The sequence below is a fragment of the Carica papaya genome, chromosome 9 (genome assembly GCF_054855325.1).
Source record: "Carica papaya isolate Zhongbai chromosome 9, ASM5485532v1, whole genome shotgun sequence".
NCBI lineage: Eukaryota > Viridiplantae > Streptophyta > Magnoliopsida > Brassicales > Caricaceae > Carica > Carica papaya.
Window position 1 is genome coordinate 1,331,726 of NC_142317.1, and position 115,290 is coordinate 1,447,015.

The window sequence follows — 115,290 nt, forward strand, 5'->3', positions numbered from 1 at the left end:
AGTAAAAATTATAAAAACAACCAATAGAACTCTTAATTTAAGTAAATTCATTTATCATAAGTAAAATTATTTATTATATACTTACTGTTGCGAGATTTTCAAAAACGATTTATAGAGACAATAGCTCAACAACATCATAATCTCATGTTCAAGTAAGTAATAATAACAACTTTATTTTTTTATTTGCCTATTGGTATCCATATGGGTCCATAGAGATGTCCCATTACGCATGAACAAACATCCAACATTGTCAACCAACCGGTTGTCCCCATATCCCGTCTGCTATGAGTGACAAAAATATCATCCCTTAAATATCTTATTCGGTATGATGGTGAAATGGGTTGTCCCCATACCCCGTCCAGTATGAACATCAAAAATATCATCCTTCAATACCTCATCCGGTATGAAGGTAAAACAGGTCATCCCCATACCCCGTCCAGTATGAGTGTCAAAAATACCAATCTTCAATACCCCGTCCGGTATGAGACGACGTTCACGGTAGATTTTTCTATATACTCGGTCCGTCCACCATCTCCTATAATATCCAGTAAAGCTACCATTCATTCATTCACTTAGCCAATCAATTTTCTGTTTACATTTAATTTTCAGTTTCACAATTTAACTGTAATACATGCATCAAGGAAATACAACTAAATTATTTTACCAATTCCAGTATATATCGTACATTTAAAGCTGTAAAATCAAATAATCGGTTAAACATGACAACAATAATAAATAACCAGTTCTGGCTCCATTAGTAATCTGTAATTAATTCTCAAAATTTTTTAAATTACATAAAATACCATTTTATTGATAATTAAATTTCAATTCCATAACAGATAATAAAGTGAATGATTCTTACCCGAACTTTCTACTATGCTTACTGGCGGTCCTCGGGTTTCTTGAATTTTTCTGTGTAGATTAAAATACGGTTCATGTACCTAGAAATACCCCCCAAAAAATTCAAAATCAGTATTAAAAATTTTTTCTAACCAATTTTAGAATTTCGGCACGGTGGCACCGCCGTGCTCCGACGATAACACTACCACCCGCGGGGGTAATTTGCCTTAGCTTGGCCATTTTCGGCCAATTTTTTTGGCCGATTTCAGCCAGTTTTATACTTATCCCTATGAGAAAAATACGTTAGCGGGTCTCGGTTAGTCGGAAAAAATCAAAAAATAAAAACTTACCAGCAGTAAAAATTTTCAATGCGGCGGCTCCGCCGACTCACCTTCTTTGCTAGACGTTTTTCTTCAGTCAACCTGTAGAAAACAAAACGGTGAACACAATGGTGAAAAAATTACATGAAACAGGAAGGGGTTCATCAGAGGCAATTTTTTGTTTTTAAGCCCGGCGACACCGCCAGGCTTTACCTGTAATTTCCAACTCATCCGCCATTTTTTTTGCTCTGATTTGACCATTTGTGTGTTCAAAATCAAATTTTGAGTGAATAATTTTTTTTTTTTTACCTTTTTTGGTGGTCGGAGGTGGCTCTGACGCGGCGACGGGCAGCAGTCGACTCGCTTTTTCTTAGACTGATTTTTCTTCTCCGACGGGGGGCTGGTGGCTAGGGTTTGAATTCGGTGTGAGTGAGATATTTATACCCGTCTCTTTTAAATATGGATCGTTCATTGCATTTGATCTTGATCGTCCGATTGCATTTAAATAAGAAATGAATCTAAACCGTTCATTGCGATTTGATATAGATCGTACGATCCCTCTGTTTGGGTCATTTATTGCGTTTAATCGCGACTGTCCGATCGTACCTGAAGAGGGAACGAATCCAGATTGTCCACGCGCGCGGGAACGTATCCGGGCCATTCGATCGCGGGCACGCGAATTGTCAGAGTGACCTCCCGCGTGACACCGAGTTAGTCTTGTCACACGGTACGCTTCGGTTCGTCGGAGATGCTGACAGGGCATTTTTACATTACGCAATTTTTTTTAGTTACATTTTGACCTCCAGTTTCTAATTTTTTTTATTTCATTATCCATCTATTTTTTTTTCTAATTTTACATTAAATACAAATTTATAAATTTAAAAATTATATTTTTATATATTTATTTTTTTTATTTTTTAAAATTAATTCTAAATTAAATTTTGAGACAAAATATTACAATATTTATATATAATTAATATTAATTGGGCGGTTACGTGTTTGTGTGTATATACATAAATATATTATATCAGACAATATCTGCTAAGAATTTAATGTAAGAAATTAATCATTTATGTTATGTGGGCATGTCAGTTTTCAATTAATTAATAAAAATAGAGTAATTTAAATATTTTAAAAAATATTTAAAAAAATGATTTAATATAAAATTAAATAAATAAAAGATGGTACATAAGAAAATAAATATATGCAGGACAGCGGTACAGCTGCAGTGGAAAATTTGACTTCGTCGTGCATGAAAAAGTAGAAGTGGACAATAGAGACAAAATCCAAAACGCGTGACTATTTACCGTTTTGATGGCAACCCTCAGATTAGACTGCGACTATTCTTTATTATTATTATTATTTTGTGGTCGGCTCTTTTTGACTGTTTTTTATAACATAATGTTTGGAATAAGTGAAATTTGCATAATTTTTTTAACATTTATATTTATTCTATTAAATAAAAATTATAAAAATTGGTATGTAGAAAATATATATATATAAATAAATATAAAATAATGTATTTTCAATCATATTAAATAAAATGGTACTACTTAAATTTTACTTTTTTAAGAAATTAAATTCTTACAAATTTAAGAGATATATTTAAATTTTTATAATATTTATAATTTTTTTATTTATTTACAGTCTAATTTTGTTATTAACGAAAATGGGTGTATGTATATATGTAGGTATATATGCACAAATCAATTGGCAATTCATGTGAGTTGTTTGGGAAATTTATGGCCTTGTGTTCCCTACCATAATGGAAGTGGCCACATGCTTTATTTTCTCGTTGATAGTCTAAGCCATTCATTTTCCTACTCGTCTCCTCAATTATTTGTCTTCATCACTATTATTAGATATAACCATAAAGACTAATATAATATAGTAATAATTGTATATAAATTATAAATTTATTATTTTTTTTTCAATTTAAGTATTTAATTTAAAGTTGATATTAAAAATTATAAATTAAATTAATATACTCCCGACTATCAAACTAAAAATATTGATATCTTAATAACATTCCGAGTAAATTATCAACCTGAAGTTACACCTGAGGAAGCAAGAGCCGTAGTAACTACTAAATCTTCTACTGGTACATGGACAATTGTATGAACCGATGGGCTTATTAGTTTTGATTGTTATAAATGACGATGCTATGCCATCGAGCCCGTTTCTGGAGAAGAAAGTCAATTTGTTACCCTTTAAACATTTTCGAATAAAGTTATGTTACGAGTAATGTATTTGGGTTAAAAGCCCTTCGCGCTCTACGTCTAAATGATCTACGAATCCCTCCATACTTATAATTTATCAATTTATTCATATATAAACACTAATAATAATACAATAAAATATAATATTTAAAAAAATACACATAAAAATATAACTTGACTTGAATTTATAATTTTTTATAAAAATTAATATATACTAAGTTAAGAGAGACAATTTATTTATATATATATATATAATTTTTTTGGGGGGTGTATATATTTTTTATTATATATATTCGCAATAATTATTATCATGACTTATAGTTTGTCATATTAGTTGACACGTTCCCCACTTTCAGTCCAGTCCACGGTATAAAGACAACGTAAAACCCACACTCTATGGGCTCATTGTACTTAAAAGTTTTTGGGCCCACTTCAAGTACTACGTATTTATCTTTTATTTTTTTAATATATTAAATATAAATAATACTATATATAAATATATTTAAAATATATATATATATAGTTACGTGTAAAAAAATTTTATATATAATTAAATTTTAACATTTGTAGATTAAATTAAGAAAAAAAAATTCAATTATTTCAAATACTTAATTTATTTTATTTTTAGATACTATAACTTACCTTATTTCAAAATAAATAAATTATAAATTGTACAACTTAATTTATTTTATGTATATTATATATATATTTTTTAATTATTTCATCACATGGCATCATCAAAAAGTTGGTAGAAGTATAAATAAGGTTCAATATATATATATATATATATATAAAAGGTTAAGGATTTATTTTATTTGATGAAAAGGAATGTCTTTTTGGGTTTACTTAGTGAATTCAATTACCTTTTTATGTGCCTTTTTCTTTTCCATCTTTTATTTTTTCATATTTCAATTTTTATAATTATTTTAACAAAATTAGGTCAATTATTTAATAGAAATGTAATTAATTTAGTAATATTCATCAAATTTATGGGATTATTATTATTATTTGCATGAAAACACAAATTTTCTCAAACCCAAACCGTTTATATTTGAATTAAACCATTACTAATAAAAAGTAGTCTAATTAATAATATTATCTAAGTAAAATCTTAAATATACTACGTCGATGTCAGTGAATTTTCAAAATTACAAAAAAAAAAAGATTAATAATAATGTATAAATCGTATAATTAATCATAAGTTTAAGCAACTAATTAATGATGTTTATCGTAGTATGCTTGAGCTTATGATTATTTACATATAATAAAATCAAGAAAGCAAAACAAAGATACTATGAGCTATAGGTATAAATTCTACTTCTTGATTAAGAATATACTCTTCCCTAATCTTCTTTTAAATTTTGCTTTTGAAGTTATTAAATAATAGATAATTAATCACTTATGTAGCAATAATTGGTATGATTAGTATTAAAAAAAAAACTATACTTTTATATGCTAAGCATATGTTTAAACATAAAATATTAAAAGTAGTAAAGTAATATAGGAACTAAAAGTTACATTATTAATGCTACTTATAAAATAATTTACGGGCTATATTGAATTTACTTTGCATAAATACAAAATTTGTAGTTCGTGATTAAAATATTTTAGTAAACTAACACATTTTAAAGAGTGTATTAATAAAATTATAAGGTGGGTTGTAAAATGATTTCAATAATTTAGTTCAAAAGTTAAATTAAATCACCTTTTTAATCTTAATTAATAATAAATTATCGATTACTTAAAACACAAGGTTCTTCAAAAAGCTTTTATAAATGGAAGAATCATGTTCCTTTACATTTTGTTCATGGGATGATAAGGATTCGAGACCTTTATTTATGCCTTTTCTTCATGATACAATATATATATATATGTGTATGTGTGTGTATGCATATATATATATATGTGTGTTATATACTTTATAAATCTTTAAATATTGATCTTGATGGTTATTTAACGGTATATGACCTAACTTATAAGTATATTTATTTATTTCAAATGATTGATCGTGACATATACAAGCAATATGTTACATTGCACATACCACAATTCATATATTCTTCTTCATCTTGAATATTGATTTTATAGAGCTTTATTAAAAAAAAAATGATTATATTTTATTTTTATGTTCTTAATCTTAATTAAATTGGCTTAATTAATTAACCAAAATTTATAAAAAGGGCAAACATAGCATGAATTTAATATATGTCTATAGTACTCATTGTAAATTAAACAGTAATTAATTTTGGCAATTAATATTTTAAAAGTGATGGTTTTGTTGGTTATTAGTTTAAATATACATACATACATGCATATATATATATATATATAGTAAATTGTTTATATAAAAAGAATTAACAAATGGGTTTATTCGAATATGATGTGAAAATAACTCAAACTTTAGTAATAATTACTTTATAAAAAATGGCGTGCTTAATTGGTACTCTATTTAGCTCTCTTAATTACTAATATAATACACATATACCTAATTTAATCACTATGCTTAATTAAGAAAATTTTGTACTTAAAAATATAGGACGGTTAGGTTCTTCTTCTATTAAATTCGAAAACAATACTTAGCAACAAATTCCAAATGTTGACATTCTAAATTAAGACAAATAATATATTGGTTTCGTTATAGTATGCTAGTAGGTTTACGATAATCAAATTTGAACTAATTTTAAACAAGTGTGTTATATTTATAATGAAAAGAATATTTCGTAATATTTATGTTTTTTTTTAAGTTTTAAATTAAAAACTAACAATAAAGTAATATTATTTAAATATATTTTATTATATTTGAAAATTGTGAATTTTAATTTTACCGAGAATATAAAATTGAATACTAAATTAAATAGTGTATTAATAGAACTGTATTGATCAAATTAAAATAATTTTTACAGGGTTTATTATATTTTTTTGGATAAAAATATATTTAATCTAAGGTTATATTTTTTTTAGTTATTTTTTTTAGAAAATTCAAATTAAAGAACTATAAATTAATCGGTCAAAGTATAGGGTTGACCCAAAGAGGTTATGTATTTTGGAAATGTACACATTACTCATTTTCATATTATATAGTAGTGTGTAGGTAAAATAAAATATTACTGATAAAAAAATAATTATAATTATGTTGGATGATAAATCATTATTTTTTACATCAATATAATTATAAATTATAAAAAGGCAAGCTGGCTATTTAGTCAAATTCATTAATTATGACGTACTTATTTTTTTAAAATTAATTTATAATTTATATAAAATTTAAAAGTAATTTTCTTTAATAAATGAAATTAATTAATTAATTTTTTTTTTTAGGAAACTAAATGTTTACCAAATTTGTAATTCACGTCAGTCCTGGAGAACAGTGGTAGTGGTGGTGGCTCTGAAAGTAGTAGAAGCCAGCTAATGCTTCCCTGATCTCTCGACGTCGACTTCACACCAAACTTTCACACTCTTCTCTCACACCCTCTCTCTCTCAAAATTTACACACTCTATTCTCACATCAAAACTACACACCCACCATTCACTCTCTCTCTCTCTCTCTCTATATATATATACATATATTGAAGTCTCCATTTTTTTCTATTTAACACACTCTCTCTCAAACTTGCACACTCTATCTGTACTCTCTATTCTCACACCCTTCACTACCCATCAAAACTACACAACCACCAATTTATTCTCTCTCTCACTATATGTATTTTAAAGTCTCCATTTGTTCTATTTAACGCACACTCTCTCTCTATAAACTTATAGAATAGACTGAAATGGGGTACGGCAGACTCGGGCCGTCGGAACCCGGAAGCTTCTCGCCGGAACGCGCCACGTTGCCGTACGAAACACGATCTGGGCCCACCGGGAATGGCAGGAAGAGGAAGCTGATTCTGCTGTCTTTGCTGGCGGTGGCTCTGATCATCTCGTCGGCGGTCTCTGCTACAGTGTTAGTCGGCATGAAGACGGAGGCGTCGGGTCAACAATCGGGTCAAACCATCACGCGGAAACCTACCCAGGCTATTTCTCGGGCCTGCAGCAAGACCCGATTCCAAGCTCTCTGCGTTGACTCTCTGCTTCAGTTTCCCGGGTCGACGACGGCCAGCGAGCAGGACCTGGTTCACATTTCGTTCAACATGACGCTGCAGCATTTCAGCAAAGCTCTGTACACCACCTCCGCCATCTCGTATGTTCAGATGGAACCTCGGGTTCGCTCCGCCTACGAGGATTGCCTCGAGCTGTTGGAAGATTCCATAGACGCACTCTTACGTTCTCTTTCCTCCGTTATCCCTTCGGCCGGCGCCGGAAGTGGAGTTCAGGGCGCCAGGGGGTCCGGACAGGACGTTATGACGTGGCTGAGCGCCGCCCTGACCAACCAAGACACGTGCACTGATGGGTTCAGTGACGTCAGCGGGTCGGTGAAGACCCAGATGGCGATCCAGCTGAGGGACTTGTCGGAGCTGGTGAGTAACTGCCTGGCGATCTTTGCTGCATCCGCCAGTGATGATTTTTCCGGCGTGCCGATCCAGAACAAAAGGAGGCTGATGGGATCCCATGAGAAGAATGGCAATGAGTTTCCGATATGGCTTAGCCGGAAAGAGCGAGAGCTGCTTGACTTACCGCCGTCGACGATTCAGGCCGATATCATCGTGTCTAAGGACGGCAATGGAACGTATAAAACGATCGCCGAAGCCATCAAAAAAGCGCCGGAGTACAGCAGCCGCCGGACGATTATTTACGTAAGGGCAGGAAGGTAAATTCACATTATTTAGCATTTTTAACTCTTTATTTATATTTTCAAGTTTCCTTCAAAAGAGAAAAACAAAAAATCGTGTTTTAAAAAGTAAAATGACGGAAATACCCTCCAAAAAATCACGAGTTCCTTTTTGGAAAATAAATTCACCGAATGCATCAAATGTAATCATGTGTATTTTTCTTTTTTTCACGTGGAAAAGTCACTTTTTTTTTTTTTACTATTTCCTTTTTTTGACTCACCAAAAAGTCAACAGTAATTTTTTTTATTTTTATTTTTTACTTTTAATAAGTTTAAATATAATACCATATACTTTAAATTAAAAATTAAAATATTATTTTACAGATACGAGGAGGATAATTTGAAGGTGGGAAGGAAGAAGACGAATCTGATGTTCATTGGAGATGGGAAGGGTAGAACCGTCATTTCAGGTGGCAGAAACGTGTTCCAAAATCTCACTACTTTCCACACGGCGTCGTTTGGTAAGAATCAAAATTTAATTAAATTAAAAAATATTTAATATAATAGTGATTGATGTAGTCGTTGCACGTGGCATAAATAATATTCTACACAAAATCTGACGCAACACACTTTCCAGATTCCTTCATGCTAACTCTTATCTTATCTCATGGGTTCTTCTCTTTTTTTTTTTCGAATTTCCCAAATTGCCCTTACTTGTTAATTTACATTTTTACCCCCCGGTTAAATTTTTCTAACCTGCTTTTTTGTCATCAGCTGCAACCGGAGCTGGGTTCATAGCAAGGGACATGACCTTTGAGAACTGGGCTGGGCCGGCCAAGCACCAGGCGGTCGCCCTCCGTGTAGGTGCGGACCATGCGGTGGTCTACCGATGCAACATTATCGGTTACCAGGATACCCTATACGTCCACTCCAATCGTCAATTTTTCCGCGAATGTGCCATATATGGCACGGTAGATTTTATCTTCGGTAATGCCGCGGTTGTATTACAAAATTGTAGCATCTATGCCCGTAAGCCCATGGACTTACAAAAAAATACAATTACGGCCCAAAATCGCAAGGACCCGAACCAAAATACCGGAATTTCGATTCACGCTAGCCGGATACTCGCCACGCCGGACCTTGTTGCATCACAAGCTAATTTCCCGACATACCTCGGCCGCCCGTGGAAGACATTTTCAAGAACGGTGTACATGTTATCGTACATTGGCGATCACGTCCACTCTCGAGGATGGCTCGAGTGGAACGCGACAGCTCCGGTCGATAAATTGTACTACGGAGAATACATGAATTATGGCCCGGGTGCAGCTATTGGACAACGAGTGAAATGGCCCGGATATCGAGTGATCACGTCTACGGTGGAGGCGAGCCGGTTCACGGTTGCCCAATTTATCTATGGATCGTCGTGGTTACCGTCTACCGGCGTCGCCTTCTTGGCTGGGCTCTCGGTTTAGACCGTCACATAATGCTATATTGTTTCATAAAGTTTGGCCCAAGCCCAAATAGGGGAAAGGGTTTTTTTCTTAATTTTTTTGTGGGTAACTTTATGGAAATATAATTTTCTATTTTAATTCTTTTCTCATTAAATATTTGTAATAATAATAATAATAATAACAATAATAATAATTCCACTAGTTCATCCTCCCTATAAAGTAATTATATATATATATATATATATATAGGCTACATAATTTATAGTTGTTGATCTAATTGAATTTTCTCATTTGGGAAAATTATATGTAATAAGATTGTAATGTAAGGGTCGCTTAATGATTAATTGACTTTTGTGACACCGTCTTCTTCTTCTTCTTCTTCTTTTATCATGTGTCTTTCTATAATTATTCTTTAACGGTCTCATGATCAAATCAAATCATATTACACCTAAGCATGTATTATATACTTACACACACACACACACATATATATATATTATATGGGTGCATATGGATGAAGTAATGGTGTCGGTGGGAGGTGAAATGACTCTTTTAGGGGTCAAGGGAGGTGCATGGGACATGGCCTACCACCGACAAGGGTGGTGTTTCGGTGTAAGAATACAAAACTAGTGGATGATATTTGATATTATTATTATAATTATTATATTATGTTGTTAAAAAAAAATTGTTTTTTCAATCCCCATAAATTTCATTAAAAGATAAATTATCTTAAAATTATAGCAAAATTTCCATAATTACTTATTTTTATAACAAATTAAATTAAAAAGTAAGATTTGGGTGTCTTATTTTACCCAAAATAAGACACCCAAATCTTACTTTTTAATTTAATTTGTTATAAAAATAAGTAATTATGGAAATTTTGCTATAATTTTAAGATAATTTATCTTTTAATGAAATTTATGGGGATTGAAAAAACAATTTTTTTTTTTAAAAAAATTGAAATTTATGTTGGTTATAATAGCATAATCACCAATTGTAAAACTTCAAGATAATTTAGACCGCAATAATTAAAATCTTAATTAAACATAATTAATTATGAACATTAAGTAATCAATTTCTAAAATTGTTTGAAATCAAATTGGTTTTTTTTTTTTTTTTTTCTTTTATGGAGTCATGATCACAAGAAAGGACATTTGTAATAAATCAAAACAAGACATTGATTATGTTCACGGCCATTTAATTACAATAATATATAATGGTTTGTATAGAATAAATGAATGCCTTCGGCATAAATGTGAGGAGTTAGGGAGATAGGCTGGTGAGTATTGTGTTGTCAATTTCTCATAATCTACATTTGTAGTTAGTCCTTTAATGTTGCCACTAACCTCTACTCTTCACATGCTTGTCAACCTCATTATAATTATATTTAGAATTGTAAACCAGACCTCAAATTGTTGCATTTACGAAGCCAACCACAATAAGTCACTGTTTTTGTCTTTCGGTGGGTGGGTAAGAGGGCCCTATAGTACAAACACTTACTAGTTGGTTTTCTCACATATACATATATATATATATATATGTTGTTTATGAAAACCTGTACTTTTATTTAATAATTAAATACCCACTTCTCATATACTTCAATAAATAAGTAAGATAGAATGAATTTACCCGTATAAATATTGAAGACAAGAAGAAGGGCTATCACCAACCTTCGTAGAAGCCTCAGATCCACAAAGCTTGTATTTAAGTTTATTCCATTTCCATGTCCCTGATATAATCCGTTCGGTGACAGATCACGAACATGATTTCTCAGCTCATGTAAATCAGAGGAAAGTACACTAATTAAGATGGTAATTATGAACAAAATCTCCCAAACCAGAAATAATCCCTAGGGATTTTAAGTCTAATGCAACTCTAATGCAACTCTTTGAAGACAGATTTGCCTCAATTCAAAAAGAAGATCTTGGAATCCAGAATAGAGGAGTACACTGATTAAGATGTAAGTCAGATGTGAGTAGACTAGTTAAGATGGTAATTGTGAAGAAAAATCTCCCAAACCAGAAATAATCCATAGGATTTTTTAACTCTGAAACCCTAGAAAACTCTGATGCAACTCTTTAAAGACAGATTTGCTTTAATTCAAAAAGAAGATTTTGGAATCCAGAATAAAGTTATTTACTGGTCACTCCTAAGAAAAATAACCATCCATGAGTAAAAAATAACATGGAAACGCTTTCAAAAGCCACCATTCACCTGCATAAGATTAACTTACAAAGCAGGGAATTATGGTATCATTTTGGAAAATGCTTGTAAGTAGAGACGAAGAAAAGAGGGTGAGAAGATATAAGAGTTACTGCACAAGTTCTATTTCCAAATCCAGTTATGAACAAAGCCATCTCAGTGATGGAGACACAAGTTCTAGTTACAAATCAAACTACATAGAACCTGCAAACCACCAAGAGATTAATCGAGAATCATCACCCGCTTTGTGTAGATAGTGTGCACGACGGCTTATGCATGTACCCATACACGACGCATGCCTAAGAGTAACTAATTCATGGAGTTATGGACTCAGCTGATCAAGATGATTGTCCATGATCAGTGACAAGCATTCGAGGAATGTGTCTTCGCTTGCTCCTGGGAGAACAGCTTCTTCTGCTTCTTGAATAATCTCCTCGATGAGAGATCTCTTGTAAATTGTTTCCCTGCACATTATGCTTCCTATTGCAAAGGGAGTAAATCCCCTCTCTGCACCTTTCTTCAGAAGCATAGTGGAAATATGAAGAACACGAGCACAGTCTGCTGGGAGATCCCAACCATGATACCTCAGAAGTTTAATGTCTTGATCTGCATCTAGTGACTTGATGTAGTCAATAGTTTCAGGGGCATATGGTTCACGGGCTTGAGGCCAGTAGAGCCATTCAAATGTGCAATCTTCAAACTGCAGCAAAAAGAAGTGAACATGAAATGATACAACAGATAGCAGGGCGCACTCAAATCCCACATGTGAAAGTTCATTCTGCAAAACTTATTTCCTAATGTTTTGGGATAAATACATGGATTTCAAACCTACTGGTTAGAAGTAAAGAAAAAATTCGAGATTCAGAAAAAGTTTGCAAATAGGAGTAGGGTGTCATTAGCATTTAGCAGCAATGCAGACTATGCAGCAGATGTCAAAGTTTTTACAGTTACATGAGACACTATGCAGCAGATTATTGTGAACGTCTTTGTATGGCGTAAATATGGAAAGCATGGCAAGAGGCAAGGTAACAACTAAGAAGATTTAAATTCAAGTAAATACGAAATTCTAATTAGTATGAAATTCCTAAGTAGTATATGATTTTTCATTAATATTGAAATTCTAAATATTATAAGAATTTCAATATTTTAATAGAGTACTAATAATTAAACTTAAATTCTTAATTAGATTAAGATTCATAAATAAGAATTATAATTTCTATTTAAAAAAAGTATACTTGCTATTAATAAAAATAAGTCAGAATTTATTTCAAAACTACAAGGTGAGATCTCTCTCAAACGAGGTCTAAGGTAATAATTTACTTTCGATGAGAAGTAATCTATTTCCATAAAATAGGTTGCTCTCATAATAAAAACAAAAGTATTAATGCCTTATAGGATGACGATTTTTTTGTAAATTGCCTGGTGACTTGATCTTTAACTAGAGAACTATCACGAACCTAATACATGGTTCCGTTATTGAAGAAATAGAGAGAGTGGAAGAAGACCAAGAGAGAGAGAGAAGTAGACAGCAACCGAGAATCGGCGAGATGTGAGAGAAAGATTGTATTCGAATTTCAACAATTTTTCATATCCTTCCTTGAGTACATGTTTAAGTAAAGGCTATCTTAAGTAAGAATTTGCAAACGCCGGATATGATGATCCCAGATCTTCCTCCAATAATTTATTATGATGATCCAAGATTTTTCGAATCTTTTTCTATTTTCCTAATTTATCATTAGTCCCTTACAATACTCTCACTTTAAACATCAACTTCGTCCCAAGGTTCAAAATCTAGCTTCTATTTTTTTTTTTGAATTTTTTATTTTATTATTATTATTATTTTAATAATTATACATATATACATATATTAAAGCGTTTGTAGCTTAGTGACGAGAAAGAATGTGGAGGTGGAGGTGTTTAGGGAGAGGGATCGAAGAAATGGGTGGGACATTGATTTTGTTAGAAATTTAAATGATTGGGAGATTGATGAGTTTACAAGGCTTCTTCAAATTCTTATGGATGTTCATTTAGATTAGGGCAGCGACAAGGCTACTTGGAAATTCAAAAAAGATGATATTTTTATTGTGAAATCTTTATATGACCATTTGACATCTAAAGAGGACAACGGATTACACTTCCCGGTTCACCAGATATGGAACGCAAATGCACCACCGAGGATTATTTTTTTCGCTTGGGAAACAAGCCGGGAGTGTATTCTCACTATTGACAAGTTGATGAGAATAGGCCACATTATAGCCAACAGGTGCTATCTTTGTATGAATGTTGATCTTGCAACAATCTTTTTCTTTGGTGTCAGGTAACCTATAGTTTATGGACTATGGTGTACACTCTATTGGGTATCAATTGGGTGATAAGTGGCTCGGTAAAAAATGAATTGTGGGCATTGGGTGGGATTAGGAGTAGTTCTAGGTTTGTTAAAACGATTCATTTGTCTACTTTTTAGGTTGTGTAGAAAGAGAGGAACAATAGAACTTTCAATGGGCGTGTGAAGGATATTGGAAGATTTAGAGATAGATAGTTACATACTTTTGAAACTCTTATTCTAGATAATGATGTGTATGAGTGAGATGATTTTGAGAAGATTTTTGATGCACTAACTGATTTATAAATTCTTTTGTATAGGGGTGACACCCCTCGATATCATATGCGTAATATACATGTTTTTATTTTAAAAATATACATATATATATTAAATCAGATTATATATTTATGTTTTAAACCATTTTTTTAAAAAATTTTATTTAATTATTATAACTATATGTTTTAAAACAATTATATATTTTTTAATTATTATATGTATATAAATATATATTAAAGCGGTTTTCTACGACTTCCACCCCAGGAAATCAAATTTCACAGCATGACCCCTCCACACCACCGACACAGCAATTGCTGTAACGTCTTCTTCTTTTTCCACATCTTCTTTCGTTTCTCCTTTAGATAAGAAACCATTCGGAGAATGAGAGGTCTGCAAGTTCCCATCTTGACCTTGTGAGTATTGAAACGGAACTCGAACAGAATTTCCAAGAGGTAACTCTTTTCATTTGATTGACCATTGAGAGCTACGTCTAGTTGATCAAGGCAGACGAGGGAGAGACCCATAGGATTTCCATTCCTGGCTGCTATTGCTTGAGAAAGAAAGAGAAGTGGAGCAGGTGAACCCGTTTGGTTCAAAATATTCGGTGGACTACTTCAAATAGGAGAATCTACAAAACCGAGTTTGGTATGTGCTTTTTGGGACAGTTCAATAACTAACCCGATTTTAGATTTATCTGAACCCCAAATCTTTTATTTTTCATCATCATGCGTGAGGGGTTAGTAGGATTCCCTTTTGGTCGTCAAGTGCGACTGCTTGAGCCGTCGGCCTCGCGTCGTCCGGGAGGGATATAACCGCTATGACACTACATCTCCATCAAATATTCAAACTATTGCTGCATCTGCTTTTTGAACTTGTGAACTTCAATCAAGAGGTCAGATAGCCGTTGGTCCAACTCTTGCACCATTGGCTCCGTCTGCTCGGACGGCTAGTTGGATTTGGATCACCGCTCTGATACTCAGTTGTCACGAACCTGATACATAGTTCTGATAAGGAAAAAAATAGAGAAAAAGAGGGTGAAGACCGAGAGAGAGAGAGAGAGGAGAGAGAGAGAGAGAGAGAGAGAGAGAGAGAGAGAGAGAGAGAGAGAAGATGAGAATTGGTAAGATGTGAGAGAAGGATTGTATTCAAATTTCAATAATTTTCCATATTTTTCCTTGAGTACATGTTAAATATAGGTTATAAAGTAAGAATTTGTAACCATCAGATATGATGATCTTGAATCTTCCTGTCCTAATTTATTATGATGATCTTGGATATGATGATCCGAGATTTTCCATATCCCAGATCTTTTTCTATTTTCCTATTGAAATTGTTAGGAGAGAACCAGGCGTTCAAGCTAGTAGATAAAATTTGATTTAGCAGCATAACCATAACTAGCACCAGATCGGTCTTGACATATAGGCGGCTTTTTCGAAAAAGCTACTTATGGTCTAGCAACTTGATCTCACTCAGGAAAAGAAAGTTTAGGCATCTTTCCTTCCTGCCGCTGTTAATGACATTTATGGATCAAGAGGATTGATTAATAAAGAATCTTATGAATATGGGTATATATCCTTTATAATTGGCTAGCAATGTATCATTGGTCCCTTGAGTAAATGTTTAAATATAGGCTATAAAGTAAGAATTTGTAACCGTTGGATATGATCATCCTGGATCTTCCTCTCCTAATTTATTATGATGATCCTAGATATGATCCGGGATTTTCCATATCCCGGATCTTTTTCTATTTTCCTAATTTATCATTGGTCCTTACAGGAATGTAACACAGATGTAAAAAATTTACAGTTACATGCCCAAGTATTTGTTTGGAAGTTGAGACAATCAGAGAAAGGTAGGGAAGGGAATCCAGTAACTTGATCCACATTTTTATTCAGTACATGCTATTCCAATTAATACTTTGTTGAGGGAACTAAACAACCTCAATCCTTTCCAGTCCTCTTCAACCCAAGTTGACTCAAAACTATGTTCAGAACAAACCAAAATATTATTATCTTCATTTGGAAAACCATATTCAGCTAAAGTAGAGGATGATAAAAACTCTCATTAAAATAATAAAAATTAACCGAGTATAGAAGTATATATGAAATTCTATTTTAGGTCAAATATTTTCTTTTTGACAGATATATAAGGTCAAACACTAGTTGAACCAGCTAATTATTTGCTAAAAAGTTCCAAACATTTTCTAAATTTTTTATAATCAAATTAAATTTTTTTTCTAGATTTCTTCAATGGAAAAGAATTGTTAGTCACAAGCCGCCATGAATCATAAAAGAAGTCATTGCAAGTGAGAAACAAGAGTGGGTTGAAGCTAAACTGACATAAGCTAAACTGACAAGCGTTTTAATTTTTGCAGAAAAAATTGAAGAGACTTGGGGACCGCTAGAATGCGCAATAGAAAGTGCGGTATTTTGGACGCCGATCTAGGGTAAGAATCTATCACCATCTTCCTTCTTACAGTAAATTAAAGTTTAATAATCAATAATATTGTGTTTTGTAAAAATTAGAAAACTTTAAAATTAATTATAGGTCACTAATGGAGGCAGAACCGGTCAGTGCATATTTGTCCTAGTTTATTATTTATTTTCTCTTATACTGCCTAAAATACTTATTATTATGTTGTGTGTGTTACATTGCTAGTTCAATTGCTTTTCCAGTTATTTAGTTTATCTAACTGCATAGCCCCAATTATTGATTCATTTGCAATAAGTATCTCAATTATGTTGTCTTAATTTACGCGTCGTCTCTTTACATAACTTATTGTTGATTGCTAAATATGGAATGTTGATATGTATTTGGGAATTGGTTAATAATGTGAATTTTATGTATGAAAGCTTGCTAGGTGTTCTAGGAAAGGTTGGATGGACTTGGTACATAGAAAAATCCTACCATAAATGTTACTTCAGTCTGACGGGGCTTGAAAGTCCCATACTGGAAGGATTTGGAAGATATGATTCACTTTCATATCGGATGAGATATTTAGATGATGGTATGTTTGGCGCCTATTACCGAACGAGATATGAGGACAATCGGTTGACTAACAAATTTGGATATTGGGTTCACACGTAAGGGAGGGATATCACTAGGGACTCCCAAAAGTACCAGTAAGCAGGTAAAAAAGAAAGTCGTTGTTCATACTCATTTGTATATGAAATCATAATGTTATTTGAGTTATTGTTCTTATAAGTTGTGTAACATCCTCGGAAATTTGAAATGAAATTTATATTAAAAATATCAAATGCGGAAGCGAAGTCAAAATTCGATTAACATTCCTTACACTAAAACCAAAAACGTACTCAAAATATAAAAGATCAAGCTAACTAAAAGAGAAATTCGAAAGTAAGAGCTATGAATGTAACTATGGAGTCTTTAGGCGTCTCCTTCGTCGTCTTCTTGCGGAACAGGCTCGGGAACAATGTCTTCCTGATCTGAAATGATTAAATAAGGAATGAGCTACACTAGTCCAGTAAGGACATCACGATATCTCACCGTCACGGAGGTAAAGGCGGGTAGAAAACACAAAAAGACCAATGGAGCATAATTTACAAAAAACTCATTTATCAGTAATAAAACCTTTACCATTCACTTACCTCGGTGGAATTCATAAAACAATATACGAAAACAATAGCATTATCATCATTATGAAATCATGTAAACTATGCAACATAATACTTATCACGTCTTTGCAATTCCATCTTTACACAATCACCTTTCCTCATTCACCAGCCTACTAGTATCCATGGGGATCCATAGGGTCCCGTTACCCGTTACCCTTAATACTTGAAATCAGATTCCAGGGCCGTCCCCATACCCCGTCCGGTATGGGCGCCAAAACTATAAACCTCAATACCCCGTCCGGTATGAGGGTGAAACGGGCCGTCCCCATACCCCGTCCGGTATGGGCGCCAAAACTCATAAGATCTCCACACCCCGTCCGGTATGAGAGATCACAATCCCGGTAGGGTTCCTTATGGACCCGGTCCGTCCACCATCTCCCAGGATATCTAGTCAGGCTGACCACATTATACAATTATCAATCTATGCAATCTTTCATTCTTCTTTTCCTCAATCAGCATCATCAATTCACATTTAAACAAGCAAACAACAATTTATGCCAAACAGACAACACACAGCATCGGTATCTCAGTCATTCAACCCATAATCAGTAAAATAGTAAAATATGCACGCGAAACAATAAAATAAAAACATCAAACCTCATGCTGCATTTAAAACTGTAAAATAGGACAAATAACAGTTAACCGACAAATACACTAGACTCGGGCTCCATTAGCGACCTTAAGCAATTTCACACATTCGATGATTCAAGAAATACCATTTTATCATTATTGAACTTTAACACCGTAATAGGAAATAGGGTGAGGGGTCCTTACACGGCTTCACAGTGCGCCTACAGGCTGTCCCTAATTTTTCCTGAACTTTTTTCGGGAAACTGAAACGCACTACTGGTACCTACACGTGTTCCAAAAAAATCCCAAATTAGGCCCAGGGCCCCTTTTGGCCAATATCGCATTTCCGGCACGGCGGCTCCGCCGCTTGCGGCGGCGGTTTGCCTCGAGTTGGCCGTTTTCGGCCGAATTTAGCCACACTCGCATGGGTTTCTGTGATAAAACAACCCTACGGCCCTCGGGAGGCCAAAAAATTACGGAAAACCGAAGCTTACCGGCGGTGGTGCTCTCGGGTGCGACGGCTCTCCGGTGAAGTTCGTGTTTTGGTGATTCGGCTCCGACCAACCTGTAGAGAAAAGAATGGTGATCACGGTGATATAAAAATTGCATTAAACGGAGGCCGGGAAGGGCCTCATCGGAGGCAAAACCCGAGGAGGGGCGCGGCGGCGCCGCTAGCTTTCAGCCGTGTTTTCCGGCCGTTTGGCCAGGATTTTGGCTCTGATTTGTCCACAGGGGAAATCAGCGTGGAAAAACGAGTCGGGGGTATGAAATTTACCTCGATCGACGGTCGGAAATTTCCCCGGTGCGGCGGCGGGTGGCGGCGGCCGGCTCTGGTTCGTCTTCTCCGGCGAGGGCAGGCGGCTAGGGTTTTTGTGGTCTGGTGTGGGGGTTCTATTTATACCATTTTGCCTTTTGATCTTAGCCGTCCATTTTGATTTAATCTGGGCCGTCCGTGCGCGCGATTGATCTGGGCCGTCCGATCGCGCGCACACGGATCGCCAACGTGGCCCGTCCCCGGTCGACGTGGTTTTGCCACGTGGCAGGTCCTGGTTGGCCAGGCCTGCTGACGTGGCTGCTGACGTGGCACGAGCGTTTTTTGTGGTCTGGTGTGGGGGTTCTATTTATACCCTTTTGCCTTTTGATCTTAGTCGTCCATTTTGATTTAATCTGAGCCGTCCGTTTTTTATTAAATCTGGGCCGTCCGTGCGATTAAATCTAGACCGTCCGTGCGCGCGATTGATCTGGGCCGTCCGATCGCGCGCACGCGGATCGCCAACGTGGCCCGTTCTCGGTCGACGTGGTTTTGCCACGTGGCAGGTCCTGGTTGGCCAGGCCTGCTGACTGGGTCTGCTGATGTGGCACGAGCGTTTTTTTTTTTTTTTCTTCTTCAATTTTTCCGGGCGCTGCAAGTTGATTTTAGAAACTCGTAACGGTAAGTATAGAATAAATGATTTTATGTTAAATGAATTTATTTAAGAAAGCAAATGACTCTACTAGTTTTATAATTTTTTTCAACATTCAGTTTTTCGTATCAGTGATTAATATAATATTCTTACTGGGTTAGTGTAGTTTATCCCCCTATTTAACTATTACATATCAAGAATATTAAGATTCAAATCCTAAACAGTAGGGGGGTTGCGAGTAAAGGTTACCTTCTATACTTCATCAAAGTTGCCAGTGGAGGTTAACCCCATAAGATTTTAGCTTTATTTATGTTTATATTATTTTAACTATTTTTATGAATATTTCCATAACTTTATTGAATATTCTAAATTATCATGTAAGGAATGTAAACCTTAATTATCATTTGCTTTTATTATTTTAATATATATTCATTTTTTTAAGATTTCAAGTCTTTACAGGCAAAATCTCATAATTGGTTATTATGCCAATTTAAAGGAAAAATACATACCTATAATTAGTGGTTAATATACATAATCTATATAACCTTATGTTTTTCTCTATATAATAAAGTTAATATTTAGTCACATTATTTAATAATTGAGGACATGATAATGTTTGAATGTGGTTTTGTTAATTATTTAAATAACATGATTAATGCAATACTTAATGAAGTAATTATTGATTTCATTTAAAAAATTATTAAGATATTATTTTAAATTTTTTAATAAATAATAATAATAATAAATTGCATTATCGGAATTAAAATTTTTATTTTAAATTAAATCACAAATAAAATGAATATTATCGTATAAATTTAATTAAAATTTTGGAAAATTGGCAATTATCATTAAAATAAAAAAAAAATAGAATAATTGGGTATATAAAGATTGGTGGTGTACTTGTGGAGCATACATATATATATATATATATATATATATATATGAGATGACACCATCCATCACGTGTCAATATTTTCTAAAATTTTTCAATCAGATAGAATGTCAAAACATTTTGTCTATTTCCTAAATACCAAAAGCCTTATAAAAAATTAAAATTATTATTATTTTTATTTTGCTATTTTTAGCATTTTGAGGTGCCAATATAAAAATTAATAATTTTTAATTCTACGTATATATCAAGCTAATCAATCAACGAATGATATATATATATGTATTGAAGAAAAATATTTTTAAAATTAGAAAATCTTTATTAATTTTTAATCAATAATATAGTATAAAAATTATAATTAAATTTCACATATGTTGAAAATAATATCAAATAAATTTCAAAAATAAACATAGCTTTTATATATTATGATTTTCTTATTAAATATTGTGAATTTGGCAAGTAGCACATATAGACACATGTATATGACTTCCATTATAAAAATATGAATTGACCCAAATGTCGGACAAGTTGCGTTTTTATTTAGTATATGTATATTGGCTACCTTGTATTTGTTATACATATATGTATGTGTGTGTGTATATATATATATATATATATATATATATATATTCTAGAATGTAGTACAAGTTCAATAAATTATTATGAATTTTAATATTTTTAGATTACAAATTAATTTTTTTCATAGTTAAATGTTTTTATTTGATGGTAAATTATAAAAATAATAAAATTATTTTTAAATGGTATGTTAAAAAAAATACTATACAATCAAATTACCAATAAAAGAAAAATAATAATTATAGTTAAAATAATTAATTTAATGCCATTTAATTTTGGAAACATATCTAGGGATGTCCATTTGATCTTAATTTTTATATGCCTAAGTTTGGAAAACAGAATTCCCCAAATTCATATATATGTATATATATGTGTGTGTATATATATATATATATATATATGCAAATTAAGCAAGTGGCATGCAATATCATCACATCACCATGAGATGTGGACATGATGATGATGATGATGATGATGACTATTAATTCAGAAGGCGGATGAATTATGTTCTGTAAATAATTTTGACATGTAGCATATATATATATATATATATATATATATATGTGACAAGTCATGAATGACAATTCCATTTTGGATTTTCTTGAATAAGTTTTGGTTAATGATTTTGGAGTATGACTATTTTTTTAAGATATGATTTTACTATAAGTATTATTATATATATAATTAAATTCTTATAGCTTAATATTTATAAAAATTTTAATTTTTTAAGATTAGTACATGTGTAAACTTCTAAATACAAAGTTTTGAAGGTTAAAAAAAAAATAAATTAAAATAATAAGACTATAGTATAAAATTTTAAAAATATTTAATTACCATATGATGTCTTAATCTAAAGTTGTATAAATTATAGTTTGAAAAAAAAAAAAGAAGAAGATAGAATTGAGATAATTAATTGGTAACCATTTGTTTTATCACACATGAAGAACAAATAGTGAATGGGTTTCCTAAAGACCAAACCATGAGTCATTTTCAAAATGATCATTAAGTAAATAATTAACAAATAAGCCAATTGTGTCACTTAGTAATGAGTGAAATAATTAATATATAATATACTTATGATATGTACTTAATAATTGGAGAAAAAAAATAATATAATATAAAAAATTAGATTAAATTTTTAATACGTCGTTACTTAATTTGTAACAGCCCCGATAATTCAACATGGAAATTATATTATAAATATTAAATGCGGAAGCGAGATCAAAATTTCGGTTAACATCCCTTACACGAAAACCAAAAACGTACTTAAAATATAAAAGATTAAACTAACTAAAAGAGAAACTCGAAAATAGAACTATGAGTATGACTACAGAATCTCTAAGCATCCCCTTCGTCGTCCTCCTGCGGAACGGGCTCGGAAACCATGTCTTCCTGATCTGAAATGGTTAAATAAGAAGTGAGCTACACTAGCCCAGTAAGAACATCACGATATCTCACCGTCACGGCGGTAAAGGTGGGTAGAAAAACACAAAAGACCAATGGAGCATGATTTACAACAAATCTTTTTATTTATGATAAAACCTTTACCATCCACTTACCTCGGTGGAATTCATGAAACAATATAAGAAAAACAATGACATTATCACAATCATGGAATAATATAAGTTGTAAAACATAGCAATTATCACGCCTTTTGTAATTCAATCATTATATCACATATCATTTTCTCATTTTCCAGCCTACTAGTATCCATGGGGGTCCCTAGGGGTCCCGCTACCCGTTAACCTTTAACATTCATAATCAGTTTCCAGGGCCGTCCCCATACCCCGTCCGGTATGGGCGCCAAAACCATAAACCTCAATACCTCGTCCGGTATGAGGGTGAAACGGGCCGTCCCCATACCCCGTCCGGTATGGGCGCCAAAACACATAAACCTCAATACCCCGTCCGGTATGAGGGTGAAATGGGCTGTCCCCATACCCCGTCCGGTATGGGCGCCAAAACACATAAGATCTCCATGCCCCGTCCGGCATGTGAGACCACAATCCCGGTAGGGTTCCCTACGGACCCGGTCCGTCCACCATCTCCCAGGATATCTAGTCAGGCTGACCTCATTATACAATTATCAGTCTACACAATCTTTTATTTTTCTTTTCCTCAGTCAGCATCATCAATTTACCTTTAAACAAGCAAATCGTAATTCATGCCAAACAGACAACATACAGTATCAATTTTCCAGTCATTCAACCCATAATTAATAAAAACGTAATATATGCACACGAAACTATAAAATAAACACATCAAACCTCATACTGCATTTAAAACTGTAAAACAGGCCAAATAACAGTAAATCACCAATCACACTAGACTCGGGCTCCATTAGCAACCTTAAGCAATTTTACACATTCGTTAATTCAAGAAATACCGTTTTATCATTTTGAACTTTAATACCGTGATAGGAAATAGGGTGAGGGGTCCTTACTTGTTTTCGGGATCCGAATACGATTCACAGTGCGCCTACAGGCCGTCCCTAATTTTCCCTGAATTTTTCCCGGGGAACTGAAACACACTAACGGTACCTGCACGTGTTCCAAAAAAAAATCCAAATTAGGCCCAGGGCCTCTTTCGGCCCAAATCGCAACTCCGGCACGGCGGCTCCGCCGTGCTCCGGCGACGGCGGCTCCGCCGTGCTCCGGCGACGGCGCCACCGCTGGCGGCGGCGAGTCGCCTCGGGTTGGCTGTTTTCGGCCATTTTTGGCCGAATTCGGCCACACTCGCATCGGTCCCTGTGAGAAAACAACCCTAGGGCCCTCGGGGGGCCAAAAAATCACGGAAAAACGGAGCTTACCGGCGGCGGCGCTCTCGGGTGCGGCGGCTCTCCGGCGAGGTTCGTGTTTTGGTGATTCGGCTCCGGTCAACCTGTAGAGAAAAGAATGGTGATCACGGTGATATAAAAATTGCATCAAACGGAGGCCGGGAAGGACCTCGTCGGAGGTAAAAACCGAGAGGGGGCGCGGCGGCGCCGTTGGTCTTCGGCCGCGTATTCCGGCCGTTTGGCCGGGATTTTGGCTTCGATTTGGCCATAGGAGGAATCAGCGTGGAAAAACGAGTCGGGGGTATGAAATTTACCTCAATCGGCGGTCGGAAATTTCCCCGGTGCGGCGGCGGGTGGCGGCGGTCGGCCTCTGGTTCGTCTTCTCCGGCGAGCGGTAGGCGGCTAGGGTTTGTGGTCTGGTGTGGGGGTTCTATTTATAACCCCTTGCCCTTTGATCTCAGCCGTCCATTTTGTTTTAATCTGGGCCGTCTGTGCGATTGTATCTGGGCCGTCCGATCGTGCGATTGATCTGGGCCGTCCGATCGCGCCCACGCGGATCGCCAACGTGACCCGTTCAGGAGCGACGTGGTCTTGCCACGTGGCAGGCCCCGGTTGGCCGGGACTGCTGACCGGGCCTGCTGATGTGGCTGCCGACGTGGCTTTTTTTTTTTTTTTTTTTTTTCGGTCCGGGCGCTACATAATTATTATATAATATTCGTCTTATCCGTAAACATAAACAGTTAATTTGAGATTTAATTTAATTCGATCAACGTAGTTCTACCAATATAAAGTAAATTGAGTTATCAGTTTTATTTATTAATTAGCTAATTGTCTTTATTTTATTTTTTATTATTTTAACTTTTACCAATTTTTAAGTTTTGGTTTATATAATTTCTTAATTACAAAATGTCTAATATGAATTGTATAAGTTTTTTTTCTAAGCAATTAAAATGGGAATGTGTAAAAATTTGTATTGATTCAATAATTTAAAGTTAGGGAAGGATTGACATTTCCTCTTGTTCTTTTTTGCTTCTACTTCATTAATGGATTTCTCTTTCTCTGGCCCTATGTTTTTTTTTTTTTTTTTTTTTTTTTTTACAATAAATTAAATATGTTTAAAAATAATATTTTGGGAGGGGGTAAAAGAGTGTAGGGCAACAAAACAGACGAGGAGGACCATGACAGATGGTGGCGTAGGATTGGGAATTTTTTGGTTTGAGATTATGGAGGGGGAAGAAAAGCTTCGAAGGATTCCCAGAACGACGTCGTTTTCAAGATATTTTGGGCCTATATACGCATAGGACAAAAGGGTGGGGGAGCCCGTTACCTTTTTATTGAAAGAGGCAGCTGGGATATAGACTGCACCCACGTGTCGATTTCTAATTGCAACTTTGGAAATTATTTTTATATAATTTTAAAGTTTTTATTATTTTGTATAAAATATTGAAACCAGAAAAATTAATATTTTGAGTGGGATCAAATAATAATAATTATTATTAGTTTTTATTTTGTTTAATTATTTTAATTATTATTATTATTAGGATTGTAATTGTGGCTTCCTCCATTATTGGGTCGATGAGAAAATGAAATTCCAAAATTGAGGACGCATCTGCCCGTACATGGGCCGTTGTACAAGAGATACACGAAGACATTTAATGTACCAAACAGAGACTTCCCTTCACGACTACTCTATTTTGTCTTTCTATATTCGGATATAAACGTGTACGTATATATATTCCAAGAACAATAGAATTTTATGTCCCTCTTTTAATTTTTCTTCTTCAAGTGCCAGGAACAGACTGGATGGTACCACACAGCACGGACAGCGGCCATTGTTAGACCCCGGCCAAACAGTCCCAAAACATGTACCCTGCAAAAACATGTTATGTCCAAACCAGCAATCAGGATTTCTCAAATTAAATCTGTTCGTTCTAAATACGGATCACAAATCTACGATTGCTTGGTAACAGATACCGGTAATCTGAGAGGGAAAGCAAATTTGAGGATGGGATTTTGAGAATGAGTTTTTAAGTAAAAGAATTGGGGTTCAATAAGAGGAAAACCCTGGGAAGCAAGTCAATTAGAGAAAAAAAAAACCAAAAGATTTCCTACAATTATAATTTGACAGCTTATCCACCCTGAAAAGGATTCTTGGGCTTGTCCGGCTACAATCTATGTTTAAGGACCACTCCCCCCCCCCCCCCCCCCCCCCCCCCCCAGAAAGCGACCTTCATTTAAGGTAAGCTTTTGGAGTGGCACTTGGCAACCTGCCAGTATCGTTACGTGTATTGCCATTATGACAAGAAGTCAATCATCATTCAGAATAATGCAACTCATTCATTCAAATTCGTTGTATAGAGCTGATAGTTTTCATTTTCATCTTTAGCATGTGTAAGAGGGAAAAGGAAAGAAAAGAGAGGTCAGATTTCTTGAACAATGCATAAACTGACACACATCTGCAAAATGATTTAGGTAACAACTCAAACAACAAAGTTCAAAGCATTTCATTTACTGGACAAAAAGTTCCAGAGAGATAGAAAGAGGCTCATTAAGATAACCGAGGCCTAATTAATAAATTTAACATGTCAAAATGTTCTAACCAAGCAGCAGACCCAGTGTCCACGGGCATCCAAGCAGGACCCAGTCCACGACATCCAAGCAGGTCCACCCTATGACATCTTCACTCTCGAAAAGTCCATCTCAGGATGCTGGAAGAAAACAAGATATCAAATGAGCATGTTACATAGGAAAGGTAATATTTAGCCAGCAGAAGTTGGCAAAGCATATAAATAGTCACCTCAGCCATGAACTTCTTTAGAATCTCCTGTTTCTGGAGCTCATCACTTGTTGGAAGTCCCATGGATTTTTGTCTCTGATCAAACTGCAAACCACAAGAAACTTGTATGTTACTTCACTATTTCCAAGGCAATACAAATGATTAGCTGAAATTGAAGACTGGAAGAACCAATCAATACCAAAGTAGAATGTCAAACATATGCATCAGAAACAAGCCACTAAGAACCTCATTATTAACTGGCATGAAGGACAGGCAATTGAGACATCAACAGACACAAGACTCAGACAGTAGTCACATTTTATCATGGACATAAGTTTCTAGTTTGGTCATTTTTCTAAATCAGAAAGAAAAAAGTCGTAATAGGAATTCCATCCCAGTAATGCACTGAGAAGCATAGGCATGCCATCTCCATCATCATTTCAAGAGGTAGATATGTCCAACAGGTTAGACTCCTCATCCAATAGCATAGTCAACTAACAGAACCAATATACAATTTACCAAAAAACATTTATATGGCAACATCATTCATGGCCCATCCACAATGGCCAGTACAAATAAGTAAAAGAGAGCAGTAACAGATATGAGAACACATTCTCAAAAAATAATAACTAAAAAAAAGAAAACATAGGCAACGATAAATTACCATCATCTTCTCCACAGTCTGCCTTGTTTCAGGATCCAGGTCAGATAGTTTGCTGTTTTCAGGTTCACACTTTTGAGTGTCGATTTCGGGCTCTCCTTTGACCACAGTTTTCCACCACTCCATCTGGTCGTGCTTTGTCAAAAGAATAGAGAGTGCCTTCTGATCCTCTATAGATAAAAGAGAAATACACATTTTGGTGATAAAGTAAGACCTAAAAATTCTTATAATTCTTTGGATCACTTGATTGCTATGGTCTTCAGTTCTTTATGAATGATTTTCCTGCATCTATAAGAACAATAATCAACTTAGCAAGTAACTTACCTATGCTCCAATAGCAATCATCAGGTTTGACAGGCCGATATAGTTCACCCTGCAATTATTTAGAATTGCATTCTAAGATTGTTACCCAATCTGACAATAAAAGACAAGTGGAACGCAGGAAAGTTACATAGAAAAACCTACGGGATAGACAAGGACTTACATCAATTATTGGAGGGTGCCCCTTGAGTCCAACTTTTATATGGTTCTTCTTTATATCACATACAACAAACCTTGATTTAGTGCCAGTAGGGATTGGAACATTGATGTTGAGCTCCGGTAGTGACTGAGTCCAGGAGTATTTCTCAAGATCAAGTCCGTTACCTTTATTAGGAACTGTTCACAAGCAACTTGATTGATAAATTAAACTGGGTTATAGGAAGATAAACAAACAAAGTGAGAGTTGCTCATAAACTAAACTAGTTCATAATTATTGTCAGAAACCAACAAAGGCCCTCCAAATGCAGAAGTTGTCAAAACACAAGAAGATTTAACTAAAAATAGATTCTTATCAGAAGGTTTAACTGAAAAACATTTTTGTCGCATATATTTGGCCAATCTCAATGATTTTAGAGCAAATGCACAACAAGCTTGGCCAAACAGAATCCAAAGTTCATATGCACTGTCTATCATTAAGGTCCAAGCAGAATTCTCTTTCCCATTGCTTCTATTAAGCTTCTTTCTAGATCTTCAGTCTTAGTTTTAACAATAAAATCAACATTATTCCAGACCCTGAAAATCTGTGAGCCTAAATGATATGAGCATGGACGGCATAAGCCATTCCAACCACCATTCAAGCCAAAGTGACAAAGAAGGCCATGGGTTGGACTATCCATGTGGCCAAGATAAAATCACAAGTGGCCAAGAGGAAGCCATGAGCGGTCAAGAGGAAGTTACGCACAGCAATGCCCATTTAGAGAGGAATGCATGCGGCAAGGGAGGTCCAAACCAAGATCAAGGTATATCGGCCCATGAACAAAGATCATATGAAGATAATGGAGTCAAGCAAGGTGTGGAGATCAATAAAGATGAACTTGGATCACTTTTTTTTTTAAATAAAAAAAGTGTCAATATGTATTAGTATGAGCACCAAGAGGTGCAAGCCATGTACAATTATTTACAGTTCAGTCCTCCACACAACCACACAAAACAGGACTCTAAGAGCCTCACAAAAAAATGGAGGATGATCCATCAACAAAAATTCTAGGATACTAAACCATCTATTTTTAAGAACATCAAAACTCTTTGTATCATCAAAGCCTTCAAATGCTCTTCTATTCCTATCCTTCCAAACAGTCCAAATAAGTGTGAGTGGAACCATATCAACAAAGATGCATCTGTCTTTAAGATATTTCCAAGCCCATAACTCTTCCTTGATTGATCCAACCATCACCCAACTAGTCCCCATCGATTTGTACACCATGGTCCACGAGAAATATACCAAAGGACACTGCAATAAAAGGTGGCTGCAACCCTATTCTGCCTGCTTGCAAAGGCAGCAAGCGTTAACCAGAACCAAACCCCTTCTCCTGACTTTATTAATTGTCAAAATACAATCCATACTAATTTCCCAAGCAAAAAAGGAAATCCGAGGTGGAACTTTGACCTTCCAGATTTGTTTATACAGGAATGGATCATTGCTAACCCCACTCTGAAACAGTCTTTTATAACAGGATTATACCATGAAGGATCCCTTTTTCGTGAGAGTTCATCGCGGCAAACCAATATTGTTACCCGGGGATACAAATGGCAATGCTCTCATCAGCTTCTCATACTCATTAAGTTCTCAATCATTCAAATTTTGTAGAACCAACACCTGCCACACCCCTCCTACATCAGCATTGCTCACGAAACAGTCACTAACCCGCACTCCCTTATTCTCTGCCTAGTGAGCCTATTACAAGAGGAACAGCCAAAAGACTCAAACAAGTCTTCCAACTCTTTGTTCAAGAATGGATAAGTGAGGAAGGACTTGGATCAAGCTAGGAAGCCCACAAGAGGATGAAATTAAGTCCATTCAGCCAAGGCCAAGAAAGAAGATGCACTTTAATCCAAATCAAGGAAGAACCCGAGGCAAGCATGTGGGAAAATCTTCCCAATGCGTGAAAGATTTTGCCAACCCGAGAAGGACTTGTCTCAAGTAAGAATTTTCCTTTTCTTTTCCATCAAAACAAGCAACTAAGTCTCCAAATATTCAAGAGAATCGGTATTCAAGGAAAAATATATTCCTTAGCTGATTCCACCCATTCAAAAAAGGCAACCACATTTAAGGAGCAATGAATTCAAGATCTTGGAAGGATTTGGACAGTTTGGCGTCCTCCCTAAGGAGTCATAAAGCCAGCCCTAATTTTCCTTTCCTTCACTCAAGAATCTCACTTTCAAGAGGGGTATTCACCAATTAAGAGGTTCCCTCAAAGAGGGGAATATCTACACTATTGGCTTGAAGCATTTACAATTAAATAGGAGATTTCTTTTCTTATACTTCACACGACTTACAATTATGGATAGACCTTCAATTCATGATTGTAAACATCAAGTTTTCGATCAATAAAATTACAGAGTTTTAACTTTCAACAGTGAGGTATTCTTCACTATAAATAGACCTTCAATTCATGGTTGTAAGCATCAAGTTTTCAATCAATAAAATTACAAAATTTTAGTTTTCAACAAGTGAGGTATTTTTCAAACTTCTCGTTGAGCAAGGAATTGGTTCAACTTATCAAAATAACTCTTGTGGCATTTTATCAATTCTTAATTTTCCTAATTACCTTAATTCCTATCATCTATTGATAGCAGGTTAAGTAGAAAAAATTTATTTAAATAAGTTTTTAGTGCTAATTGAAATTGTGTGAATTTTAAATTGCATTATTGATCCTAAGTTCCGCATCACTAAACTGAAAAAATCAACCACTAACAAATGAGATGAATAAAATTTAAATTCTCTGCACTGCAATAAAAAATATTCCACACCAACTTTCTAAATCCATGGGTACATTCGTGACTCCAGCATACCAAGATATGGGGACACAAGTTCCGCAACAAACCTATTTTTGGACTAACAATTATCCACAGTTCAGTGCATTCTTCAGAACCAAGATCACAGAACACTCTCCACTTGAAACCTTTAGTTTTCATAATAACCCTTGATTTGCTCTTAGAGGCTCAATGCACAAAAGACTCCAAACAAAGCTGAACCAGCAAAAACTCAGCACACCTTTCCCCAGCCTGCTATCCATGTCTTTCTCTCAAAACTATTGATATATAAGTCGTCCGTTATGCTAATCCCAAATTTTAATGCTATACGCATTAAACATTGATAAATTCAAAAATGTACTCAAAGTCACTCTAAAATCTGAACAAGCACACGCCCATTTTCATCAATTTTAATTATAATTTCTCTCATCGTTCAGTCGGCAATTAAGCAGTGAAGCAAAGCACCATATAATCAATCCAACATTGTAAAAACAAACTAAACGTAGTGACTTCAGTGAAGCCAAAACGGTAAAAACGCAATACCTCTTGGTCCAGTCTCCTCATTCTTGGCCTCCTCCATCTTCTCCTCCTTTAACACAGGCGTCGCTTTCTCTTCCTTCTTCTGCTTCTGCTTCTCCTCCTCATCCAATTTCTTCTTTCTCTCTGCCTCCGCCGCCGCCGCAGCAGCTTTCCTTTTCCTTTCCTTCGCGGCTCTCACCACCGCCGTGATCTCCTTCTCCGCCGTATCTCTCTCGAGGAAATCGCTTTCTTTCTCCAGAAACTCTATCACTTTCTCCACCAGCCCTAACGGGTTTGACGAATCGAAGCTTGCTCTGAACGGCATCGCTTTTGGCTGCTGCTGCTGGGACGAAGACGAGGGTTTGGCTCCCTCTTCTTCCATGCCGGAGATTATCACCATTGATGCCGACACTACTATATTACCTCGTTCCGCCGATAAATGAATCGAGGGTTTAGGTTTTCGCTCCTGTAAGGACTGAGAAAGCAACCTTCTTAGAAAACTTGCAAGGCAGTGCGAAGAGTTTGATAGAGTGTTCCAGAACGGAAACCCTTTTAATAGTCCCTAAATATTTTCTGATAAGTCCCTGATATTTTATGAAATTACACTTGAGCAAATATAACTTGATCATGATTATTAAATTATTTAAAAAAAAAAAAAAAGAACCGGAAACGACGTCGTATAGTTGGTACGGGACATCCTCCCTCTTTACAAAACGATGTAGTTTTTAACGAAAATGACGCGTGGATTTGGCACTAAAAGTTGTAGATTTTGTCTGAAAATATTATATTATTTAAGAAATCTTAGATATTATTAGAGTAAAGGACCATAATAATTTTATGGTTTAAAATTTATTAATTTTTCAAACATCTTGTATGAATATGTATATATATATATGTATATATATATACACAAGTCAATAATAGATAGCAGAAAATGGCTAACTGAGAGGTGGGTGAATAAGAAATTTCACAGGAGCATCAATTTTGATGATCTTCAGAGCTTACTCCAAAGTCATTACAAGGTTAGTGAGGATCTTGAATTACAGCTGAATCAACTGTTATACGGTAATGCCCAATTTTAATCTAATATAAATTAAATTAATTTATGCAATTTTTTTAATTTTAATTTAGTATAAAAATGAAGAAAATTTGATGGATGATGAAATTGAAAACGAATTTGGAGAAAAGATGTGAAAATTTGAGTTTTTATGGTATTTTTGAAAGAAAAATCAGAAAACGAGAATCAGAATGCAATTTAAAAAACTTGTGCTACGTAGGATGCCCGATCAGCAGCCCCGACGAAACAGAACGCGTCGTGTGGCAACTGACGCTGATATGGTGCCACGCGGGTGATCCACGTGCCTGTGATCGAACGACCCATATCCGTTCTTGCGCGCACGGACGGTCTGGATGCGTTCCCTCCCCAAACGCGATCGGGAGTCAGATTTAAACGCAATCAGACAGTCCATATTAGATCGCGATGAACAACCTAAATTTACTCCCTATTTAATCGCGATCAGACGGTTCAGATTAAACGCGATGGATGACACAGATTAAATGGGGACAAATATAAATAACCATCATTACACCAAATTCTAACCCTAGCCGCCAGACACCCTCACCGAAGAAGAAGACCCAGCTGCCGGGAAGGAGAGCCGCTGTCGCGCCGGAGCTACCTCTGACCTCCAAAAGAGGTAAAAAAAATTTCATTAACTCAGAATTCAATTTTAAACACCCCCATGGCCAAATCGAAACAAAAGGACCTGTTGATTGGCCGAAAACCATGGGCAAAGTCCGACAACGCTGTTGCAGGGAATTTCACAAAACGCCTCTGATGAGGCCCTTTTCTATTCCCGTTCTACATAATTTTTTTACCATTGTGATCACCGTTCCCTTTTCTACGGGTTGACCGGAGTAAAACACCCAACCACAACGTGAGCCGAAGGAGCCGCCGCACCGAAGAGCCCCATCGTCGGTGAGTTTCAAATTTTTATGTTTTTTTCGGTCAACCGAGATCTCTTAACGTATTTTTTCGCAGGAGTTGATGCAAAATCGATCGAATTCAACCAAAAACAGCCGATCCAAAATGAACCGCCACCGTGGGCGGCAACGCCGTTGCCGGAGTACGGTGGGGCTGCCGTGGTGAAATTTCAAAATTGGCCAAAAATGGGTCCCGAGACTAATTTTGGATTTTTGGGATGTTTGTAGGTGTTTATAGCGCATTTTAATTCTCGAAAAAAAAAATTTGGGAACCCAGGGACCGCCAGTAAGCACAGTCAACAGCTTAGCTTTCGAGCATCAAACTGAGTAAGAATCCATCACCATATTATCTGTTATAGAATTGAAGTTTAATTAACAATAAATACAGTATTTTGTTACAATTTAAAAAATGTTCATAATTAATTACGGATTACTAATGGAGCCAAAACCGAAAATTATCTACTATTGTTATGTTGATTGTTTTTACAGTTTAAATGCACGAATGTACCTTATTAATTGATTTTATAGATTTGAATGCGTGTATTATTTGTTTTATGTGTTTACAGCTGAATTGAAAAAAATGGAGGTTAAAGGTAAACGAAAAATTGTGTGATTAAGTGAATGAATGAAACGGTAGCCTTATTGAATTTCTTGGGAGATAATGGACGGACCGAGTACATAGGGAACCCTACCGTGAATGTTATCTCATACCCGATGGGGTATCGAGACTTGGTAATTCGGTGCTCATACCAGACGGAGTATGGGGATGACTCATTTCATCCTCATACCAGACAGAGTATTAAGGTTTAATAATTTGACACTCATACCAGACGGGGTATAGAGACGGCCCGTTAATTGATAATGTTAAAAAAAAATGGTTCACGCGTAGTGGGGACATCCCTATGAACCCCCATAGATACCAACAAGCTGATAAAAAGGGATATTTGTTGTTTTGGTTATTTGAATATGAAAGTATAATATATGCTATGTTACCGATTACATATGAAATCATGATATGTATAATGTTATTGTTTCTATAGGTTATTTTTGTAAATCTCACTATGGTAAGTGGACGTTAAATGATTTTATTGTGGATAAATGAATTTGTTTAATTAAGAGTTCCATTAATTATTTTGATTTTCTACCAACCTTTATTTTGTATCGGTGAGTGGCGTGATATTCTTACTAGGCTAGTTAACTCATTCCTTATTTAACTATTTCATATCAAAATGATCAGAATCCGGAGCCCGATTCACAATGAGGTTGCGAGTATGATGCTAGTTTTATTTAATTTCTATTTATTTCCTTATTTTTTTTGTATTTCTTCCAAAATAGTAATTCTCCTATCACTATTTGGTACTTTAAGTTATTGTGTAAATAATGTAAACCTTAACTATTTATTCCACTTCCGCACTTAAGTTATAATTTATTTCTTTTAAAATTTTTGGAGTCATTACATACACAAATTATAACGGCCCCGAAAATTTAAAATGAAATGTGTATTAAAAATATCAAATGCGGAAGCGAAGTAAAAAAAAAATTCGATTAACATCCCTTACACTAAAACCAAAAACGTGCTCACAAAATATAAAGGATCAAACTAACTAAATGAGAAACTCGAAAGTAAAAGCTATGAATATAACTATGGAGTCTTTAGGCATCCCCTTCGTCGTCCTCCTGCGGAACGGGCTCGGGAACAATGTCTTCCTGATCTGAAATGATTAAATAAGGAATGAGCTACACTAGCCCAGTAAAGACATCACGATATCTCACCGTCACAGAGGTAAAGGTGGGTAGAAAACACAAAAGACCAATGGAGCATAATTTACAACAAATCCTTTTATCCATAATAAATCCTTTACCATCCACTTACCTCGGTGAAATTCATAAAACAATATACGAAAGCAATAACATTATCATCATCATGAAATCATATAAACTGTATAACATAATACTTGTCACGCCTTTTGTAATTCAATCATTACACAACATATTTTTCTCATTTACCAACCCACTAGTATCCATGAGGATCCATAGGGGTCCCGCTACCCGTTAACCCTTAACACTTGAAATCAGATTCCAGGGTCGTCCCCATACCCTGTCCGGTATGGGCGCCAAAACTATAAACCTCATTACCCCGTCCGGTATGAGAGACCACAATCCCGGTAGGGTTCTCTACGGACCCGGTCCGTCCACCATCTCCCAGGATATCTAGTCAGGATGACCACATTATACAATTACCGATTCACATAATCTTTTATTCTCCTTTTCCTCAGTCAGCATCATCAATTCACATACAAACAAGCAAAACAGTAATTTATGCCAAACAGGCAACATACAGCATCAGTATCTCAGTCATTCAATCCATAATCAATAAAACAGTAAAATATGCACACGAAACTGTAAAATGAAAACATCAAACCTCATACTGTATTTAAAACTGTAAAATATGCCAAATACCAGTTAACCGACAAATACACTAGACTCGGGCTCCATTAGCGACCTTAAGCAATTTTACACATTCGTTGATTCAAGAAATACCATTTTATCATTATTGAACTTTAATACCGTGATAGAAAATAGGGCGAGGGGTCCTTACTCGTTTCGGGGTCCGAACACGGCTTCACAGTGCACCTACAGGCTGTCCCTAATTTTTTCTGAATTTTTTCCGGGGAACTGAAACGCACTACTGGTACCTGCACGTGTTCCAAAAAATCCCAAATTAGGCCCAGGGCCCCTTTTTGGCCAATATCGCAATTCCGGCACGGCAGCTCCGCCGTGCTCTGGCGACGGCGCCACCGCTTGCGGCGATGATTCGCCTCTGTTTGGCCGTTTTCGGCCGAATTCGGCCACACTTGCATCGGTTCTTGCAATAAAACAACCCTAGGGCCCTTGGGGGGCCAAAAAATTACGGAAAACCGAAGCTTACCGGCGGTGCTCTCGGGTGCGGTTGCTCTCCGGTGAGGTTCGTGTTTTGGTGATTTGGCTCCGATCAACCTGTAGAGAAAAGAATGGTGATCACGGTGATATAAAAATTGCATCAAACGGAGGCCGGGAAGGGCCTCATCGAAGGCAAAAACCGAGGAGGGGCGCGGCGGCGCCGCTAGGTTTCGGCCGTGTTTTCTGGCCGTTTGGCCGGGATTTTGGCTCCGATTTGGCCACAGGGGAAATCAGCGTGGAAAAACGAGTCGGGGTATGAATACTAGTCCAACTCAAACTTCCTTGCCTTTCTGCCTTTATCCATTATACTCTTAGGAGAATACTAGTCCAATTCTAGGAACCTTCAAGCATACTCTAACACTGTTATATCACCCTATACCAGGTGTGTAAACTCCATCTTCTTCAAATGCCGAAGTTGTTTTGGGAGTTACTCTACATTGAAGGTCATCAGGAACTATTCCCGAGTGACTGGAACAAGCAGGGTGGCCTATTTGAACTGCCACCAGTGACCTGCCTCTCGCATGAGTATGTAGGTAGCAAGTAACACCTTCTGTTTAAGAACCACCCAAGAGTCGTGAAGGCCTTCTCTATCTCAACTAACCAATACTCGGACTCATCGAAAAAAGATGCCCCTGTAAAGATAGATGGATTTAGTCTCTTATACCTTTTAATGTAGTTTGGGTCCATCATGGGTAGAACTAGATCTTGTTGAAGAGGAATTGGATTATGCTGGAGAGCCGGGTGGCCATGTGGCGACACTTAGTTGTATGGTGGGGGCACCAGATTATGTTGCGACGATACTGAATGATATGGTGGAGGAGCAAGGTTGTACCAGGGTGGCATATGATCTTCTCATTGCAAAGGTGACTCAAATTATGGCAGCAAGGGAGGGTTAGACAACTCCCTCCTTTCTTTCGAGGCCTACTGGGTAAAGATGAGTCTTTCCAGCATCTCAAAGAGTCGATCAACATCCTCTCGAAGTGATCCATATTGAGCTACTTGGTTTAGTGGAGACCTTCCTCTCCTCATATTCTTACATCTGGATTTCACAAGAAAGGGTTGAACGAGAGTTTATATTATTGTATTTTTTTTTTAATTCTTTGTGTAAGGAAAGGTTCCAATAAACGCAGCTTTGATAATAACTGTAAAGAATCAAAACTTAAAGGATATGAATTTGTATTTAAAATGCAAAAGCAAACAATAATGTTATGGTTTATATTCCTTACACAGTAAATTAGAATACATAATAGGATTATTAAAAATTTTTTTACAGTTCTTCACAAAAAGAAACGAATAAATGATTAAAATAAGTAAATAAATATCTTAGAGGTTAACCTCCAGTAGTACTTGATGGGGTCCGGAAGGTAATCTACTTACAACCCTCCTGCTGATCAAGATCTGGATCTTGGTCTTGTTGATATGAGATGGTTAATAGAATGGTGAGCTATACTAGCCCAATAAGAATATCATGCTAATCACTAATACTGAAAATCTAAAATTGGTAAAAATCATAAAATAACTAATGGAGCCCTTAATTTGAACAAAGGTATTTATTATAAAAAAATCGTTTATTCCGTACTTACTATTACGAGTTTTCCAAAAATATCTATGAAGACAATAAATTCGAATATCATTTTTATAACATATTTACTTGAATAATAATAGTAAACTCACCTCATTTCTTGTTTACCGGTACCTCTGGGGGCCCATAGGAATATTTCTCTACTCGTAAACCCAATATATAGATTTGTCAATTAACTCAGCCGTCCTCATAAACTATCTGGTAATGGGTATCAAATACCTTAATACCCCGTCAGTTATGAGGGTAATCCATATCTCTCAAACCCTTCTGGTATAAGACTTCTCAACCTCGTCCAACTAAGATAATATCCACAGTAAGGATTTTTTATGCACCGAGTTTATCCGCCCTTTCTCATGGTACCCAGTAACTCTTTCATATATAGATCTCTATCGATAAAATAATCACCAATCGTATATCAACATCTCATTTTATATTCACATGTTAATTTAAACGACATCTAAGCAAGCAATATAGTTTAACAATCAAGACACGTAATCAGGACCTTTATTTCCAATCCATCAGTTATATCAAGAAAATTAATAAATGAAAAAATAATTAAAAGTAATAATTTTAATCACACAGTGGATCAATAAGCAATGTAGGCAGTATAGAAAAATAAATAGACAACACAAAGGAGTTAGGACAATCGTACACTAAGCAGTTTCTGGTTCCACTAGTGGCCTGTAATTAATTTTAGAATTTTTCTAATTTTTTTCACAAAACACAAGATATTCTATTATTAAGTCTCAATTTACCATAATAGAAAATAGAGTGAGAAATTCTTACCCGAATCGGTATTTCAAAACGCCGTATTATCTACTACGCCTCCTAACAGGTTTTGGATTTCCTGAATTTTTTCTGCCAAAATTAAAATATTCGTTACGTACCAAAAATCTAAAATTGGTGTTGAAAATCTTTTTGACTAATTTTAGGGTTCCGACATAGCGTTGCCGCCGTGCTCCGACACCGGTTTCGCCGCCCACGGCAGCGGTTTGCCTTAGTTTGGCAGGTTTTGGACGGTTTTGACCAATTTTACATATATCCCTGGGAAAAAATACGTTAGGAAGCCTCAATTGGTCAAAAAAATAAAAAATCAAAACCTATCAACGATAGCAGCGAGGGGGTCTCTAGATGTGGGGGCTCTGTTGGTTCTCCTTCCTGGTGAGGTTTCTTCTTTGGTTAACCTGCAGCAGAAAGAGATGGTAAACACGATAGTCAAAGAATCGTGTAAAACAGAAAACATGAAGGGGGTCATCGAATAGGATTTAGGGTTTTCGCCACCGCAGCTCCGCCAAACTTTATCTGCAGTTTTTGGCTCACATGTCGTCCATTTTGCATCGATATAGCCACATGAAGACTCGGAATTGAATTCCAAGGGGGGAGGAAAAATTTTTACCTTCTTTAGCGGTCGGTGGTGACTCAGATGCGGCAACAGCCGAGGGTTGGATTCCTTCTCCAGCGTCTGATTCTTCTTCTCCAACGAGAGCTAAACGGCCAAGGTTAAGTTCTCCTGCAAAGAGGAGTTTAAATACTCCTATCCTCTTTAATCCAGGCAGTCTATTTGTGTCGAGGTTGAGCGAAAAGAACCATTCGATGATTTTGTTTAGGCTGATGGCATGGACGAATTCGAGTCGTCCATTGCGATCCATCTCATCTGTCTAATTGCGTCTAAAGAGAAAATATATCTGGGTCGTTCACGCGCACGAAATGAGGTCTGGACTGTCAAATTGCTAGGCACATGGATTGCTTGCGTGGTGCCAATGTCTGCATGCCTGCCTCGCGGCGTGCTCTAGTTCGCTTAGGTTGCTGACATCCCACGTGGCTAAATTTTTTCTTTTTGTGATTTAACTCTTTATTTTCAATTTTTCTTTCAAAAATATTATCTAAATTTAAATTTTCACTCATTTTCTCCAAAATTATTTTTAATTTCGTTCCTAATCTATTTTTTCTAAAAAATTCACTAATATTAAATTGAAATAAAATAAAATTAATTATTTATATAATTTTTATAAATAATAAAGATTATCCTAAACCAATTTTCGAATTCAGGTACTGTAATGTATGTATATGTGTGTGTGTATATATACCTTGCTTCCAAAAAGGTTGAGTATTAACTTGGCAATTCGAAATGATAAAATGGGCACCATTTTATTCTCACCTGTCAATAATAAATCACCATAATAATATATATATATATAATGGTATGCATTATTAAAAATATATAATGACATTATATATAAAGTATACCGTATTTCCTGTATATATATTTTGAGCAACCAGACTGCGTGAGTTCATGACATTCTTGACCAGCTTGATATCATCCAAGCTAATCGTCCGGTGAACAAAAGCCCTAACGGGGTTATTTCCACCGTCACCTTTTAAAGTATTCTCTGTTGAAGATTGATTTAAGAATTAGCCAAAATATGCTGCTGATATTTTGTAGATTTTATGCTAAATAATTTTGTTAATATTTTTCTGATTGTTAAAATTAATGATTTTTTCTGTTAAGTTTAAATTCAAAAAATAGAAATCCACCGTGAAGTTGTATCACAGTAGGATATATAAATTTCATGCGATGTGTATGCATGATTTTCGGACGATCTGATTTGATCGTTTGGTTGATGTAATCAGTTTAAATTTGTATTTCTTATATATATATATGAGAAAATAAAAGAAGAAAACTACTCCTTCTCTCCATAAAAAGCACGTCTCTTTAGAACAGCAAAACAGAGGCAGTTGCATAAGCTTGCTCTGTTTTGCTGCCCTCTCTCTCTTCAACTTTCTCTCTCTAAGTTTGTTCAATCGCAGAGCTTCCCTTGAAGCTTATTTTTGCTTTCGATCAACAAGTGGTATCAGAGCCAGGTTCTCCTACGTCTCAGGTGAATCAAAAATTTTTCAAACCCGATGGCTACCTCAGGAACTACCCCTGCTCCGCAGTTCAACGGAGAAAATTACCATGTGTGGGCAATAAAGATGCGAGCTCACCTCAAAGCTCTGGGTTTATGGGATGTTATTATAGACAATAGCGAACCAAACCCACTACAAGAAACTGCTACATTGAACCAGATTAAAAGGTACGAGGAACAGAAGGCCAAGAAACCAAAAGCAATTGCCTGCCTCTTCTCAGCGGTTTCAGACAGGGTTTTCTCTAGGATTATGAACTATGAATCACCCAAGGAAGCGTGGGAGAAACTGAAGGAAGAGTTTGATGGAGGAGACAGAAGCAAGAAGATCAAACTACTGAGGCTAAAAAGTGAATTTGCATTACTCAGAATGCAAAAAAATGAGTCTATTAGGGACTATGCCTCCAAACTCTCGGATATTGTGAATAAAATGAGATTGTTGGGGGAGGACTTTCCTGAATCAAGGGTGGTAGAACAAATTCTTATAAGTTTACCACTAAAATTTGAGTCTAAAATCTCAGCCTTAGAGGAACTTGCAGATATTGAGAAGATTTCTTCAGCTGAACTAATCAATAAGCTGTAATCACAGGAGTAACGTGTCAACATGCATGCTCGTGTACCTATTGAAGGAGCCTTATTCTCGTCTCAAACCAAAGCTACCCCTTCAAATCAGTATCAAGGCAGAAGGAATGGAGGAAATCAAACTGGAAACCAAAGTTCCAGAAAACAGAAGAAGTATCCTCCTTGCAACATCTGCTCCCTCACAAACCATTTAGAGAGTGAATGCTGGTATAAGGGAAAGAAAGTTGTCCAATGCAACTTCTGCAAAAGACTTGGCCATAAGGAGAATTTCTGTAGGCAAAAACAAAAGCTAGAAACTGCACAATCTAAGCAGGAGTTGCAACATGTAAATGTCACTGAGATATCCAGTGAGCAAAGTAATACAATTCTTGTTGTTTTAAGTGAATTAATAGTGGAAGACGACAGCCTCTGGGTTGTTGATAGTGGTTGCACTTCTCACATGTGCAAGAATGAAGCCATGTTTGTCTCACTTGACAAATCAGCAACAGGCCAAGTAAGACTTGGAAATGGCATGCTGGAAACCATCAAGGGCAAAAGCAACATTGCCATTGAAACCAAGAAAGGCAGAAAACTTATCACTGATGTAAATTTTGTTCCTACACTCTCACAGGATCTTCTCAGTGTGAATCAGATGACTGATCGAGGCTACTCGGTTGGATTCAAGGATAACTGCTGCAGGATATATGATCCTGAGGATCGCTTGATTGCTTTCATCCAAACGAAGAATCAAGTCTACTCCTTAAAACTCAGAGAAGTAATTGAGAGAGCCAGTGTTGCCTCTGTAACTGATGGTGAGATTTGGCACAGGTGCCTTGGGCATTTTCATGCGGCTGGGCTACAACAACTGCAGAAGGGAGGTCTAACCAAGGACTTCCCAAATATTGCAGTCACTGAGATAGTATGTGGTGTATGTCAGCTGAGGAAATTGGCAAGGAATTCATTTCCTTCGCAAGCAGATTGGAGAGCAAAAGAGAAGCTGACACTTATCCATTCTGACATTTGTGGTCCAATGACAGAAAACTCTATGAGTGGTTGCAGGTATTTTGGCTTGTTCATATATGATTTTTCCAGGATGATTTGGATTTGTTTCCTGCAGAATAAAGCTCAAATTTTTGGTGAATTCAAGAAGCTCAAGGTTATTGCAGAGAAGGAAAGTGGCAGTGTACTGAGGTGCCTAAGGACAGATAATGGACTTGAATTCAATTCCAGCCAATTCAATGATTTCTGTTCTGAGAATGGGATCAAAAGGCAGCTCACGGCACCATATTCTCCTCAACAAAATGGTGTCTCGGAGAGGAAGAACAGAACCATTAAGGAAATGGTAAAAAGCATGCTTGCTGACAAGCACCTGCCTAAAGCCTTGTGAGCTGAGGCAGTGAACACTGCTGTGTTCCTGCTCAACATGCTGCCTACAAAGGCTGTAAAGTAGATGACACCGATAGAGGCCTAGAGTGGCATCAAGCCATCAACAAAGTATCTACAGGTGTTTGGATCAGTGTGCTACTGCCATGTCTCGGATGACAGGAGATCCAAGCTAGAAATGAACGCTGAGTTGGGAGTATTTTTGGGATACAGTACTGAAGCAAAAACATACAGAATTCTAAACCTGAAAACCAACAAGCTTATGATTCGAAGAAATGTAACGGTGGATGAAAATAGCTACTGGAATTGGGAGAAGTAGAAAGTCGAATGAGACTGTGTCACATTTGAAGAAGGAAAGAAATCAATGAAAGTATCAAACCCAACTCAGAGTGATGAAGAAGATGAAGAATGTGAAGCAAAAGGGAGAATAAAATTGAAAAGTCTAGCTGACATCTATGAAAGGTGCAGTTTTGCCTCAAAAGAACCTTCCTCTGTTGAGGAAGCACTTCAGCAGCAAGAGTGGAGACTTGCTATGGAAGAGGAAATCAGGATGATTGACAAAAACAATACTTGGTCTCTGGTAAAATTAAGTACAAACAAAAAACTAATTGGAGTAAAGTGGGTGTTCAAAGTGAAACTCAATCCGGACGGGACAACAAACAAGCACAAGGAACGGCTTGTGGCAAAGGGATACTCCTAGCTTCCAGGAATCGATTACACAGAAACCTTTGCTCCCGTGGCCAGATATGAAACAATTAGACTCATTCTGGCCATGGCAGCTCAGTTTGGTTGGAGTGTGATGCACTTGGATGTGAAATCGGCCTTCTTAAATGGTAAACTGAATGAAGAAATTTATGTTGAGCAGCCACCGGGGTTTATTCAACTTGGAAAGGAGAGTCACGTCTATCTTCTTCACAAGCCCTATACGGCCTCAAACAGGCTCCACGAGCCTGGTATGATAAGTTAAATACGTACTTACTTCACTGTGGGTTTGAGAGAAGCATGACAGAAAATACACTGTATGTGAATAAAGATGAAGACCGACTTATCACTGCAACATATGTTGATGATATACTGGTGACAGGCAGCAACAAAAGGAAAATGATAGAGTTCAAGCAGAAATTGGAAAAGGAATTTGAGATGTTTGATCTTGGGGAAACTACCTACTTCCTAGGAATGGAGATTCAACAAAGTAACTTGGGTATTTTTCTTTCACAAGGCAAGTATGCCAAAGAAATACTAAATAAATTCAATATGAGTCACTGTAAATCAGTATCTACACCACTGGTGTCCAACTTGAAATTATCAAAGGACGAAAAAGGTAGCAAAGTCGAAGAGGGAAATTACAGAAGTCTGATTGGGAGCCTTCTGTATCTCACAGCTACCAGACCAGACATTTTGTTTGCATTGAGTTTACTTTCAAGGTACATGGCTTCACCGAGGGAATCACACTTACAAGCTGTCAAACATGTGCTGAGGTATTTGAAAGGAACTTGGAATTTTGGTGTTCAATTCAAAGCAAGAGCTGAAGGTGGAGTAGTCGGCTACAGTGACAGTGACCGGGCAGGAAATGTAGAAGATGCACGTACCACAACTGGGTACTTGTTCAAACTAGGCTCCGGTGTTTTTTCATGGGCATCTAAGAAACAGGATATTGTGCCTCAGTCCACAGCTGAGGCTGAGTATGTAGCCGCAGCTACAACAACTAACCAAGCAATTTGGTTGAGGAAGGTGCTCAACGATCTAAAGCTGGACAAACAAACACCTACAGTGTTGTATGTAGACAACAAGTCTGCAATTGCCATTGCAAAAAATCCTGTAATGCACGGGAGAACTAAATACATCAACGTTAAGTATCATGCTATATGTGAGGCTGAGAGGAATCAAGAAATAAAGCTGATACATTGCTCCACCGATGATCAGCTTGCGGACATTCTAACCAAGGCCTTGTCTAAAGCTAAATTTGAGGATTTGCAGGAAAATGTGGGGATTGGTGAAAAAAGTCATTAAGGGGGAGTGTTAAAATTATTGATTTTTTATGTTAAGTTTAAATTCAAAAAATAGAAATCCACCGTGAAGTTGTATCATAGTAGGATACGTAAATTTCATGCGATATGTATGCATGATTTTCGGACGATCTGATTTGATCGTTTGGTTGATGTAATCAGTTTAAATTTGTATTGCTTATCTATATATGAGAAAATAAAAGAAGAAAACTATTCATTCTCTCCAGAAAAAGCACGTCTCTTCAGAACAGCAAAACAGAGGCAGTTGCATAAGCTTGCTCTGTTTTGCTGCCCTCTCTCTCTTCAACTTTCTCTCTCTAAATTTGTTCAATCACAGAGCTTCCCTTGAAGCTTATTTTCGCTTTCGATCAACACTGATATTATGGAGATTAGTTTTCCTTATTTTTCTACTCCTGATAATTTGTGGTTAGCGGCAGAATTTTAGAGATTATGGTGAGGATTTTTAGCATTTTCAATTTGGCTGTAAGCCTATATATAGGCATGTTTAGTTCTGGAATAATAGAGCAGAGAGCGGCAAGTATTTCTACAATTTGTGTTCTTTATCTGCAGAAAGTTTCTTCCTTCAAACTCTGTTTTCTCAAACTTGTTCCAACATTCTGTGTGTCTCGAAAACCACATCATGGCTGCAAACATTAAAACATTCACCACACTATTCACCACCACCATCAATCCCGACCAGATCACCATGAACACCCACCAAAGTTTCTTCCATGAAATTTTGGTCGACGGTTTTTGTTGCTCTGGCACAGTGGGAAGTGAATGGGGGTCGGAAGTCTTTCTGGTGAAAGCAAGGAGGAGAGAAATGAGAGACACGCCATCGCCGATTGAATTATGAATCCTGAACGTTGCGACGGCTTCGGCGTCAGAAGTTTTCACATTGAGAAGATGAAGCTCCCATAATGGCTTACACATGTCCATTGGGATTTTTGTTGAGTTGGATGTATAGTCCTCTACGAATTTGCCTGGTGACTCCATTTCTGGGTTTATGTCTGGGACGATTACATGATCTTCAACTTTCACGTTCGTTTTCATCGCCAGTACACAACTTGCTGCCGGCGGTTGCTATCGTCAACATCTTTTCCTTCTTCTTCTTCTTTCGGTCTGCTTTGTTTGGCGAATTAAAGGTGTTGGAACTTGGAAGATTACTTGCTATATATAGATATGATATATACAACATATTATATTAGGAGGGCAGTACTATAATTTTGTTCAAGTTTATATAGATATGATCTAAGTTGAAAATAATAATAAAATTAAAATTAAAACAAAAAAAAAAATAAAGATATCATGTGTATGAGTTGGAGTTAAGATTGTAAATTTCCATATCTAACCCTTCTTTCCCTTTATGTTGTAGTTACATATAATATATATATATATATACACACATATACATATATATTTAATCAAACCATATATCTTTTGCTGGATTTAAAGGGAAGAGATAAAATACAACATGATGATAGAAACAAACATACACAACTCAGAAGCAGATGATGAAGTTGGAGCTAAGATACCCAACGTATATATTTTTAAGTTAGAGTTGGAGTTGGAGATAGAGATAAAATTCCGAAATTATAAATTCAACAATTGATTAATATTGATAATATTAATTTTAAAAGTGTTTTTTTTAATTAACGTAACTTTTTTTTATACAAAATAAAATCAATGGAAGATAACTCGAGCAATAGATTTTATGTCTTACACATGTATTCCGTATTCTCCTTAATAGCAATTGATTACACATGTATTATGGTCTCCGTATCTTTATAAATAATTTTTATGCATCTACATATACATATAATTATCTGAGTCAATAATAGAGAACAGACTGACAAAGAGGAGGTTGAATAAGAGATTTCTCAGACGCAGCAATTTTGATGATCTTCAAAGCTTCCTCCAAGTCATTACAAAGCTGGTGAGGGTCTGGGATCACATCTGGATCAACCGCTACAGAAAATGTCATTTTATTTATGTAACTCTGAAAATGTAAAGTCAGTGCCTGCAAAAATTTAATATAATTAAATATATATATATATATAAGTATACATAGATATATATATATATATATATATGTATTGAAGAAGTGAGAAATATTGTTGGTGTTACATGGGGGTGGCCATAGACAGAAGGTGCAAGGTAAGCTATTGGATGGCCATAAAAGCTTATTTCTTCAAGGGGACCAACTATGTTTGAGAACGTCATTGTTGTGTTGGATACTATTCTTTTCGTCATACCTGCGGCTACCTGCAATTAACCCAATTCATTATTTTCTAAATAATATATATATATATATGTATTAAATCACTCTCAAGTATATATGTATGTATGTATGTATGTATGTATGTATGTATGTATGTATACACCTTGCTTCCAAAAAGTTTGAGTATTAACTTGGCAGTTTGAAATGATAAAATGGCCTCACAAGAGAGCTTCTTGCGGTCAACTATGGATTTAGCCGTGCGAATGTAATCCAGAGGGTCTTTTTGCAAGGCAATGGTGAAGGGAATCAGAATATATCCAATACAATTTCCCCATATGGCTTTAGACCCTTTAGCCATCATATTAGCCAGTACCTGTTTAATTAATTCATTAATTTAATTAATTATCCAATTAATCATGATTAGTAGACTAAATTTAATTTAATTACCTGAATCCCAGGAACTTCTCTTATGTTCGCCATAACAGCTGCCCTCACCCGCATTCTTTTTGGAATTTCAGTCATTTTATCTCCTCTTTTATTCTCACCTGTCAATAATAAATTACCATAATAAATATATATATATATATTATATTGAAATATATAATAACATAGTATATATAAGGTATATACCGTATTTCCTGTATATATATTTTGAGAGACCCGCCTGTGTCACCCCGAGTATGACATCATTAACAGTCTACCAAGAAGAAACAAGGAATTAGATGTGATTTATTATGAGATATTATTATGATATATATATATATATACACACACACACACAGAGATATATATATATATATACGTACCACGTTCATGAAATTTTTTACCAGCTTGATATCATCCAAGCTAATCGTCCGGTAAATAAAAACCCTAACGCTGTTATCTCCACCGTCACCTTTTAAAGGATTCTTCGTGTCTTTCAAAAACGACATCGTCGCAGCAAACACCAAAATATCCACCACGCTATTCACCATTACTACCAACCCCGACCAGATCGCCTTAAATACCCACCAAAATCTCTTCCATGAACTGTTGGTCGACTGTTTCCGTTGCTCCGGCACGGTGGGAAGCGAGTCGGGATCGGAAGTCTTTCTGGTGCAAGCAAGGAGGAGGGAAATGAGAGACATGCCGTCGCCGACTGAGTGATGAATCTTGAAGATGCCGACGGCGTCGGCGTCGGAAGTTTTGACGTTGAGAAGATGAAGCTCCCATAGTGGCTTAGAGAAGTCCATAGGGTCTTTTGTTAAGTTGGATGTGTAGTCTTCTATGAATTTTTCTGGTGATTCCATTTCTGGGTTTATGTCCGGGACGATTACATGATCTTCTACTTTGACTTTTGTTTTGATCCATCTTAGTTTTCTTTTGTTATTTTTCTCTCCCACCTAAACAAGAACGTGCTTCAGAAAGAATTATTTATTGAAAGAAAATGATGGAGATGGTGATGAAGATAACTTCCGGGTTGATGGGAAACATGAGAGTATGGAGAGAAATTAATGGTGGATAAATTGTATAGAGTATCTTAGAAATTCGGAAATGCCAAGCACATCGAGATTCACAGTGGCTTTTGATCTGCAGAAACTTCTTTTTCATCCATGCAATAAAGTTTCCCTGTGGATTGGTGACAGAATCACGCATGCATAGGCACAAGGATTCATATATCTTATATATATATATATATATCACGTCTTGAACCATCAATCGACATTTATAATTTTAGTTTTTTTTTTAATTATAGTTTAATTATTTAAATAGAATTTACACACACAAAATTAAGTTTCACGAGTACATTATAACAAATATAATTACCCATATAGCATTAGTAATTAATTAAATAACTCAAAAAATGATGATAATTAATTAATTAAATTAATATCATTAATTAATTGGTTAAATTTATTTTTTAAATTATTTTTAAAAATATTTAAGTATGATACAGTCATTTTAATTTTCTATTATGAAATTAAAGAAAATTAATTGTTTATAACAAATAAAAAACATTAAAAATTAAATTATAACCAAAAAATTCTATAAACTAAATTATAATAAGTGGTAAAGACTAGTTTATTAATTTATTAAATTTTCATTAAATAGATAAATTGGAGTAATATTAAACCACTTTATATATTTTTTTTTAAATCTAATATTAATAAAAATAACTATAGGTACATATATAAGCATGTATATGTACAGTGTATGTAATGACATAAGGTTTATTACCAGTATACTAGAGAACCGAGGGTGTTTGATCAAGGTATGCTTCAGGCCTTCAATGACAACGCCGGGATCGATTCTAGTCTTGCACCCCATAACGGCGATGATGTAACACTTCAGTCCCGGCACGTTAAATAACCTAGCCGCCGGACTCGCCGGCGCCTCCTCTCCACTACTCAAGTCGCCGCCGGTGGTGGCTACCGTCAACATATTTTCCTTGTTCTTCTTCTTCTTCTTCTTTCTTCTGCTCGCTCCTTTTTCCTCTGGTTTGTTTCGCGAATTGAAGGCGTTGGAACTTGGAAGAGAACTTACTTCATATAAATATGGTATATCCAATATATTATATTATAAGGGTAGTACTGTAATTTAATTCAAGTTTGGATGTACTTTTGTCAGATGCTGAAAATGGGGAGCCGTGCAGACGGTCTGCTCGAACAATGGAAGAGAACCGGAGAGGCTTGACCTCCGGGTGCATGTTGACGGAATTGCCCCTCGATTTGCTAAAATTTTACAATTTCGGAATTTCTTTTTTTTTTTACAATTATATTTTAATGAAGAAGATAAAGCAAATAATAATTGTCCCACTAGGTTAGTTCTGCTATTTAAAGGAGAAATTTATGGTGATTTAAGTTGATAATAATAATAATAATAATAATTTCATATTGAAAATTAAAAATTTAATTATGTTTTTATTTTATTTTTTTATCGATCGAAATTTAATTGTTTAGACCGATTACATGACAAATAATTTAAAATTAATTAAAATAAATCTAACTTCGTAAATTTAAGGTTAATAGAAAAATATGTAAAATATAATTAAAAAATTAAATATTCGATTCATCAAATCGTAGTTCGGTTATGCATTTATTATATATGAATGAAGTTAGCTCGTTTATAAATATTAAAAAATAAAAATATCATGTGTATGATTGTCAATGCATTGATTAGTTTAGTAGATAGCATTAATGTTGAATTGGTTATTATATTATTTTTTAAAAAAATATAATTTATATTTTTAAATTTTATTTAAATACATATTATTATTAATAACCTATCTAATACTTTATAATAAAAAATATATTAACATAGTCGTAAAGTTATAAAAATATTATTATTAAAGTGATAATGTTTTAAACGAGGATTGAAAAGCACGAAACGGGATCGAATCTGAGAGAGGCTACGCCCTTCCATTTTTTTAAAAAACTTTCTTAAAATGACATCGTTTTGTCAAAAAAGCCCACGTTCCCACAAATTGCACAAAGCCTGGACACTAGAGACCCAACAAAACGGGGCGTTTCATCCGTGCATTTTTTGCCAGCCCAAGGTCTGGACACTACAGACCCGACAAAACGGAACGTTTCATCCATGCGGTTTTTACATTTTAAATTACTATTTTCCCACGAGTTCTTTTTTTTCATCTCTCATGGAAGCTTACTGTATTGTCATATTCTTTTCATTATATAGATTTATATATATATATATATATACAAGAAAATATATATCTAAACAAAAAATATATATTTTTTGTTAGAATGAAATGGAAGATATAAAATAGAGCATGAAGAAAATAGATAAACATAAACATCTTAAAACCAGATTATGAAGTTGGAGTTAAAGATATCCCGTTCATCTCTCTCTCTCTCTCTCTCTCTATATATATATATATATATGTCTAGAATATACACTATAGTATTTAATATAAATTTCAATTTTTAAGATAAAGATGTCTATATTTATAAAGGTTCGGAACTTAAAAAGAAATAAATATATGAATTGAATGCGGAAGCAAAATAATAGAGTTATGTTTTACATTACTTACATAATAGTTTAAGATACCCAATAAGGTTACGGAAATGTTCATTCTAAAAAAACAAATGAAAATTAAATAAATAAACAAAAAGTAAATAATTAAGCATTTTATAAGACTTTCACTAGCTTTTGAAGGAGCTCGGGTGGTGAAATATTCACAACCCTCTTGGTGATCAAGATCTGGATCTTGACCCTCTTGATCTGAAATAATTAATGAATGAGTGAGGTACACTAATCCAGTAAGAATATCACACTACTCATCGATACAGAAAATAAAAGTTAGTAAAAATTATAAAAACAACCAATAGAACTCTTAATTTAAGTAAATTCATTTATCATAACTAAAATTATTTATTATATATTTACTGTTGCGAGATTTTCAAAAACGATTTATAGAGACAATAGCTCAACAACATCATAATCTCATGTTCAAGTAAGTAATAATAACAACTTTATTTTTTTATTTGCCTATTGGTATCCATATGGGTCCATAGAGATGTCCCATTACGCATGAACAAATATCCAACATTGTCAACCAACCGGTTGTCCCCATATCCCGTCTGCTATGAGTGCCAAAAATATCATCCCTTAAATATCTTATTCGGTATGATGGTGAAACGGGCTGTCCCCATACCCCGTCCAGTATGAACATCAAAAATATCATCCTTCAATACCTCATCCGGTATGAAGGTAAAACAGGTCATCCTCATACCCCGTCCAGTATGAGTGCCAAAAATACCAATCTTCAATACCCCGTCCGGTATGAGACGACGTTCACGGTAGATTTTTCTATATACTCGGTCCGTCCACCATCTCCTATAATATCCAGTAAAGCTATCATTCATTCATTCACTTAACCAATCAATTTTCTGTTTACATTTAATTTTCAGTTTCACAATTTAACTGTAATACATGCATCAAGGAAATACAACTGAATTATTTTACCAATTCCAGTATATATCGTACATTTAAAGCTGTAAAATCAAATAATCGGTTAAACAGGACAACAATAATAAATAACCAGTTCTGGCTTCATTAGTAATCTGTAATTAATTCTCAAAATTTTTTAAATTACATAAAATACCATTTTATTGATAATTAAATTTTAATTCCATAACAGATAATAAAGTGAATGATTCTTACCCGAACTTTCTACTATGCTTACTGGCGGTCCTCGGGTTTCTTGAATTTTTCTGTGTAGATTAAAATACGGTTCATGTACCTAGAAATACCCCCCAAAAAATTCAAAATCAGTATTAAAAATTTTTTCTAACCAATTTTAGAATTTCGGCACGGTGGCACCGCCGTGCTCCGACGATAACACTACCACCCGCGGGGGTAATTTGCCTTAGCTTGGCCATTTTCGGCCAATTTTTTTGGCCGATTTCAGCCAGTTTTATACTTATCCCTATGAGAAAAATACGTTAGCGGGTCTCGGTTAGTCGGAAAAAATCAAAAAATAAAAACTTACCAGCAGTAAAAATTTTCAATGCGGCGGCTCCGCCGACTCACCTTCTTTGCTAGACGTTTTTCTTCAGTCAACCTGTAGAAAACAAAACGGTGAACACAATGGTGAAAAAATTACATGAAACAGGAAGGGGTTCATCAGAGGCAATTTTTTGTTTTTAAGCCCGGCGACACCGCCAGGCTTTACCTGTAATTTCCAGCTCATCCGCCATTTTTTTTGCTCTGATTTGACCATTTGTGTGTTCAAAATCAAATTTTGAGTGAACAATTTTTTTTTTTTTACCTTTTTTGGTGGTCGGAGGTGGCTCTGACGCAGCGACGGGCAGCAGTCGACTCCCTTTTTCTTAGACTGATTTTTCTTCTCCGACGAGGGGGCTGGTGGCTAGGGTTTGAATTCGGTGTGAGTGAGATATTTATACCCGTCTCTTTTAAATATGGATCGTTCATTGCATTTGATTTTGATCGTGCGATTGCATTTAAAGAAGAAATGAATCTGAACCGTTCATTGAGATTTGATATGGATCGTACGATCCCTCTGTTTATGTCATTTATTGCGTTTAATCGCGACTGTCCAATCGTGCCTGAGGAGAGAACGAATCCAGACCGTTCACGCGCACGGGAATGTATCCGGGCCATTCGATCGCGGGCACGCGAATTGCCAGAGTGACCTCCCGCGTGACACCGAGTCAGTCTTGTCACACGGTGCGCTTCGGTTCGTCGGAGATGCTGACAGGGCATTTTTACATTACGCAATTTTTTTTAGTTACATTTAGAACTCCAGTTTCTAATTTTTTTTATTTCATTATCCATCTATTTTTTTTTCTAATTTTACATTAAATAAAAATTTATAAATTTAAAAATTATATTTTTATATATTTATTTTTTTTATTTTTTAAAATTAATTCTAAATTAAATTTTGAGACAAAATATTACAATATTTATATATAATTAATATTAATTGGGCGGTTACGTGTTTGTGTGTATATACATAAATATATTATATCAGACAATATCTGCTAAGAATTTAATGTAAGAAATTAATCATTTATGTTATGTGGGCATGTCAGTTTTCAATTAATTAATAAAAATAGAGTAATTTAAATATTTTAAAAAATATTAAAAAAAATGATTTAATATAAAATTAAATAAATAAAAGATGGTACATAAGAAAATAAATATATGCAGGACAGCGGTACAGCTGCAGTGAAAAATTTGACTTCGTCGTGCATGAAAAAGTAGAAGTGGACAATAGAGACAAAATCCAAAACGCGTGACTATTTACCGTTTTGATGGCAACCCTCAGATTAGACTGCGACTATTCTTTATTATTATTATTATTTTGTGGTCGGCTCTTTTTGACTGTTTTTTATAACATAATGTTTGGAATAAGTGAAATTTGCATAATTTTTTTAACATTTATATTTATTCTATTAAATAAAAATTATAAAAATTGGTATGTAGAAAATATATATATAAATAAATATAAAATAATGTATTTTCAATCATATTAAATAAAATGGTACTACTTAAATTTTACTTTTTTAAGAAATTAAATTCTTACAACTTTATGAGATATATTTAAATTTTTATAATATTTATAATTTTTTTATTTATTTACAGTCTAATTTTGTTATTAACGAAAATGGGTGTATGTATATATGTAGGTATATATGCACAAATCAATTGGCAATTCATGTGAGTTGTTTGGGAAATTTATGGCCTTGTGTTCCCTACCATAATGGAAGTGGCCACATGCTTTATTTTCTCGTTGATAGTCTAAGCCATTCATTTTCCTACTCGTCTCCTCAATTATTTGTCTTCATCACTATTATTAGATATAACCATAAAGACTAATATAATATAGTAATAATTGTATATAAATTATAAATTTATTATTTTTTTTTCAATTTAAGTATTTAATTTAAAGTTGATATTAAAAATTATAAATTAAATTAATATACTCCCGACTATCAAACTAAAAATATTGATATCTTAATAACATTCCGAGTAAATTATCAACCTGAAGTTACACCTGAGGAAGCAAGAGCCGTAGTAACTACTAAATCTTCTACTGGTACATGGACAATTGTATGAACCGATGGGCTTATTAGTTTTGATTGTTATAAATGACGATGCTATGCCATCGAGCCCGTTTCTGGAGAAGAAAGTCAATTTGTTACCCTTTAAACATTTTCGAATAAAGTTATGTTACGAGTAATGTATTTGGGTTAAAAGCCCTTCGCGCTCTACGTCTAAATGATCTATGAATCCCTCCATACTTATAATTTATCAATTTATTCATATATAAACACTAATAATAATACAATAAAATATAATATTTAAAAAAATACACATAAAAATATAACTTGACTTGAATTTATAATTTTTTATAAAAATTAATATATACTAAGTTAAGAGAGACAATTTATTTATATATATATATATAATTTTTTTGGGGGGTGTATATATTTTTTATTATATATATTCGCAATAATTATTATCATGACTTATAGTTTGTCATATTAGTTGACACGTTCCCCACTTTCAGTCCAGTCCACGGTATAAAGACAACGTAAAACCCACACTCTATGGGCTCGTTGTACTTAAAAGTTTTTGGGCCCACTTCAAGTACTACGTATTTATCTTTTATTTTTTTAATATATTAAATATAAATAATACTATATATAAATATATTTAAAATATATATATATATAGTTACGTGTAAAAAAATTTTATATATAATTAAATTTTAACATTTGTAGATTAAATTAAGAAAAAAAAATTCAATTATTTCAAATACTTAATTTATTTTATTTTTAGATACTATAACTTACCTTATTTCAAAATAAATAAATTATAAATTGTACAACTTAATTTATTTTATGTATATTATATATATATTTTTTAATTATTTCATCACATGGCATCATCAAAAAGTTGGTAGAAGTATAAATAAGGTTCAATATATATATATATATATATATAAAAGGTTAAGGCTTTATTTTATTTGATAAAAAGGAATGTCTTTTTGGGTTTACTTAGTGAATTCAATTACCTTTTTATGTGCCTTTTTCTTTTCCATCTTTTATTTTTTCATATTTCAATTTTTATAATTATTTTAACAAAATTAGGTCAATTATTTAATAGAAATGTAATTAATTTAGTAATATTCATCAAATTTATGGGATTATTATTATTATTATTATTATTTGCATGAAAACACAAATTTTCTCAAACCCAAACCGTTTATATTTGAATTAAACCATTACTAATAAAAAGTAGTCTAATTAATAATATTATCTAAGTAAAATCTTAAATATACTACGTCGATGTCAGTGAATTTTCAAAATTACAAAAAAAAAAAAGATTAATAATAATGTATAAATCGTATAATTAATCATAAGTTTAAGCAACTAATTAATGATGTTTATCGTAGTATGCTTGAGCTTATGATTATTTACATATAATAAAATCAAGAAAGCAAAACAAAGATACTATGAGCTATAGGTATAAATTCTACTTCTTGATTAAGAATATACTCTTCCCTAATCTTCTTTTAAATTTTGCTTTTGAAGTTATTAAATAATAGATAATTAATCACTTATGTAGCAATAATTGGTATGATTAGTATTAAAAAAAAAAACTATACTTTTATATGCTAAGCATATGTTTAAACATAAAATATTAAAAGTAGTAAAGTAATATAGGAACTAAAAGTTACATTATTAATGCTACTTATAAAATAATTTACGGGCTATATTGAATTTACTTTGCATAAATAAAAAATTTGTAGTTCGTGATTAAAATATTTTAGTAAACTAACACATTTTAAAGAGTGTATTAATAAAATTATAAGGTGGGTTGTAAAATGATTTCAATAATTTAGTTCAAAAGTTAAATTAAATCACCTTTTTAATCTTAATTAATAATAAATTATCGATTACTTAAAACACAAGGTTCTTCAAAAAGCTTTTATAAATGGAAGAATCATGTTCCTTTACATTTTGTTCATGGGATGATAAGGATTCGAGACCTTTATTTATGCCTTTTCTTCATGATACAATATATATATATATATATGTGTATGTGTGTGTATGCATATATATATATATGTGTGTTATATACTTTATAAATCTTTAAATATTGATCTTGATGGTTATTTAACGGTATATGACCTAACTTATAAGTATATTTATTTATTTCAAATGATTGATCGTGACATATACAAGCAATATGTTACATTGCACATACCACAATTCATATATTCTTCTTCATCTTGAATATTGATTTTATAGAGCTTTATTAAAAAAAAAATGATTATATTTTATTTTTATGTTCTTAATCTTAATTAAATTGGCTTAATTAATTAACCAAAATTTATAAAAAGGGCAAAAATAGCATGAATTTAATATATGTCTATAGTACTCATTGTAAATTAAACAGTAATTAATTTTGGCAATTAATATTTTAAAAGTGATGGTTTTGTTGGTTATTAGTTTAAATATACATACATACATGCATATATATATATAGTAAATTGTTTATATAAAAAGAATTAACAAATGGGTTTATTCGAATATGATGTGAAAATAACTCAAACTTTAGTAATAATTACTTTATAAAAAATGGCGTGCTTAATTGGTACTCTATTTAGCTCTCTTAATTACTAATATAATACACATATACCTAATTTAATCACTATGCTTAATTAAGAAAATTTTGTACTTAAAAATATAGGACGGTTAGGTTCTTCTTCTATTAAATTCGAAAACAATACTTAGCAACAAATTCCAAATGTTGACATTCTAAATTAAGACAAATAATATATTGGTTTCGTTATAGTATGCTAGTAGGTTTACGATAATCAAATTGAACTAATTTTAAACAAGTGTGTTATATTTATAATGAAAAGAATATTTCGTAATATTTATGTTTTTTTTTAAGTTTTAAATTAAAAACTAACAATAAAGTAATATTATTTAAATATATTTTATTATATTTGAAAATTGTGAATTTTAATTTTACCGAGAATATAAAATTGAATACTAAATTAAATAGTGTATTAATAGAACTGTATTGATCAAATTAAAATAATTTTTACAGGGTTTATTATATTTTTTTGGATAAAAATATATTTAATCTAAGGTTATATTTTTTTTAGTTATTTTTTTTAGAAAATTCAAATTAAAGAACTATAAATTAATCGGTCAAAGTATAGGGTTGACCCAAAGAGGTTATGTATTTTGGAAATGTACACATTACTCATTTTCATATTATATAGTAGTGTGTAGGTAAAATAAAATATTACTGATAAAAAAATAATTATAATTATGTTGGATGATAAATCATTATTTTTTACATTAATAGAATTATAAATTATAAAAAGGCAAGCTGGCTATTTAGTCAAATTCATTAATTATGACGTACTTATTTTTTTAAAATTAATTTATAATTTATATAAAATTTAAAAGTAATTTTCTTTAATAAATGAAATTAATTAATTTTTTTTTTTTTTAGGAAACTAAATGTTTACCAAATTTGTAATTCACGTCAGTCCTGGAGAACAGTGGTAGTGGTGGTGGCTCTGAAAGTAGTAGAAGCCAGCTAATGCTTCCCTGATCTCTCGACGTCGACTTCACACCAAACTTTCACACTCTTCTCTCACACCCTCTCTCTCTCAAAATTTACACACTCTATTCTCACATCAAAACTACACACCCACCATTCACTCTCTCTCTCTCTCTCTCTGTCTCTCTCTATATATATATATACATATATTGAAGTCTCCATTTTTTTCTATTTAACACACTCTCTCAAACTTGCACACTCTACCTGTACTCTCTATTCTCACACCCTTCACTACCCATCAAAACTCCACAACCACCAATTTATTCTCTCTCTCACTATATGTATTTTAAAGTCTCCATTTGTTCTATTTAACGCACACTCTCTCTCTATAAACTTATAGAAAAGACTGAAATGGGGTACGGCAGACTCGGGCCGTCGGAACCCGGAAGCTTCTCGCCGGAACGCGCCACGTTGCCGTACGAAACACGATCTGGGCCCACCGGGAATGGCAGGAAGAGGAAGCTGATTCTGCTGTCTTTGCTGGCGGTGGCTCTGATCATCGCGTCGGCGGTCTCTGCTACAGTGTTAGTCGGCATGAAGACGGAGGCGTCGGGTCAACAATCGGGTCAAACCATGACGCGGAAACCTACCCAGGCTATTTCTCGGGCCTGCAGCAAGACCCGATTCCAAGCTCTCTGCGTTGACTCTCTGCTTCAGTTTCCCGGGTCGACGACGGCCAGCGAGCAGGACCTGGTTCACATTTCGTTCAACATGACGCTGCAGCATTTCAGCAAAGCTCTGTACACCACCTCCGCCATCTCGTATGTTCAGATGGAACCTCGGGTTCGCTCCGCCTACGAGGATTGCCTCGAGCTGTTGGAAGATTCCATAGACGCACTCTTACGTTCTCTTTCCTCCGTTATCCCTTCGGCCGGCGCCGGAAGTGGAGTTCAGGGCGCCAGGGGGTCCGGACAGGACGTTATGACGTGGCTGAGCGCCGCCCTGACCAACCAAGACACGTGCACTGATGGGTTCAGTGACGTCAGCGGGTCGGTGAAGACCCAGATGGCGATCCAGCTGAGGGACTTGTCGGAGCTGGTGAGTAACTGCCTGGCGATCTTTGCTGCATCCGCCAGTGATGATTTTTCCGGCGTGCCGATCCAGAACAAAAGGAGGCTGATGGGATCCCATGAGAAGAATGGCAATGAGTTTCCGATATGGCTTAGCCGGAAAGAGCGAGAGCTGCTTGATTTACCGCCGTCGACGATTCAGGCCGATATCATCGTGTCTAAGGACGGCAATGGAACGTATAAAACGATCGCCGAAGCCATCAAAAAAGCGCCGGAGTACAGCAGCCGCCGGACGATTATTTACGTAAGGGCAGGAAGGTAAATTCACGTTATTTAGCATTTTTAACTCTTTATTTATTTTTTCAAGTTTCATTCAAAAGAGAAAAAAAAAAATCGTGTTTTAAAAAGTAAAATGACGGAAATACCCTCCAAAAAATCACGAGTTCCTTTTTGGAAAATAAATTCACCGAATGCATCAAATGTAATCATGTGTATTTTTCTTTTTTTCACGTGGAAAAGTCACTTTTTTTTTTTACTATTTCCTTTTTTTGACTCACCAAAAAGTCAACAGTATTTTTTTTTTACTTTTAATAAGTTTAAATATAATACCATATACTTTAAATTAAAAATTAAAATATTATTTTACAGATACGAGGAGGATAATTTGAAGGTGGGAAGGAAGAAGACGAATCTGATGTTCATTGGAGATGGGAAGGGTAGAACCGTCATTTCAGGTGGCAGAAACGTGTTCCAAAATCTCACTACTTTCCACACGGCGTCGTTTGGTAAGAATCAAAATTTAATTAAATTAAAAAATATTTAATATAATAGTGATTGATGTAGTCGTTGCACGTGGCATAAATAATATTCTACACAAAATCTGACGCAAAACACTTTCCAGATTCCTTCATGTTAACTCTTATCTTATCTCATGGGTTCTTCTCTTTTTTTTTTTTTTGAATTTCCCAAATTGCCCTTACTTGTTAATTTACATTTTTACCCCCCGGTTAAATTTTTCTAACCTGCTTTTTTGTCATCAGCTGCAACCGGAGCTGGGTTCATAGCAAGGGACATGACCTTTGAGAACTGGGCTGGGCCGGCCAAGCACCAGGCGGTCGCCCTCCGTGTAGGCGCGGACCATGCGGTGGTCTACCGATGCAACATTATCGGTTACCAGGATACCCTATACGTCCACTCCAATCGTCAATTTTTCCGCGAATGTGCCATATATGGCACGGTAGATTTTATCTTCGGTAATGCCGCGGTTGTATTACAAAATTGTAGCATCTATGCCCGTAAGCCCATGGACTTACAAAAAAATACGATTACGGCCCAAAATCGCAAGGACCCGAACCAAAATACCGGAATTTCGATTCACGCTAGTCGGATACTTGCCACGCCGGAACTTGTTGCATCACAAGCTAATTTCCCGACATACCTCGGCCGCCCGTGGAAGACGTTTTCAAGAACGGTGTACATGTTATCGTACATTGGCGATCACGTCCACTCTCGAGGATGGCTCGAGTGGAACGCGACAGCTCCGGTCGATAAATTGTACTACGGAGAATACATGAATTATGGCCCGGGTGCGGCTATTGGACAACGAGTGAAATGGCCCGGATATCGAGTGATCACGTCTACGGTGGAGGCGAGCCGGTTCACGGTTGCCCAATTTATCTATGGATCGTCGTGGTTACCGTCTACCGGCGTCGCCTTCTTGGCTGGGCTCTCGGTTTAGATCGTCACACATAATGCTATATAGTTTCATAAAGTTTGGCCCAAGCCCAAATAAGGGGAAGGGTTTTTTTCTTAATTTTTTTGTGGGTAACTTTATGGAAATATAATTTTCTATTTTAATTCTTTTCTCATTAAATATTTGTAATAATAATAACAATAATAATAATTCCACTAGTTCATCCTCCCTATAAAGTAATTATATATATATATATATATAGGCTACATAATTTATAGTTGTTGATCTAATTGAATTTTCTCATTTGGGAAAATTATATGTAATAAGATTGTAATGTAAGGGTCACTTAATGATTAATTGACTTTTGTGACACCTTCTTCTTCTTCTTCTTTTATCATGTGTCTTTCTATAATTATTCTTTAACGGTCTCATGATCAAACCAAATCATATTACACCTAAGCATGTATTATATACTTACACACACACACACACATATATATATATTATATTATATGGGTGCATATGGATGAAGTAATGGTGTCGGTGGGAGGTGAAATGACTCTTTTAGGGGTCAAGGGAGGTGCATGGGACATGGCCTACCACCGACAAGGGTGGTGTTTCGGTGTAAGAATACAAAACTAGTGGATGATATTTGATATTATTATTATAATTATTATATTATGTTGTTATTATTATGGGTAAAATAAGACACCCAAATCTTACTTTTTAATTTAATTTGTTATAAAAATAAGTAATTATGGAAATTTTGCTATAATTTTAAGATAATTTATCTTTTAATGAAATTAATGGGGATTGAAAAAACAATTTTTTTTAAAAAAAATTGAAATTTATATTGGTTATAATAGCATAATTACTAATTGTAAAACTTCAAGATAATTTAGACCGCAATAATTAAAATCTTAATTAAACATAATTAATTATGAACATTAAGTAATCAATTTCTAAAATTGTTTGAAATCAAATTGGTTTTTTTTTTTTTTTTTCTTTTATGGAGTCATGATCACAAGAAAGGACATTTGTAATAAATCAAAACAAGACATTGATTATGTTCACGGCCATTTAATTACATAAATATATAATGGTTTGTATAGAATAAATGAATGCCTTCGGCGTAAATGTGAGGAGTTAGGGAGATAGGCTGGTGAGTATTGTGTTGTCAATTTCTCATAATCTACATTTGTAGTTAGTCCTTTAATGTTGCCACTAACCTCTACTCTTCACATGCTTGTCAACCTCATTATAATTATATTTAGAATTGTAAACCAGACTTCAAATTGTTGCATTTACGAAGCCAACCACAATAAGTCACTGTTTTTGTCTTTCGGTGGGTGGGTAAGAGGGCCCTATAGTACAAACACTTACTAGTTGGTTTTCTCACATATACATATATATATATATATATGTTGTTTATGAAAACATGTACTTTTATTTAATAATTAAATACCCACTTCTCATATACTTCAATAAATAAGTAAGATAGAATGAATTTACCCGTATAAATATTGAAGACAAGAAGAAGGGCTATCACCAACCTTCGTAGAAGCCTCAGATCCACAAAGCTTGTATTTAAGTTTATTCCATTTCCATGTCCCTGATATAATCCGTTCGGTGACAGATCACGACCATGATTTCTCAGCTCATGTAAATCAGAGGAAAGTACACTAATTAAGATGGTAATTATGAACAAAATCTCCCAAACCAGAAATAATCCCTAGGGATTTTAAGTCTAATGCAACTCTAATGCAACTCTTTGAAGACAGATTTGCCTCAATTCAAAAAGAAGATTTTGGAATCCAGAATAGAGGCGTACACTGATTAAGATGTAAGTCAGATGTGAGTACACTAGTTAAGATGGTAATTGTGAAGAAAAATCTCCCAAACCAGAAATAATCCATAGGATTTTTTAACTCTGAAACCCTAGAAAACTCTGATGCAACTCTTTAAAGACAGATTTGCTTTAATTCAAAAAGAAGATTTTGGAATCCAGAATAAAGTTATTTACTGGTCACTCCTAAGAAAAATAACCATCCATGAGTAAAAAATAACATGGAAACGCTTTCAAAAGCCACCATTCACCTGCATAAGAATAACTTACAAAGCAGGGAATTATGGTATCATTTTGGAAAATGCTTGTAAGTAGAGACGAAGAAAAGAGGGTGAGAAGATATAAGAGTTACTGCACAAGTTCTATTTCCAAATCCAGTTATGAACAAAGCCATCTCAGTGATGGAGACACAAGTTCTAGTTACAAATCAAACTACATAGAACCTGCAAACCACCAAGAGATTAATCGAGAATCATCACCCGCTTTGTGTAGATAGTGTGCACGACGGCTTATGCATGTACCCATACACGACGCATGCCTAAGAGTAACTAATTCATGGAGTTATGGACTCAGCTGATCAAGATGATTGTCCATGATCAGTGACAAGCATTCGAGGAATGTGTCTTCGCTTGCTCCTGGGAGAACAGCTTCTTCTGCTTCTTGAATAATCTCCTCGATGAGAGATCTCTTGTAAATTGTTTCCCTGCACATTATGCTTCCTATTGCAAAGGGAGTAAATCCCCTCTCTGCACCTTTCTTCAGAAGCATAGTGGAAATACGAAGAACACGAGCACAGTCTGCAGGGAGATCCCAACCATGATACCTCAGAAGTTTAATGTCTTGATCTGCATCTAGTGACTTGATGTAGTCAATAGTTTCAGGGGCATATGGTTCGCGGGCTTGAGGCCAGTAGAGCCATTCAAATGTGCAATCTTCAAACTGCAGCAAAAAGAAGTGAACATGAAATGATACAACAGATAGCAGGGCGCATTCAAATGCCACAAGTGAAAGTTCATTCTGCAAAACTTATTTCCTAATGTTTTGGGATAAATACATGGATTTCAAACCTACTGATTAGGAGAAGTAAAGAAAAAATTCGAGATTCAGAAAAAGTTTGCAAATAGGAGTAGGGTGTCATGAGCATTTAGCAGCAATGCAGACTATGCAGCAGATGTCAAAGTTTTTACAGTTACATGAGACACTATGCAGCAGATTATTGTGAACGTCTTTGTATGGCGTAAATATGGAAAGCATGGCAAGAGGCAAGGTAACAACTAAGAAGATTTAAATTCAAGTAAATACGAAATTCTAATTAGTATGGAATTCCTAAGTAGTATATGATTTTTCATTAATATTGAAATTCTAAATATTATAAGATTTTCAATATTTTAATAGAGTACTCATAATTAAACTTAAATTCTTAATTAGATTAAGATTCATAAATAAGAATTATAATTTCTATTTAAAAAAAGTATACTTGCTATTAATAAAAATAAGTCAGAATTTATTTCAAAACTACAAGGTGAGATCTCTCTCAAACGAGGTCTAAGGTAATAATTTACTTTCGATGAGAAGTAATCTATTTCCATAAAATAGGTTGCTCTCATAATAAAAACAAAAGTATTAATGCCTTATAGGATGACGATTTTTTTGTAAATTGCCTGGTGACTTGATCTTTAACTAGAGAACTATCACGAACCTAATACATGGTTCCGTTATTGAAGAAATAGAGAGAGTGGAAGAAGACCAAGAGAGAGAGAGAAGTAGACAGCAACCGAGAATCGGCGAGATGTGAGAGAAAGATTGTATTCGAATTTCAACAATTTTTCATATCCTTCCTTGAGTACATGTTTAAGTAAAGGCTATCTTAAGTAAGAATTTGCAAACGCCGGATATGATGATCCCAGATCTTCCTCCAATAATTTATTATGATGATCCAAGATTTTTCGAATCTTTTTCTATTTTCCTAATTTACCATTAGTCCCCTACAATACCCTCACTTTAAACATCAACTTCGTCCCAAGGTTCAAAATCTAGCTTCTATTTTTTTTTTTGAATTTTTTATTTTATTATTATTATTATTTTAATAATTATACATATATACATATATTAAAGCGTTTGTAGCTCAGTGACGAGAAAGAATGTGGAGGTGGAGGTGTTTAGGGAGAGGGATCGAAGAAATGGGTGGGACATTGATTTTGTTAGAAATTTAAATGATTGGGAGATTGATGAGTTTACAAGGCTTCTTCAAATTCTTATGGATGTTCATTTAGATTAGGGCAGCGACAAGGCTACTTGGAAATTCAAAAAAGATGATATTTTTATTGTGAAATCTTTATATGACCATTTGACATCTAAAGAGGACAACGGATTACACTTCCCGGTTCACCAGATATGGAACGCAAATGCACCACCGAGGATTATTTTTTTCGCTTGGGAAACAAGCCGGGAGTGTATTCTCACTATTGACAAGTTGATGAGAATAGGCCACATTATAGCCAACAGGTGCTATCTTTGTATGAATGTTGATCTTGCAACAATCTTTTTCTTTGGTGTCAGGTAACCTATAGTTTATGGACTATGGTGTACACTCTATTGGGTATCAATTGGGTGATAAGTGGCTCGGTAAAAAATGAATTGTGGGCATTGGGTGGGATTAGGAGTAGTTCTAGGTTTGTTAAAACGATTCATTTGTCTACTTTTTAGGTTGTGTAGAAAGAGAGGAACAATAGAACTTTCAATGGGCGTGTGAAGGATATTGGAAGATTTAGAGATAGATAGTTACATACTTTTGAAACTCTTATTCTAGATAATGATGTGTATGAGTGAGATGATTTTGAGAAGATTTTTGATGCACTAACTGATTTATAAATTCTTTTGTATAGGGGTGACACCCCTCGATATCATATGCGTAATATACATGTTTTTATTTTAAAAATATACATATATATATTAAATCAGATTATATATTTATGTTTTAAACCATTTTTTTAAAAAATTTTATTTAATTATTATAACTATATGTTTTAAAACAATTATATATTTTTTAATTATTATATGTATATAAATATATATTAAAGCGGTTTTCTACGACTTCCACCCCAGGAAATCAAATTTCACAGCATGACCCCTCCACACCACCGACACAGCAATTGCTGTAACGTCTTCTTCTTTTTCCACATCTTCTTTCGTTTCTCCTTTAGATAAGAAACCATTCGGAGAATGAGAGGTCTGCAAGTTCCCATCTTGACCTTGTGAGTATTGAAACGGAACTCGAACAGAATTTCCAAGAGGTAACTCTTTTCATTTGATTGACCATTGAGAGCTACGTCTAGTTGATCAAGGCAGACGAGGGAGAGACCCATAGGATTTCCATTCCTGGCTGCTATTGCTTGAGAAAGAAAGAGAAGTGGAGCAGGTGAACCCGTTTGGTTCAAAATATTCGGTGGACTACTTCAAATAGGAGAATCTACAAAACCGAGTTTGGTATGTGCTTTTTGGGACAGTTCAATAACTAACCCGATTTTAGATTTATCTGAACCCCAAATCTTTTATTTTTCATCATCATGCGTGAGGGGTTAGTAGGATTCCCTTTTGGTCGTCAAGTGCGACTGCTTGAGCCGTCGGCCTCGCGTCGTCCGGGAGGGATATAACCGCTATGACACTACATCTCCATCAAATATTCAAACTATTGCTGCATCTGCTTTTTGAACTTGTGAACTTCAATCAAGAGGTCAGATAGCCGTTGGTCCAACTCTTGCACCATTGGCTCCGTCTGCTCGGACGGCTAGTTGGATTTGGATCACCGCTCTGATACTCAGTTGTCACGAACCTGATACATAGTTCTGATAAGGAAAAAAATAGAGAAAAAGAGGGTGAAGACCGAGAGAGAGAGAGAGAGAGAGAGAGAGAGAGAGAGAGAGAGAGAGAGAAGATGAGAATTGGTAAGATGTGAGAGAAGGATTGTATTCAAATTTCAATAATTTTCCATATTTTTCCTTGAGTACATGTTAAATATAGGTTATAAAGTAAGAATTTGTAACCATCAGATATGATGATCTTGAATCTTCCTGTCCTAATTTATTATGATGATCTTGGATATGATGATCCGAGATTTTCCATATCCCAGATCTTTTTCTATTTTCCTATTGAAATTGTTAGGAGAGAACCAGGCGTTCAAGCTAGTAGATAAAATTTGATTTAGCAGCATAACCATAACTAGCACCAGATCGGTCTTGACATATAGGCGGCTTTTTCGAAAAAGCTACTTATGGTCTAGCAACTTGATCTCACTCAGGAAAAGAAAGTTTAGGCATCTTTCCTTCCTGCCGCTGTTAATGACATTTATGGATCAAGAGGATTGATTAATAAAGAATCTTATGAATATGGGTATATATCCTTTATAATTGGCTAGCAATGTATCATTGGTCCCTTGAGTAAATGTTTAAATATAGGCTATAAAGTAAGAATTTGTAACCGTTGGATATGATCATCCTGGATCTTCCTCTCCTAATTTATTATGATGATCCTAGATATGATCCGGGATTTTCCATATCCCGGATCTTTTTCTATTTTCCTAATTTATCATTGGTCCTTACAGGAATGTAACACAGATGTAAAAAATTTACAGTTACATGCCCAAGTATTTGTTTGGAAGTTGAGACAATCAGAGAAAGGTAGGGAAGGGAATCCAGTAACTTGATCCACATTTTTATTCAGTACATGCTATTCCAATTAATACTTTGTTGAGGGAACTAAAAAACCTCAATCCTTTCCAGTCCTCTTCAACCCAAGTTGACTCAAAACTATGTTCAGAACAAACCAAAATATTATTATCTTCATTTGGAAAACCATATTCAGCTAAAGTAGAGGATGATAAAAACTCTCATTAAAATAATAAAAATTAACCGAGTATAGAAGTATATATGAAATTCTATTTTAGGTCAAATATTTTCTTTTTGACAGATATATAAGGTCAAACACTAGTTGAACCAGCTAATTATTTGCTAAAAAGTTCCAAACATTTTCTAAATTTTTTATAATCAAATTAAATTTTTTTTCTAGATTTCTTCAATGGAAAAGAATTGTTAGTCACAAGCCGCCATGAATCATAAAAGAAGTCATTGCAAGTGAGAAACAAGAGTGGGTTGAAGCTAAACTGACATAAGCCAATTTTGTAAATACTAGAGAAATAGAAAAGTTAAAGCAGGAATAAGGAACCACTTGGGCAAGCAAACATCTTACATTCTCAGGAAAGCAGTAGCCATGATCAATTGGAGTAAGCACCACCTGGCCATCCTCACTGTCTTTGCTAACCAATATGTTACCAGCATGTCTATCTGCATTTGCCAACCTAATGTCCAACACAGAGATTTTGTGCACCTCTTTCACTGGAAAAGCACAGAAGCCCATATCTTCACAGCTTCCAAAATTTGTCACAAACATCTGTAGTGATCCAATTTTCACATTTCTGGAAGCATACTCGAAGCCATCTGGGTAATTGAATGCTTTATGCATGCACCTAACCATCACTGTGGGTGCAACACCAGCAAATCCCTTCTCTTCATAAAATGAATGGGATCGACCCACTGGATGATCCAAAATGTATGCTGCTACTTCCCTCAAAGCTCCTTCTCCTACCCGTGTGCCTTTCTTCAACCCCTCCCCATCCGCTGACGAGGGTAACCCCCGTGGATTATTCACAGCCAATGGTTCTTCATCAATAGGCTTAAAGACAGAGATATAATTCTGACCAGATGGATCTTGCATGAAATACGCTCCTCCAGATCCCTCTGATGACCGAACTGGTTCATTTCCTTTATCCATTCCATCAAATGTTGATCTAATAAGCTCTCTAATGACTAAAGGAAGTTCAATCTTAGAATTAACAATCAAAGGCTCCAAGAGAAAATCTCTCCTTAGTGGCTTTTGTTGTATAACTTGTTTTCCTAAAGATGTTTCCTTACAATGATATTCCTCCCTGACCTCTTTCTCTTTCTCATCTAAATTTATTGCGTCAACAGACACCTCAAAATCTTTATTAACAGGTTTTGCCCTTACTTTAGCAGATTTCTGAACCAGCAAGTGAATTACAACCTCACTTTTCTTACAGATCTCAGTAATAAGCCTCTTGTCATCAAGCTCTTCACCATTAAATATCAGTTCTTCATTTTTGAGATCAACAAATCCTTTTCCCTTCTTAGCAAGTTGCTGCTTCACATAACCCACATTTCTCCCCTTCTCAACATGAAACTCAAATTCCTTCCCACACATAGTCCTAATAGTAATAGCTTGGAGATCTGAAAGCCGCAGAACCAAATGCAATACGTTCCCATCAGCAAGCCCATAGTCCCGGACACGAGAATTGTTACGAGCCAGTTCCCTCCCTTCATATACCAGTTTCTGCTTCTTCACAAAAAATCCCTTGAAAGTCTGAATTCTTAGCTTCACAGAAGCAATTGAATCTGACTCCATTACACGAATGGGAATCACAGACCCAGCAACAGTGAGGTAAATCAAAATTGAGTCACTTGATGGCCGATCATTTCGCCCAGAAAAGTTACCAGGGAAATTCAGTGACTCCTCAAGCACAGGACTAAGAGCTACACTGGCTATTGACATTGCTGAACCTTTAGATATAAAATCAAGCTTATATCACCAACTTCTAGAGCCTAAATGCTATTAAGGAACAAGATGTTTACAGAATTTCAACAGGGTAATACCAAACCTTAGATTGGTCAAGCAGCCAAGCTGAAAGGGTGCATCAAATAGCCAAAATCAACACAAAAACCTAACACAACCATGAATTTCTTCCCTAATCTAATAAATGATGCCAAACTGCTAGATAAGCATCGGCATCCTCATGAATAAAGAGCAGCCAGGGACAAAATTTTTGTGGTTGTTGCAACTCAAACTCCTCCAAAGGTTTCCTAATATGATATTTTTTCACACAACATCAGGTTTTTAAGCTGTTCAAAGTCATCCGGCAGAAGAACATGCGATCATTCCAAATTCAAGAATGAATATCACTGCAACAAACAAAAATATCGCTTGAATCAGACACCAAAAAAGCATCCTTGATAAACGAGAAAGCAGAAGAAAGCACTGGCAAAATCAACTCGTCTCTCAATATGCAGATAAAAGAAGTCTCAGATTGATTCAAGAATTCGAAATTAAAGATGATATAACGTCAGCTCCAAGCTCTTTCCAAACGATGAAAAACTAGATTTTCCGTTCAAACGAGAAAATGATTCCAATAAGTTCCTATTTGCAACACAACTGAACTGAACTAGACCAAACTCAACTATAAGTTCTGCTTAGAGTTTTTAAGGTTTCTCTTTGATCAAACAAATAATCTATAAAATGAGATATTTCTACAGAATCAGAGAAATAAATCGACAGAACACAATTCACCTTTAACCAAATCAATCTAATCCAACGAACTATCTTAGTCGAAATGATTGATCTGCTCTCCCATTAGATTGTTTCAAGCAAAAAAGATTCATCAAATTGAAGCAGGGATTATAGTATGTCGTAAGTAAAAGAACGAAAAAAAATCCGCAACGGAGAAAACTTAGAAAAGAGATCTTTAAAGCAAATTATAAATCAGTACCTTGAGCTCACGTGAAATGCAAACAAAGATGGACTTGGCAATGATTCGTCATTTTATGTAAGTTTCTCTCCGTAACTTTCCTGCCAAGTTTTCAAGCACTCCGGAATTTTCTCTTACCTTTTCTCGAGAAAATTTTAACTCCCTCCTTCGGGAGAAAAAGACACACCCAGACTGAACAAAGAGAGCTTCAGTTTGCACAATTTACGGGGCTGTTTATTTATAGCGTCGAAGAAAATGGCATTTGACGGAAGTTTACAACGTTTGCAACGGAGTTAATGGGAAAACGGAAGGTTCAATATTTTTAAGTAAATTAAAAATTTAGGCGGTAAGTATTTCAAATTCAATACACCATTCTAATATTTTTATTGTTAAATTATATTAAGATAATATTATTTTTATTTAATTCTTAAAATAATTAAATTAACTAAATTCATATTTTTACTCTCATAATAATATGTCTAAATTTAATCAGTTAATAAAAAATAAAAATCTTTATTTTAAATTAGATATTAAATTCACTAGAGAAGATAGTAATATTTTCATTATATTCTTACTATATTAAATCAAAATTTTATTTCTATTATATAAGTTTAAAATTTAGATTGAATTATTTAATAACTAAAAATTAATTCAATTATGCAATTATTTTGCATATTATTTAATTAAGAGATAAAAAATGGTAATATTATATTTTATTAGCATAGAAGGTTCTGGAATTCCATTTTTACCAGAAACCCCGGAGGCTATTCCAGTAATTTCGACATTTGTACTTCAAACTTTTTAACGAAATGTCCGGACATGACTGACGCAGTTAAATTAATTAACGGGGGAAAGGGTGACGCGTCTTAGTCCGTCAGATTTTGATGAGAGTATTTTAAAACTTGGGCACCAAGATATTTCTCACAGGTCAGCATCCCGTGCAGACAATACCTAAATAATACTATGTGACCAGGACCAATGATTGTGCGCCACGTCATCATCGTGACATAACGAAACCCGTTCCTCGGGTTAAAATTGAGTTCAAACTACAAACACTGTCAACTGAAATTTTAAATAAAATAATTTAATTATCACGTACTCTTTTTATTTAATAAAATTTAAAATAATTTAATCATTTCAATTTTACTAATTTAATAATAAATTAAAATTTTAACTCTATTTTATCAAATATCATATAGTAATTATCATCAACTTATAATATACAAATAATGTGACTGAGTCAATATTATTAATAAAAAATTAATAATTTGTAAGTTTCTTAATTTTGACAAATCTAAAAAGAGTGCTGAACAAAAAAATTATGTGACCAATAGCTTTACTTTTGCTATATGTAATAATATACATTTTACTTTTGTTTCGAATTTTAATATCATGGAATAAAAATAAGAATACAGTATAAATAGTATACAAATTTCAACAAAAATAACATTCGAATTTCAAATCAATTTCATATTAAATTCAAAATTTAGATATCTGCTCGATTATTTCTTAAGCAGATGATGATATTAATCCGCGATTGTGTTGGAATTCATTGGATTATGCATTAATTATATAAATTATAAAACCGATCTATTGCACGAAGCAACGATGCTTTAACTAGAGTTAAATCCGAAGACTGCCTCTTGTTTAACAGTCTTTTCTTTAAGGTTTTATTCAGGAGCAATCTTCTGGGAGGATGATTGATTCACCATGAAGATAAGGACTTGTAACCATCTCTGGATTTGGTGAAGGTGATGGCTATGGCAGGGGACAGAACAAATGGGGTGACTCGGGAAGTTGCAGAGAAATTCAGTATTTCACTACTGCCACAGAAATTGATGTTGAAGTCCTACAAGAACCAATTCCAAACAACGACCAAGCTTCGGTCTCTATTAACAGCTTGATCTAATCGCGAAAACCAGTAAGGTTCGAGACCCTTTTGGCATTTCAGCCACGATTATCCCATCTTGAAATCTGGATCATCAACTTGATGTCCCCATATATTCAAAATTCCGAGACTAGGGCTGACTCATTTCAGTTCAGATCCTCGAGGATAGATCAGAAATGGAAAATATGGTCATCCATGTAAGTGTAAACTGCTAAATAAGTTTTCAACACTAGTTGTGGATGGCCTACATCCTTCCTTTATGTAGCTCTAGCTTCACAAAACTATACGAAGCAACTCAATACATACGAATTCTACAAAACAACGTGATGATGGATGCGCGATGGGAAAATTGTAGGTTATTCCAGAGTGGAAAATGTTAAAATGAGGTAAAATGATTCAACTCCCAATTAAAATAACAATTTTTTTCACAAACTTCCCTACCCACCAAAATGGAACAACAACAATCTATGGCATATAGACAGGCATTTACCTCACAAGCTCCTCTGAATGAATTCCCAGATTCGCTCTTCCATATAAATCCGGTCCCTATGGCGACGTGGCATGTGGCGTTCATCTGGGAAAACCAACAGTTCATAGGGCTTTCCAGCTGCCACAAGTGCATTAACAAGCCTTGCAGTGTGTCTAAAATGGACATTTTCATCAATCATGCCATGCACCAATAACAATTTGCCTTTCATTTTATGCACATGGTGCATCACAGAGCTATGCCCATAAGCTGCAGTATGTTCTGTAGGAAATCCCATGTATTTTTCTGTATAGAATGTGTCGTATCCATCCCAGGACGTAACAGGGGCACCAGAGACAGCACATTGGAAAAGATCAGGGAACTTGGCCAACATCATGGCTGAGAGATAACCTCCATAGCTCCAACCGTATACCCCAATATGGCCAGCTTCTGCTAGCCCTTGTTTGATGAGCCATTCAACCCCAGTCACTTGATCCTGGCAATCAATACAGCCAAACTTATGTTTAAAAGTGCCTTCAAAATTTAGTCCACGTCGGCTAGTTCCCCTGTTATCTAACTGCATACAGTGAAATAAATAAGAAATTAGATGCAGAGTAACTTTCGGGTATGTAATTGGAAAGTGGAAAATGCATATCTAACTGGACATGAGATATTTGACAAGGTTCATTTAGACCCAAGTAAATAGGAACTACAAACCTTCCATACTAAAATGCCTCTGCTTCGTAGATACTGTGCTTTCATGTCAACTGTATTTATCCACGAATCACAAACAAGCTGTACACCAGGACCACCATAGACATTGACTAAGGTTTTGTAGGGTGGAGGCCCACACGTTTTTGCATCAGGCATGTACAAAGCCCCATATAATACAGTCCCATCATCTGCCTGTATTTGAACAAGCTCAGGAGGTTCAAGCTGAAGCCTTTTCAATCTCGGTATCGTCAATGGTTGCTCATATACAGGCATGATTACCTTTCCATCAATCAAGGAGCATAATGAAATCCTAGGAGGAAAATCAACAGAATCATGAATATCAATGAAGTTCTGCATACGATGATCGAGCACAACCACATGTTTTCCCTTTCCATTGGTCAACCTCACAGGCGCCTGCAAAGCAGGGTTTCCATCTGGATATAGTTTCGTGCAGTATAGGTTAGATTCTAGGGGTCCATCTAGAGTTCCTGTAAAGTATATAAGACCTTCAACCTCATTTAACCCAGCAATTTGCTCAACCATCCAATCACCTTGGGTTATTGCGCCTAGACAATTTCCACTAGCATCATGCAGATATAGATGTTTGAAACCAGTTCTTTCACTAGCCCAGATAAATCCTCCTGAAAATTTTGACATGCCTCTATCTAGAGGTGTAAAACAATCGTGTAAATTAACCCATGTGTCTCGCTCTTCGACCAATAAAACTTTTCTTTGACCTGTCTTGATATCAAACTTAAGAATCTTGAGCTTAGTGTGTGATCTATTCAAAACCTGAGCTATGAGAATATTTCCATACATCCAATTCACTCGAGCTAAGTATTCCTCCTCATGGTTAGGTTGATCTGTCCCTCCGCACAGAAGATCCATCCATGTGATTGGACCTCCAGCTGCAGACACAACCCCAAGGCGTACTTTGACATTTGAAGCTCCTGTGAAAGGATAAGCATGATCTTCCTGTGCATCTGACCCAACTGAGCTTTTCCCCTGGTGCATAATTCTAAAAAGTGGTATTTCAGAAGAATCAACTTGTGCGAATGCAAGATACTTGCTGTCAAGTGACCACCAATACCCAGTCTTTCGATCCATCTCCTCCTGAGACCAGACACCAAAATCTTATTGAATAACCAGAGTAACAAGCCATTCTCTAGTAGAGTTACAAACTGCAGCTATGCTGAGAGAAAAACATCATTTTCTGCTAATAGCTAATTTATAAAGATCAGAAGTAGAAAGAAAAGTTCCATAGGAATTTAGATGTCTCACCTGAGCTATATATTCAGCAAGACCACGAGTCTGCAATGCATGAAAACCCAGAGTCATACTCAGGAAAAGGTTATGTCAGATTGTAAAAAAGCATTTGCAATATACCGACTGTCATATTCGACATGCAGATAGTCCCCCAATAATATATCTAAACACCTAGATAATATGCACATTAAATAATAGAGAATGGATGTAATCGAGGATAAACAGAGCCTACATGACAGTACAAAGCCTTATGGTTGTATAGAACTTTAATTTTCTTTATCTTCTATTAAACCATCAACACTCGTGTAAAATCAATTGCAACATTTACTTAGAACCAAAATTTTCTTTTGAACTTATACCCTCAGATGACAATGGTGAATTTGAACTTACTAACAAGCTTCCTTTCGCGCCAAATGTTAATTGTTTTCCTTGATTGTATAAGAGATTCAGAACATGTAACTCAGAATCCTTTACATAAGCAAGCATGGTGCCATCTGGGGAGAGATGTGGATCAATAATTGGAGAGCATGATGTGCCTGGAAGTTTGAGCTCTGGTACTGAGGAAGCAAGCTCCTGCAAATAAATCTGTTCACAGGGAGAAGACCAAATCAACATGACGCACTAAATGGATAAAGCATGTAATATAACATATATCAGATATTCTTTAAGGGAAACCGGCAAATCTTCTTCCCCCTTATGGTAAAGAATCAAGAGTTAAGTAAATACTTCTGACAGATCAAAATTACCTAAAACCTCTATATACTGTTTGGACACAGACATTTATACTGATTTTCAACCTAGAATGACACTGCCTTTCTAATTGAAGCAACTATTTCACGAACTGTAAAGCTCAGAACCGCCATGAAGGATCTATAATCTATTGAATTTGTGCAATGTAAAAACATGCTGGTGCTCATGAATATGATAGACTTGGCATTTGTATTAAAGACTAGGAAATGTTATCGAATAATGCACTAAAGTTTCTCCTGCTCTTAATGGAGATCATGGAAGAAGATGTCTTCCAGTGGTACCCTTCATCCGGTTGCAAAAACATATATATATATATATATATATATATTCTCAACTAGTAAGAAATTACTGAGCAATATGTGCTGTATCCGTTCATGATTATGTCTTACTATCAACTTTGATCCCTATTGCCTTTCAATCTTTAACATTGTGCCAAATCTATTCAATGAAAACTTTCTCAAATTTACAACAGAACGAACATGTTTTAAAGATTGCTAATAATAGATTGTCAATAATAAAGATAGGTAGTTTTAGCAAACTAACCCCGCCAGGTAAAGGCACCATTATTGCTTTCTTCTTCAGGCAAGTCTTCACCCATTCATACCGTGTCACTCCCAATCCTCGCTCCCTCAACCTCTCTCTCCTTAATTTTTCTTCCTCAGATATATTACTCTCATCGAGTCCCCCATCTGGTGGACTAAACACCAATTCTTGTTTGCCAGTCTTGAGATTGAATGCAAAAACCTTTCTACTCAACGTGTGATCGGGACTAAACAAATAAGTCACCAAACTATCATCAGGACTGAAGCTGATTGACGTGGGCGCTACATATCCAGGCACAGGGGATTGAACTATCTCTTCAAGTGGGAAAAGAATGCAGTCGTCAAGAGCCTGTGTAGTTGTGGTATCAGTCAAAGGCATGTTATTGCAAGGCGATAGGGATCTCGAACGCTTCAAATTCTTCTTGTTCTCCTCAACTAATTGCATTACAAGATTTATCAAATCCCTACAGAACAGAACCTAGGTACCCCCCCCACCAAAAAATTAATTAAAAAGAATCAGATACTAAAGCAATATGAACCAGAATTTTCCCAACTAAACTACATGTTACAAATTAAGTAGCTGGCATTCCTATTTTGCAGCAGAATATTGACAATCCACCCAAAAAAAATAAATTAACATTATATAATGAATTACAGAATCACTAATTTAAGAAAAAAAATCATTAACAAAAATTTAATATGTGAGTTCCTCTTTTTCAGCAATTGAAGGAGATTTACACGAAAGAAAGAGATAATCCTTTCCTTAATTTTCACTTGGTTTCCTTTCGGGCATTTGACATTTTCTACGCAACCAAGCAGGGAATTTAAAAATACAAATTCCTAAAAAATTCTTAAAACGAGATTATAAGTCAATTAGGGAAATAATGATTACCCGCTAAGAAGCTCCACAGAGCCAGCTCCCTAGCAAAGTTCCCACAATCACGAGAAATAATCCAGTGGATCCAATCACAATCAACTAAAACTGCATCCAATTATTACCTTTTTCCCGTGAAAAAAGAAGAAGACGGAGACAGATTTCAAGCTCCATACCTTATTTTTCCAACATTTTGTATTTTACCAGGGAACTAGATTCCGATTTTACCCGGAAAGGGATGCGGATTCGGATTCCTGAGAAAATGGAATTAGTGAATTGGGGAATCAGAATTGGGTTCTGTGTTTAAGATCGAGAGGAGGAAGATGATGAAAATGATGATCAATTACAGAAAAACAAAAAAAAAAAAAAACAAGGAGGTTTTTTGGGTCGTCCTTGGACTTTTAGGGAAAAACTGTACTTGAGACACTGAGTTGAATAAGATGAATCACTGAACCTGGCTTTTTGAATCAAAAATAAAAAATAATAATCCAAATTATGGATGTTTGAAGATGAAAGATTCAATTTTTGTTTTTCTTTTTTGCCTCTGAGGGAAAAGGGTTGGCTTTTCTTGGTGTAGCTTTCATGAGTTCAGCAGAGTTATTTTCTCTTTTTGTTATTTTTTTATGAAAAAAATATGTAGTTCAAATTTTAATATATATTAAATATTATATAATTATTTTATTAGGGTTTTTTTAAGTGTTCATCACATTGATTTTTTTTTTTTATTGGAGTAATTCTCTTTGAATTTGATAATATTATGATAATATAATCAAAGATTTAGAATTATGAATATTTGGCATAATTTAAAATGTTTTTATTATATTTATATTAAATTTTTTATAAATATTGACTTTGAATTAAAGTATAAATAATAATTATATTAAATTACTCATGAAAGCATGACATTTTTTTTTAAAAAAATATTAAATCATCTTTTTAACTCATTAACTATTTCACTTAAATAAAATTTATTCACCATATGATATTTATTTAATCGAAATTTAATTTAATTACTGTAATTTTATCGAGATAATATTAATTTATAATATATTTATAAATTAATAAATTTTATATTATAGACAATATTATTTTTTTTATAATAATTAACGTCAATATCACGAAAGCATCGCATTAATTATTATAAGAAAAATAACGAAATATGAACTTAAATAATTATAACACTCAATTAAAAATATTAATTTATGTAGTATGTGGATATAAAAACATTTTATACCTCTTAATGTTCAAAAAAAAAAAAAAGTCATTATTAACTTTATTTAAATATTTTACACTGCTTAAATTTATTTAAATTTAATCTAATAAGTTTTTTTTTTTTCAAGTACAACTAAACGAATTCATATTAACAAAGAGAGAATAATGAGTCGAGACATATTCAAATTTAATATTTTAAAATTCATTCTAATCCAACATGCTTCGTATACATATTATAAAAAAAAATTTATTATAAATTTGTTTATATCCGTACTAATATATATGATATATTAATATTAATATTAATAAATTTAATCAATATAAATTATTATTTTCTCATTTTAGAAAAAAAAAATTACATAGGGCCAAATTTTATTACAATACTTACTTAAAAACTCTCATTTATAATTTCTCTCTACAAACATTCAATGAAGCTAACACAAAAGATGATGTGTAATAACCCATAACTTAAAATAAAATAAAATCATAAATTAAATGCGGAAGTGAAATAATAGATGTACAGTTTATATTTATTACACAATAATTTTAAAAGACCTAATAGGGTTACGAAAATGTCTTTATAAAATAACAAGCGAAAAATCAAAAAAATAAATGAAAAATAAATAATTGGGCATCCTATGACGACTTTTACTAGCCTTTGAATGGAGTTTGGATCGTGAACTATACACAACTTTCTTGTTGATCAGGATCTGGATCTTGATTTTCTTGATTTAAAATAGTTAATGAAATAATGAACTACACTAGTTCAGTAAGAATATCACGCTACTCACCGATACAGAAACTAAAGATTGGTAAAAGTTATAAAAATAACCAATGAAACTCTAAATTTAAGTAAATTCATTTATCATAAATAAAATCATTTATTGCATACTTACCGTCGCGAGATTTCGAAAACTGACCTATAGAGACAATAACTCAAATAACATCATGATCACATATTTAAGTGAAGAAGAACAATGACTTTTCTTTTTTAGTTACTTACCGGTATCCCAGAAGGTCCATAAGGATGTCTTACTATGCGTGAACTAATATCTAAACTTTATCAATTAACCGGCCGTCATCATACTCCGTCATATATGAGCGTCAAAAATATTATCTCTCGATACCTTATCCGGTATGAGATAATGTTCACGGTAGGGTTCCCTATGTACCAAGTCCGTCCACCATCTCTCAGGATATCCAGTAAGATAACTATTAATTAATTCACTTAACCAAGTAATTTTTTATTTCTATTTTAATTTATAGTTTCACAAATTAATCGAAAATCACGCAAGACAAATAATACATACATCAAGGAAGCACAACTGAATCATCTAACAATTCTAGTATATTATCATGCATTTAAAGTTATAAAACCAAACAATAAGTTAAGCATGACAAATAATAAATAACTAACCTGTTTCGGCTCCATTAGTAATTTGCAATTATTCTCAAAAAATTTTAAATTACACAAAATACCATATTATCGATCTTTAAACTTCAATTCCATAACAGAGTAATGTGAGAGATTTTTACCCGAATCGATATTCGAAATACTGAACTTTCTACTGCACCTATTGACGGTCATCAGATTTTCTAAATTTTTATGCGGAGATTAAAACACGTTTAACATACCTAAAAATAATTCAAAAATTCAAAATCGGTATTAAAAATTATTTTTTAGCCAATTTCGAAGTTCCGGCACAGTGGCACTGTCGTGCTCCAACAATAACACCACTGTCCGCAGTGGCGATCTATCTCAGTCTGGCCGTTTTTGGCCGATTTTGGTCAGTTTCGGTTGCCTTTATACATATTCTTGCGAAAAAATACGTTATGGGGCATCAATTGGTCGAAAAAAATCAGAAAATAGAAATCTACCAGTGGTAGAGTTTTTCGGTGCAGCGGCTCCGTCAGCTCGCCTTCGCAGTTAGGAGTTTTTCTTCGTCAACCTGTAAAATATAGAATGACGAACACAACGGTAGAAAAATTGCATAGAACGGAAAACGAGAAGGGGCTCATCGGAGGCGGTTGCTAGTTTTGCATGTAGTTTCTAGCTCACCCACCGTTTGTTTTGCTCCGATATGGCCACAGGAGTGCTCGGAATCGAATTCTGAGCAGATATGAGAATTTTTACTTTTTTTGGCAGTCGAATGTGGCTCCGGTGCGGCAATGGATAGCGGTTGGCTCCCTTCTCCGGCGGGTGGCTGGCAGTTAGGTTTTTGGTTTCTGTGTGATGTGAAATATTTATACCTATATCGCGTTAATTTGGACTATTTATCGCGTTTAATCTCGACCGTTCGATCATATTTAAAGAGAAAACAAATCTTGACTGTTCATCTCATTTGATCTCGATCGTCCAATCGCGCATAAGGAGGAAATAAATCTGAACATTTCATCACGTTTGATCGCGACCGTCCGATCGCGCGGCACGCGGATAACCAGCATGGCCTCCCGCGTGATACCGAGTCAGCGTGCCTTACCACGCGGCGCACTCCGGTTCGTCGATGCTGCTGACTAAGCGGTCCTACATGGTAAAATTTTCTAAAATTGCGTTCTGACATCAAGTTTTTTATTTTTCTTTCAAAAACACTCCCCGAACCCAATTTTTCACCCCTCTTTACCAAAATTATTTTCAATCTCATCCCTAGTTTGTTTTTTCCAAATAAAACAAAATTTTCATTAAATTAATTTATAAAATATATTTTATTTTATTTTTTATTCATCTTTAAATTAACAAAATTTATCTTTAGCTAATTTTTCGAGCACAGGTATTACATGATGGAAAAGTTGACCAAGAAGAATGGAAAGAATTCATTTGAAAATATCTGTTCGTGATGAAAAAACATGACATTATTATATTTGAAGTGAGTATTATATAAGCTCGTAAATTCTAAGTAATCATATATGATAAAAAACATGACATTGTAATATTTAAATTGTGTAAATTAAGGTAATTACCAAAATAATTCACAAGAATCAATAATGATATATTAAGCTAATAAATGTATGACCAAACAAAATAATAGCAAACAAATAAATAACTGAAAAAAAAATGGTACACCAAATTTTATGTGAAGAATCTTTCAGTGTAAAGAAAAAAATCACAGGTCAAAGTCTAAGTCAAAATTAAGAATAAAACTAAAAGAAAATATATATATATATATATTTTTTTTATTGTGTACGTGAAGATAGAGAGAGGAACCTAAAAGCAAAAATACTTATCGTTTTATCTGACTCCAGTTTTCGTGTGTGTACGAGAGAGAGAAACGAACCCTCAGTTTTCTTTTCTGGTGACCATACACACCCGCAGGGCACACACAACTTTCTTCTTCCTCTCAGCCTTTCTTCTCTCGACCTGCTCATTCTCTTGGCTTAAATCCTAAACCTTAAACCCTAAACTCAGAACTTTTAAACAAAGCCAACCTTTCTCTTTTTCTTTTTTTTTTTTCAACCTTCACACATAAAGCATTCAGTCTCATCTTATTTCTGCGCTAAAATCTTACGAAATTATCTCTATTCCCACCCTGAAAATCCTCAGAAAATTCGTTATCTTCTTCGAGCAACATGTATAATTTTCTTCTCCTCTTTCTTTATCTTTATCTTCTTCTTAGTGGGTTAGAACCGACTAATCAATTGAGTAAATCAATTGGTATTATTATCACAACTTTACACACACACACACATATATACATATACGTTAAGCACATATACATAAAGTATATGAAGGCACCAGACATATCTTTTCTGGAATTTAATTTCCACAAAATTCTCTACCTATAAAGACATGGTAAACATGCAAACTACACATATGCATTTACACAAAACATGTTCGTATGTATATACATATGGTAAACATGCATGAAGCCTGAATCTTAAAGACGGCATCCAAACATATGCTTCAGCAACTTTAGCAGCTTGTTTGTCTAGTCCTGTTTCTTGAAAAGCACTCTTCGACCTCCGCTCTTGAAAAACACTTACCGATTAAGTTACAAGCTCATCCCATTTCTCCAGTTTTATTTAAAAAGTTGGATTGTCGCTAAATATGATATACGTAATTGATATCTGTCTATATTTTGAAATCATCGACTTCCGAAGTAATGATGAAGCTGGGAAATGCTAAACTTATATCTCTGGAACATAACATCAAAATAACATATTGAATGTTATCCATCATATCATAATAAAAAAGAATCAAAATGAATAGTCTTGAGAAGGAATTTTAGTTCTACACGAGCTTATATATACTCACTTCAAATAGGGTAGTGTCATGTTTTTTATGAGGGACGGATATTTTAAAACGAATTGCTTCCATTCTTCGAGATCAATTTTTTCATCACCATTTGTATCAGCCTCGATGAATGTCTGTGGAGAAAAGATAAAACAAGGGTTCTTGAGTATGAATTGTAATAAGTATGGAGTGATATGCTCGATAAAACAGATTAGATAGATAGATAAGATAGATATACTTTATTGACAATTGCTTCAATTATATCGTTTGAAAGGACCAATTCCGATTCGTGTAGCAGTGCCAACACCATTTCCTTCAACTGATACACAGAGATAAGAATTAGCAAATCAATTCGTGGAAGGTAGAGACATTAAAATGGGTCTCAAACATTCTATCTCATCATGATATAAATTCCATCTTGTTCGAGAATTCTTTGAGTGTACCATAAGAAAAAGGAATAGTAAAAACTCGAGTCTCACCTCGTCTAGTTCGATGAAGCCAGTTCCTCTTAGATCATACAATCTGAAAGCAACTGCACAAGAATTTTCCAGAAGTCAGTTATAACCATACATTCTGATCAGACAATTATACAGAGGCCACGTAAATGTGTTATATTATCCAGAAAAATTAATCTTACATGCAATTTTATCCGTGACAGGTGCATTTGGATGAAAGACACCTAATGATCGAACAAATTCACCAAACTCAATAACCCCATTTCGTTTGACATCAAACACATCGAAAAGCTACAAAGAAAACACATCAGAAAAAGGCCTAGTTCAGAAACATGAAAATCAGAAATGCAGCATACATGTTTCCTAGTTCCTACCCAAACAAAAACAGCAAATTACAGTCTACTTTCACTGTATCTATACGAATATATACCGGGCAATGCTAGAAGGATGAGAAATTGGGATTACACACCCTATCTGCAAACAGATTCTTCCTATTTCTGTTCTTGAAAAGTGCAAATTGGAATTCTTCCTGATTACAAGAGTAAAACAAGATTGGTTATCAATCAAAGATATCAACTGGTCTGATCAAACAGAAAATTAAAAAAAATACCTTGTGAATTAGTCCATCGTCGATTATGGAACTGCTTAACTTCTTGTAGAGCACATATAAGGCCTCTACTTCACTAATAGTAACTGTAAGTTAGACCAATAAAAGGAATCAAGAGGAGTTATTATGTCTTCACAGTAGGTATAATTCAGATTATATTTGACCAGGTTATTTCTTGGTTAATATAAAGTTATAACCTTTCTATCGTTTTGAAAATTTTGAGTGACAGAAAATGAAATTGAAACAAACTGAAAGTGGACAATGGCTGCTTACAAGGTGTTTCTGCAGCAAGAACAGTAGGCTCCTCATACCCAGGCGTGTATTTAGTAGTCTTTGAGCTAATGCAACCCATTAAATAACAAGATTATTCAAGTCACGAAATTCTTCGCTGATTGACGAGTTTGTGCTTTTGGTGAAACTGGAAATCTTTCACTTGTCAAAATTGCAAAGAGTTGCAGCACAAATATAACCAAATCAAGAAGTAGCTGACCTAAGAATCAGCTAGATGTTGAAAAACTCCACAGATGAAGAACTGCCAATAAGAACCGATAACACTAGGTAAAAGACAAGAATTACATAATGATTTGGAGGAAAAAGATTGATTTGGTGAAGTCATGCACTTGAATTTAATTAAACTATTCTTTATTACTTTAAACTCTCAAGACTATTAATTATTTACTATGGTATTAGAATAAAAATTTAATGTTCAAATTTTTACTTTTCAATCTCTCTTGAAAAGCCTTCAGCCTTAGTAGATTTATGCATGAGAGAACATGTCAATAGACAAACAAATACACACTTCAATGCAATGCAATTGAGGCCAAAAAAATGCAGAAGAAGATAAGTCGAACCAAGCTCAACCATGCCTCTGAGATTATATTTGATCTCATTCAGCATGGTTGAAACAGCCAAATTGTTTTTGGCCTCTTTCTAGGCACTGAAATTTGGGGAGATAACTTCAAGATAGAATTCAGCCAACTCATTCATAAACCTACACTACCCAAGTGTCGAAAATAGCATCTAATTTTACCGAGAAACAAACAGAATTTACATATTTAACAAAGGGTAATGTATAAATTAGGGGCTTCTTATCAGGCCATCAAGATCAACAAGTGGAACTTTGTTAATCAATGTTTAGCAGCAAAGAGACAAAGAAGACTCAATAAAATTTTCAGAAATTTCCAGAATGAGAAGATTTTATCAAATAATTAAGACCCTAATGCCAACAAAAGATTTGATAAGTAGATCTGACCTTTCTTGATAAATACCTTAAAAAATATTGGTATTAGTCAAGGGATTCAAGTTGTCTCTCAAGAATTTTATCAAATAAGAAGTATGATTACTTCACGGCTCTTTTAAAAAATCAAACAATCCCCAGAAGAAAATGAAATTAGATTTAATTAAACTTGAGTCACATCATAGAATCAGTTTATGTGTTTTCCCAAATCTGCAAGACTCCTCTGTAAATCAGAAAGTTTACAGGCTTAATTGCTTAGGTTAAACTTAAACATCAACTTAATTACCTACTAACAACTTTTTCACCAGAAAAAATCACAGACCAACAACTGTTTTTTGCAGCAGAAGGAAAAAAAAAAACAATCGTATTTGGTTTCTGAGACCTCAAGAGAAATACAAATTGAAAAGGCATCAATCAATATAGTATAATAAAAGATTTTGGGGAAAGAAAAAATGGTATTTGCTTTTCTACTCTTATTGGGACCGCAGAGTTTAAAAAGTTCTAGGAGAGACAAGTTGAAATAAAACAAACAAACACTACCATTGAAAAGCTTCACTTTCTTCTATTTCTTTCTTTTTTTCTTTCTAGTTTTCTTAGATACCAAACAGGCGGTGAATAGAAACAAAAAAGTGACAAGTTTTCAACTATTTCCAGCAACTTTACTTCGAGAAACCAGCTAGATTGGCAATGAACTTCCTCACACTCGCATTTCCAATGCTTTCACTTAGAAGCCATATGATAAAACGAAAAATATGAAAAACCCCTGCTTTCTTTGGTTTCCAGGAAAATGCAAGAAGAACACAAAATTGAATCTCTTTTTTTCCTTCGCTTTAACTTTGATAATCTCATGAAAAGCTGAACTTTTTTCTCAAGCAAAACTAAAATCACCAATGCAACCCATTAAAAAGAAACCAAAAGAAAACCGAACCCATATGGTAAAATGAAAAACCCTTGCTTGGTTTGGTTGCCGGGAAAATGCAGGGAAAAAAAACAAAATTGGTCCTTTTTTGTCTAACATTTATGATCTCACAAAAAGCTGAATCTTTTCCCAGCCAAAACTAAAATCACCAATGCAACCCTTTGAAAGAAAACCAAAAGAAATAATCCGGAGGTTCAATTCAATAACAACATAAACCCCGTCGAAACAAGAAGAAAAAGAAAAAGCACCAGGAAGTTTTTTCTTGCAAGAAAGAAAGGACAAACGGCTAATGAATCTATTGACATTATTAACAACTATGTTTAATGAAGAGAAAAAGAGAGAGACAAGTAAACATTACAGAGATGAGGAAAGCTTCAGAGCTTGTGCTTTAATGGAGGTTCTACTCTGCTCCGTTTATCTCCCCGATAAAACAAGAAAGGAGCTTTCTTTATTATATATCTTCTGTATAGTTTTCAACGTTCATTTATGGCCAAATGCGGTGCATTTATATAATAATCACAGAAAGAAAAATGATGGGCGTGACCCTGATGGCTCCCGAACTCCTGGCCGAATCCATCTTATTTTCTATTCAAAAATTTATTAATTATAATTTTATACTCAAAAAATTATATAGAAAATATGTGCTAAATTGACGTATAAACATAAAGTTTTGAACTTTTTTTGGTTTTTTACTCAAAGATTATATTTTTATAAAAAAAAAATTTAATAATATCATTTTTTAAAAGTATGAATTCTAATTAAAATGTAAAAAAAATATAGTTTTTTTAGTACTGTCAGATAAAGGGCATGCAAAGATACATGCGTGTGTATGTATAATATACATGTGTTTATATATATGTAACTATCCCATATTTGGGTTGTTTTTATTGGGCAAGCATATGTACATGGTTGTATATACATATGTATATATAGGTAACTATCCAATATTTGGGTTGTTTTTATTTTTGCTGTAATAGTATTAGTCCAGCCAAATCCAAACCCCTAAAAGGTATAAACAGAGACCCCTAAGTAATATAATACAGCTGACCTAACCAAGTGATGCTGCTGTGCCATCTGGCATTTTGTGTAATATCTAGAATTAATTTTAAAATATTTTAAATTAATATATAAAATATAATTTATAAATTTATAAATTTTTTATTTAATATAAAAAAATTAAAAAAAAAATAGGTGAAGAATGAAATTGAAAATAATTTTGAAAACAATAGATGAAAATTTGGGTTCTGAATATATTTTTGAAAGAAAAATTAGAAACTGAATGTCAAAACGTAATTTAAAAAAAATGTATCACGTAGGACTGCTCAGTCAACAGTTCCGACAAATCGGAGCGTGCAGCGTGGCAAGGCATGCTGACGCGGTACCATGCGGGAGGCCACGCTGGCAATCCGCGTGCCTGTGATCGGACAGTCCGGATTTGTTCTCGCGCGTGTGGACGATCTGGATCCATTTCCTCATCAGACGCGATCGGACGGTCACAATTAAATGCGATCGTACAGTCCACATCAAATCACAATGAACGTTTCAGATTTACTTCCTATTTAAACGTGATCGGATGGTCCATATCAAATGCGATGGACGACTTAGATTAAAATGAGACATATATAAATACCTCACTTCACACCAAACCCTAACCCTAATCGTCAGCCCCCGGTCAAAGAAGAAGAACCAGTCGTTGGGAAAAGAGCCGACCGCAGCCCGCCGCCACCCCAGAGCCACCTCCGACCGCCAAAAAGGTAAAAAATCCTCACAGTCGCTCGAAATTTGATTTTGAACACCCCCATGCCTAAATTAGAGCAAAAAGACCAGCGGCATCGCTGCGGAAAAAATCGAAAACCGCCACCGATGAGGCCCTTCTCGATTCTCATTTCGTGCAATTTTTTCACTATTGTATTCACCATTTTGTTTCCCACAGATTGACCAAAGAAAAATGTCTAACCATAAAGGTGAGCCAGCGGAGCCGCCGCATCAAAAAATTCAGCGGCCGGTAAGCTTCTGTTTTCTGATTTTTTTTTCAGCCAATCGAGGTCCCTTAACGTGTTTTCTCGCAGAAATGAGTACAAAACCAGCCAAAATCGGACGAAACTAGCCGAAAATGGCCAGTTCGAGGCGCTGCTGCCGTGCCGAAATCCTAAAATTGGACGGAAAGGGTTTCTAACATCGATTTTTGATTTTTTGGGGTATTGAGGGATGATATTTTTAGCGTTCATATCGGACGGGGTATGGGGATGATCGATTAATTGAAAATATTGAATAAGGGTTCATGCGTAGTGGGGACATCCCTATGGACCCCAATAGATACCGGTAGACAGATAAAAAAGAAAAATTGTTGTTCTGGTTAATTAAATATGAGATTATGATGTTATTTGTGTTATTAACTCTATAAGTCAATTTTGAAAATTTTGTTACGGTAAGTATACAATGAATTATTTTACTTATGATAAATGAATTTACTCAAAATAAGAGCTCCATTAATTGTTTTCATGATTTTTATTAATCTTCATTTCTGTATCGATGAGTAGTATGATATTCTTACTGAGTTAGTGTAGTTCATTATTTCATTAATCATTTTGGATCAAGAGAACCAAAATTCAAATATCGATCCACAAGAAAATTGCGAATAGAATGTTCAGTTGTTTACTTTCGATTTATTTATTTAATTATTCGTTGTTCTTTTAGAAAAATCATTCTCGTAATTCTATTAGTTATTCTAAATTATTGTGTAAGAAATATAAACTCTAACGTTATTATTTCGTTTCAATACTTAATTTATAATTTATTTCATTTCAAGTTTCGAACTGTTACATTTTGGCTTTATATAACTTTTCAATATTTTCAATAATAATCCATATATACAATATATGTATACGTACACATATATGTTTATTTTTTAGTCAAACAGTACAGCCACCCACGAGCCGAAATTCAAAAGGGATCTTTTCAGATTTTGCATTAATATAACATATCTATATATATTAACATAAAAAATAATTATATAAATTAATTTCTCGTAAACAAATAATGTAGTAAATAAATAAGTAATATATGTCATGTGCATCGCGTGACTTCCACTTTATAATATATAATAAGCTTATTGTTATAATAATAATTTAATTATATGCCATTATTTATTAATTTTAAATTTTTTAAACGTAATATATATCTCTATTCCACTAGACTATATTTAAACTTTCACCTTCCGATTTGTTGAAAATGAAAAAAATATTAACTCAAAAATATGGTCTTATTAATTTTTTAAAATTAAATATGTAAATATATAGTTAATATATATATATATATATATTTATATATACACACATTATTAGTGATGTGTTTGTATTTTAACATTACCACGCGAGGGCATTATATAATTGGACTATATATTCTATCACATGAGAATAATAATTTTGTAATAGTTTTTTATTTTTACGTTTATTATTTAAAATTATTTTTAGAATAATAAATAAATAATAAAAAAAAATATTTTTAAATTATATCTTATTATTTTAAAATTTGACGGTATTTTTCGTAACAATTTAAAATATTAATTTATTTTTAGGCATGCTTCATTTGCTATGCTCATTTTCCAAAGGGCAATCTAGTGGACTTCATCACCCGTTGGTAATCTCTTTCCATTATATTATATTTAAATAATATACACACATATATATATATTTAATGTAGTAAATTTACTTATAATACATAAATATGTGGTATTTATAATAGTTAGGCATATTAGTAACGACCATTATTGTCTGCCACCTTTTGAAAGTTTTGGTTTGCATGCAATCACATACATCATCCCACGTGAGTCCCGATACAACGACAACATGAATCCATAACTTTGCTCTCTTTTTGATTTAGTGGTTGATAATTCATAGAATGATCAAACTAGTAGGGCATATTTCGGAGACTACTAAAAAGATTATAGGATAAGGTGGGAGATAATATAGCCTTTAACTTTCGGTTAAACTTTGAAATGTGTTTATTTTATGTAACGTTTTGCTTTTTTTTTTTAGTGGTGTTATCTCAAATAAATTAATATAGAGAACACTCGTATTTCATTTTAAATCAATTACACACTTAAAAGAAAGTATTGCAACCAATTACTCAGTTCTTATAGAAACTCTCAACCGCAAACACATCAACATAACAGCTTATGAATTATATAAACTCTTGTTTTTATATATGGTTTACACCCTACCAAACACATGACTATCATGTCCTACCAGTAGTAAATCATGCTCCATCTCCTCTATATGCTAGATTCGGAAACTTACAACTCCTATACAGTCTCCAGTCCTACTTCATCTGCAAGTAATAGAGAATGAGTACATATAACTCAGTATAGTGAATTTAAATTTCAAATATAGTATGGAAACCCAATCACAAACCTATTCTTCTATATTTTCTTTCTCGTTATCTTGGTCATGCTTCCTTCCTACTCCCAACCCCAATACTACTCATCTACCTCTATTGTACTACCACGTCTAGGTGTGGTCACTCCCTGATACCCTCCCCTCGGCCCTGCCATGACCACTTACCCACATTGTAACCTCTATCCATCACCAGTATCGATGACCACTTTTTACTTTTCCATCGCTCTACTCCTAACTAGTCACCTACACACACAACATTACTGTTTTCTTTCGTCACCAACATCGGCGATTCCACTCGATACTAATATGACAACTCGCAGTTATCACCACTATCGGCGATCGACTTACCATTTCTAAGTGACGACAACCAGTATCGGCGTCCCCCCCCCCCAACCACAACTAACGCTACTGTCACTACAACCTGTCCATAATCTGTATGCCCCACATACACGCATACTTAACCCACACGCCTATCATTCCAACTTCAGTTATTACCAAACAATCAACCTTACCATGCAGTTCTCCAATCTATAAGCATATTTAAATAATAGACCCCAATACACACCCACACAAACACACATACACACAAAACACACCTACACAAACACACATACACACCAAACGCACCTACACAAACTCATATCCAAACCAAATACTCACACACGCAACCCCTACATGCACATGCTAACTGCCCCCTAACTTTTATCCTAATCCCTTTTTTTCTTCCACTCACCTCACTCTGCATTTCTTTATCACTATCACTCCTTCCAACCATTCCACTCTTTGTTCCTCTCGGCTCTTATCTTTGTGTCCCTTGGCTCCCATTCCACTCACCTCACTCTGTATTTCACCTATCACCGTCACTTCTTCCAACCATTCCACTCTCTGTCCCTCTCGGCTCTTCTCTTTGTATCCCTCGGCTCCCTGCCCCCTTCTCTCTATCATCATCAACCTCTCACAGCACACTGTCTCTCCTCGCACGGATTCTCTTATACCTATTCACCATCGTCCCCAATCCTTTAACCGTAATCGACACCTCATCTTTCCACTCTCATTTCTCACTTCCTCTGTTTCCTTTTCTCTCCTTCCTTTCACTATAACCGAAACCTTGTTTTCACTCTCCCATTTCTCATTTCCTCTACCTCCTGTTCTAACTCATCACTCCATCCCGACGACACCTCTCAGTACCTATCGGTCTCTTCCACCGCGGCTTCCTCCATCTCCCTTCACTCCCAACGTCAACCGATTATTCTACCACCCGCGATCTCCCTCTGCTTTCTGATTTCATCAAATCACTACTTCCACATTTTTATTTTTTTTACTGTTTATATCTTCTTTCAGTATTTACAAAAACAAATTCATATTTTATCATCCTATATTCAATATTTAATTCACCATACCTCCGATCTCCATTTTTCTGCACTTCCGTAGCTTGCACCGTCGCTTTCCTCCTTCTCCCGCTCGCTCTTCTCGTTCCTTCCCTCTCCGGCTTCCCTCTCTCTCAAATCTTCCATCACCAATTTCCTTCTTCCCTTTTCCCATTCTCCTTTTTTCTTTCCTATGTTTTTCTTTTTTTTTTCCTTTTCCTTCTCCCTCTCCTTTTTTTTTTCTTCTTTTCCTTCCCTTTTTATACTCTACCTACCACACATCCTGGCCGTCTATCCCCTCTCCCCATCTGCACGAATCGTAGCCGTCCATTTCCTTTCCACCAATCTAATCTACACTCTCCATTTCACTATTCCTTCACTCCTTTATTTTATTCATTTATTTGTTTCCTTTTATATATATACATATATATATACATATATATGTATATATATATATCTCTCTTTCTCAGTTATTACATCCTATAATATTGATCTATGATAAGATAATATACAATTTTGTCTTTTTTAAAAAACTTAAGACTTCGAATATTTTAAAGTGAATGTTTCGTGTAATGGGAAGATAATATAGAGAAAAGATAGACGATATCTTATAATTTATATCATTAATTATAGTTTAATTTTGATTTTCTTTTGTATTTTTAAACTTATAGTTCATGAAAGAATACCTTACTTTTCTTTTTCTCATAATAAAGAAATTTCTACATCCTTCCCTTGTAGTTATATATATATATATATACATATATCTCAACTATATTCTAATTCAATTATTCTACACTCAATTCTCAAATAATCTATGGGAACCTCTTAAGACGTACTTGTTTAACTTTAAGGAACAAATATGATTTATCACAAAGTATTTCTTTTTATTGACAAGATTTATGAGTACATATAACACCATTAATTTTGGCGTGATTAAAAAAAATATATACAAGATTTAATTTAACAAGACTACTAGAAATGACTAAGACAGTGATTTAAATTTAATACACTAAAATCACACAATTCTAAATTATAATAATAAAATTTATCAACGAATTTTTAAATTAATCAATTAGATTAATCTAAATTAATCGAGCTTAACATCCACCTTATATGTTTTAACTTTATTTCTTTTGTACTTAAATTCTGTTAAGTAATTTTATATATATATCTATACACACACACAAAAGACTATGTCGTAATTTAGAAGAAAATAAAGAGTCAACTTTATTAAGTGGGCGACCAAATAATTATTACAACATTAATTAAAAGCATATAAATAAAATATATAACCACAATATTTACTAATAGATGTATAAAACATTGCTACTTAAATGGAATTTGAAGAGTTTTGAATTGAAATTTCATGCTTTGTGGAGATTGGAAAATCTCATAATGCTTCCAAATAAGATTTTCAGTCTTCATAAATTTTTTTAGGCCAATTTTCGAGTGCCATAATTATTTTTTTAATTTAATTATAGATAAGAAAATCTATGTTGATTAAGATTAAGAAATTATTTAATTTTTTTTAGTGAATTTCTTTGATTTTATTACAACTTAAATTTTGTTCAATCATACATTAAATACTTAAATTATAGTTAATAATTATATATATATATATAATAATGCATTAACTTTATTTTTGTCCAACGATTTTCAATTTTAATGAATCCTGTCTTCAATCACCTCATGGGAAGTCTCTTCTATTAAAATCTCGATCAAGAAAGATAATCATGGTAAACTTTATAATTATCGAAAGTATTTATGAAATATTAAAATATTAATTAATTAAAAAATAGGGTTTATTAATTAAAACATATAATATATTTGTCAATTATAATTTATTAGCTTAGAGGATTTTTTTGGGGTCAATTTGATTTGAATATGGTTTTGAATATATGCATTGAAGTTGAGACAATTATATACCTATATGATTTCTTTTGTTAACTTATTATACACACACACACACACACACACATACGTATATATGTAACTTATAATATATAATAATATGTTTCTTAGTTTATACATAATATATATTAGTTGTTACTATTAGTAGTGGGAGATTTTTAATTAATGTATGTACCGTATAACTCAAATTTGTAATATAATAAAAATAAAAAATAAAAAATATATTAAATATCTAATTAAAAAAAAGTTGGTAAACTTAGAGTATTATTAAATTATATAAGTAAATTTTTGGCCTTTAACTTTTATAGTAATACAACTTACCTTTCAAGTATATCTATATATATCATATAAATATAAGTCGTGACTTTGGTGACAATAAACAACATATATATATAGATATATATGTAGTTTTACATGCATGTCATTCGTACATATAATATATATACATATAGAAAGCTGTATTTGTTTGTCTCCTTTTCTTTTTAGGTGTTTGTATCAAGCAACAATTAATATATATAATATCATATAATATAATAAGGTGTTAATCCCCAAACATTGATCTTATCTGTTAATCATAGTTGATGATCTATTTTTGATATTTCATTTAGGGATCCAAAATTTTAAAAGAAATAAATTATAAATTGAATGCGGAAACAAAATAATAAAATTAGAGTTTACATTCCTTACACAATAATTGAAAATACTCAATCTGGTTACGGGAATGATCATTCTAAAAAAACAAATGAAAAATCAAAGAAATAAATAGAAAGTAAACAACTGAACATCCTATTCGCAATCTTTTTGTGGATTGAGATATGAATCTTGATTCTCTTTATATAAAATAGTTAATGAATGAGTGAGGTACACTAGCGCAATAAGAATGTCACACTACTCACTGATACATAAATGAATGTTGGTAAAAATCATAAAAATAACTAATGGAACTCTTAATTTACGTAAATTCATTTATCATAAATAAAATAATTTATTACATACTTACCGTAGCGAGATTTTTAAAACCGACCTATAAAAGCAATGACACAAACAACATCATAGTATCATTTTTAATTAGCCAGAACAATAACTTTTTCTTTTTATCTGCCTACTGGTATCCATGTGGGTCCATATAGATATTCATATTATGCGTGAACCCTTATTCAACACTGTCAACTAACGGTGTAGGTGAAACAGGCCGTTCTTATACCCCGTCTAGTATGAGCGACAAAAATATAATATCTCAATACCCCGTCCGATATAAGGATGAAACGAGTTGTCTCATACCCCGTTTAGTATGAGCGCCAAAATACCAATTCTCGATACTCCGTTTGGTATGAGGTAACGTTCACGGTAGAGTTCCCTATGTACTTGGTCTGTCTACAATCTTCTAGGTTATTTAGTTAGACTATCATTCATTCATTCACTTAATTAAACAATTTTTCGTTTACATTTAATTTCCAGTTTCACAATTTAACTGTAAATTACGTAAAATAATCAATACATGCATCAAGGAAACACAACTGAATCATCTTACCAACTCCAGTGTATTATGATGTATTTAAAACAGTAAAATTAATCAATTAGTTAAAACATGACAAACAGTAATAAATAACTAGTTCCGGCTCCATTAGTAACTTATAATTAATTATTAAAGTTTTCTAAATTACACAAAATACTGTATTATTTATAATTAAACTTCAATTTCATAACAGAGAATAAGATTAAGGATTCTTATTTGAATCAGTGCCCGAAATACTAAACTTTCAGCTGCGTCTACTAGCGGTCATCGAGTCTCCTGAATTATCTTTCGGAGATTAAAACATACTTCAAATACTTAAAAATATTCTAAAAAATTGAAAATCGATGTTAAAAACCTTTTTCAGCTAATTTTAGAATTCCAACATGGCAGCACTGCTGTGCTCCGGCAACAGCATTGCCGTCCGCGGTGATAGTTTGTCTCGGACTGGTCATTTTCGGCCAGTTTTGGCATATTTCGGTCGATTTTATACTCATCCATACGAGAAAACACATTAAGGGGTCTCAGTTGGCCAAAAAAAGTCGAAAAATAAAAACTCACCGGCAACGAGATTTTTCAGTGCGATAGCTCCGCCGATTCACCTTTACGATTGAGTGTTTTTCTTCTGTTAACCTGTAAAAAATAGAATGGTGATTACAATGGTGAAAAAATCGCACGAAACGAGAATTGGAAAGGGGCTCATCGGAGGCAGTTTTTGATTTTTTTCGTGGTGGCACTGTCGGGATTTACCCGCAGTTTTCGGCTTATCCGCTGGTCCTTTTGCTTCGATTTGGCCATGGAGGTGTTCAAAATCAAATTTAGATGGAATATTTTTTTTTACATTTTTTGGCAGTCGGAGGTGGTTCTGGCGTGGCGATGGGCGGCGGTCGGCTCCCTTCTATGGCGATTGATTCTTCTTCTCCGGCGGGGGGCTGGCGGCTAGGGTTAGGATTTGTTGTGAAGTGAGATATTTATATCCATCTTCCTTTAATCTGGGTCGTTTATTGCATTTAATCTTAACCGTCCGATCGCGTTTAAAGAGGAAATGAATCTGAACTATTCATCACGATTTAATCTGGACCGTACAATTGCGTTTAAAAAGAGAACAAATCTGAACCATTCATCACGTTTAATCGCTACCGTTTGATCGTGCTTGAAGAGGGAACAAATCCGGACCTTCCACGCGAACGGGAACAAATTCAGACCGTCCGATTGTGGGCACGTGGATTACCAACGTGGCCTCCCGCATGACACCGAGTCAACATGACTTGCCACGCGATGCTCCGGTTTGTCGAGGCTGCTGACTGAACAGTCATACATGACTCATTTTTCTTAAATTACATTTTAACATCTAGTTTCTAATTTTTCTTTCAAAAAAACTTCTTGAACCTAAATTTTTACCTATTTTTTTAAATTATTTTTAATTTCATCGTCCACCTATTTTTTCTAATTTTTATATTAAATAAAAATTTATAAATTTAAAAATTATATTTAAATATATTTATTATTATTTTTAAAAAATTAATCTCAAATTTCGAACCTGTATATTATATTAATTTTGTAAACATATATATATATATATAAATACATATATGCACATAGAGAGAGACGTATATATATAAACAATTCAATTTGTTCACATTTTACTAATCGTCTATGCATGACCTCTAATGGGTTATAGTCTAATAATTCTGTCATGTCATGTTTTGGTGGCTGTTGTTTTGAAGTGTATATATATATAATATGGAATCGATAAGGTCGTGTATGTACATATACGTCGCTTTGTATATATATATATATATATATATTATATGTATATGTATACGTATATGCACTTACTTATCAAGACGACCTCTCGCTTATGGACTGCATGACAAATTGATCTTAAACTAACCTAATGGACAAGTGCTACGCCATTATTCAATTAATTACAATAATATGCTTACGTTGATTCTTTTAATTTAATTCAATATATATATATATATATATGTATACATACACGTCTCCATAAGTTACATGGTTTATCCAACCAATCATGCCAATCATGACTCTTTGATATTTTTATGGGCATGCAGATCATATAGTTTTATGTACGTAATTTATTTTTATTGATGTAATAAAAATTTGTTTTTTTTTTCTAAATAATAATTTATTATAGTTTGATATTCTGTCATTTTATATGAAATTATTATTTTTTAAATTGGTATTTTTTTTATATGTAAAAAAATAATATTTTTTGATTTAAATTTATTATTTTTTCATATATATATATATGTATCTAAGTTATTTATTATTACATAATTAAATTTAATAAAGGGACCCATTAATTTTAAGGCCATTTTAAATTTATGAAAAAAATTAGATGCTGAAAGCCCAAATTTATGACGCACAAAATTATGGGCCCAATAAGATGAAGATATAACTGGTGCTAGGCCCAAATGCAATAGATGGGCTATCAGAATAATCCTATAACTTTCTTTGATAAGATACCCCGAGATAATTATTAAACTGAACAAGTGCTCCCTAAAACTCACTCCCAAACAACACTCTTCATCCACTAAACCCTCCCAAAGTCTCGAGAACCGCAGAAATCAACCAGTTTCATCTCGCCAGGAATTCTCCTCCTCTACCTCTGGAAATTCGCACTTTCGTCGTCAAGCTTCCCTCTTTCCGACTTCAAATTGCCTCGATCAATGGCGCTTTCAAAACCTACCTTCCTCATCCACCTCAAAACCCTCGTAAAATCTTGCCGTCGCAGTTACCTTCTCACGCCGCCTCCGTTCGTCACCGTCCGGAACCTGTCATTCGCGTCGCCGGAGGAAGCAGCCGCGGAGCGCCGGCGACGCAAGCGACGACTCCGGATGGAACCCCCGCTCAATTCTCTTAACCGGACCCAGCAACAACAGCAAGCTCCGACTCCTAAACCCATTCAAAACCCTAACGCTCCGAAGCTACCAGAGCCCGTCTCGGCTCTTACAGGAAACCGTCTGAATCTTCACAACCGCATCCTCACACTCATCCGCGAGAATGACCTGGAGGAGGCTGCGCTCTATACGCGCCATTCCGTGTACTCCAACTGTAAGCCAACTATATTCACCGTCAACGCCGTGCTTACGGCTCAAATCCGGCAGTCGAAATACTCCGATCTCCTCTCACTCCATCGGTTCATTACTCTAGCAGGTATAGCTCCCAATGTCATTACCCACAATCTGATTTTCCAAACGTATCTTGATTGTAGGAAACCCGATACTGCTCTTGAACACTATAAGCAGCTGATAAATGATGCACCTTTTAACCCTTCCCCCACCACTTATAGGATTTTGATAAAAGGGTTGGTCGATAATGGGAAGTTGGACAAGGCTATGGAGTTAAAGGAGGAGATGACGGTTAAGGGTTTTGCACCAGACCCAGTTGTCTATAGTTATTTGATGTTGGGTCTTGCGAGGAATTCGGACCCTGATGGCATTTTTAAGCTGTATGAGGAATTGAAGGATAAGTTGAATGGGGTTGTGGAAGATGGGGTTGTCTATGGAAGCTTGATGAAGGGGTATTTCATGAGAGGGATGGAGAAGGAGGCAATGGAGTGTTACGAAGAGGCTGTGGGGGAGAATTCGAGGATCAAGATGAGTGCTGTTGCGTATAACTCAGTGCTGGATGCACTGAGTAAGAATGGGAAGTTTGATGAGGCTTTGAGTTTGTTTGATACGATGATAAAGGAGCATAACCCTCCTAGGCGGCTGACGGTGAACTTGGGAAGCTTCAATGTGATGGCTGATGGATATTGTGCTGAGGGCAGGTTTAAGGATGCTATTGAGGTTTTCAGGAAGATGGGTGATTACAGGTGCAGCCCTGATACAATGTCTTACAACAATTTGATTGATCAGCTCTGCAAGAACGGAATGCTGGCTGAAGCTGAGGAACTATATAGAGAAATGGGAGAGAAGGGGGTGAATCCAGATGAGTATACCGGTGGCATGTTGATGGATACTTGTTTCAAAGAGGGAAGACCAGATGATGGAGCAGAATATTTTAAAAAGATGGTTGATTCAGGGCTGAGGCCTAATTTGGCTGTTTATAATAGATTAGTTGATCAGTTGGTTAAATTGGGGAAGATTGATGAGGCAAAATCATTTTTTGATCTGATGATGCCGAAGCTAAAGATGGACGATGATAGTTACAAGTTCATCATAAAGACATTGAGTGAAGCAGGGAGACTAGACGACGTGCTTAAAATAGCTGATGGAATGTTGGATGATGAAAGCATTGAGTTTAGCGAGGAGCTGCAGGAATTTGTCAAAGTGGAATTAAGAAAGGATGGAAGAGAAGAAGAGTTAACAAAGCTAATGGAGGAGAAGGAAAGACTAAAGGCTGAGGCTAAAGCCAGAGAAGCTGAGGCAGCAGAAGCTGCCAAGAGGAGTGCTAGGGCTGCTGTCGCTTCATTGCTTCCTTCTAAATTGTTTGGGAACAAAGAATCGGAGACTGAGACTGCAGACCCATCTGGAAATGCTGTCGAAATGGCTGAAACTGAGAAGCAGGAGGGCGTGGAGGAAGCTGTCAATGTGCAAAAAACAGAAGCTACAAACAATGATGGAGCTGAGCAGGTAACAGCTTAAATGTTTTGATTGAGGAAAAAGGGGGGGGAGGGGGGGGGAATGCCCTATTGCAATCTCATCCTCTAATCAGCAATTAATTTATATGTAATCAGCAATCAATTTACGTGATCATGCTTCTATTACTTCATTTATCATCTCTGGAAATCAAACTCGATTTTGGTTTGAAGTCATTGGAAATTGGATGTTTCTACTCTTTGAGTAATTATCTGTATTTCCAATTGTAAAAGAAACCTGATGATGGTTGGATTTCTAGGCACACAGAGATATTTCAAACTGGTATAGGTTTTGGTTTTGAACAATTTTGAGTTTCCTCAACAGATTCAATTAAGATCTATTTCCAGTTTCAGACTTCATTGTTTGACCAATTTTGTTTAACCAGTTGCTTATGTATAAATGAAGTTAAAGTTTCTACTTTCTTATCAAAGAGAATGCTTGTCTGTTAACATCGATGTTGGTGGAACATCAATTTGTGAAGGCAACAATAATATTCTTCTTGTTGGGATGTCTTGTGTCTGCCTTTTAGAATTTTCATTCCCCAGTGATGACACCATTTTAGCCTCATTTTGGTCTTTGGTTTTTAATTTTCTCACTTTTTTTTTTAATAAAAAAATTCTTGAGCAATTAGCATTATATGTTAAAATATATTTTATCATTTGTAAAAAATGGATAGTTGGTTTAATTAATAGTTCATTTAAAATCTATTTTGAATTTAAAATTTACTAAAACTAGTGTAATTGTATAATGTTCGGTTTAATTAGCAATTTCTATCAAAACAGCAATTCATCAATCTGAAAAGACCTTATAACCAAAATAAACCTTAAAAAATAAAATGAGACGAGCAGCAAGATCTCTGTCAATTCTACCTTCATTGAACTTAAAGTTCCTTACTTGAGTATTGGCACCACATCCGTACATCATTTTAAGAAAACCCATGTCTGTCTATCTGTCTATTATACATATATATATCTATATACATCCACTTTTCATGTGTCCTCATACCATGCCCTGCTGCTTTTAAATCATGTAATCAAAACCCCACCTACACATCAAATAATGAGATTCAAATGAGAAGCACGTCTAAGAAATTATGGCCATAGTCCAATCTTCATTTGGAAACTTCATCTTCATTGTCATGCTACCAAACCAGTTCATTAGGGTTCAGCTGCTTATCATACAATTTATAGAAGTTTAGAGACATACAAACCCTTCTGAATTCTTACTTCCACATACCAGACAAAAAAGCTTGGTAAAGGTACAGCATATAGAATAAAAACTTGCCAAACAATTTGGTAATAATTCTGAAAATCATATCTCTCAGCTACAAAGGTTTGGTATGCACACACCCGCATCCGGATTCTGTTGTTCCTTCCATATCCTCCCTGTAACTCGCAGTTTCAGCTCCTTTCTGTCCCCACCAGAGAAGAAAAGTGCCATGTTTCTTTGAATGATGAGGCCATCGTGACTGTCCCTCACCTTCCGGTGACTATCTCTGATGCTCCGTGGAGTGCCCTCCCATATGAGTTTCCGGCCATTTGCTCCCACCTCTAGGCTGTAGCTGTAGTTCCGAGCCTCAATCTCGTCACCCATGAATCGAAGGAAAGCCATATAAACTGGGGCCATTCCGAGCTGGAAAGCTTCAAAGTGAAGACAGAAATATTGACCAAAACAATGGAAAACCTGAAAAGAGCAAAAACTCAGGTCAGAAGAAAGAGCATGCCAGCAGAACCTATGATTATCCATATATAAAATATAGTTCAAGTAGTAAGACTGTAAATTTGAGCAGGATTGAAATTTTAATTTAATGGAATAAAAAAGAAAATATAACTAGAGCTGTTTGAATTACGTATTAAATATGTAAAAAGGTCAAAATTCTATATATATTAAATGTAGGAACTGAATGAGAATATTTTGAGAATATAATATACACAATACAATTGCCACTTAAATTTAAGTAATGTAAACCAAAAAATGAACTATTCTTTGTTACGAACACTATCACAAACAAAATCATGGTACTCACCGTTAGCATCCATGTGGCATTCTCTACTTCACGAGGATTGGACTTTACATAACGATGGTTGAACGTGCATCCTGTGTGCATATCAACCTTATGATCATCCCTCAGATGAGCAACCAGGAAAGGGATATCCCCAACAACTGCACACTCTGACCCAGCATAAGGACAGTTATATGGTCTGAAGTTACAGACTGCCTCATGCTTCAGTTTGCTGTAATATGGAAATATCTCTGGGCATCCTAAGTTGTAATACTTGCATGGCAGTTCTAGTGATTCGGCAACCTTCTCCAGTGCTAAACACCTAATATCTCCGAGTTCCTGTCTACATGTAGGACACCGATTGTGCACCCTTGTTTTACAGGTAGAACACAGTGTGTGTCCGTTATGGCACTGCAAAAAAAATACTTGTTAAAATAGCAGGTCGTCTCTAAACCCTTGCCACTCACTAACTGACAGTTTATTCTGGAAATTCAATGGAAATTGTAATATGAAACAATCCAGAGAGAGAGAGGAACACAAAGGAGCAAGAGGGTCATGAGATGCAATTACTCCATGTTTATAACATGTAGCCAGAAAATGATTCAACAGAAAAAAAAACAACTCATTCTCTCATCAGAGCAAAGAAAAACCTTTACAGCATTGATTATTTGACAGCTTAAGAAATATAGGTCATGGATATACACCAATGAGAGCAAATTTCAGTTTTCTGCATTGTGCTTCTCTTCTAAGTTGCCCATCTTGAAAGGCATCCTAACCTTTTCTCTATTTCCACTCTTTAGTTCACAACACATTCCATTCTTTTTCTGAATTTTACTGATGTCCCACTTTTACTTTGCATCATTTTAAGAATCGGTTTTCCAAATGTTTGATCTTCAATCAATATTTCAGATTCTCTAACCCCATAATTTAAACCGTACCGAGGCAAGTCCGAAACAACTCTGTCGATTCGTAACAGGAAAAAAGACAAGTAACTCCCAAAACTTGGCATAAAGTTCTTTCAAAGGGGAAACGGTAACTCCATAATTACTTGGAAAAGAACTTCAATCAAACAAATCAGCAAGCCAAACAGACACTATACATGATTGTTCAATTACCTGCATTTCATTTAAGATGAAATATGCAATTCCTTGATCATAAACGTTAACAATAATAAATCAAACCCTAATTTCAAATTAACCCTAGAGGTCACCATGACAAAGGTCTGTACTTTGGGTGACATAATCAAATCAAATACTTTGAAAAATGAAACAATCTTCCAATTCCACTCAGTCCACCGAATCTAACCCAATTCAGCAAATTAGCCAGGAAGCACGAACTATACCCATGAACAAACAAAACCCTGTTCATACGCATATAACAAATCATCACCACCGACAAAATCCCAATTCAGAAATTCCACTAAAACCCAACAACACCCATCAAATTCATCAAATCAAAACCCACAAATCGAAGAAAGAGATAAAAAATAACCAATCATTAGAAAAACAGGTTTCAGACCTGATGAATTGGTGGGTACATTGAATTGGTGCAAACCGGGCATTCGAGCAATTCATGGACGCTCGTGGCCGGAGCAATCGCCGTCGGACCGGCGATATTGTTGACAGCGTTGGCGCTATTGTTGGTACCATTAGGAGGCTTCGGTGTGGCGAATTGATGATGGTGCAGATTATGGTGATGGATCTCGTCCTCATCGATACTACTTATGGATGAGACACACTCGACACTATCCAACTCCATGGAAAAAACACCAAGAGAAGAACAGATTTTGATTGGTACCCACTTATCAAAATCCCCAAAAATCTCAATATTCTTCGTAAATTACTCGTCTTTTCACTCTTCCTCTCTTGAATTTCTTCTTATTCTTCTTCTTCACCATTTATATTTAATAATGAGAAAGACTATTTCAGCCTCATTTTGGTTTATCTTGTATTTTTTTAAATACTTTTTTGTTACTTCAAACTATACTACTTATTAGTAATCTTAAAAATTCTGAAAAATTCTATTCATGTTAATTTGATTTTTTTTTTTGAACTTTTGAATTTGAATTTTAAATTTCATTTTAAAACTCTCCACCGTATTATCTTCTAAAAATATTTCATAATTTGTAAAAAAAGAATTGAAAATTATTCAATAAATGGTTTATTTAAAAGCTGTGTTGAATTAAAATTTTATATCTACTGATTGTATTGGCAAGAAAAAATTGCTCCTTTATCTTTCTCTCTGTCTAAAAGTATAATTTTTTGAGAATTCTTTTCGGAAAAAAATTCTCAAAACATACGGTATCTCTCTCCCGTAATAATACAAGGCCCCAGGAAACTTTTTAAGTATAGCTCTTTCCTATATATGTGTGTGTGTATATATATATAGACACACACACACAAACATATCCACTTTTCATGTGTCATCATACCATACCTGTTGCTTTTTAATCATGTAACCAAAACCCCACCCACTACATCAAATAATGAGATTCAAATGAGATGCAGTTCTAAGAAATTATAGCCATAGTCCAATCTTCATTTGGAAACTTTGTCTTCATTGTCATGCTACCAAACCAGTTCATTGAGGTTCAGCTGCTTATCATACAATTTTAAGAAGTTGAGAAGAAACATACAAAGCCTTCTGAATACTTACTTCCACATACAAGACAAAAAAACTTGGTGAAGGTACAGCACACAGAATAAAAACTTGCCAAACAATCTGGTAATAATCCTGAAAGTCATATCTCTCAGCTACAAAGGTTTGGTATGCACACACCCGCATCTGGGTTCTGTTGCTCCTTCCATATCCTACCTGTAACTCTCAGTTTCAGCTCCTTCCGGTCCCCGCCAGAAAAGAAAAGTGCCATGTTTCTTTGAATGATGAGACCATCGTGGCTATCCCTAACCTTGCGGTGACCATCCCGGATGCTTCGTGGGGTACCTTCCCATATGAGTTTTCTGCCATTTGCCCCAACCTCTAGGCTGTAGCTATAGTTCCGGGCCTCAACCTCATCACCCATGAATCGGAGGAAAGCCATATAAACTGGGGCCATTCCAAGCTGGAAGGCTTCAAAGTGAAGACAGAAATATTGACCAAAACAGTGGAAAACCTGAAAAGAGCAAAATTCAGGTTAAGGGAAAGAATATTCCAGCAGAGCCTATGATACACCCATATTCTACATATGCATAATGTAGTTTTTAAAAAGCTTCTTTGTAAGGATAAGTTTATAACTTATGAGAATATAACGTACATGTGGTATAAATTTGAATCATAATCGCATTTTAGAGTAGATCTAAGTTAATTCTATATCCAATTTAACGTTGTGATACCTCATTAGACAAGTGAGAGTAACAAATTCATTATTATTTAATTGAAGATACAAAGTACAATTATATATCAAATATTAAAATTAAAACTAAATATTATATATCAAATAATTAATATGAATGAAGATAAAAATTAATATGTATAAATTAAATGAATATAGAATAGAGAGGAACCAAATGCATCGTATGGATGACACTTACTATTACGAAACAAAACCATGACACTTACCGTTAGCATCCAAGTGGCGTTCTCTACTTCACGAGGATTGGATTTTACATATCGATGATTGAATGTGCATCCAGTGTGCATATCCACCTTGTGATCATCCCTCAGATGGGCAACCAGGAAAGGAATATCCCCAACAACTGCACACTCTGACCCAGCATAAGGACAACTGTACGGTCTGAAGTTACAGACAGCCTCATGCTTCAGTTTGCTGTAATATGGAAATATCTCTGGGCATCCTAAGTTGTAATACTTGCATGGCAGTTCAAGCGATTCGGCAACCTTCTCCAGTGCTAAACACCTAATATCTCCAAGTTCCTGTCTACATGTCGGACACCGATTATGCACCCTTGTTTTACAGGTAGAACATAGTGTGTGTCCATTATGGCACTGCAAAAAGCTACTAGTTAAAATAGCAGATCATTTTCAACCCTTTGCCACTCACTAACAACTATGATAGATTCCGGAGCTTCAATGGACAAATTAATTTGAAGTAACCCAGAGCAAGAAAGGAATACAAAGGAGCAAGAAGGTCAAGAAAAGTTATTACTTTATATTCATAACACATAGCAATAAAATAATTTGATAGATAAAGAAAATGGCTAATTCTCTCTTAAGAGGAAAAAAAAGCCCTAAACCAACTAAGAAAGATAAGTCATGGATATACACCAATAAGCATTCAAGTATTCATCCATGCAATTGGCCAAAGTTGTTGTTTGCCATTTTGGTGGGATCCTCTAGGTTTGTGGCCATACTAACACATGGAAACAAATACTTGCCTAAAAAGGACGCTAAGGCTGATGGGGAATCTTGAGCAAATTTCAGTTCCCTGCACTGTTCTTAGCATCTAAGATGTTCATCTTGGAAGACATCCTAACCTTTTTTCCTATCTCTGCTCTTCCTTGACGAAGCATTCTGTTCCTTTTTATGAATTGCCACTTTGCTTCATTTTAAGAATAATTTCTCATAAAATGCTTGAACTTCCAACCCACTAAACCCTGTAGTTTAAACTACATCAAAGTACTTTTTGAGAAGGTTTATACTGGTGGATCATATCTAGATTTCCAATGAAAAAAAAAAAGAAACAAACTCTATAGTAATAATTTGGAATATCGGAAAAAAATAATAATTCTCAATAAAAATGCAGCATGAATGAACTTCCAAGTGGAAGCAACTCCATAATTATTTCCTAAAATCTGCATGGAATCTCTTTTACAAGAAAACAGACACTACATAACACATGCAAGATTGTTCAATAACCTACACTTCATTTAAGAATAAATATGTTCACCATAAATGTTCACCATCACAAATCAAGTACTAATTTCAAATTAGCCTTTGAGACCACCATGGACAAGATCTTTCCAAAGGGTGACATAATCAAATCAATATTTTGAAAAGAGATGCAATCTTCTTTCACCCAATCCACCCATTCTAACCCAAGTCAGCAAATTAGTATCAGAACAAGAATAATACAAACACACGCAACAAATCATCATCATCTACATAAACCCTATTCAGAAATTCCACACAAACCTAATCATACCAATCAAGTTCAATAAATCAAACTCACAAAAGGGAGAAGAAATATCAATAAATATTCAAAGAAAAAAAGAAACAATCAATCAAGAGCACAACAAATTACAGACCTGATGAATTGGTGGATACATGGAATTGGTGCAAACAGGGCACTCGAGCAATTCATGGACGCTCGTAGCCGGAGCAATTGCCGTCGGGCCGGTGATATTGTTGACAGCGTTGGCACTATTGTTTGTACCATTATGAGGCTTCGATGTTGAGAATTGATGAAGGTGATGAGAGTGCGGATGGTGCAGATTATGGTGATGGATCTCATCCTCGTCGATGCTACTTATGGATGACACACACTCGACACTATCCAACTCCATTGAAAAACACCAAAGAAGAACGGATTTGATTGATAGACACTACGAATCCCCAAAAACCTCAAAATTCTTCGTCAATTTCTCCCCTTTCACTTTTCCTCTATCAAAAACCTTCTCTTCTCCTTCTACTTCTTCTCTCTGTATATCAACCCTTTTTGTACAAGGAGGAGGATTGTAACGAGAAAACGGAGAGAGAATTCGATTCCGAGGAAACAAACAGCCCCCCTCCTTCTCTTCCTCTCTCTCCCTCTCTCTCTCTCTCTCTCTCTCTCCAAAAGGATGTACCTTTCTTCGTTGTCTCTTTTTTCTCTTTTTCTCTGTCTCTCTCTGTACTTTCTCTCTCCAAGATTTCGTGAACAGAGAGAAAGAGAGAGACGAGGGTAGCCGTAGATGGTCAGAGTCTACCAAAGGGGTTGTATTTAAATCTGACGGTTGATGGATTTTCAAATTTGTTATTTTTGTTAACCTTAAAATAAAATTTAAAAAAAAAACAGAAATACCTGAAAAAGAAAAACAATTTATTTTCGTATTCAAATAATTAGGTGTGTAATAAATCAGTGACCAACTACCCTGCTTCAAGATTAATTAATATTTTCAGATGAATTTCTTGAAGAACAAAAATTTCTACGTTAATTCTCATATTATTTTATATAAAAATTCAGCCAATATGATTACGGAAGTGAGATTATGAATTTTATCATCATATGATTAACTTGAAAATTTGCTTCTAAGTTAAGATCAATGATTAATTTAACGGCTAAGATCGTATCATGGGTATATATAATATATATGTATAGTTCATAACGAAAGTTTGATAACAAAGAATCCAACAATCATTGAAACTGGTTTGCAACTGTAATGGTTTGCTAACCATCTAACAACCAACCCTAGAAACATGATCATTCTCTCTTTTCCAGCAGACAATATATATATATATATATATATGTGTGTGTGTGTGCGCGCTCAAACTGCAAACAGAATTCAAAAGCTCGCCTGCTTATATACTTAAAATCAATGGCGATGGTTCGGTTGGTTGATTGCTGCTGCGCAGAGTTGAATCGATCATACAGCTGATATTTTTTATTTTATCAAATTATAAATAAATTTACTATGTACATCAGACTACTAAAGTTACAAATCAAATTCACCATAAGATCACATGCTGGCTACGACTGATGGGAGCTCGGGCTCCACCTCCGGCTCCCCCTCGGAGATCTCCACAGCCGTCTGCAATAGGGTTTTCCGAAGTTAGTGGATGGAGATTGGCAAAGGTTGAGAAGTATTTTAGTAACCGGGTTAAGTAACAAACAAACCTCTGCGGCCTTTGGTTCGTGCTGTGAAAGGTATCGGTCCAATGCACCTTTCCCATACAGAATCTTGGCTCCCTGGAGACGTCCATTGAATTCAAGAGCTTCTTCATTGACAACAACAGCATCAATTATGCCATCTCCTGTTCTATCATCAGGAATCTGCAGAGAAACCGATCAAAAGTATTTTTTTATTCAATTTCGTGAATCAATAAACAGAGAGGATTTCGTGGAAGAGTGAATCTTGTCTAATCATGTAACTAATCCATAAGATTGTTACAGACACATAAAGGAATTTACCTCATACATAGCATCCATCAAGATATTCTCCAATATGGACCGTAAGCCCCGGGCCCCTGTATTTTTCGATATGGCTCTTCTAGCAATTAATCTTAGCGCCTTTCCTGTGAAATGCAGCTTGACCTGGGAAATCCAGAAGTCAGTGCAAGAACAATGCTATTCTAAATATACATAGTATACGAACAGGAGGAGCCTGTTAATGGAGATGTCCAATCAAATTGATTCTGAACATCCAACAAAAAGGGCAAAACATAATAAGATTATTAGATAAGTCCGAGGAAAGAACTTACGCCATTCATCTGGAACATCTTCTTATATTGCTTACCCAAGGCATTTTTGGGCTCGGTCAGCACCTACAGGATAATGGTGGCAGTTAATATCGAGATTAATAATGCTTGATGAAAAAGCAAAACCTCAGAAATTTAATCAATTGGCTGATAACACCAAACAAATAATTCCCACTTAGCATGTTTCTATTGAGAACAAATAAAGCCTGATAAATCTGTTTGCCCCTTTAAGAAACAATATGTATGCATGGGAAATAAAGAGGTCGGAATAAAGTAAGCTAATCATAAAACAACATTCTTATGGAAATTAATTATCTAAAATTCAGATCGACACCTGAACTAGTTGGTCTTCAGTTAAAGCTGACAAACTGACAAGAACAGGAAATCTTCCAACAAACTCGGGAATCAAACCATATGAAACAAGGTCACTACTCTCAACCTGTCAGAAGGGGAAAGTTCATAAACTTTGAGCAAATAACAACCAACAATTACATAAACTGTTTTTTCCCATTAATGTGCGTACAGTCTCCATTAAGGATGAAGCAACAGCAGCATCTGTAACACCACCCGCTCTCATGTTTGCACGTACTGGGGCACCAAATCCGATCGAAGAGTCTTGACGCCTGGAACAGATTTAAAATATTGAGCAATAGAAAGAGGAATATTGGCAATATACACTACTTGAGGACATACAATTAACCTTTCTGAGATTGTCTTCTCTATGTCAATAAAAGCACCCCCACATATGAAGAGTATGTCTTTCGTGTCAATCTGTTGAAGAAAACATACGGATGAAAACAACAGAAAGAATAATGGAAAACAAGAATCAAATATCCAAAGAACGAGAGATCTTGCAGAAGTCAGCCAACCACATAAATAATGCCTTAACTACGGTAAACTCCTGATCAGATCTTTCCCACAAAAGCACAAAAAGCAAGAAGAGAAACAAGGCACACATTCATCGTGTGCCTGAATAATCAACATATCTGCAAAAAGTATGAATCTACGAAAAAGAATCACAGACCTGAATATTTTCACCTCTGGGATGCTTCCTAGCTCCTTTCTCGGGAACATTGACAATCTAAATAAAGGGGGAGAAAAAGTTAACACAGATGAGACATATGAAAAGCAATTACTATCTAATCCAAATAAAGGACTATTGTTTTTGATTAATGAATAATTGACTAATTGACCTCCAATGAAGTAATGGAAATTTATTTGACTGGATTAATTCAAAACTGAAGGTTTGTATTGGACAAACAAAATTTACAAAGACAAAATTTTGCGTTCATGCACTTACTGTTCCTTCTAGCATTTTTAATAATGCCTGTTGAACACCCTCCCCGGAGACATCTCTACTGATGTTAAGGCTCTCAGCCTGCAAATCAAAGTGAAGGACATAGAAAATTGTTAGTGAAAGAATGAATTTTCAAATTGAAAGAAAAGAGAAAAAGATGAGTTAGGTCGACCTTTTTAGTAATCTTGTCAACTTCATCGATGTAAACAATGCCCTGCTGTGCAGCTGCAACATTGTAGTCAGCAACCTGAAATATATATTTGAAAAAGAAAAATAGGATACTTAGTTTAATTAGTACATGCTTATAGAACCCATTTCCCACAGCAATGAGTTCATGTTTGATTTTACAACTACAGCAGACACTTGTAGGCTTCACTGCAAGCAATGTCATACAATCCTAAATACCATGGAAACCACAATAGCACCTTTAACTTTCTCGTGTATTTAAAAGTCAAATTATAATGACTTATGAAGCAGAAAAGAAAAAGATCAAATACATATAAATAAAAAGTTGAAGTTATGTAGGCTCCATGTGTACTACTGAAAGATGCCACAAAATTCAAACAGATAATAGCATGTATATTAAGACGGCCTTCAAAAACTTTACCATGAGTAGCTTGTATAATATGGATTCCACATCTTCTCCCACGTACCCTGCCTGTAAATAGTCATTGCCATAGCCAAAAAACACATATGTGAGTCACACTCTTTGCTCAGCATATTATCAGAGGAAACATTTTCTTTGACAAGTCTAGATGTTATTAAAGGGTAAAGTAATTGTAGAAAATATTAACTCTTCCTTCATAAGAGGAAACTGAAAAGAAGCTATCAACTCTTTTGCTTTTGATTTGCTTAGCTTGGAAAGAAAAAGGAGATCTTCATGTCAATGTAAGGACTGCCCCCACTTAGTTAAGGGAGTGCATGGAGATGCTAATGTGATTGGATTCCATAACTGGAAGAAGGGACTACTTGAAAACGAAACAAAACATGAGGCTGACACGGACTTCCAGATAAAGTTTCGTTTTGATTTGATATTTGTCTTTACCGTTTGATAGAAAGCAAACTCTTGAGGTCCTAAAGTGATTGTTGCACATCCTATGGAGTGAGTGCAGATGATCTTAGATTAGTTATTTATGTAATTTTGAAAATGATATTACTCCTTAATGTGTGGGGGACCGTAACTACCTTATCTTTAATGTGCATCTACTCAAAAAATTTTATTTCAAATGCTGGCAAAGGGGCTGGCGAAAGACTTCTGTTCACAGGAATGACGTGCATAGAACTTACCTGAGTCAATGTGGTTGCATCGGCTATGACAAAAGGAACATTTACAAACCGTGCCAAGGTTTTAGCAAGTAGTGTCTTCCCTGTCCTTGAAATAACATCAAAACAGAACAGCTGAGAGACAGTAACGTGGTTATAATCAATCAAATCAAACCACAACTTTATTGAAGCTTATGCCATAATGTGCATCGGAAAGTAAACAAGCAAACCCAGGAATCTTTTACATGGCAACCTAAAAGAGAAAAACAATAAAATTTTACATCTTCTCATCTGCCAACAAACTGAATGAACAAATTCTAACAGTAAAATGAAGATTCTTCCTAATTTTTTGGAGAAGAAAATATAGTTGAAAGGGCACCAATGGTGGCACCTTCCATACACAAAAGATTTCCAAATTTCCCAACCAGAAAAGATCTAATAGATCAACAGAATCACAATCATCACAGATGAGGCATATGCAGAGTTCTAAACCAATGATCATGTATATGAGCAAAGGGGAAGGACCAAGTTTTAAAATTCAGCATGACCCAGAAAATAGCAGGGATGATGGATAAGAACTTTTCTTAGAGCTTGAAGCCAGTTCCCATTCCAAGCACGTAGCCCATCTTTTATGGAGTCACTAACTACTGACCAATATTAAGGAGATTGAGTTCTCAACCCATGACCAATATGAATGCAAAGTTCCTTTGTGACCCTCATAACTTCTTCATTGTAGCTCCACTCAATGCCTCATTGCATAGGGAACCTCAAAGTGGCTCTACTGCACTATAATTATATTCCATCCATTACCCAATTCCATTCATTTAGTATCCTTTTGGTCTCACTGACATATGAGATGTCATTTTTAGCCTATCTCTTCTATTTCTATATATGGAAAGTTAAAAAGTTATCATATAATACTCCAGCCAGACTTGCAGAGCCCTCTAGCTTGAGGAACCAAAGCATAAAAATATTCTTCCCAATAAAATGCCTTTGACATTAAAGGTAGCAGCTGGTAGAATAAAGATCTGGATTATATGTTTATCAAACCACAATAAAGAAGGACTAAGGACAAAATTAACATATCCAGATAAGACCAATGTTACAGCAGTAACTGCAACATCTAAAGATGAGAGAGGGTCGTATGCAATCTGAGAAATAAAATCCATCTCTAGTTATACAGAATCTTGCTGGAAATAGACTTATTGTTATAATTAGAAAAAATTACTCCCTTGGAAGAGTTAGGATTTAATAGTTTTTTTTTTTTAGATAAGAGTTAGGATCTAATAGGGATGGTCTCAATTCAGCTTTAACAGTAAATTTTTTTTAAAAAAGCAACATTGTAAAAAAGAAAATAAGTAATTACCTGAGCCTGTTGGCCCCATCAAGAGAATGTTACTTTTCTCCAGTTCCACCATATCATCATCTATTCCTTCCGCTGTGTTTCCATCAGAACTGCCTGCCGGCCTAACTTCCCAAGTGATGTGAACAAGTTAGTAATAGAAACTTTTAACAGAACAGACAATCAATGTTGGCACATTACCATGCCCACAAATATATAGGCACATTAACTAGTACTCACACTTGCACATCAAGCATGCAATCAACAAGTACCAAAGCATCCTCCATTAACAAATACCAATTTAACAATCAAACATATAACTAAGCATAAAGAGAATGACTAGATATTGTCAATATTTGCTCCTATGATAAAAGAGAATTAACATGGAACAGATATTTTCTTTACTTCTCTAAACCTTGGATGCAATCAGAGTACATATGAATCATCGATTCAGATGAGGCATTGTCACCGATGTCAACCAATGTGTACTGCAGCTTTCTTGTTTCCAGAGATATGCATAGCAACAGAATATAGGGAACAGACCAAAACAAGGTGTAGATATATTTCCAAGGCAGTGACCTAACCGTTTCTGGGACTCATGATAGATCCTCTTATAATGATTGTAAACTGCAACAGAAAGCACCTGCATTAAAGAGAAAATTAAAAAAAAAAAAAGACAAATTTCCTTACGTGAGCAAACCCAAGTGAAGCCATAATTTAAAGAAATCAAGAATTTTTGTAAGAAATTTACAGATGTCAACATTAATGATCCAAATAACATAGATAATTGAATCCTATAAATAACAGGCAACCAGGAGATTGTACTGGTACTGATCAGGAGATTATAACAGGCAATTCTTGCTTTAATGATTATCAAATGAAAAACCACAACAGAGCAAGTTTTCCCTCATCTTACTCTGTTCAAACAAGGTTACAGAAGATGAAGTGGCAAAAAGTTCAATTGAGACAAAAGATTTTTTCCAATCATAAACAAAAAGGCCAAAGGCATTAATCATGCAACAAACAGAATAAAACAAACATTGCAGAGGTTAAAAACACTACATAATATATTTGCATTTGTGAACGAAACACCTTCATGCCCAAGCAAAGAAAACAGGAAACAAAGGCTTAAAATTCAAACCATGGTAAATTCATCTTCATTTGCAAAAATTAAAGCGTTCACATGCCTAAAATATATATGCAAGTGCTAGCCAAAAAAATGCAACACGAACAAATTATCATAAAAGTTTAACCTTTTTTGCTCTCTCCTGTCCAATGACAAACTTGTCCAGCCCCTTACAAATCTCCTTTGGAGTCGGAAAATTATGCCCTAAATTGGATCCACCCCAACACCCATCCTTCGAATTCGACCCAAACCCACCACCCGACCCGGAGGTTGCTCCTCCTCCCCCGCCGCCACCTCCCCCACGGCCCAAATTCGACCCGGTAACCCGAACCGCAATCCCGTCCTCCGGAGGCTGCCATACCTCCGGTGGGTCCCCATATGAGCTCACTAGGGCACACCCACTTCCCAATTTCTCACTCCACTCCTTATTAAAACCCTTGCTCGAATTCCAGGTATGCTTCCCGTTATCGAGAAGTTGAGTACCCTTTTCGACAAGGTCTCCGCGAAGCGACACTGGCTTAAATGACGTGAAATGGTAGGACGAATTGACGAAATGATCGTCCCGTTTGTTAGTCTGCGCAGCACAGTGAGAGCTCGTCGTCCGACCAGCGTGCATGTAATTTAACATACAATACCTGAAATGAGTGACCGTAAAGGAAGCTGTCTCCTTAGTTGTTTTCGATCTAAGTGCGGCAGCCATGGTGAGAAGAACTTCCCCTGAAATTGACGACAGGGAAATTCAGGATGGGTTCCGATAGGATAAAAGATAAATCAACATGGAGGTTCAAAAATGGAAACTTACAATATGGTTTTGAGGAAAAACAGGATTTACTTTACGTGGGTTTCCTCCAGATGCCGTGATTATCATGCAGAGATAAGGAATTTCGGAAATGGAGGTCAACTGAAACAAGGATGAAGAACAGAAACACTGAAACAAAGAGGATAATTCATAAATAAAATATCCAATTGATAGTGATGAGTGCAGGGGCGTGCGTGAAGCTTCGGAAGAAATAGAAGAATATCTACCGAGCTTTGGAGGGTTAAATTGGGAAATTCAAGAAAAGGCCGCCGGAGGTAGCAGATAATAGCTGACTGAAAACGATGTCGTCTGGGACAAAGCAAATGGCAACCTCACAGGTTGTGGAGGATGAGTTTGGTGATGTTAAAATATCAAAGAACAAAATATTTTAAGACACAAATATCTGTACTTCTCCTTAAAAAAAGAAGTTGAATTTTCTGAAAAATAAAATGTAAAGTTTTGATCTTTTAATATCAAATGTATGATGGGTTTGATATTATATGCTTAGTTAGATTATAGACGTATAGATGTGTGTATATATATATATGACAATTTTTTATTTTCCTGTTATTCTGGGGAGGTACTAATCAAACTTTTTGATTAAGAAAAGATTTAAAAAGAAATCATTTTGTCTTCGTATGATTGGATTAAGGAACCAAAACATGAAAATGGGAAATTGAGGAAATTTTAGTCAAACTCTTGTTTCCACCAATGGAATTGACCCATCTGAATCTTTGAAAATGTTGAGAACTCATTTAATTTTTGAATGTATTTTGTTTTCATTTATCAAATTTGAACTATTTAATGAATAATTAAATCAAATTTACTTATATTTTTAATGTTATAACAGTATTATATGCTGCTTCTATTCCTCACAATTAAAATT

At 34.7% G+C, this 115,290-nt stretch overlaps 11 protein-coding genes across 22 annotated transcripts; 3 read left to right on the forward strand and 8 right to left on the reverse strand.

Moving 5' to 3' along the window:
- The first annotated feature begins 6,963 nt into the window (after positions 1-6,963).
- On the forward strand, positions 6,964-9,739 carry LOC148239708 (putative pectinesterase/pectinesterase inhibitor 34). The gene is made up of 3 exons (XM_088211533.1): positions 6,964-8,126; positions 8,472-8,608; positions 8,862-9,739. Exons 1-3 carry the CDS (start codon positions 7,150-7,152, stop codon positions 9,557-9,559), a joined length of 1,812 nt encoding a protein of 603 aa, XP_088067659.1. The 5' UTR covers positions 6,964-7,149; the 3' UTR covers positions 9,560-9,739.
- Positions 9,740-11,843: 2,104 nt separating this feature from the next.
- LOC110823258 (phosphatidylinositol 4-kinase gamma-like protein) lies at positions 11,844-70,489 on the reverse strand. 3 transcript variants are annotated; one of them, XM_088210622.1, is made up of 3 exons: positions 70,291-70,489; positions 67,923-69,706; positions 11,844-12,440 (listed from the first exon to the last, which is right to left on the reverse strand). In XM_088210622.1, exons 2-3 carry the CDS (start codon positions 69,297-69,299, stop codon positions 12,063-12,065), a joined length of 1,755 nt encoding a protein of 584 aa, XP_088066748.1. In that variant the 5' UTR covers positions 69,300-69,706; positions 70,291-70,489; the 3' UTR covers positions 11,844-12,062. The 3 variants fall into 3 exon arrangements, with proteins under 3 accessions (XP_088066748.1, XP_021909307.2, XP_088066747.1); XM_022053615.2 differs by lacking the exon at positions 11,844-12,440 and adding an exon at positions 63,021-63,617 and having other exon boundaries at positions 70,291-70,488; XM_088210621.1 differs by lacking the exons at positions 11,844-12,440; positions 70,291-70,489 and adding exons at positions 63,021-63,617; positions 70,092-70,149.
- On the reverse strand, positions 26,646-31,976 carry LOC148239709 (protein BOBBER 1-like). The gene is made up of 6 exons (XM_088210623.1): positions 31,463-31,976; positions 28,110-28,282; positions 27,950-27,998; positions 27,629-27,795; positions 26,986-27,069; positions 26,646-26,896 (listed from the first exon to the last, which is right to left on the reverse strand). The coding sequence occupies exons 1-6, from the start codon at positions 31,836-31,838 to the stop codon at positions 26,858-26,860; spliced, it is 888 nt and encodes a 295-aa protein (XP_088066749.1). The 5' UTR covers positions 31,839-31,976; the 3' UTR covers positions 26,646-26,857.
- LOC110823233 (wax ester synthase/diacylglycerol acyltransferase 11-like) lies at positions 46,492-49,560 on the reverse strand. 4 transcript variants are annotated; one of them, XM_022053580.2, is made up of 7 exons: positions 49,232-49,546; positions 47,821-48,396; positions 47,645-47,711; positions 47,462-47,559; positions 47,178-47,387; positions 46,921-47,058; positions 46,492-46,813 (listed from the first exon to the last, which is right to left on the reverse strand). In XM_022053580.2, the coding sequence occupies exons 1-7, from the start codon at positions 49,433-49,435 to the stop codon at positions 46,625-46,627; spliced, it is 1,482 nt and encodes a 493-aa protein (XP_021909272.2). In that variant the 5' UTR covers positions 49,436-49,546; the 3' UTR covers positions 46,492-46,624. The 4 variants fall into 4 exon arrangements, 3 of the variants coding, with proteins under 3 accessions (XP_021909272.2, XP_021909274.2, XP_021909275.2); XR_002541363.2 differs by having other exon boundaries at positions 46,672-46,813; positions 47,237-47,387; positions 49,232-49,549; XM_022053582.2 differs by lacking the exon at positions 47,178-47,387 and having other exon boundaries at positions 49,232-49,560.
- Positions 58,287-61,060, forward strand: LOC110823232 (putative pectinesterase/pectinesterase inhibitor 34). The gene is made up of 3 exons (XM_022053579.2): positions 58,287-59,457; positions 59,788-59,924; positions 60,180-61,060. The coding sequence occupies exons 1-3, from the start codon at positions 58,481-58,483 to the stop codon at positions 60,875-60,877; spliced, it is 1,812 nt and encodes a 603-aa protein (XP_021909271.1). The 5' UTR covers positions 58,287-58,480; the 3' UTR covers positions 60,878-61,060.
- A 1,841-nt stretch (positions 70,490-72,330) lies between the features above and the next one.
- On the reverse strand, positions 72,331-77,369 carry LOC110823198 (prolyl oligopeptidase family protein). 4 transcript variants are annotated; one of them, XM_022053532.2, is made up of 7 exons: positions 76,946-77,369; positions 76,788-76,871; positions 75,897-76,330; positions 74,994-75,188; positions 74,619-74,648; positions 73,341-74,450; positions 72,331-73,200 (listed from the first exon to the last, which is right to left on the reverse strand). In XM_022053532.2, the coding sequence occupies exons 3-7, from the start codon at positions 76,272-76,274 to the stop codon at positions 72,649-72,651; spliced, it is 2,265 nt and encodes a 754-aa protein (XP_021909224.2). In that variant the 5' UTR covers positions 76,275-76,330; positions 76,788-76,871; positions 76,946-77,369; the 3' UTR covers positions 72,331-72,648. The 4 variants fall into 4 exon arrangements, with proteins under 4 accessions (XP_021909224.2, XP_088067580.1, XP_088067582.1 ...); XM_088211454.1 differs by having other exon boundaries at positions 75,897-76,373; XM_088211456.1 differs by lacking the exon at positions 76,788-76,871.
- Positions 77,370-81,854: 4,485 nt separating this feature from the next.
- Positions 81,855-85,915, reverse strand: SOS3 (Calcium-binding EF-hand family protein). 3 transcript variants are annotated; one of them, XM_022053557.2, is made up of 10 exons: positions 85,786-85,915; positions 83,762-83,803; positions 83,545-83,689; positions 83,275-83,357; positions 83,134-83,193; positions 82,847-82,955; positions 82,689-82,741; positions 82,448-82,528; positions 82,231-82,343; positions 81,855-82,111 (listed from the first exon to the last, which is right to left on the reverse strand). In XM_022053557.2, the coding sequence occupies exons 3-10, from the start codon at positions 83,621-83,623 to the stop codon at positions 82,048-82,050; spliced, it is 642 nt and encodes a 213-aa protein (XP_021909249.2). In that variant the 5' UTR covers positions 83,624-83,689; positions 83,762-83,803; positions 85,786-85,915; the 3' UTR covers positions 81,855-82,047. The 3 variants fall into 3 exon arrangements, with proteins under 3 accessions (XP_021909249.2, XP_021909248.2, XP_021909252.2); XM_022053556.2 differs by having other exon boundaries at positions 81,901-82,111; positions 83,545-83,803; XM_022053560.2 differs by lacking the exon at positions 85,786-85,915 and having other exon boundaries at positions 81,901-82,111; positions 83,762-83,902.
- An 11,234-nt stretch (positions 85,916-97,149) lies between these two features.
- On the forward strand, positions 97,150-99,581 carry EMB1796 (Pentatricopeptide repeat (PPR) superfamily protein). The gene has a single exon (XM_022053625.2). The coding sequence runs from the start codon at positions 97,309-97,311 to the stop codon at positions 99,226-99,228; it is 1,920 nt and encodes a 639-aa protein (XP_021909317.2). The 5' UTR covers positions 97,150-97,308; the 3' UTR covers positions 99,229-99,581.
- Positions 99,582-100,332: 751 nt separating this feature from the next.
- On the reverse strand, positions 100,333-103,169 carry LOC110823163 (E3 ubiquitin-protein ligase SINAT5-like). The gene is made up of 3 exons (XM_022053484.2): positions 102,743-103,169; positions 101,249-101,635; positions 100,333-100,905 (listed from the first exon to the last, which is right to left on the reverse strand). The coding sequence occupies exons 1-3, from the start codon at positions 102,980-102,982 to the stop codon at positions 100,543-100,545; spliced, it is 990 nt and encodes a 329-aa protein (XP_021909176.1). The 5' UTR covers positions 102,983-103,169; the 3' UTR covers positions 100,333-100,542.
- A 591-nt stretch (positions 103,170-103,760) lies between these two features.
- LOC110823162 (E3 ubiquitin-protein ligase SINAT5-like) lies at positions 103,761-107,065 on the reverse strand. Its single transcript, XM_022053483.2, has 3 exons — positions 106,429-107,065; positions 104,783-105,169; positions 103,761-104,336 (listed from the first exon to the last, which is right to left on the reverse strand). The coding sequence occupies exons 1-3, from the start codon at positions 106,684-106,686 to the stop codon at positions 103,974-103,976; spliced, it is 1,008 nt and encodes a 335-aa protein (XP_021909175.1). The 5' UTR covers positions 106,687-107,065; the 3' UTR covers positions 103,761-103,973.
- Positions 107,066-107,663: 598 nt separating this feature from the next.
- On the reverse strand, positions 107,664-114,842 carry CLPX (CLP protease regulatory subunit X). Of its 2 annotated transcripts, XM_022053530.2 has the most exons (17): positions 114,632-114,842; positions 114,408-114,506; positions 113,733-114,322; positions 113,064-113,122; positions 112,504-112,604; positions 111,162-111,241; positions 110,482-110,532; positions 110,047-110,121; positions 109,878-109,955; positions 109,602-109,658; positions 109,278-109,348; positions 109,101-109,200; positions 108,912-109,016; positions 108,581-108,643; positions 108,291-108,413; positions 107,997-108,152; positions 107,664-107,910 (listed from the first exon to the last, which is right to left on the reverse strand). In XM_022053530.2, exons 3-17 carry the CDS (start codon positions 114,303-114,305, stop codon positions 107,839-107,841), a joined length of 1,764 nt encoding a protein of 587 aa, XP_021909222.2. In that variant the 5' UTR covers positions 114,306-114,322; positions 114,408-114,506; positions 114,632-114,842; the 3' UTR covers positions 107,664-107,838. The 2 variants fall into 2 exon arrangements, with proteins under 2 accessions (XP_021909222.2, XP_021909221.2); XM_022053529.2 differs by lacking the exon at positions 114,632-114,842 and having other exon boundaries at positions 114,408-114,625.
- Positions 114,843-115,290: the final 448 nt, after the last annotated feature.

What these genes read in the sequence shown, in the direction of transcription:
- CLPX (XM_022053530.2), bottom strand. Translation starts at nt 114,305, where the DNA reads ATGGCTGCCGCACTTAGATCGAAAACAACTAAGGAGACAGCTTCCTTT. An exon ending in TTGACAAGATTACTAAAAAG is followed by an intron (nt 109,956 to 110,046) that starts GTCGACCTAACT and finishes TTTGATTTGCAG; the next exon opens with GCTGAGAGCCTTAACATCAG. An exon ending in TAAAAATGCTAGAAGGAACA is followed by an intron (nt 109,659 to 109,877) that starts GTAAGTGCATGA and finishes CCCTTTATTTAG; the next exon opens with ATTGTCAATGTTCCCGAGAA.
- LOC110823232 (XM_022053579.2), top strand. Translation starts at nt 58,481, where the DNA reads ATGGGGTACGGCAGACTCGGGCCGTCGGAACCCGGAAGCTTCTCGCCG. An exon ending in ATTTACGTAAGGGCAGGAAG is followed by an intron (nt 59,458 to 59,787) that starts GTAAATTCACGT and finishes ATTATTTTACAG; the next exon opens with ATACGAGGAGGATAATTTGA. An exon ending in TTTCCACACGGCGTCGTTTG is followed by an intron (nt 59,925 to 60,179) that starts GTAAGAATCAAA and finishes TTTTGTCATCAG; the next exon opens with CTGCAACCGGAGCTGGGTTC.
- LOC148239709 (XM_088210623.1), bottom strand. Translation starts at nt 31,838, where the DNA reads ATGGTGATAATCTCCGGCATGGAAGAAGAGGGAGCCAAACCCTCGTCT. An exon ending in TGAGGAGACTGGACCAAGAG is followed by an intron (nt 28,283 to 31,462) that starts GTATTGCGTTTT and finishes GCTTGTGAACAG; the next exon opens with TTCCTAATAAAGGTAACGGA. An exon ending in TAAAGAAGTTCATGGCTGAG is followed by an intron (nt 26,897 to 26,985) that starts GTGACTATTTAT and finishes GTTTTCTTCCAG; the next exon opens with CATCCTGAGATGGACTTTTC.
- LOC148239708 (XM_088211533.1), top strand. Translation starts at nt 7,150, where the DNA reads ATGGGGTACGGCAGACTCGGGCCGTCGGAACCCGGAAGCTTCTCGCCG. An exon ending in ATTTACGTAAGGGCAGGAAG is followed by an intron (nt 8,127 to 8,471) that starts GTAAATTCACAT and finishes ATTATTTTACAG; the next exon opens with ATACGAGGAGGATAATTTGA. An exon ending in TTTCCACACGGCGTCGTTTG is followed by an intron (nt 8,609 to 8,861) that starts GTAAGAATCAAA and finishes TTTTGTCATCAG; the next exon opens with CTGCAACCGGAGCTGGGTTC.
- LOC110823233 (XM_022053580.2), bottom strand. Translation starts at nt 49,435, where the DNA reads ATGTTGACGGTAGCCACCACCGGCGGCGACTTGAGTAGTGGAGAGGAG. An exon ending in CTCGGTTCTCTAGTATACTG is followed by an intron (nt 48,397 to 49,231) that starts GTAATAAACCTT and finishes GTTCTTGTTTAG; the next exon opens with GTGGGAGAGAAAAATAACAA. An exon ending in ATATATATACAGGAAATACG is followed by an intron (nt 47,560 to 47,644) that starts GTATATACCTTA and finishes TATTATTGACAG; the next exon opens with GTGAGAATAAAAGAGGAGAT.
- LOC110823198 (XM_088211454.1), bottom strand. Translation starts at nt 76,340, where the DNA reads ATGCAATTAGTTGAGGAGAACAAGAAGAATTTGAAGCGTTCGAGATCC. An exon ending in TGGTGCCTTTACCTGGCGGG is followed by an intron (nt 75,189 to 75,896) that starts GTTAGTTTGCTA and finishes CCCTGTGAACAG; the next exon opens with ATTTATTTGCAGGAGCTTGC. An exon ending in GCGCGAAAGGAAGCTTGTTA is followed by an intron (nt 74,649 to 74,993) that starts GTAAGTTCAAAT and finishes CATGCATTGCAG; the next exon opens with ACTCGTGGTCTTGCTGAATA.
- LOC110823162 (XM_022053483.2), bottom strand. Translation starts at nt 106,686, where the DNA reads ATGGAGTTGGATAGTGTCGAGTGTGTGTCATCCATAAGTAGCATCGAC. An exon ending in TGTATCCACCAATTCATCAG is followed by an intron (nt 105,170 to 106,428) that starts GTCTGTAATTTG and finishes AGCTTTTTGCAG; the next exon opens with TGCCATAATGGACACACACT. An exon ending in ACGCCACTTGGATGCTAACG is followed by an intron (nt 104,337 to 104,782) that starts GTAAGTGTCATG and finishes TGCTCTTTTCAG; the next exon opens with GTTTTCCACTGTTTTGGTCA.
- LOC110823258 (XM_088210622.1), bottom strand. Translation starts at nt 69,299, where the DNA reads ATGTCAATAGCCAGTGTAGCTCTTAGTCCTGTGCTTGAGGAGTCACTG. An exon ending in GCTACTGCTTTCCTGAGAAT is followed by an intron (nt 12,441 to 67,922) that starts GTAAGATGTTTG and finishes TTTTTGCTGCAG; the next exon opens with TTTGAAGATTGCACATTTGA.
- SOS3 (XM_022053557.2), bottom strand. Translation starts at nt 83,623, where the DNA reads ATGGGTTGCATTAGCTCAAAGACTACTAAATACACGCCTGGGTATGAG. An exon ending in TGTCACGGATAAAATTGCAT is followed by an intron (nt 82,742 to 82,846) that starts GTAAGATTAATT and finishes ATTCTTGTGCAG; the next exon opens with TTGCTTTCAGATTGTATGAT. An exon ending in GCTTCATCGAACTAGACGAG is followed by an intron (nt 82,529 to 82,688) that starts GTGAGACTCGAG and finishes TCTGTGTATCAG; the next exon opens with TTGAAGGAAATGGTGTTGGC.
- LOC110823163 (XM_022053484.2), bottom strand. Translation starts at nt 102,982, where the DNA reads ATGGAGTTGGATAGTGTCGAGTGTGTCTCATCCATAAGTAGTATCGAT. An exon ending in TGTACCCACCAATTCATCAG is followed by an intron (nt 101,636 to 102,742) that starts GTCTGAAACCTG and finishes TTTTTTTTGCAG; the next exon opens with TGCCATAACGGACACACACT. An exon ending in ATGCCACATGGATGCTAACG is followed by an intron (nt 100,906 to 101,248) that starts GTGAGTACCATG and finishes TGCTCTTTTCAG; the next exon opens with GTTTTCCATTGTTTTGGTCA.
- EMB1796 (XM_022053625.2), top strand. Translation starts at nt 97,309, where the DNA reads ATGGCGCTTTCAAAACCTACCTTCCTCATCCACCTCAAAACCCTCGTA.